Genomic DNA, 144,179 nt, shown 5'->3' with positions numbered 1-144,179 from the left:
AAAAAATAGTTTATGTTAAGCCTAAACCCTAGCTCTATTCATAGAATACTTAATAGCATGATTTGATGGAGAGCTCTCCATCAAAGCTCTTTATTATATCTCTATGCATTAGGCCAGGTTTAGGGAAAGGAAGAGGAAAGAGAGGGGAAGGGAGAAAAGGAGAGAGGGGAAGGGAGAAAAGCTCACATAAAGCTATGTCCAAGCTTTCTATGAAAGCTTGGAACAAGACAAAGATTGAACAAAACCACCATGAAACCATAAAGACAGGAACAAAGGGCTTACCTTGGAGAGAGAGACTTGATTGATGCAAAACCTTTGATGAATGAGGAGTTATGGTGAGAGGAATACTCAGGATGCAGGCTGTGCATATGTAAGATAGGTGAAGTAGGTAGGAATTGACACCCGTTGTGGCGATGATTTAGGCAAGAGTCCCAGTTCGCAAGTCGTTGGTGGGGCTGAGCATTGAAATTTTGCTCTGCTAGCTATGCTGCTAAGCAGTGAACTTTCGCTGTTGTGCAGCAAAAAAACGCTATTGTGGGTCGCTATTTAGTAGTGAAACCTTGTTTAAGATTCCTCCCTAGCCTCTCAGGATGTCCAGTATCTTCCCCTGTAGTCAAATCCCTCTTCAAAAATATAACAGATCTTGTTTCTACCAGTTTCCTAGAAAGAGAAAATCTTCTAGAGAGTGGTAGTTTAGTTTTTAAATATTTTTGGATAGAAAAATATCTCATCTTGTTAAAATAAGTTCCCCTGAAATAGAAGTTCAAAAAGATTTTCAGAAGGTGCATTAGAAATTAAGTATAATCTGTTCAAGAGGCATTATCCTAGGGGTCCAAATTTTTAAAAAAATTAAATTAAGGTTCCTATGGACCAATAAGATTCATCCAAATGTAGGGAGGAGATAAATAGAAGAATAAAAGAAAAATCTCCCAAAAATGAGTAAATACTCACATAAGATGAAGAGTTGACCAAGGACAAGGTTAATAGTTAAAAAAGAGAGATATTTAGATGAAATGATGCATTTTTGACACCTCAGTATTGGGGAATCCCCCTCATGAAGGAGGCGCCTATTTCACATGCTTGAATGAGCTTTAAACTCCCAAATCATGAGATATTTTTATCTCTCCTCTCTCCTGTTTCAACTAGATCTAAAAAGTGAGCAAAACTGACCTAAAAATGGTCAAAAATTGACCAAACTGATCCAGAAAATTCTAGAATCAAATTGCTTGGTTAAGAGCTCACTTTTTCCTACAGATAGAAGCCTCCCCCTTTGTTAAAGCTTAATAGTGTTTTTGCACTACTACCCTACTTCTCCCAAGAGCCAGAAAACTGTGAATTTACTCATAATTCATTAGTTTTTTAACCTTCCCTCTTGTAAAGATTGGTGGCCACTCTTGTTTTAAACAAGAGTAGAACCCTCAAACCATCAAGCCAAAGGAAAGCTCTCAAATTCGTTCGTAAGTTGGAGATTCTTCTATTTTCTACTCATTTTATGGTTTTTTTATGATTTTTGTATTCTCTAAATTGAATATGATGTTATGCCTCATTGAAAAAAGGCATTCCCCTCTCTTCTTTAGTAAATCCAACCATTCTTATCCTAGATGAATAATTAATGGATAAAATCAAGTTTTCCATAATGTTTCTCTTTGATAAAGTAGAAAATGTTTACATTAGAATGATTTAAATACTCTTGGTGGTGAACTTCTAATTAATTTTAGAAAGTTAAAAATTGAAAAATGGTCAACCATACAAAGGAGGTTATGGCGAAATTTTTCTAAAATTGTGAAAAATAAGTTTTACTTTTTTTAATCAAAAAGAGTAATTCCCATCCTATATGTATTCTTAAAGTGTTATTTTTCATCCTAGGTATAGAAAAATGCATACTAAAAATATTTTATAAAAAAAATGTTACTTTCTTTAGAATTAAATTCTATGTATATTGAAAGTTTTTTAATTTGAACATAAAAGAGTGATTTTCATCATAAATGATTTGTATGCATAAATATATCCATAAAAGATATTTTTTTAAATATTAAAAGAGTGATTTTCATCATAAATGATTTGTATGCATAAATATATGCATAGAAGATATTTTTTTAATATTAAAAGAGTGATTTTCATCATAAATGATTTGTATGCATAAATATATGCATAAAAGATGTTTTTTTATATTAAAAGAGTGATTTTCATCATTAAATGATTTGTATGCATAAAAGATATTTTTTATATTAAAAGAGTGATTTTCATCATAAATGATTTGTATGTATAAAAGATATTTTTTAATATTAAAAGAGTGATTCTCATCATAAATGATTTGTATGCGTAAATATATGCATAAAAGATATTTTTTTATATTAAAAGAGTGATTTTCATCATAAATGATTTGTATACATAAAAGATATTTTTATATTAAAAGTGTGATTTTCATCATAAATAATTTTTATGCATAAATGGATGTATAAAAGAAAGTCTTTTATATTAAAAGAGTTATTTTCATCATAAATGATTTGTATGCATAAATAAATGCATAAAAGATATTTTTTTATATAAAAAGTGTGATTTTCATCATAATTAGATTTTATGCATAAATTAGATGCAAAAAAGAATTCTTTTATATTAAAAGTGTGATTTTCATCATAAATGATTTTTATGCATAAATGGCTGCATAAAAGAAATTTTTTTATATTAATAGAGTGATTTTCATCATAAATGATTTGTATGTATAGACATATGCATAAAAGATTTTTTTATATTAAAAGTGTGATTTTCATCATAAATGGATTTTATGCATAAATTAGATGCATAAGAGAAATTCTTTTCTTCTAAAAGTGTAATTCCTACTAAATTGGATTTATGCATGGGAAGATGCATAAAAGATTGATTTTTAATTTAAAAGTGTCATTCTCATTTAAAATGAATTTATGCATAGGAAGATGCATAAAAGATTGATTTTTAATTCAAAAGTGTCATTCTCATTTAAAATGAATTTATGCATAGGAAGATGCATAAAAGATTGATTTTTAATTCAAAAGTGTCATTGTCATTTAAAATGAATTTATGCATTTAAAATGAATTTATGCATTTTAATTCAAAAGTGTCATTGTCATTTAAAATGAATTTATGCATAGGAAGATGCATAAAAGATTGATTTTTATTTCAAAAGTGTTATTCTCCTTAAAATGGAATTTATGCATAAATAGATGCGTAAAGAAATCTTAGATCAAAAATAAGAATTCTCTTCTAATCTATAAATAGATATGAGGATGTGAAATGAATCAGATAGGTGAAGAATAGATGGAGATGTATGTATGTGGAAGAATATATGTGGATGTGAATGTGATGGATACGAACGAGATTAGAGGCGATGAGATGTGAATGTGAATGTGGATGTAGATGTGATGGATACGAACGAGCTTAGAGGCGATGAGATGTGAATGTGGATGTAGATGTGAATGTGGATGTAGATGTGAATGTGAATGTGGATGTAGATGTGGATTTGGATGTAGGGATGTGGATGTATGAATGTGGATGTGAAAATAGATGTATGGATGTAGATGTGAATGTGGATGTATGGATGTATGGATGTGGATGTATGAATGTATGGATGTGGATGTGGATGTATGAATGTGGATGTGAAAATGGATGTATGGATGTATGGATGTAGATGTGAATGTGGCTGTATAGATGTGGATGTGGATGTGGATGTATGGATGTATGGATGTATGGATGTGGATGTGGATGTATGGATGTGGATGTGGATGTATGAATGTGGATGTGAAAATGGATGTATGGATGTAGATATGGATGTGGATGTATGGATGTATGGATGTGGATGTATGAATGTCGATGTGAAAATGGATGCATAGATGTAGATATGGATGTGAATGTATGGATGTGGATGTGGATGTGGATGTATGAATGTGGAAGTGGATGTGGATGTGGATGTGAAAATGGATGTATGAATGTAGATGTGAATGTGGATGTACGAATGTGGATGTAGATGTGAATGTGGATGTACAAAAATGGATGTAGATGTGAATGTGGATGTACGAATGTGGATGTGGATGTATGAATGTGGATGTGAAAATGGATGTATGGATGTAGATGTGAATGTGGATGTACGAATGTGGATGTGGATGTACAAATGTGTAGATGTGGATGTACAAATGTGGAATAATGAATACGAATATATATGTGAATGGATATGAAGTCGATATGAGCGAATGTATGAGATGAGATGTCATGTGAATCAGAATGTGAATGAATAATATAAGATGTGAATGAATGAGATGTAATTAGAAATGGATGTGATGAGACGTAATGTAAATTAAGAATGATAGGAATGGATGTTATGTGAAGTGAATGAATATGATGGGATGGGATGGAAAATGATGTATCTGGTCAAGAATGGATACACGTATGATTTGGATTTGGGTTAAGTAATATGGATTGATGTGGAACAATCTGGAAAGACGTGAGTTTATTATAGAAATTGTATTTGTGAACTATTTGTAAATGACTCTTTTATGTCAAGAATGCTGGGGAAGCATTTTGACTGTCTTGAGAATGTGGTCGTGGAGACCTACCTGATAAAGTTGCAATAGCTGCTGATGGAGAGTCAACGGGTGTAGCAAGGTCGGCCGAGGTCTTGACCAGCCTCGGTTCGATTAAAATGGTGAGCTTGCGGTATGGTGGATGAGGGACCAAGGAAGCGGCCTATGAGTGAAGCACTAGGTGACCTGCAAAGGATCCTAGAGGGTGCTGACCATACGGTGCTCCGGCTCTGGGTCATCAAAGATACCCACACGTGCATCGTGGAAGATATTGGAACAAGGAGTAAGAGTTGTTTTCTGAAACCGGACATAGATCTGGTTGATTGATCTTGCTGGTCCTCAACGAATGAGTCCATGGCTCTTTTATATGGATCTATTGGTGGTTGATCTACATTCTGGTTGCCAATGATGCCATAAGTACATCGATGAAGGAATGATTGGAGATAAGGATTCAACCAGAGATTTTGAGGATTGTGATCACTGACACAATGGTTTCATTAAAGGATTGTTTTAAAGATAGCTAATGCTGAGAAAAAGGCAATTTCATATTGGGTGTATAAGTGGTGTGACTAGTTTTATGTTTGCGGCTAGGGGGCCTAGGAACTCTTTTCCTTGGTACCAGGGACAAAACCTAACCAAATTCCTGATTAGATCCCATCACTACAGTGGTTGGGTAGTTGGCTAACCCATGGGACTAGATGGGGTTAGGTTGGACTGATGGATCCATAAATCGAGACTCAATTTCTGTTTAGTTCGATAGATGAAGTAAATTCAAGACAAAAATTGTTCTACGGAAAAGAATCAACGGCTGTGCCTCGCCAATGAGGAAAAAAGCATTGGTCTCTATGATCCAAGTACAGTCTTAGAAGTTGAGCCACCACTTCTTGGAGAAATGGATGCTAAAAAGTGGTGTATCAAACACACACAACTTCCTACTATTTTAGACACTCTCAATTGAATTTTATTTCATGTGAAACTTGGCAAAATCTTTGACACAAATATGAAATAATTACTTGGAATTTTTCACGGGGCTTAGTGATTTTTCTCTCTAAGCTTATAAGGCGGTTTTCTCAAACCTGAGTTGTAGTCTCATGCAAGTCCTATTTATGGGTGTAATTCCTTATTGTGCCAGCATCCAAATTGCAAGGTTACATTTTTTAAAGACACACTAGGTCACATATTCAAACTCCTCAAGAGGGATTTTGAATATGTCTTTCCTAGCGCAAGTAGCATTTTATTTGCATCGTCCACCGAAAAAGAACACTTAAGTGTCCTTTTTTGGTACCAAACTAGTGTTAACGCTTTTTAACCAAAATTCAGGAATCATCTTTTTCCAATCAGAATCCAAATCAACTCATCAATTCTCCACCAAAATTTTAAAATCATATCAACCACATTTGAATTCATCATCTAGATAACATTTTAGCTTATAATTTCAAGGTCTTAAATTTACTCGTATATACTGCCAGTAAAGAGCTGCAGTTATACCCTCGGTATGTACAGGTAGTCACGGTCCTTGGAACTATAAAGTAAATACCATCCAATCTAGGCCTCAAGCAAGTCAGGGATTCCCTGCAATTGTGGTACTTTCATCTAAAGACCCAATTACTAGCTTATGAATTTCAGTTGAATACCAATTTGTATGAATTTCATCACACAACTCCAACCTTTTATTGTTACTTCATAAATTTTTGACATTTTTGGCTTCTCAGTTGATCCTCATCACCCAATTCGCTCTAATACCAGCTAAAAGATCCCTACCAGCTAAAAGATCCCTACCCCCTCCGCGCAATGGTGGATTCGGGGGTGCTAGCAGCCGAAATGGCACTCCTTGCACGGTGCAGGGTCCTCTCACTCGGCGCCTCGCCCATGGATATCCGGACAAGAGACTAATCCCTCGGTTCTTCCAAAATCGAACCCGGAAAAAAACTTCCCTTGCCCGGAAAGCACGGGTGATTCCTCCAGGATATTTTTACTCTAACGTAGTCAAGGTCATTACTAACCAAACTGATCCGATCGAGCCTATAAAGACACTCAATCATATCAAGGAAGAAACTTGCACTTGGATCATAGAGATCAACGCTTTTTTTCCCATCAAGAGGCACAGCCGTTGGTTCTTATCCATAGAACAATTACTATCCGAGATTTACTTCATCTATCGTATTATAACAGAATTGAGTCTCATTTTACGTATCCATCAGTCTAGCCTAACCCCATCCAGTCCCATGGGTAAGCCAACTAACCACTGTAGTGATGGGATCCAATTTAGAATTTGGTTAGGTTTTGTCTCGGGTACCAGGGAAAAGAGTTCCCAGGCCCCCCTAGCAAGATATTCATACAAATTTAACACCACTCATGCCACTTACACACCCAATATGAAATTACCTTTTTCACAGACTCAGCCATCTTTAAAACAATCATTTAATGAAACCATAGTATCACTGATCACAATCCTCCAAAATATCTGGTTGAATCTTAAATTCCAATCATTCCTTCATCGGAGTATCTATGGCATCATTGGCAACCAGAATGCTCACCACCTCTCCACTCAGGGGCCTTTTCAATAGTTCCTAGCTCATAGTACCCGGCAATATATTCACCTATAAAAATCAAAGTGGAATCTCTGTTGAAGATCAGCAAGATCAACCAACAGATCCAAAAAAAAAGGCATGGACTCATTCGTTGAGGACCAGCAAGGTCAGTCAACCAGATCCATGCCCGATTTTAGAAAACAACTCTTACTCCTTGTTCCAATATCTTCCACGATGCACGTGCGGGTATCTTCGATAACCCAGAGCCCTATGGTCAGCACGCTCTAGGATCCTTCACAGGTCACCTAGCGCTTCACATCCATATCCACATTCATACATCCATATCCACATCCACATTATACATCCACATCCACATCCACATCCATACATCCATATCCACATCCACATTCATACATCCATATCCACATCCACATTCATACATCCATATCCACATCCACATCCATACATCCATATCCACATCCACATTCATACATCCACATCCACATCCACATCCACATTCATACATCCACATCCACATCCACATTCATACATCCATATCCACATCCACATCCCTACATCCATTTCCACATCCACATTCATACATCCACATCCACATCCACATTCATACATCCATATCCACAGCCACATCCCTACATCCATTTCCACATCCCTACATCCATTTCCACATCCCTACATCCCTACATCCATTTCCACATCCACATTCATACATCCACATCCATATCCACATCTACACATCCACATACACATGCATATCCCTTCTTTCATATATACATCCGTATTCACATCTGTGTACTTTCCATCTCACCCTTTCACATATCCTCTCAACCCTTTTCTCGTCTCATTATTCACATTTACATTTTTTTCCATTACATCACATCTTATCACATTCATTCAAATCCTATCGCATCCCATACACACATCCATTCTCATCCTATCACAGCCCATACACATCTTATCACATGCTATTTTTTTCTTATCACATCCAGTCACATGCTATTACCATTTAATATCTTTTTCGAGATTGATACCGATAATAGGACTTTTTCTAAATTTCAGCCAATTGCTTGGCCTAATTAAAGATTCTTTTTCTGACAACTAGTTTCGTATTCCTTCTCAATTCCTCAATTGAATTATATTCAATATTCTTCTTTTGAATAAAAGAATTCATGGGATTTGTAGAAATCAATTCTACCCATATTTCCTCTTATGGTAAAATAATCATAAATTGAATTTAAACTAAAAATTTCCTCTTCTTCCCATTTAATTTCTAGGATCCCAATTACCATGGAAATTCCTCGGACTTTTTTCCATCAAATATTTCTTATAAAATAGATTCATTTAAAATACCCATTATTTCAATATGCTAGAAATTTCTCTTTGTCCATCTAAATGATGGATTTCCAAAATCAATACGAATTCCTCTTTTAACATTTAATTATTTCTCATAGATAAATAAATTTATCTAAAAATTCATCTTTGAGTTTAAATGAATCACCCCATAATTCCAATATGATAGAAAATTCTCTTTTCTCATCCAATCATGGAAATCCAAGTGTAATGGAAATTCCTTTTTTAACATTTAATTATTTCTCATAGATAAATAAATTTATCTAAAAATTTATTTTTAAAATTAAATGAATTATCCCATAATTTCAATATGATAGGAAATTCTCTTTTCCCATCCAATCATGGAATTTCAAATGTAATGGGAATTCATCTTTCAACATTTAATTATTTCTCATAGAAAAATAAATTTATCTAAAAATTCATTTTTGAAATTAAATGAATTATCCCATAATTCCAATATGATAGGAAATTCTCTTTTCCCATCCAATCATGGAATTCCAAATGTAATGGGAATTCCTCTTTTAACATTTATTATTTCTAGTAGATAAATAAATTTATCTAAAAATTCATTAATTATGCATAAACCTAAAAATCAATATTTCTATGATTATAATGAGAATCAATCAGTTTATCTAGGATGATAATTCCTAGAATATGGTAGGAAGTCCTCGTTTCATACTTTGAATGAAAATGTTTTATGTGTAAGTTTTATAGAAATTTCGTCATAGCTCGGCTGCTATTACTGATAAATCTCGATTTATTCTAAAAGAATCAACTTTAACATCATGGATATGATTATAATGATATATAATTGGATCATTAACCCATTATGGATTAAATCATAAATTTTCATGAAATAACTAACGTAAAAGCATAAAAAGCCATTAATTTGGCCTCCAATTAAACAAGCATAGAATTTATTCTTGGATTAGGGAAAAGCTTCATGCGAAGCTTCATTTGGATTGAGAATAGGTCACGGGAATGACCATTCTTTGAGTGAGAGAGAAATTACATAAAAACCATTAAAATTAAGCATAAATAAAAATTTATGTATTTCCTTACTACCATTCGTCAATTAACTTCAATAGCATTCAAAAGCCATTCTAATTAAGTTTCTCAAGCTTGAGAGGGGTTGAGAAGAGAGAAACATTGAGAAATTATAGAAAAAGATCAAAATTAACCCTTTACCTTACAAATTGCTTGATTCTTTGATCACGGTAGAGGCCCCCAACCAATCAATTGGTTTGGCATGTTGATGGAGTGACCAATGGAGATTGAAGAAAGAGGGAAGCTCCAATTTCCTCAATTTGGAGAGAATTTTAGAGAATAGTAAAAATTATCATTATTTCAGCATAATACTGGCATAATATCGCTCTCATACTTTTTTACAAAGGGCTAAGGATCTATTTATAGGAGAGGGAAGCCTCTAACCAAATCCAACTAATTTCTAGAATTTTCCAGGTTCAGTTTGGTTGAATTTAGACAAGATTTGGACCTAGTTTGGTTCCCTTATGATTTGGTTTGATCCAAGAGAGAGGAGAGATAAAAATATCACATTATTTTTATGTTTAAAACTCATTCAAGCAAAAATGATTTGTCAATCGGAGTTCTGAGTCAAAAGTGGATACAGTTCAGGCAAACTGTATCCAAAATAGTAAAACAAATTCTTTGTGAGAGAGCAAACAAGTAGGATTTGATCATCAAAGCTTTTCGTGAAAGCTTTAGAGATGGATGCTTCCTGTATAATGCGCGTGCAAAGATGGTACAGTGCTGGTGAATCTTATCAAAACGGTTTATCAATCGGAGTTCTAAGTCAAAAGTTAGGACAGTTCTCACGCAAAGTGCATGTAAAATTATAAAACAGGTTCTTTGTGAGAGCAAACAGGTAGTTGTCTCTAAGTTGTAAGTAGGATTTGATCGTCAAAGCTTTCGGTGAAAACTTCAGACTGATGCTTGCTGTACAGTGCTGGTGCGTAGATGGTACAGTGCTGATGAATCCTATCAAAACAGTTTGTCAATCGGAGTTCTGAGTCAAAAGTTAGGACAGTTCAGGCAAACTACATCTAAAACAGTAAAATAGATTCTTTGTGAGAGCAAACAGGTAGTTGTCTCTGAGTCATAAGCAGGATTTGATCGTAAAAGCTTTCCATGAAAGCTTCAGACAGATGCTTCCTGTATAGTGCAGATGCTTCCTGTATAGTGCTAGTGCGTAGATGGTTCAATGCTAGTTGGTGAATCCTATCAAAAGGGTTTGTCAACAATCAGAGTTCTGAGTCAAAAGTTAGGTAAGTTCACGCAAACTGCATCTAAAATAGTAAAACAAGTTCTTTGTGAGAGCAAACAGGTAGTTGTCTCAAAATAAGCAGGATTTGATCATCAAAGCTTTCTGTGAAAGCTTCAGACGGATGTTTGGTGTACAGTGCTGGTGCGTAGATGGTATAGTGCTGGTGAATTCTATCAAAACGGTTTGTCAATCGGAGTTCTGAGTCAAAAGTTAAGACAGTTCAGGCCAATTGCATCTAAAATAGTAAAACATGTTCTTTGTGAGAGCAAACAGGTAGTTGTCTCTGAGTCATAAGTAGGATTTGATTGTCAAAGCTTTCTATGAAAGATTCAGAGACAGATGCTTTTGCTGTACAGTGCTGGTGTGTATATGGTATAGTACTGGGTGAATCCTATCAAAACGGTTTGTCAATAGGAGTTCTAAGTCAAAAGTTAGGACAGTTCAGGCAAACTGCATCTAAAATAGTAAAACACGTTCTTTGTGAGAGCAAACAGGTAGTTGTCTCTAAGTCGTCATCAGTAGGATTTGATCGTCAAAGCTTTTCGTGAAAGCCTCAGATGGATGCTTCTTGTACAATGCTGGTGCGTAGATGGTACAGTGCTGGTGGTGAATCCTATCAAAACGGTTCCTTAATCGGAATTTTGAGTCAAAAGTTAGGACAATTCAAGAAAACTGCATCTAAAATAATAAAACAGGTTCTTTGTGAGAGCAAACAGGTAGTTGTCTCTGAGTCCTTAGCAGGATTTGATCGTCAAAGATTTCCAAGAAAGCTTCAGACAAATGCTTGCTGTACAGTGCTAGTGTGTCGATGCCATACATTGCTAGTGAGTCCTGTCAAAAATTAGGACACTTCAGGCAAACTGCATCTAAAATAGTAAAACAGGTTCTTTGTGAGAGTAAACAAATAGTAGTCTCTGACTCGTAAGCAGGATTTGAACGTCAAAGCTTTCTGTGAAAGCTTTTGATGACGGATGCTTTCTATAGAGTGTTGGTGCATAGATGATATAGTGCTTGGTGAATCCTATCAAAACGGTTTGTGAATCAGAGTTTTGAGTCAAAAGTTAGGATAGTTCATGCAAAGTGGATCTAAAACAGTAAAACAGGTTCTTTGTGAGAGCAAACAAGTAGTTGCCTCTAAGTCGTAAGCAGGATTTGATCGTCACACACTCAAAGCTTTTCATGAAAGCTTCTAAGACGGATGCTTGCTATAGAGTGTTGGTGCATAGATGGTACAGTGCTGGTGGGGTGAATCCTATCAAAACGGTTTGTCAATCGGAGTTCTAAGTCAAAAGTTACGATAGTTCAAGCAAAGTGCATCTAAAACAGTAAAATAGGTTCTTTGTGTGAGCAAACATGTAGTTGTCTCTCTCTGAGTCGTAATAAGCAAGATTTCATCTTCAAAGCTTTGCGTGAAAGCTTCAAATGGATGCTTGCTGTATAGTGGTGGTACATAGACGGTACAGTGCTGAATCCTATCAAAACGGTTTGTCAATCAGAGTTCTGAGTCAAAAGTTAGGACAATTCAGGCAAATTGCATCAAATCTAATACACTTTGTGTAGTGTGCATTCTTGCTTCTTGTTCTCCAAGCTGTGTGCTTTCCTGCAACCCTAATTCCAACAAGTTCAGGCAAACTGCATCCAAAACAGTAAAACAAGTTCTTTGTGAGAGAGCAAACAGGTAGTTGTCTCTAAGTTGTAAAGTAGGATTTGATCGTCAAAGCTTTCCACCATGAAAGCTTCAGTCAGATTCTTGTTGTACAGTCGTGGTGCATAGATGGTATAGTGCGAGTGAATCCTATCAAGACCATTTGTCAATCGGAGTTCTGAGTCAAAAGTTAGGACAGTTCAGGCAAACCGCATCTAAAACAGTAAAACAGGTTAAGACCATATTAGATAATTTGGAAAAAATCCCATTCGATCATGGTGAACCTATCCAAGCTTTTGTCAAAACCCCCTCATGTGACATATCATGGGAAAGATCTTGAAGAGTAGTATCTAAATATATAATGTCCGACAAATTTGGAGTTAATATGCTCAAGATATGGCCAAAACTATGTTAAAAAGGTAATTCCCAAAGTATGAGATTTTTCCCAAATTATCTAATATTGTCTTGGTTCTTTGTGAGAGCAAACATGTAGTTGTATCTGAGTCATAAGCAGGATTTGATCGTCAAAGCTTTTTGTGAAAGCTTCAAACAGATGCTTGCAGTACAGTGCTGGTGCGTAGATGGTACAATGCGAGTGAATCCTATCAAAACGGTTTGTCAATCCGAGTTTTGAGTCAAAAGTTAGGACAGCATTAGGAAGTGAATCGGGTCTTCTTGGGCCCTTTAATTTGCCCAAGCCTAATCAAGGTGATTAAGGAATAGCCAAATGGGGGGTTGCCATGTGGACTGAAATGTTGGGTTTGTAAGAGAGGTGTAAGAGTGGTCAAAGGGTGCACTTTTCCCCCCAAAAAGGGGGGGAGGCAATTTTACAATTTTCAGACCTCCATAACTTCTACATACAAGCTCCGATTTGAGCGGAGATTATAGATCCGTGATCTACGCATCAAGAGCTTTCCATAGATATGTTACATGATATGGTTTTGTCCGCTAGATTTTAAATTCCATTTTCCCCCCAAAATTCAAATTCGAATAAAGTAGCCGTTTTGAAGAATCTAATTAGAAAACGTTTCTTCTTAAGAGAAAAGGTTTGACTCCTTAAACTGCCAAATAAAAGGGCCCAAGAAGCCTTCCATTGAGGTTCTAATGGTTTAGGCAAACTGCATCTAAAATAGTAAAATATGTTCTTTGTGAGAACAAGCTTCAGATAGATGCTTGCTGTACAGTGCTGGTGCATAGATGTTATAGTGCTGGGTGAATCTTATCAAAACGGTTTGTCAATCGGATTTCTGAGTCAAAAGTTAGGACAGTTCAGGCAAACAGCATCTAAAATAGTAAAACATGTTCTTAGTGAGAACAAACAGGTAGTTGTATCTGAGTCGTAATAAGCAAGATTTGATCATCAAAGCTTTCCATGGGCTTCACACTGATGCTTGCTGTTTAGTGCTCATGCATAGATGGTACAGTGCTCTGGTGAATCCTATCAAATAGATTTGTCAATCGGAGTTCTGAGTCAAAAGCTAGGAGAGTTTAGGAAAACTGCATCATCTAAAATAGTAAAACAGGTTCTTTGTGAGAGCAAACAGGTAGTTGTATCTGAGTTGTAAGCAAGATTTGATCGTCAAAGCTTTCCATGAAAGCTTTAGACTGATGCTTGCTGTACAGTGCTGGTGCATAGATGGTACAGTGCTCGTGAATCCTATCAAAACGGTTTGTTAATCGGAGTTCTTAGTCAAAAGCTAGGACATTTCAGGCAAACTGCATCTAAAACAATAAAACATGTTCTTTGTGAGAGCAAACAGGTAAATGTCTCTGAGTCGTAAGCAGGATTTGATCGTCAAAGCTTTTTATGAAAGCTTCAGATGGATGCTTGCTGTACACTGCTAGTGCGTAGATGGTAGAGTGCTTGTGAATCCTATCAAAACGGTTTGTCAAGTTCTGAGCCAAAAGTTAGGACAATTCAGGCAAATTGCATCTAAAACAGTAAAACAAGTTCTTTGTGAGAGCAAATAGGTAGTTGTATCTGAGTCGCAGGATTTGATCATCAAAGATTTCCGTGATAGCTTCATATGGATGCTTGCTGTACAATGCTGGTGTGTATATGGTACAGTGCTGGTGGTGAATCCTATCAAAACGGGTTTGTCAATCAGAGTTCTGAGTCAAAAGTTAGGACAATTCAGGCAAACTGCATCTAAAACAGTAAACCAAGTTCTTTGTGAGAGCAAACAGGTAGTTGTCTCTTAGTCGTAATAAGCAGGATTTGATCGTCAAAGCTTTCCATGAAAGCTTCAGGCGACGTATGCTTGTTGTACAAGCTACAATTAGATACAAATCTTGCTGTGCAAGTTGCATCATAATGCGGTGCTTTTTCTTTTTATTTTTTTTGTTTTTTATGGACCTCTAAGTTTGCTTACATGCATGACATGGGTCTCCACTTTTAGAATTCTAATTTTGGTTCATGTTCTATTTTTTAACGATCACTTTATGCTCGTCATCTGATGCATGCCTATTTTTGGCAACGTTTCTCATATCTCTCTACAAGTTCTGCGATCTGATCTTGTATGTGTTCTCACAACCCGACATGGTAATTATCATACTTGTTAATGGACTTCCTTTTGGGCAACGTTCTGCTCCTCTTTTCCAAGGCCAAGGATTTCCTGGTTGGAAATACAAGATGCTATTAATTTTGGAAGGAGACGAATTGGCAGATATTGTTCTTGGTATTCTTGCATGCCCTCCTCAACCTATTAATCCACTCCAGAATGATGTTATTATTACCGAAGGTCCTATTTTTGGACAATGGAAAATTTATCATGCACACTGGGATTCGGCTTGTGATGATAAGGCTGCTCGTCGGTATATACTTTCTGCCCTTAACGATTCACTCATGCTAGATGTTTATCCGTTATCCACGTCATATTCTATATGGGACTATCTTATCACTATGTTTGAGAAGAAAACTGTTATAGAGATTCTGTATCTCCGTAATCTTCTGGGCAAGCTTCAATTCAAGGGCAGGTACATCCATGTCTAGTCACATTGAATCATTCAAAGGTATTATGAATCAACTTTCTGCTGTCTGCAAAGGGATCCTATTCCTTGAACTTAATAGGTTACACACCTTCTTGATACGCGGTAAAGGATCCTTTGTATGATAATATTGTCACTATATTATCTAACAAGGATGGAATTGACTTTGAGTATACATGTATTTCTTTGATTGAATATTCTCAACGTCATGATCATCAGATGTTGGTAACTCATGAAACGATCATGATTGCCCTAGAGTACACAGAATCAGAGATAGCCTTTGCTATTCGGAGACGTCCATTTCAGCAACGCCCTTCTTCCTCCTCCCAAATTATGTAAGGTGCCTCCCTTCTAAAATGGGGGAAACACTTAAGATAGTCCACTAAGTCTTAACTTGGAGAAAATTTCCTATTCATCGACACCTTGACCATGTAGAGATTCAAGGATACGATTCATAGGTAAGACCTAGTTCTATCCCGCAGGGGGAGCGTGATCTTCTAAACATCAAATCACCCATAGGGCAATTGATCATAAATTGGGCAACTACTAGACTTGATTTCTAGAGACAACGCTTTTTTCCTCATCTTATGCAAGGCACAACCGCTGGCCTAGTCTTCTAGAATAGAGTTGCCCAAGAACCTATTTATCTAGCGTAGGGCTTTTACTTAATCTGTTGGAAAGCTACCCGAATAATCGAGTCCACCTGTCCATAGGATAGTGCCGTCGGGGCATTCCATCCTCCCACTTTCCACCCTACTCACGCATCCATTTGTTTTCTAATTAGTCCTACCACACTGTTTGACATAAATAAACATGTTCCTTAATTAAGGCCCTTTTCACAAGGTTTGTTAAAACAACCTTTTTACACAATACAATAACGCTAAGACAAGATTAAAAAAAAAAGTTTATACATGAATCAATTCCATACAAGCCAAACTGGCTCTCTTATTCTTATACTTTTATTCTGTCGATGATCTAGAATTCGGCCTTCCAGCCATTACATGCTAGGCAAAACCCTACGGGACCATACACCCCGCCGCTGGCGAGGACTCAAGCCGGCCTGTCACCCTCTCAGGCTCCATCGCTCGATCCTCCCGCCCCTCAGAGGGATGTCTGCACACTAGGGTGGGCTTATTTATTGCACTAGCCTGTCGCCCTCTCAGGCTCCATCGCTCGATCCTCCCGCACCTCAGAGGGATGTCTGCACACTAGGGTGGGCTTATTTATTGCACTAGCCTAGGCCCTCAGAACTAGGCAGCATCATAACCTCTCGCCTCAATCGGCGAACCTTATTCTTCCCATGGTACGAGGGATACCTTGGGCCATTCCTGGGCTTTGCTAACGACGCCGCCTGGCTACACAAGCACGGAACGGAGTTAGCGTTGAAGCCAAGAAAACTTGCACTCTTTAAAGATAACAATTTCGATGCAATTTATTAAATACAACATCACACAATTCGTAACTTCATACAATTTTATGTCATTATTTCAAAAAAGGAAAAGATATACATTTATTAGCAATATATATAGCAAAAACTTTTCTTTAAAATATAACCAATCTAACCTGGCTACCATTTCCTTGAGGAGCTTGAAGAGGGAGGGTTGGAGCCGCATTGGGAGCATCTTCCCTAATTTCGTTTTTGTTGCGTGCTCCTCTCGGGGCAATATTCTAACATTTTCGGGATGGGGCCATCTTGGATGTCGACGTATAGGGCCCGTTTGCTGCGGTCGAAACGCTTCAGTCGGATCTCAATTTTGAGATCGTTTGCTCACCGTATGAGCAAAAGACTATAGCGTATGAACTCTATCTAAAGGCAAAAATCCCTTATTAAAGTCTACGCAAATGGGGGGGGAATTGTGAGATGTCCTTAAGACCAAAAACGTGGAGGAGGGCTGTGAGGGCTGCTGTAAGTCTATTCACACGGGGGGGAGGGGAGAAGAGTTAAGGACACTGCCTCCTAGCAAGAGGGGGATGGAGGAAAATTGGCCTATATGAAAAGAGGCAAATGAGGGGGTGTGAGAGAGGTGGCTGCAAGGGGCGGCCGACGGTACAGACAGCGGCACAACAGGGCATACGCTGCACAGAAATGCGTGTAGCCTGTGGAGCATCCCAAGGGTTTACATAGCTGAGGGGTTTACATAGCTGAGGGGTGAGGGTACGGGCGCTGCGCAAAGCAAGGACGAAAGGACGGTGTACCGTCAAAGGCTATGGATCAGTGGCCTGCATGCGTCTAGGGGAAAGGTACGGTGTCAGTTGTCAGGGAAAGGAGTGGTACGCATGTACCTTATCTGGTCTCGGGCAGCATGGGTGTCCGCGTAGGGGTATGTGTGGACCATACAGTGGGCAGCCGTCCTTTGGTTCTTGAGCGACCATTGTACGGGCACCCTAGTAAGTGTGTATGGCCCAAATTTTTGGGATGGGATACCCAAATTTGGGGCGCCCGCCTCGATTTGCGTGCCGGACCGCCCCGGGGGCGAATTGTTTTTTGTCTAGGAGGTTCTCCTGGTCGTTGGGGTTCAGACCGTTCGTCAATCAGACGCCCGGTCGTGCATTTATTAAGGTTTAAAGGTCGCCATTTTTTAACTAAAATGACTAAAATTTGCGTATAGGCTTGATCCGGTGTCCGTTTTGGATGCTGTAAAATCCTATATTAGGGTAAAATCGCGCGCAAATTCCAAATTTGGGCTCAAAATTTGAAGATTCTAAGTAGAAATGACTCAAATAATAAAATCATTAATTTTTATACCATAAAAACTCATAATTACATGGACATTTCTTTATTAGTGAAGATGGGTATGTTACAATTTACATCTCGTGGCTTCCAAAGAGGAGGTAGTTCTTCTCGTTTGAGATTTCCTCAAAAGCGTTGTTCTTATTGTGACAAAACCGGTAACTTGGTATCTGAATAATGGGCACGAGAGTACGATGAAGAACACGGTATTACAAATAAGCAACCTCGTTTATCAAGGGGTTCTTCCTCTTTTGCAACCTGTGAATATTGTGGAAGCACAAGGCATTCATCCAATCGATGCTTCAAGAGAGGCATTATGTGATGAAGCTCGAAATCAAGCTTACGCTATTCAACAAAATCCTCATGATGAAGACAATGTTCATCAAGAGGCTAATTTGGCTCATTATAATGTCTCTTCAGAAAAGGTACTACTTGTTCGTGATGGTTCTCTCTTTACTGTTGATTCTAGTGCTACTCGTAGCATGACATATCAATTGCAATGGTTACACAATTATCATCCAATTCCTATCAAGAAAGTGGTTTATCTTGCTGATAATACAACTTGCCAAGTAATGGGTATTGGCGACTTGTATTTGGGAACTTCTTCCTCAACCAAAATACTGCGAGGAGTTTTATATGTTCCTGATTTCTAAAGAAACTTACTTTCTATTGCGCGGCTTATGGATCTTGGTCTATTTGTTGGATTTGATAATACAAAGTGTCGCATCAAAACGGATGGCACCACTATTGCGGTTGCTCCTTGACATGGTAATCTCTTTGAACTTTCATTGAATGAGGATGTTGTAAATGTTGTTACAGCTCTAGAAGATCTGGATTATAAGCTATGGCATCATCGATTTGCTCACTCAAATTCCTCAAAGCTTCTTCATATTCATTGTCATGATCTTGTGAGAGGTATGGACCTCAAATCTCACCTGCATATGGGGATATGTGAATATTGTGCTCTAGGAAAACATCATCGTAAGCCATTTCCAATGTCTACAAATATTCATTCAAATAATCTTTTGGATCTCATTCATACTGATATTTGTGGACCCTATCCTCCATCCAAGTCTTGCTACCGCTACTTCATTACTTTTATTGATGACTATTCACGGTATACAAATGTCTTTTTGCTATGACATAAATCAAAAGAATTGGACACATTTAAGCGGTACCAAATATCTGTGGAGAATCACACTCGCTGAAGAGTCAAAATTCTTCGAAGTGATAATGGTGGTCAATATATTTTCAACTTATTTCATGATCATTGCATCAACCACGGCATCCACCATGAGTATACCATTCCATATTCTCCCCAATAGAATGGAGTTGCAGAGCAAAAGAATCGTACAATTTTGAATGCAATCAGATGCATGTTTATTCATTCTGGATTATCTCTCTCTTTTTGGGGAGAAACAGTATTGATAGCCGTTTTTGTTCAAAATCACCTTTCAACTACTATACCTTTTGGTAAGATTCCAATCACATCTTGGACATGCCAAACTCCTTCTGTTGCACATTTCAAAATCTTTGGGTGTATTGCCTATATTCATGTCCCAAAAGAGACACGACACAAGCTAGAACCTTCAGGTTTGAAGGTTATTTTTATTGGTTATTCTGACAACTCAAAGGGTTACAAGCTTTACAATCCAAGTTCTCAAAAAGGCAACTATCAATCGAGATGCTATATTCAATGAGCAAATGATGGGAGGTTCGTGGTCCACAGATGATGCTGATGATACAAAAACATTACTCACTTCTTTTCCTTTTCTACTTTTGGACAATGATTTGCATGATGACAACACTCTTTGGATATTGGAGACAAGTCTATTGATGTTCATCCTACGGTTTCAAAGGAGACTGCTATAGATCTTGATATCTATGTTGACCTTCCTATTGAACTTGAGCATGGTGCAAATCATGTATATAATGATGATGATCTTGAAACCTTTAATCACGTATTGGTTGTTTGTAAAGATTCTTCAGCTTATGCAGAGGCTATGTCCTCTCCACAAAAGGAACAATGGAAGGAAGCCATGGAAGCTGAATATGAGTCTTTGATCTCGAAAGGTGCATGGGTCCTTACCAATCTACCTTGTGATCATACTCCTATCAAATGTAAGTGGGTTTACAAGACTAAAACAAAGGCATATGGATCCTTTGATAAATTCAAAGCTCGTTTAGTTGCAAAGGGATACTCACAAATTGCAGGGATTGACTATCATGATACTTTTTTACCCATAGTTCGTAGTACAAGCATTCGAGTACTACTAGCTTTTGCAACTCAGTTTGATTTAGAAATACATCAAATGGATGTTAAGACGGCTTTTCTTAATGGAGACTTAAAGGAGGAAATATATATGGAGCAACTTGAAGGATTTACAATTCTCGGAACGGAACATCTTGTATGCCAACTCCAACGTGCTTTGTATGGACTAAAACAAGCTTCATGATCATGGTACATCAAGATTGATCAATTTCTCACATCTAAGGGGTTTGTTTCTTGCTTCTCTGATCCAAATCTTTATATCAAGCGCAATGTGGATAACCATTTTGTGATATTGGCCCTTTATGTTGATGACACTATACTTGTGTCTAATAATCTATCTTTCATGCAACAAGTAAAAAAGGTTTTATCTTTAGCCTTTGATATGGTGGATCTTGGTGGCGACATCCATTCATGCCTTGGTATTCAAGTTGAAAGGTATCGTCACAATGGTATTTTGCTTCTTCATCAAACAAAGTTTATCCAAGATATTGTTTAAAAGTTTGGATTGGCTACTGCACATTCGACAAACACTCCTTGTCTTGCAACCTCTACTAGAGTACTTCTACAAATACTGAGGCTGAATCATTAGCTTTAAATCAACCCTGTTGGTTGTCTTCATTTGTGGGCATGATCACTTGTCCTGATATTTTGTTTGCAACAAATCTGTTAGGACAATACTTGTCCTCTCCATCTACAAGACATTGGTCTCAAGCTAAACGTGTTTTAAATTACTTCAAGGACACTGCAAATTTCGGACTTGTATATCGCCGTCAAGAAGACATATCTTCATCAACTTCTCTTAATCTTTTGGGTTATTCAGATGCTGATTGAGCAAGCTCTAACTTGTCCATGCGATCCACTAGTGGTAATTACTTCTTTATCAATGGCTATTTGGTATCTTGGTCTAGCAAGAAACACCGTTGTATTGTAGTTTCTACTACAGAGTCTAAATATGTAGCTGCATCTTTAGCAGCTGGTGAATTGGTTTGGCTTCTATAATTGCTTTTGCTGATATTGGTCATTCTCCTTCCTCAATCACTCCTCTTAGATGTGACAACCAAAGTGCTATTAGTATAGCCAAGGACTACGTGTAACATAGCAAGTCCAAGCATATTGCATTTCATTATCACTATGTTTGACATGAAGAAAGGAAAGGAGCAATAATGGTAGAACATTGTCCAACTGATCAAATGATTGCAGATATTCTCACCAAAGGACTCCATGAAGCTCGGTTTACACTTTTGCGATCAGAACTTGGAGTTGTGGCGGCCTCTCTTTTTGGAGATTAGCACATCTCACGTCATGTCAATTTTGTCTAGACTTGTACATAGCCTATAGACTTTAGAACACTTCACACATTACTTCACATCATGCACATTTATTCTTTGTACTTTGTATATAGAAGCACATTGCACATGGACTTTAAGGTGGCATTGTACATTTATATGTAGGAGCTTGGGTTTTGCCCTTGTCCTCCTAAGGGTTTTTTTACTCGCAATTGGAGACCTTTATTTGAGTGGGGGTGTTGGTGCTATATATAGCTAGCCCTAACTCACTCTAGGTCTTGCCTATATATATGTGACTTGTGACTAATATGATTCATTCCTGTGGAGCGTATGTGGTGTCTCTTGTCTCGTCTCTCTCCCTCTCTCAACAAGTGTAAGGGTCCAGATTTTCAAAAAAAATTGGATTATGGTCGAATTAAGGTTCCTATGGACCAATAGGATTAATCCAAGCATTGGGATGAGATAAATCCAAAGAATAAAAGAAAATATCAAAAAATGAGTAAATGCTCACATAAGATGAAGAGTTGACTTAGTACAAGGTTTATTAGTTAAAAAGTATGGGATATTACTAAAAAAATGAGATATTTTAGAATAATGATGCATTTTTGACACCTTGGTAAGGAGGGGGGAGACTTTGAGGTAGGCGCATATTTCACACGTGGATGAGTTTTTAATTCAAAGAAATTATGATATTTTTATCTCTTCTCTCTCCTAGATCAAACCAAATAAAAAAGGGAGCCAAACTTATCCAAATCTTGTCCAAATTCAGCCAAATTGAAGCAAGAAAATTCTAGAACTTAGTTGGACTCAGCTAGTGGCCTCCCTCACCTATATAAATAGACCCTCATTCTTTTGTATTCTCATCTTTGAGCTATACCATGCGAGAATTACATTAAAATACTCATATTTTCTATTATCCCTTAAAAATCCTCTACTTTTGGAGAGATTGGAGATTCTCTCTCTCTTCAACCATCCTTGGAGCTTTCCTCTCAGCACACTAACCAATTGATTGGTTGGGGGCTTCTTCTAAGATAGAGAAGCAAGTAAAATCAAGAGGTAATCTCATGGGGGCTTTTCTCTACTATTCTCAATGTTTTCACTTCTTAACCCCTCTCAAGCTTGAGATGTCTCTAACTAAGTGTTTATAATGCAAATCAAGCTTTTCTTAAGATTTATAATGAATAATTAAGAAAAGTTTATCTTTATGCTTAATTTAGGATATTTTTTTATGTATATCTCTCTCTCCCCAAAAGAATGGTCATTCCTATGACCAATTCTCTATTCAAATGATGCTTCTCATTGATAAATTCTCAATTCAAAAATCAAACTCTATGCTAGTTAAGCTAGAGGTTAAAGAAATGGCTTTTAATGCTTATATGCTAATAAAATTATGATAAACTTATGATTTAACTCCATAAATTAGATTTAGGTCTAAATGATAGTTATTCTATCATAATAGTATAACAAAGTCTAATTCTTTCCAGAAATATTAAAAATTATCAGTAATAGCAGCAAAGCTATGGTAAATTTTTTAAGAAATTAATACATAATTCATTTTTGTACATAATGTGAAAAGAGAAATTCCTACCATGTTCTAGGATTAGATATCCTATGCTAAAAGAATGATTTTCATCAAATTCATGGGAAACTAATTTTTAGTATTTATGCATAAATAATTGAATTAAGAGAAGAGGAATTTTTGGTATTTTTTATTTTTTATGCAAAAAGAGGAATTCCCATGATAATGGAGATCCATGTAATTAAATGGAAAAAGAGAAATTTTGGTATATTAACATAATGAATATTTTTACTTAAAAAGAAATATTAGATAAATTTATTTTATGCATGAGGAAATTTAAATGATAAAAGAGGAATTCCCATGACATTTGGAATTCAATCATTTAAATGGTAAAAGTAGAATTCTTGGCATATTTGAAATAATGGATATTTTTATTAAAGAAAAGAGGAATTTTAGATAAACTTACTTTATAAAAGAGGAATTCCCATGACATTTAGAATTCAATCAATTAAATGCAAAAAGAGGAATTCCCACCATATTTGAGATCCAAAAAATTAAATACAAAAAGAGGGATTTCTAGCATAATTCAAATTATGAGTATTTATCAAAAGTGGGATTTTGAGCATTATTGGGAAATATGGGTAGAATTGATTTTTGTAAATCCCATGAATCTTTTACTCAAAAAGAAGAATATTGAATATATTTCACTTGAGAAAATTGTGAAAGAATATGAAAACATCAGTTGAGAAAAAGAACCTTTACCTAGGCCAAGCAATTGGGAGAAATATTAGAAAAGTCCCATCAGTATCAAAAATAGAAAATGTTACTAAATGTGAAATGGATGTGGATATGAATGAAGAGATGAGAAAATGAGATGTGAGGATATGTGAAAGGATGTGATATAATTGAATGTGGATGTGAACGAAGAGATGAGAATGAGATGTGAGGATATGTGAAAGGATGTGATATAAATGGATGTGGATGTGAATGAAGAGATGAGAATGAGATGTGAGGATATGTGAAAGGATGTGATATAAATGGATGTGGATGTGAATGAAGAGATGAGAATGAGATGTGAGGATGTGATAAGATGTGATGTGATGTAAATGGAAGTGGATGTGGATGTGATAAGATGTGGTGTGATGTAAATGGATGTGGATGTGGATGTGATAGGATGTGATGTGATGTAAATGGATGTGGATTTGGATGTGATGTGATATAAATGGATGTGGACGTGGATGTGGATGAGATGTGATGTGTTGTGGATGAAATGTGATGTGATGTGAATATATGTGGATGTGAATGTGAATGAATGGATGGATGAGGATAGTGTGCATGTAAATGAGTGGATGGATGTGGATGAATGAGATGGAATGTGTATGGATGTGATGAGATATGGATGGATGTGGATGTGATGTAATGTGGATGGAATGAATGAGATATGATGTGGATAGATGTGGATAGAATGTATGTGATAGGATGGGGGTACAATGAATGTGATAGATATGAATGGATGAGATGTGATGTTAATGGATTTGATGTGAATCGGGATAGATGTGAATGGATGAGATGTGATGTGAATGGATGTGATGTGATGTGATGTGAATCGGGATAGATGTGAATAGATGAGATGTGAATCGGGATAGATGTGAAGAGATGAGATGTGATGTGAATCGGATAGATGTGAATGGATGAGATGTGATGTGAATGGATGTGATGTGATGTGATGCAGATCGGAATAGATGTGAATGGATGAGATGAGATGTGAATGGATGTGATGTGATGTGATGTGGATATGGGTAGATGAGAATGAATGAGATGTGATGAGATGTAATATGATGTGATTAGATGAGAATGGATGAAGGACGATGAGAATACATATGATTGGATGTGGATTAGGCAAGTGATTTGATTTAGAAGAATGTGGAATAATGGGAAATGATGTGGAACAATGTGAAAAGATGAGAGTTCGTTAGAAACTGTATTTATGACCTATTTTTAAATGACTGTCTTATGTCAAGAATACTGGGAAAGCATTTTCACCATCTTGTGAATGAGGTCGTGAAGACCTAAGTGATAAAGTTGCAACAACTGACGGAGAGTCAATGGAGGATGCATCGCGTAGCAAGGTTGCCTGAGGTCTTGACGAGCCTCAGTTCAATTTAAATGGTGAGCTTCCAGTACGATGGATGAGGGACAAAGGAAGCGGCCTATGAGTGAAGCGCTAGGTGACCTGCGAAGGATCTTAGAGGGTGCTGACCATATGATGCTCGAGCTCTGGGTCACAGAAGATACCCACGCGTGCATTGAGGAAGAAAAATGTAACAAGGTGTTAGAGTTGTTTTCTGAACTCGGACATAGATTCGGTTGAATGCCCTTGCTGGTCCTCAATGGATGAGTCCATGGCTCTTTTATATGGATCCGTTGGTTGATCTTGCTTATATTCAATGGAGAGTACATCTGGATTTTTATAAGTGAATAGAATTCCGGGTACTATGAGCTAGGAACCATTGAAAAGACCCCTCAGTGGTGGACAGGTGGTGAGCATTCTGGTTGCCAATGATGCCATAGATACACCGATGTAGGAATTATTGGAAATTAGAATTCAGCCGGATATTTTGGAGGATTATAATCAGTGATACTAAGGTTTCATTAAAAGATTGTTTTAAAGGCAAAGTCAATATTAGATAAAATGGAAAAAATCTCTCAAAATGGGAATGTATTTAAAAAATTTGTTTTGGCCATAACTTGAACATGCAAACTCCAAATTTGTCGGACAAAGTAGATCTAGATTCTACTTTTCAAGCTCTTTCCAATCATGAATATGTTTTGACAAACTTTTGGATCAGTTTACCATACCCCCACTTTTTTCATGGGAATGGGATTTTTTCCACTTTATCTAATATTGACTTGACACTTGAATATGTGAAAAAGGCAATTTCATATTGGGTGTGTAAGTGGTGTGACTATCTTGAAGTTTGCATTGAAGTTTGCATGAAGAGCCATCTAGGGGGCCTGGGAACTCTCTTCCCTGGTACCCGGGACAAAACATAACCAAATTCCTAAATGGATCCTATCATTACAGTGGTTGGGAAGTTGGCTAACCCATGGGACTGGATGGGGTTAGTAGGCTAGACTTATGGATCCCTGAAATGAGACTCAATTTTGTTATGGTACGATAGATGAAGTAAATCCCCGATAGTGTTGTTCTATGGAAAAGAATCAATGGTTGTGTCTCTCGATGAGGAAAAAAGCGTTAACTTGGTCTCTATGATCCAAGTGCAAGTTTCTTCCTTGATCTGACCATGTGACTTACACTACAAGACAATGCTTCCATACACGCATTCGATACACGTGATAAGTTATGGGCGCATGTATGGTCGCGCATGTATATGAGTAATATCGAGCACGTGTATATGGGCATCTAAATTCACGTGTATATTAAGTTCATAAATGTGTGTAACATAACGTGTATATACACGTAAATACTTTGTTTTAGACGCAGATATACACGCTTTATTACACGTGAGAAAAAATATTATTTAATTAAAAATTCATACCTTTAAAAAATATAAACCATCTCATAGTACATTACAATATATATCATTACACAATCCCACTACATGCATTTACAACAATATATATTCAAAAACAAATCATGAGATGATAATTAAAAGACAACATATACAATAGAATTGTCATCAATTTAGAACGATACAATGATGGATTGGTTAGGATTTGATCTCATCTTCAATAAGATCCATCCTTGCCAAACGATCAACATTAATATCCATTTGATCAATTTGTAAGGCTATGATTAAATTTTTTCCACTATCGATATTATGTCCATTGATAATGGTGCCGATGCCCTGATCATCATCATCAAAATCACCATCATCATCAGTGGTAGGGTCATCCTCATGATCATGAGAAATGGCACGCTCATCCTCATTATCATGATCATATCTTATTTCTTGATCATCGATCACAATATCTTCATTGTTGCCATGTTCGACATCATCTTCATTGTGGCCTGCTACATCCTCCATATGCTCCATATCAGTGAATGTATTGTACATCACTTGGAACGTGGTGCAACAGGGATGACGTACCACCATTTAGTGTCATGCACCATTGGCAGATAGATAACCTACTCAAAAACACATACTGCAATGTATTAGCATATCAAAAGTCAAGGGGTACGTGAGCTTAGATATATATGTACATGAAACACATTAGTAAAAAAATGCATACATGCTCAAATTGTTGTGGCAATACGAGCCCATCTTTCTTTGTTTGCAAAAACTTTGTAGAGTCAATAGTTACATAGCCACTTGCATGGCATTTTATCGCTGCATTAGGCTCTTTTTCCACCACATTCATTTGCCATTTGACATCCAAAACATACACAAAGAAGTGATGAAAGTCAAGCCTAAATATGTCTTGGATTGTGCCACAATAATCATCCATTTTTCCATTGGCTCCCTCAAAGCTACTAATGACACCGCAATCTTGTGTTTTCCTCTTATCAACAATTCTTTGTGTTTGAAAATGCTTTCCTTCACACCATATAGCATTGAACATAGTGCACTGGACCAAAATAGAAGCAATATTTATGTAAGCAATGTGAATAAATATTAAAAGCAAATCACTTACAACTAATGCAAAACATTAGTTCTATGTACCTTTAACATGCATCCTCGTGCATACTCCCATTATTCCACCGTGATATGCAGCCCCTCGTCTCTCTTTGCTCTCTCCATTTCCTCATGCAACCAATCAACATGGATATCATCTGGAAGTGTTGCTAGATGCTTAGGGTACACCTTACAAGAGTCATGTTGCCTCCAAAAGAGAGCTCTTTCTACTTGCCTTCTTGTCTTTGCATCATCAGATCTTGTAACCCATTTGCTCATCACATCACTATTAAGAATGCAAGTGAAATTGAGATCATCAATCAATGCTCTGTCAATTACTTTACTCTATCCTCAAGTCCTCTTCATTGCTCCATAGTTGCGGCAAAGAGTTGTCCACTTGACTAAGAAATTCTGAAATATATACAAGAGACTCTTGTATCAACAACCAACTCTCGGCCATGCTTCCATTGGGCCTTGCATTTTTCCTCACAAATTCTTTTAAGGTCTTCATGAAGCGCTCTAGGAAGAACATCCAACGTGCATGCACAGTGCCGCATAAAGCAGTTTCATGAAGCGCTCTAGGAAGAACATCCAACGTGCATGCACAGTGCTGCATAAAGCAGTTTCATCCACCAAATGCACAATGAGATGTAGTTGGCTTGTGAGAATGGTTCGCGAAAAAGTTTCCTCTACCAAACAAACCACCTCCACTGCCATAATGCACGCATCATCCAATGTGGCACCGCCTCCCAGACACACTCACGCACCCCCTCCCAGGCACTGTCATGTCAGGGCTAGCCACCATCACGTACTCCCTCACAGCCACCATCACGCTCAGGGCTAGTGTGAGATCCCACTGTTCCCACCGAGCAACGGATTCAAGATACTGGCAGCGGAAGTAGCACATCATGCGTGGGTAGGGGTCTCACACTCGGGGCCTCGCCCACGGATATCCGGACAAGAGACTAATCCGTCGGTTTGTCCAAAACCGAAACTGGAAAAACTTCCTTTACTCGGAAAGCATGGGCGATTCCACCAGGATAACTCTTTACTCTAACGTAGTCAAGATCATTACGGATCAACTGATCTGACTGCACCTTTAACGGTACTTGGTCAAATCAAGGTAGAAACTTGCACTTGGATCATTGGGATCAACGCTTTTTTCCCCATCAAGAGGCACAGCCATTGATTCCTATCCATAGAACAATTTCTATCCGGGATTTACTTTATCTATCGTAAAAACAAAGTTGAGTCTCGATTTATGGATCCATCAGTCCAGCCTAACCCCATCCGATCCCATGGGTTAGCCAACCGCCCAACCACTGTAGTGATGGGATCCAATTTGGAATTTGGTTAGGTTTTGTCCCGGGTACCAAGGAAAAGAGTTCCAAGGTCCCCTAGCCGGAATTTCATGCAAACATAAAACTAGCCACACCACTTACACACCCAATATGAAAATTGCCTTTTTCTTAGCATCAGCTAACTTTAAAACAATCCTTTAATGAAACCATAGTACCACTGATCACAATCTCCCAATTTATCCAGTTGATTCATAATTTCCCATCATTCCTTCATCAGAGTATCTATGGCATCATTGGCAACTAGAACGCTCACCACCTGTCCACACAGAGGCCGTTTCCATAGTTCCTAGCCCATAATACTCGGCAATATAATCACTTATCAAGATGGACTCTCGTTGAAGATCAGCAAGATCAACCAACAGATCCATATAAAAGAGCCATGGACTCATCCGTTGAGGACCAGCAAGGTCAGTCAACCAGATCCATGCCCGGTTTCACAAAACAACTCTTACTCCTTGTTCCAATATCTTCCTCGACGTACGCGTGGGTATCCTGGGCGACCCAGAGCCCGAGCACCGTATGGTCAGCACCCTCTAGGATCCTTCGCAGGTGACCTAGCGCTTCACTCATAGGCCGCTTCCTTGGTCCCTCATCCACCGTATCGGAAGCTCACCATTTTAATCAAACCGAGGCTGGTCAAGACCTCGGTCGACCTTGCTACGCGAGACGTCCTCCATTGACTCTCCGTCAGCAGTTGCAACTTTATCAGTTAGGTCTCCACGACCTTAATCACAAGACGGTCAAAATGCTTCCCCAGCATTCTTGACATAAAACAGCCATTTACAAACAGCATTTACAAACAGTTTACAAATACAGTTTCTATATTAACTCTCATTTTTCCACATTATCCCTCATTAATCCACATTACTTATTCCACATTCCATGTATATGTGTACTCATCCAATCACCTCCTTTTCCATCTCTTCACTTCAGATTCCTTCACATCACATATCATATATTCACATCCATATCCACATCCATACATCCACATCCACATCCACATTCACATCCATACATCCACATCTACATGCTTATCTCCATTTTCACATCCTCATTTATACATCCACATCCCATATCCACATTCATACATACACATCCATATCCACATCCACATCCACATCCACATTCACATCCATGCATCCACATCTACATGCTTACCTCCATTTTCACATCCTCATTTATACATCCACATCCCATATCCACATTCATACATACACATCCATACATCCACATCTACATCCACATACATACATACATCCACATCCACATTCCACATTCACATCTATACATCCACATCTACATTCACATTCACATACATCCACATCCACATTCCCATACATCCACATCTATACATCCACATTCCACATTCACATCTACATTCACATTCACATACATCCACATCCACATTCCCATACATCCACATCTATACATCCACATTCCACATTCACATCTACATTCACATTCACATACATGCATCCACATCTACATGCTTACCTCCATTTTCACATCCTCATTTATACATCCACATCCCTTATCTACATTCATACATACACATCCATATCCACATCCATACATCCACATCCACATCCACATTCATATTCACATCCATATATCCACATCTACATGCATACATCCATTATCACGTCCTCATTCATACATCCACATCCACATACATACATACATCCACATCCACATACATACATACATCCACATCCACATTCCCATTCACATCTATACATCCACATCTACATCCACATACATACATACATCCACATCCACATTCCCATTCACATCTATACATCCACATCTACATCCACATCCACATTCCCATTCACATCTATACATTCACATCTACATCCACATACATACATACATCCACATCCACATTCCCATTCACATCTATACATCCACATCTACATCCACATTCATATACATCCACATCCACATTCCCATTCACATCTATACATTCACATCTACATCCACATACATACATACATCCACATCCACATTCCCATTCACATATATACATCCACATCTACATCCACATTCACATCTATGCATATACATCTTCATGCATACATCCATTTTCACATTCATACATCCACTTTCACATTCATACATCCATACTCCCATCTCCACATCCACACATCCACATACATACATCCATTTCCACATTCCCATTCATGTAACCCCATATGTCTTCACATCTAATCTTTTACATCACATCCATTCTCGCCCTATCACAATCCATATACATCCTATTCTATCACATACACTTCTTACCTCATCCCATACACATCTTATCACATCCTATCACTTTCCATACGCATCTTATCAATTCTTATCACATCTCATACACCTCTTATCACATCTTATCACATTTCATATCTTTTTTTTTTAAAAGAGAATTCTTATATTTAATATAAGATTTCTCTACACATTTATTTATACATAATTCCATTTAAGGAGACTAACACTTTCGAAATTAAAATCAATCTTTTATGCATCTTCTTATGCATAAATTCAGTTTGGTAGGAAATTACACTTTTAGAATAAAAGAATTTCTCTTATGCATCTAAGTTAAGCATAAAATCCATTTATGAGGAAAATCACACTTTTAGTATAAAAAGAATATCTTTTATGCATACCTATATGCATGAAATCCAATATGATAAAAGTAACACTTTTGATATAAAAATTTTTCCTTTATGCATACTTCTATGCATGAAAATTAAAAATGATAAAAGTAACACTTTTGATATAAAAAATTTTCCTTTATGCATACTTCTATGCATGAAAATTAAAAATGATAAAAGTAACACTTTTGATATAAAAATTTTTCCTTTATGCATACTTCTATGCATGAAAAAATAAAAATGATAAAAGTAACACTTTTGATATAAAAAAAATTTCTTTTATGCATACTTCTATGCATGAAAATTAAAAATGATAAAAATAACACTTTTGATATAAAAATTTATCCATTATGCATACTTCTATGCATGAAATAAAAATGGTAAAAATAACACTTTTGATATAAAAACTTATCTTTTATGCATGATATTAAAATTCAATTTCTCCATGATTGTAATGAAATTCTTTCAATTAATCTAGGATGATAATTCCTAGAATATGGTAGGAAGTCCTCTTTTTATGCTTTGAATGAGATTATTTTATGCATAATTTTTATAAAAATTTTGCCATAGCTCCGCTGCTATGACTGATAAATCTCAATTTTTCTAAGGGATAATGCTTATCATTAAGGAATAATTAAAATAATCTCTAATTGGATTATTAATCCATAATGGATTGAATCATAAACTAAAAGCATAGAAAAAAGCCATTAATTTGGCCTCAAGCATAGCTTTATCTTGGGTTAAGGAAAAGCTTTATGAAAAGCTTCATTTGGATTAAGAATGGGTCATGAGTATGACCATTTCTTGAGTGAGAGAGAGAAATTACATAAAAACCATTAGAATTTAAACATAAATAAAAATTAACTTCAATAGCATTTATTAAATTATGTAACTCTTCACTACTATTCACCAATTAACTTTAATAGCATTTAAAAAAATCATACCAATTAAGCTTCTCAAGCTTGAGAGGGGTTGAGAAGAGAGAAACATTGAGAAATTATAGAAAGATCAATATTCACTAATTACCTTACAAATTGCTTGATTCTTTGTTCACGGTAGAGGCCCCCAACCAATCAATTGGTTAAGTATGTTGATGGAGCCACTAATGGAGATTGAAGAAAGAGGGAAGCTCCAAAAACTAGTGAATTATTAAATGAATTCACAGTTCTTGGCTTAGGTGGAGTAGAGTAACGATGCATAAACACTATATATTTTTCAACAAGGGGGAGGCTTCTATTTATAGGAAAAATTGAGCTCCTAACCAAACAAACTGATTCTAGAATTTTCTAAATCAGTTTGGTCAATATTTGACCATTTTTAGGTCAGTTAAGCTAACTTTTTGGAACTAGACTTGAATGAGGAGAGAGGAGAGATGAAATATCTCAATTTTTATGAGTTTAAAACTCATAAAAATTTTTATGAGTTTAAAACTCATGAAATATCTCAATTTTTATGAGTTTAAAACTCATTCAAGCATGTGAAATATGCACCTCCTTTAAAGAACTCCCCTTCCTTACATATGTGTCATAATGGAATCATTTTAATATTGCTCATAGTTTTTTTACTAATAAACCTTGTACATTTTCAACTCTTCATCTTATGTGAAATATGCACCTCCTTTAAAGAACTCCCCTTCCTTACATATGTGTCATAATGGAATCATTTTAATATTGCTCATAGTTTTTTACTAATAAACCTTGTACATTTTCAAGTCTTCATCTTATGTGAGCATTTAAGGGACTCCCCTTCCTTACATATGTGTCATAATAAAATCATTATACCCAAAATATCTCATATTTTTAATATTGCACATAGTTTTTTACTAATAAACCTTGTACATTTTCAACTCTTCACCTCATGTGAGCATTTACTCATTTTTGGGTGTTTTCTTTTTACAAGTTGGATTTATCTCCTCCCTACACATGGATTGATGCTATTGGTCCATAGGAACCTTAATTGGACCATAGTCTAAAGATTTCTGAAAATCTAGACCCTTAGGCTAAGGTTCTTTATATCTATTTTCAATTAATTCCAATTGCACATTGGAAAATTCTTTTTGAATTTCTGTTTCAAGGGAACTCATCTAAATTAGAAGAGATATTTTTCTATCCAAAAATATTCAAAATCTGAATATTCTCTCTCTAGAATATTTTTCTCTCTCTAGGCTAAAACAGATAGAAACAAGGTCTTTATATTTCTGAAGAGGGATTGATTACAGGGAAAGATACTAGACATCAAAAAGGGGGTGGGGGAGGAATCTTACATTCTACCCCACTTAAAAAATGCGAGATGTCCTCATCTCGCAAACTGGGATAGTTTCTCAAGATGCACGAATATGAGACTTAGAGAAAAAATTTAATCAAGATTAACCACCAAGAAATGTCTTAAAGAGAGCAAGATTCAAAATAAGAAAAAGATTTAAACTTTATTCATTCTCGGAACTTATACAGTAAAGATAGAAGAACTCTTTACACTTCCATAAGCCCGTCCATCATATGATCACAAAAGCAGTCCTCACAAGCTGCACAAGTATAAGGTAACTCATCTATGGGAATAATTCTGTTGGTTATTGCTGCACCTATCTCAGTGGTATGAGGTGATCTAACAAAAGGACCTCTGAGAGGCAAGCCAAAAACGGGATAAAGGCATATCTTCTCATGAGGAAGAAAACATGCCAGTAAGAAGACCCGCTCAGAAAACCCAAGATGCCTTGATCTCATGACACAGTAGTATCGGGGACCCAAACCCAAAGCTTCAATAACCATGGCCAAGCGGACATTGTTACGAAAGTGCTGCTGACCCCAGGGTGTTACCCTAGTTATGTTTTGATAGGTCCGCCATTTGGTTTGCGCTACAGAAGTTCCCAAGTGAGGGAAAAGTGAGCGCTCATACTGCTCTATAAAATCCTTCTTCACAGATTCACTTGCGTCTTGAAGGTGAGGAATCATTATGGATAAAACTAGTTCTTGTTGCCAAGCCATGAAGGAGATTAAGAAAGAAAGGAGATCGATGGAAGTAAGATTACTGTGAGCGACAAGTAAAAGTTACGACTTATATAAAGGAAGGAGCTAGCGTAACTTAGAAGCCAACGGTAGCTTGCCACTGAAGTTTTACCGTCTTTCCATGATTTGGGTTTGGCACAATTTTCTATAGAAGGCATTAAGAACTTTGAGATGAGGAGATAAAAGAAGCTCGTAAGCTAAGTCACTTACTTTCTTTGAAGTCAGATAAGGCTCACAATATCTGGGGGATAACTTCTTAAACTCCCCAATAGATAAAGAACTTCTTTTGTACCGTACTCGAATGAAGACCAAAACCTTGGTATCCAAAACACCGATTTTCACTTCTGAACTCATTGTTCTGAATCCTTAAAACAGCGTGACTCCTGAGAAGTATTCTAGGGAAAGGGTCTTCCTTTTTTTAAACAGAATCTTTCTTTTATTTTTGAGAGGGAATAATTTTAAGATTAAAAAGGGAGATTCTTACTCCTGTATGCCTCGAAGGCTGGGGAGGAATCTTACATTCTACCCCACTTAAAAAAGTGTGAGATGTCCTCATCTCGCCAAGTAGAGGACAACTCTTTTTCTTAAGATCCAATTTATTCTAGGGTTCCTTATATTCTGGTCAACCCAACAGAATACGGGGATAAATATCCCTTATATAGAACTCATCATTAAATAAATTCATTTCAGATCATATCATTCATATCTTTAACACGATAATGGTCCATCAGATCGAAATTTTTTCTTTCTGAACATTCCTCCACGGGAATTTCAGTCAAGCAAGTTTTCAATTTGTCATCCCTTAACTTGATATACCGAGTCAAGTGTTAACAGTAGTACTTTGACAGCACAATCCACTAATCTCATAGTGATTTGTTGAAATCATTATCATCATTTATCATTACAGGGACTCGTCCCATTCATCCTCATTGCGGTTTTGCTCAAGTTATTATATTTCAACTAAATTTCAAAAATCATCATTTTTCAATCAGAATCCCAATCAATCATCAGTTCCCAAATAGAATTAAAAATCATATCAACCACATTCAAATTCATCATCTGGATAGCATTAACGCTTATAATTTCAAGTCTTAGATTTACTCGTATATACTGTCAGTAAAGAGCTGCAGTTATACTCTCGGTATATACGGATAGTCACGGCCCTTGGAATTATAAGGTAAATACCATCATGTCTAGGCCTCAAGCAAGCCAAGGATTCTATATAATTGCGGTACTTCCATCTGAAGACCCAATTACCAAATTACGAATTTCAATTTGAATATCAAATTGTATGAATTATATCACACAATTACAACCTTTTTGGTGTTTCTTGATAAATTTCTGACCTATTTGTCTTCTCAATTGATCTTTATTAACCAAATGCTCTGATACCAACTGTGAGATCCCACTGTTCCCACCGAGCAACGGATTCAAGATACTGGCAGCGGAAGTAGCACATCATGCGTGGGTAGGGGTCTCACACTCGGGGCCTCGCCCACGGATATCCGGACAAGAGACTAATCCGTCGGTTTGTCCAAAACCGAAACTGGAAAAACTTCCTTTACTCGGAAAGCATGGGCGATTCCACCAGGATAACTCTTTACTCTAACGTAGTCAAGATCATTACGGATCAACTGATCTGACTGCACCTTTAACGGTACTTGGTCAAATCAAGGTAGAAACTTGCACTTGGATCATTGGGATCAACGCTTTTTTCCCCATCAAGAGGCACAGCCATTGATTCCTATCCATAGAACAATTTCTATCCGGGATTTACTTTATCTATCGTAAAAACAAAGTTGAGTCTCGATTTATGGATCCATCAGTCCAGCCTAACCCCATCCGATCCCATGGGTTAGCCAACCGCCCAACCACTGTAGTGATGGGATCCAATTTGGAATTTGGTTAGGTTTTGTCCCGGGTACCAAGGAAAAGAGTTCCAAGGTCCCCTAGCCGGAATTTCATGCAAACATAAAACTAGCCACACCACTTACACACCCAATATGAAAATTGCCTTTTTCTTAGCATCAGCTAACTTTAAAACAATCCTTTAATGAAACCATAGTACCACTGATCACAATCTCCCAATTTATCCAGTTGATTCATAATTTCCCATCATTCCTTCATCAGAGTATCTATGGCATCATTGGCAACTAGAACGCTCACCACCTGTCCACACAGAGGCCGTTTCCATAGTTCCTAGCCCATAATACTCGGCAATATAATCACTTATCAAGATGGACTCTCGTTGAAGATCAGCAAGATCAACCAACAGATCCATATAAAAGAGCCATGGACTCATCCGTTGAGGACCAGCAAGGTCAGTCAACCAGATCCATGCCCGGTTTCACAAAACAACTCTTACTCCTTGTTCCAATATCTTCCTCGACGTACGCGTGGGTATCCTGGGCGACCCAGAGCCCGAGCACCGTATGGTCAGCACCCTCTAGGATCCTTCGCAGGTGACCTAGCGCTTCACTCATAGGCCGCTTCCTTGGTCCCTCATCCACCGTATCGGAAGCTCACCATTTTAATCAAACCGAGGCTGGTCAAGACCTCGGTCGACCTTGCTACGCGAGACGTCCTCCATTGACTCTCCGTCAGCAGTTGCAACTTTATCAGTTAGGTCTCCACGACCTTAATCACAAGACGGTCAAAATGCTTCCCCAGCATTCTTGACATAAAACAGCCATTTACAAACAGCATTTACAAACAGTTTACAAATACAGTTTCTATATTAACTCTCATTTTTCCACATTATCCCTCATTAATCCACATTACTTATTCCACATTCCATGTATATGTGTACTCATCCAATCACCTCCTTTTCCATCTCTTCACTTCAGATTCCTTCACATCACATATCATATATTCACATCCATATCCACATCCATACATCCACATCCACATCCACATTCACATCCATACATCCACATCTACATGCTTATCTCCATTTTCACATCCTCATTTATACATCCACATCCCATATCCACATTCATACATACACATCCATATCCACATCCACATCCACATCCACATTCACATCCATGCATCCACATCTACATGCTTACCTCCATTTTCACATCCTCATTTATACATCCACATCCCATATCCACATTCATACATACACATCCATACATCCACATCTACATCCACATACATACATACATCCACATCCACATTCCACATTCACATCTATACATCCACATCTACATTCACATTCACATACATCCACATCCACATTCCCATACATCCACATCTATACATCCACATTCCACATTCACATCTACATTCACATTCACATACATCCACATCCACATTCCCATACATCCACATCTATACATCCACATTCCACATTCACATCTACATTCACATTCACATACATGCATCCACATCTACATGCTTACCTCCATTTTCACATCCTCATTTATACATCCACATCCCTTATCTACATTCATACATACACATCCATATCCACATCCATACATCCACATCCACATCCACATTCATATTCACATCCATATATCCACATCTACATGCATACATCCATTATCACGTCCTCATTCATACATCCACATCCACATACATACATACATCCACATCCACATACATACATACATCCACATCCACATTCCCATTCACATCTATACATCCACATCTACATCCACATACATACATACATCCACATCCACATTCCCATTCACATCTATACATCCACATCTACATCCACATCCACATTCCCATTCACATCTATACATTCACATCTACATCCACATACATACATACATCCACATCCACATTCCCATTCACATCTATACATCCACATCTACATCCACATTCATATACATCCACATCCACATTCCCATTCACATCTATACATTCACATCTACATCCACATACATACATACATCCACATCCACATTCCCATTCACATATATACATCCACATCTACATCCACATTCACATCTATGCATATACATCTTCATGCATACATCCATTTTCACATTCATACATCCACTTTCACATTCATACATCCATACTCCCATCTCCACATCCACACATCCACATACATACATCCATTTCCACATTCCCATTCATGTAACCCCATATGTCTTCACATCTAATCTTTTACATCACATCCATTCTCGCCCTATCACAATCCATATACATCCTATTCTATCACATACACTTCTTACCTCATCCCATACACATCTTATCACATCCTATCACTTTCCATACGCATCTTATCAATTCTTATCACATCTCATACACCTCTTATCACATCTTATCACATTTCATATCTTTTTTTTTTAAAAGAGAATTCTTATATTTAATATAAGATTTCTCTACACATTTATTTATACATAATTCCATTTAAGGAGACTAACACTTTCGAAATTAAAATCAATCTTTTATGCATCTTCTTATGCATAAATTCAGTTTGGTAGGAAATTACACTTTTAGAATAAAAGAATTTCTCTTATGCATCTAAGTTAAGCATAAAATCCATTTATGAGGAAAATCACACTTTTAGTATAAAAAGAATATCTTTTATGCATACCTATATGCATGAAATCCAATATGATAAAAGTAACACTTTTGATATAAAAATTTTTCCTTTATGCATACTTCTATGCATGAAAATTAAAAATGATAAAAGTAACACTTTTGATATAAAAAATTTTCCTTTATGCATACTTCTATGCATGAAAATTAAAAATGATAAAAGTAACACTTTTGATATAAAAATTTTTCCTTTATGCATACTTCTATGCATGAAAAAATAAAAATGATAAAAGTAACACTTTTGATATAAAAAAAATTTCTTTTATGCATACTTCTATGCATGAAAATTAAAAATGATAAAAATAACACTTTTGATATAAAAATTTATCCATTATGCATACTTCTATGCATGAAATAAAAATGGTAAAAATAACACTTTTGATATAAAAACTTATCTTTTATGCATGATATTAAAATTCAATTTCTCCATGATTGTAATGAAATTCTTTCAATTAATCTAGGATGATAATTCCTAGAATATGGTAGGAAGTCCTCTTTTTATGCTTTGAATGAGATTATTTTATGCATAATTTTTATAAAAATTTTGCCATAGCTCCGCTGCTATGACTGATAAATCTCAATTTTTCTAAGGGATAATGCTTATCATTAAGGAATAATTAAAATAATCTCTAATTGGATTATTAATCCATAATGGATTGAATCATAAACTAAAAGCATAGAAAAAAGCCATTAATTTGGCCTCAAGCATAGCTTTATCTTGGGTTAAGGAAAAGCTTTATGAAAAGCTTCATTTGGATTAAGAATGGGTCATGAGTATGACCATTTCTTGAGTGAGAGAGAGAAATTACATAAAAACCATTAGAATTTAAACATAAATAAAAATTAACTTCAATAGCATTTATTAAATTATGTAACTCTTCACTACTATTCACCAATTAACTTTAATAGCATTTAAAAAAATCATACCAATTAAGCTTCTCAAGCTTGAGAGGGGTTGAGAAGAGAGAAACATTGAGAAATTATAGAAAGATCAATATTCACTAATTACCTTACAAATTGCTTGATTCTTTGTTCACGGTAGAGGCCCCCAACCAATCAATTGGTTAAGTATGTTGATGGAGCCACTAATGGAGATTGAAGAAAGAGGGAAGCTCCAAAAACTAGTGAATTATTAAATGAATTCACAGTTCTTGGCTTAGGTGGAGTAGAGTAACGATGCATAAACACTATATATTTTTCAACAAGGGGGAGGCTTCTATTTATAGGAAAAATTGAGCTCCTAACCAAACAAACTGATTCTAGAATTTTCTAAATCAGTTTGGTCAATATTTGACCATTTTTAGGTCAGTTAAGCTAACTTTTTGGAACTAGACTTGAATGAGGAGAGAGGAGAGATGAAATATCTCAATTTTTATGAGTTTAAAACTCATAAAAATTTTTATGAGTTTAAAACTCATGAAATATCTCAATTTTTATGAGTTTAAAACTCATTCAAGCATGTGAAATATGCACCTCCTTTAAAGAACTCCCCTTCCTTACATATGTGTCATAATGGAATCATTTTAATATTGCTCATAGTTTTTTTACTAATAAACCTTGTACATTTTCAACTCTTCATCTTATGTGAAATATGCACCTCCTTTAAAGAACTCCCCTTCCTTACATATGTGTCATAATGGAATCATTTTAATATTGCTCATAGTTTTTTACTAATAAACCTTGTACATTTTCAAGTCTTCATCTTATGTGAGCATTTAAGGGACTCCCCTTCCTTACATATGTGTCATAATAAAATCATTATACCCAAAATATCTCATATTTTTAATATTGCACATAGTTTTTTACTAATAAACCTTGTACATTTTCAACTCTTCACCTCATGTGAGCATTTACTCATTTTTGGGTGTTTTCTTTTTACAAGTTGGATTTATCTCCTCCCTACACATGGATTGATGCTATTGGTCCATAGGAACCTTAATTGGACCATAGTCTAAAGATTTCTGAAAATCTAGACCCTTAGGCTAAGGTTCTTTATATCTATTTTCAATTAATTCCAATTGCACATTGGAAAATTCTTTTTGAATTTCTGTTTCAAGGGAACTCATCTAAATTAGAAGAGATATTTTTCTATCCAAAAATATTCAAAATCTGAATATTCTCTCTCTAGAATATTTTTCTCTCTCTAGGCTAAAACAGATAGAAACAAGGTCTTTATATTTCTGAAGAGGGATTGATTACAGGGAAAGATACTAGACATCAAAAAGGGGGTGGGGGAGGAATCTTACAGCTAGCCACCATCACGTACTCCCTCACAGCCACCATCACGCTCAGTGTCACATCCATAGTCATGTACACAATCCCCTAGTTTGACTCCACCCGCAGTACAGAGGAGAGTAGATGTTGTAGTATGGAGAGCAAATGCTGTAGTAGAGAGAGTGGGAGTGGAGGATGGGGAGGATGCAGCAGATGCTTTGGTGGGGGAGGTGGTAGGGCACGCGATGAGAGAGGAGATAGAGGGAGAAGAGTTGGAAGAGACAGTAAAGGATTTGAGGAGGTGGTGAGAGAGGTAGAGGGAGAGATATACTATGATGTGACGGATAGGGGCGGGATAGTGATGGATGCGAGGGGGGAAAAGGTAATGGAATACATTCGTGGGGTAGTATCAAACTTGTATAGAAATTGTTTTATTAAATTTAAAGATCAAAATAACTAATTAGTTGGGGAGGTGATATATGTTGTACATAGTCGGTACCCCAATCCCCCACATGTGACATTCTCGGATGTATGGGGAAGGACGCGATAAGGGAGATCTTAAGTAATAAAAGATCTCACCTTAAGAAACTTGCATATGATGATGGGGTAAATCAAGCTGCAGTGGTTATCTTGCCGAGAAACTTGCCACTGCCCACACAAACGTGAGTGGAAGGAGGCAAAGAAATGAGCAGAGGGTGGTGTGAAGAGCAAGCAGCATGTGGAGGCACGACGGATCCAGATGGAGACCATTGAATCTTTGCATGTCGAATCTAGAGGCGTGGAGTTGTGGGAGGTAGAGTTCGTAAAGTATCTTGCCACCTTATGTGATTTTTTACTTAATTCATTGATGCGCTGATTATCTTAATCTTACAAATTGTGTTGATTATGTTATAGCGATGGGTTATGGTGGGGAGTAAGCCCATAGCCCACAAGACTGCGTATGCTCATCGGCATAGCAGACGTGACACGTGGGCCCTCTTTAGAACCAAGGGATGTATTATGGATGCGCAGTTTGAGATGGCCATGAGATCGTACAGTCAACAGGTACTTGAAAACTCTAAACGAATGATTTTGGTTTATTAAATTTTGAATTACATATATATATATACTTATATATGATATATTACTTGAACAGGCACAAGCTGCTATTGTACCTGCTGATGCTCCTATCTCACTGATGATCCACTTGTCGTCGTTGCTCCTGCCGGACTGCAAAACATGAATGACAGGGTGAGCACAACTCTTCGGACATGTATACTGATGTGAGCTCATCTGATCCTAGAGGGAGTAGCTCGTCATCATCTGAGTCTGAGTAGTACTCAGACTTATAGTATCACATCCGTATTGAGGATGTGGTTGTATATATATTTTTGTAACTAAAGCCATGGGATTTTTTAGACAAACCAATTTGATTTTGTATATATTTGTTTATATTGAAGCCATGGGCTACTTTGACATATGGACTCCCTTGTATATATGTTTTTCCATAATGAAAGCCATGGGCTTATTTCAGCACACATAAAATTTTGATAGTACTGCATTCATATCTTTCTTGAATCGTGTAATGATAATGTCATTCTTGAATTGTGTATTGACAATGCACAAAATTTTCTCCGTGGATGGTGCAAATGCACAAAAAAAAAATCTAGAGAGTTATTGAGTGCTGGAATGCTGGAATAGATTTCAGGCACCAAATACCACTCTCTGGATTTTTTATTTTTACTCTCTATTCGCGTGTATCTATGTGTAAAGCTTGCCAAAGTCACATTTATATGCGCGGAAAATCTATTAAACACACGTGTATTAGCACAACAAAAAACCATAGTTTCACTGATCATAATCCTCAAAATCTCTGGTTGAATCCTTATTTCCATTCATTCCTTCATCGGTGTATCTATGGCATCATTGGCAATGAGAACGCTCACCACCTGTCCCTCAGGGGCCTTTTTGATAGTTCCTAGCTCATAGTACTCGAATATATATTCACTTATAAAAGTCAAGATGGAATCTTCGTTGAAGATGATCAACATCAACCAACAGATCCATATAAAAGAGCCATGGACTCATCGGTTGAGGAGGACTAGCAAGGTCAATCAACCAAGATGGAATCTCCGTTGAAGATCAACATCCACCAATAGATCCATATAAAAGAGCCATGGATTCATCAGTTGAGGAGGACTAGCAAGGTCAATCAACCAAATCCATACCCGGTTTTAGAAAACAACTCTTACTCCTTATTTCAATATCTTCCATGATGCACGTGTCACGTATCTTCCATGACCCAGAGCCTGAGCTCAACACCCTCTAGGATCCTTTGCAGGTGACCTAGCGCTTCACTCAGGCCGCTTCCTTGATCCCTCATCCACCGTACTGTGGAAGCTCACCATTTTAATCAAACCAAGGCTGATCAAGACCTCAGTCGACCTTGCTACGCGAGACGTCCTCCATTGACTCTCTGTCAGCTGTTGCAACTAACAGATTAGGTCTCCACGACCTCATTCACAAGAAGGTCAAAATGCTTCTCTAGCATTCTTGACATAAAACAGTCATTTAAAAATAGTTCAAAAATACAGTTTCTATGACGAACTCTCATCTTTCCACACTTCCACATCAACCCACATTATTTAATTCCACAACCATTTCATAAGGATTCCTATTCTCATTCAATCACATCATTTTTCATCTCATCACATCTTTCCTCAATTTATCCTCATCAGATCTCATCCACTCGCATCTACCCATATCCACATCACATTCATTCATATCTCATCCATTCAGACCACATCACATTCACTCACATCTCATTCATTCAAACCACATCACATTCACTCACATCACATCTCATTCATTTTACCTCACATCTCATTCATTCACATCTATCCCGATTCACATCCCATCACATCACATTCATTCATATTCATCACATTCACATTCATTTATATCCATCACATTCATTCTCATCACCATTAAATCACATCACTTCTATCCACATCATATTTTATTCATACACATCTCATCTCATTCATCCACATCCATCCAATTGTTCACATGTACGACTACTCACATCTATCCATACATTCATATCTATCACTTCACATCCACATATATTCATGTCACATCTCATCTCTTTACATCACATCACATTCTCTCACATACACATCTATATCCATTCTTTCACTTACATCTGCATCCATTCTTTCACATATTCATTGACATCCATTCTTCGCATACACAGTCACATCCATTCCTCACATACACATTCACATTCTTTATCATCACATACATTCACTCACATCTCATATCATTCATTTACATTCTGATTCACATGACATGACATCTCATCCATTCATTCACGTTTATCTCATTTGCATCACATCCCATCACATCTATTCATCTCATATTCTCATCACTTCTATTCACATCACATCTATCCAATCATCTATCTGATTCGCATCACATCTCATCACATCTATTCATCTCATTTTCTCATCACTTCTATTCACATCACATCTATCCAATCATCTATCTGATTTGCATCACATCTATTCATCTCATATTCTCATCACTTCTATTCACATCACATCTATCCAATCATCTATCTCATTCACATCTTATCTTATCACATCTATTCATTTCACATCTCATCACCTCTATTCACAGAATTTAAACATAGAATTTAAGAGGATCCTATTTTTTTTTAAATAAAAATTCTTTACGCTTCTATTTATGCATAATTCAAATTTAAGGAAAATAACACTTTTGAAATAAAATGAATTCCTTTTCGTTTGGAGAGACTCAGCACATCAAGGCATCTTCTCTTGTAGAATGATTACAACTCCTGTCCCCATTGTAGGGCTTGTCATATTACCAATTGTAGACATATCGGGCACATCAAGGCCATATATCAAAGGATGTTTAATATCATGAGTAAAATCTTTTGACCCAAGCACTAGATTACTTCCAGCACACACCCGTAATTTAGCACCATGAACTTTGCACCACATAAGCATAAGTAAGATAAGTCTCTTTTTTTCACATCTGCTATTGTGGCTACATTTGACTCTTTCTTCTTTGCCTCTTTAGCCTTTAACTTAGGGAAATTCTTAATGACATGATCATTTGCCTTACAATAGTTGCACCTGATCTTTTTCTTGCCTTTATCAAGAGCCTTCTCAGACTTATTGTTGCTACCTGTGGAAGGAGAAGAAGTTGCAGACCTATTAATAGGAGAAGAAACAGTGGAAGGGACTGCCTTACCACTTCTTCTCTGCTGGGCAGCAACAAATGCCTGATCAACTGAAAGCTGCCTAGCCCTATTTTGCCTGGACTGCGCTTCTTGCAAGAGCTTGTTGACTAAATTATCATACTTGACAACATCAGGTCTGTCCTTAGTAACAAGTCTCCATGTGGAAGCAGAAGTCTGATATGACTCAGGTAAAGCATCAAGAACAGTCTGCACAAGAGAATGATTAGGAATAATCTCACCTGCAGAAATCAACTGTTCCTTGAGATCTTTAATCTCAGCAATTCATGTCATCATCTTCCTGCATAATCTTTGATTCTAGCTCTTTACGCAGGTAAGAAATTTTTGCCTCGTTACGACCTGCATACACACCAGCTAGAATATCCCAAGCCTATTTTGCTATTTTAACTGAACGAATATGTGGGGTGATGTTACGTTTGACAGAAAGTGCAATAAAGGCATGAGCCTGCACATCTTTACTATCCCAACAACAAGCTTGTTCAGTAGTGGGTAAAACAGCAGCAACAGTAGAGCTGCTAGAACCTGCAACATCCTCAACAGATGCTACATCCACAGAACCTGGACGTACATCCATACCCTGCACAATGTTCCACACTCCTTTTGCAACCAAAACATGCTGCATCATGTATGCCCAAAGTGGGTAGTTGCTGTCTCCATCCAATTTAGCAGATAACATGCGAAATACATCATTGTTGTTATCAGCCATGGCCACTGACTGAAACTGATGCAAAAGCTACCTGTAATGAAGCAAAGACTAAACAGAAAACAACTCGTGCTATGTAGCATGGTCCACAATAGAACATGTATGCCTGTTTTGCAGAAAACTGCACTGTCGAAGTTTCTGCAGAAAATGACGAAAACACCCATGCAGAACTTGAAATGCAAAAACAGAGCGCGAAACGACCTCAGATGTGATTTTTGAGAACGCGAGGCCTATGGGCTTATTTACAGAGTTTAGGGACCTCCAAGCGCTCGTGAAAGCTCACCTCAATCGGAGAACGTGAGTCGGAGGGTGCCGGCGGCGTAGCCCTGGGAGCCGATGCCTGCTCTGATATCACTTGTTGGAATTAGGGTTGCAGGAAAGCACACAAAGCTTGGAGAATAAGAAGCAAGAATGCACACAACACAAAGTGTATTAGATTGTGTCAATGTACAAAAGATAAGTTAGCCCTAGAATGATGGGCGTATATACAAGCCGGGGGAAAAAACCTCCTAAAGAGGGAAAAAGTGCCCCAGCGGTCCTAAGTGTGTTCACACACATCACTGCCTATATATATATGGCATTAGAACTGTCCTACCTTTTGTCTCAAAACTCTGATTGACAAACGGTTTTCATAGGATTCATCAGCACTGTACCATCTACGCGCACTAGCAGTCATTAGGGAAAGGTTGAGATCTATAGAGGCCCTTTAAGCTGCCATATTATGATTTTAATGACTTTTTGTTAAAATGTTAAGTTTATTTGACTTTAGATACCTTCTTATTCTTCAAATGGCTAGAAGTTTGAATTTTAAATTTTCCCGCCAAAATTGAATTTAAAATTGAGTGGGCAAAACCATATCATGTGACATATCTATGGAACAAGTAGATTCTGGATCTCTAATCTCTGACAAATTTTGAGCTCATATGTAGAAGTTATGGATGTCCGAAATTTCAAAAACTTTCCCTCCTAATTTTTGGGAATGAAAAGTACAAAAAGGCATCTTCTAGAGAATCTTTTGACCACCTTTAATCACCCAACATTTTTGTATACATGGCATCACATGATTGGCCCTTTTTCTTAATAACCTTTTAATCGCATGGCATCTTAAAGGGCCCCTATAGACCTCAACCTTCCCCTAATGATACAGCAAACATCGGTCTAAAGCTTTTATAGAAAACTTTGACGATCAAATCTTGTTGTGGCGACTTAGAGAAAACTACCTCTTCGCTCTCACAAAGAACTTGTTTTACTATTTTAGATGCAATTTGCCTGACCTGTCCTAACTCTCAACTCAGAACTTCGATTGACAAACCGTTTTGATAGGATTCACCAGCACTATACCACCTAACGCACCAGCACTATACATCAAGCATCCATTTGAAGCTTTCACGAAAGCTTTGACGATCAAATCCTGCTTACAGAGACAACTGCCTGTTTGCTCTCACAAAAGAACCTCTTTTACTGTTTTAGATACAGTTTGCTTGAACTATCCTAGCTTTTGACTCTCCGATTAACAAACCATTTTGAAAGGATTCACCAGCACTGTACCATCTACACACGAGCACTGCATAGCAAGCATCTGTCCAAAGCTTTCACAGAAAGCTTTGACAATCAAATCCTGCTTTACGACTCAAAGATAACTACCTATTTGCTCTCACAAAAAACATCTTTTACTGTTTTAGATTTAGTTTGCCTGAACAGTCCTCACTTTTGACTCAGAACTCCGATTGACAAACTATTTTGTTAGGATTTACCAGCACTGTACCATCTACACACCAGCACTGTACAGTAAGCATCGCTCTCTAGCTTTCATAGAATACTTTGACGATCAAATCGTGCTTATGAGACTCATAGACAACTACATGTTTGCTCTCACAAAGAATCTATTTTACTGTTTTAGATGTAGTTTGTCTGAACTTTCCTAACTTTTGACTCAAAACTCTGATTAACAAACCGTTTTGATAGGATTCACCAGCACTGTACCATCCACGCACCAGCAGTGTACAGCAAGCATCCGTCTGAAGCTGATAAAATCCTACTTATTATGACTTAGAGATAACTACCTGATTGCTCTCACAAAGAACCTGGTTTACTGTTTGAGATGCAGTTTGCCTGAATTTTCCTAACTTTTGACTTAAAACTCCGATGGACAAACCGTTTTGATAGGATTCACCACCACCACTGTACGATCTATGCACCAGCAATGTATAGCAAGCATCCGTTTAAAGCTTTCATGGAAAGCTTTGACGATCAAATCCAGCTTAGGACTTAGAGACAACTACCTGTTTGCTCTCACAAAGAACCTTTTTTATTGTTTTAGCTGCAGTTTACCTGATTTGTCCTTACTTTTGACTGGAACTCTGAATGACAAACCGTTTTGATAGGATTCACCATAGCATTGTACCATCTATGCACTAGCACTGTACATCAAGCATCGGTCTGAAGCTTTGATGCTTACGACTCACATACAACTACCTATTTGCTCTCACAAAGAACCTGCTTTACTATTTTAGATGCAGTTTTCCTGAACTGTCCTAACTTTTGACTCAGAACTTTGATTGACAAACCGTTTTGACAGGATTCACCAGCACTGTACCATCTATGCACCAGCACTGTATAGTAAGCATCCATCTGAAGCTTTCATGGAAAGCTTTGAGGATCAAATCCTGATTATGACTCAGAGACAACTGCTTGTTTGCTCTCACAAAGAACCTGTTTTACTATTTTAGATGCAGTTTGCCTGAACTGTCCTAACTTTTGACTCAGAACCTCGATTGACAAATTGTTTTGATAGGATTAACCAGCATTGTACCATCTACGCACTGTACACCAAGCATCGGTCTGAAGCTTTCACGGAGACGATCAAATCCTCCTTATTAACGACTAAGATACAACTACTTGTTTGCTCTCAAATAGAACCTGTTTTACTGTTTTAGATGTAGTTTTCCTGAGTTGTCCTAACTTTTGACTCAGAACTCGGATTGACAAACCATTTTGTTACGATTCACCAGCAGTGTACCATCTACGCACCAGCACTGTACAGCAAGCATTGGTCTGAAGCTTTCACGAAAAGCTTTGATGATCAAATCTTGCTTATTATGACTTAGATAAAACTACATGTTTGCTCTCACAAAGAACCTGTTTTATTGTTTCAGATGCAGTTTGCCTGAACTATGCTAACTTTTGACTTCGATTGACAAACCGTTTTGATAGGATTCAACAGCACTGTACCATTTATAAACCAGCACTGTATAGCAAGCATCGGTCTGAAGCTTTCATGGAAAGCTTTGACGATCAAATCCTACTTACAATTACGAGATAACTACCTGTTTGTTCTCACAGAGAACATGTTTTACATTTTAGATGCCAATTACCTGAATTGTCCTAACTTTTGACTCACAACCTCGTTTGACAAATAGTTTTGATAGGATTCTCCAGCACTATACCATCTACGCACTAGCACTGTATAGCAAGCATCTGTCTGAAGCTTTCTCGGAAAGCTTTCATGATCAAATCCTGCTTACGAATCAAATACAACTACTTGTTTGCTCTCACAAAGAACTTGTTTTACTATTTTGGATGTAGTTCTGCAGTGTAGTTTGCTCTCACAAAGAACCTGTTTTACTGTTTTGGATGTAGTTTGCCTGTAGTGTCCCCTAACTTTTGACTTACAACTCTGATTGACAAACCGTTTTAATAAGATTCACCACACGCACCACCAATGTACAACAAGCATCTGTTTGAAGCTTTCATGGAAAGCTTTGATGATCAAATCATGCTTAAAACTCAGAGACAACTACCTGTTTGCTCTATCACAAAGAACCTGTTTTACTATTTTGGATGTAGTTTGCCTAAACTTTCCTAACTTTTGACTTAGAACTCCGATTGACAAACCGTTTTGATAGGATTCATCAGCACTGTACCATCTAGGTGTTAGCACTATATAGAAATAAGCATCGGTCTAAAGCTTGTACATAAAGCTTTGATGATCAAATCTTGCTGATACGACTCAGAGACAACTACCTGTTTGCTCTCACAAAGAACCTGTTTTATTGTTTTAGATGTAGTTTGCCTGAACTGTCCTAACTTTTGACTCAAAACTCCGATGACAAATCGTTTTGATAGGATTCACCAGCACTGTACCATCTACGCACTAGCACTGTACAGCAAGCATCCATTTGAAGCTTTCATGGAAAGCTTTAAAGACAATCAAATCTTGCTTATGACTTAGCAAACAGTTACCTATTTCCTCTCACAAAGAACCTGTTTTACTGTTTTTGATGCAGTTTGCCTAAACAGTCCTAACTTTTGACTCAGAACTCTGATTGACAAACCGTTTTAAATGGATTGACCCCAGCACTGTACCATCTTTGCACCAGCACTGTATAGCAAGCATCGGTCTAAAGCTTTCACGAAAAGCTTTGATGATCAAATCGTGCTTACAACTCAGATACAACTACCTATTTGCTCTCTCACAAAGAACCTGTTTTACTATTTTAGATGCAGTTTGCCTGAACTCTCCTAACTTTTGACTCAAAACTTCGATTGACAAATCATTTTGATAAGATTCACTAGAACTATACCATCTACACACCAACATTGTACATCAAGCAAGTATCAGTCTGAAGCTTTCACGAAAAGCTTTGATGAGATCAAATCCTGCTTACGACTCACCTGTTTGCTCTAAAAAAAGCTTGTTTTACTGTTTTAGATGCAGTTTGCCTGAACTGTCCTAACGTTTGACTCAGAACTCCGATTAACAAACCGTTTTGATAGGATTCACTAGCACCGTACCATCTATGCACGAGCACTGCATAGCAAGCATCCATCCGAAGCTTTCACGAAAAGCCTTGACGATCAAATCTTGCTTATTACGACTCAAAGACAACTACCTATTTGCTCTCACAAAAAACTTGTTTTACTATTTTAGATTCTATTTACCTGAATAGTCCTAACTTTTGACTCAGAACTCTGATTGACAAACCCTTTTGTTAGAATTTACCAGCACTGTACCATCTACGCACTAGCACTGTACAGTAAGCATCGATCTGTAGCTTTTATAGAAAGCTTTAATGATCAAATCTTGCTTATGAGACTCAGAGACAACTACATGTTTGCTCTCACAAAGAATCTCTTTTCCTGTTTTAGATGCAGTTTGTCTGAACTTTCCTAACTTTTGACTCAAAACTCCAATTGACAAACCATTTTGATAGGATTCACCAGCACTGTACCATCCACGCACCAGCAGTGTACAGCAAGCATCCGTCTGAAGCTGATAAAATCCTACTTATTACGACTCAGAGATAACTACCTGATTGCTCTCACAAAGACCCTGGTTTACTGTTTGAGATGCAATTCGCCTGAATTGTCCTAACTTTTGACTCAGAACTCCGATGGACAAACCGTTTTGATAGGATTCATCACCACCACTGTACGATCTACGTACCCACAATGTACAGCAAGCATTCGTCTGAAGCTTTCATGGAAAGCTTTGAGCTTATGGCTCAGAGACAACTACTTGTTTGCTCTCACAAAGAACATGTTTTATTGTTTTAGCTTCAGTATGCCTAATTTGTCCTTACTTTTGACTGACAACTCCGAATGAAAAACCATTTTGATAGGATTCCCCACAGCATTGTACCATCTATGCACCAATAGTGTACAGCAAGCATCGGTCTGAAGCTTTGACGATCAAATCCTGCTTACGACTCACATACAACTATACCTATTTGCTCTCACAAAGAAATGCTTATTATACGACTCACATACAACTATACCTATTTGCTCTCACAAAGAACTTGTTTTACTATTTTAGATGCAGTTTGCCTGAACTGTCCTGACTTTTGACTCAGAACTCTGATTGATAAAGCGTTTTGATAGGATTCACCACCAGCACTGTACCATCTATGCACCAGCACTGTATAGTAAGCATCCGTCTGAAGCTTTCATGGAAAGCTTTGAGGATCAAATCCTGCTTATACGACTCAGAGACAACTACCTGTTTGCTCTCACAAAGAACTTGTTTTACTATTTTAGATGCAGTTTGCCTGAACTCTCCTAACTTTTGACTCAGAACCTCGATTGACAAATCGTTTTGATAGGATTAACCAGCATTGTACCATCTACGCACTCTACACTAAGCATCGGTCTGAAGCTTTCACGGAGATGATCAAATCCTCCTTATTACAACTCAGATACAACTACTTGTTTGCTCTTAAATAGAACCTATTTTACTGTTTTAGATGTAGTTTGCTTGAGCTGTCTTAACTTTTGACTCAGAACTGCGATTGACAAACCGTTTTGATATGATTCACCAGCACTGTACCATCTACGCGCACCAACATTGTACCATGTACAGCAAGCATCGGACTGAAGCTCTCACGAAAAGCTTTGATGATCAAGTCCTGCTTAACGACTTAGATAAAACTACCTATTTGCTCTCACAAAGAACCTGTTTTACTATTTTAGATGCAGTTTGCCTGAACTATCCTAACTTTTGACTCAAAACTCCCATTGACAAACCGTTTTGATAGGATTCACCACCACCACTGTACCATCTACGCACCAGCACTGTTTAGCAAGCATCGCTCTGAAGCTTTTAGGGAAAGCTTTGACGATCAAATCCTGCTTATGACTCAGATACAACTACCTGTTTGCTCTTACAAAGAACCTGTTTTACTATTTTAGATACAGTTTACCTGAATTGTGCTAACTTTTGACTCAGAACTCCGATTGACAAACCGTTTTGATAGGATTCAACAGCACTGTACCATCTATGCACCAGCATTGTATAGCAAGCATCGGTCTTAAACTTTCATGTGGAAAGCTTTGATGATCAAATCTTGCTTATACGATTAAGAGACAACTACCTGTTTGTTCTCACAGAGAACATGTTTTACTGTTTTAGATGATGCAATTTGCCTGAACTATCCTAAATTTGGACCCAAAACTCCGATTGACAAATGGTTTTGATAGGATTCTCCAGCACTGTACCATCTACGCACCAGCACTGTATAGCAAGCATCTGTCTGAAGCTTTCTCGGAAAGCTTTCATGATCAAATCCTGCTTAGGAATCAGATACAACTACATGTTTGCTCTCACAAAGGACCTGTTTTACTCTTTTAGATGTAGTTTGCCTACATTGTCCTAACTTTTGACTCACAACTCGGATTGACAAACCGTTTTGATAAGATTCACCACACGCACCACCACTGTACAACAAGCATCTGTCTGAAGCTTTCATGGAGAGCTTTGATGATCAAATCATGCTTACAACTCAAAGACAACTACTTGTTTGCTATCACAAAGAACTTGTTTTGGATATAGTTTGCCTGAACTGTCCTAACTTTTGACTTAGAACTCCGATTGACAAACCGTTTGGATAGGATTCATCACCACTGTACCATCTAGGCATTAGCACACTATACAGCAATAAGCTTTTACATAAAGCTTTGATGATCAAATCTTGGTGATACGACTCAGAGACAACTACGTGTTTGCTCTCACAAAGAACCTGTTTTACTGTTTTAGATGTAGTTTGCCTGAACTGTCCTAACTTTTGACTCAAAACTCCGATGACAAACCATTTTGATAAGATTCACGAGCACTTTACCATCTACACACTAGCACTGTACAGCAAGCATCCATTTGAAGCTTTCATGGAAAGCTTTAACGATCAAATCCTACTTATGACTTAGCAACAACTACCTATTTCCTCTCACAAAGAACCTGTTTTACTGTTTTAGATTGCAGTTTGCCTAAACAGTCCTAACTTTTGACTCAAAACTCCGATTGACAAGCCGTTTTGATAGGATTCACCCTAGCACTGTACCATCTTTGAACCAGCACTCTACAGTAAGCATCGGTCTAAAGCTTTCATGGAAAGCTTTGATGATCAAATCGTGCTTACAACTCAGATACAACTACCTGTTTGCTCTCTCACAACTTAGAACCTCTTTTACTATTTTAGATGCAGTTTGCCTGAACTCTCCTAACTTTTGACTCAAAACTTTGATTGACAAATCGTTTTAATAGGATTCACCAGCACTATACCATCTACACACCAGCATTGTACATCAAGCAAGTATTAGTCTGAAGCTTTCACACAGAAAGGTTTGATGATCAAATCCTGCTTATGACTCAGATACAACTACCTGTTTGCTCTAAAAAAAAATATGTTTTACTGTTTTAGATGCGGTTTGCCTAAACTGTCCTAACTTTTGACTCAAAACTCCGATTGACAAACCATTTTAATAGGATTCACCCCAGCACTGTACCATCTACGCACCAGCACTATACAGCAACAAGCATCGGTCTGAAGCTTTGACGATCAAATTCTACTTATTACGACTTAGATAAAACTACCTATTTGCTCTCACAAAGAACCTGTTTTACTATTTTAGATGTAGTTTTCTTGAACTGTCCTAACTTTCGACTCAGAACTCCAATTGACAAATCGTTTTGATAGGATTCACCACCACTGTACCATTAAGCACTGTATAGCAAGCATCGGTCTGAAGCTTTCATGGAAAGCTTTGACGATCAAATTCTGCTTATTAGGGACTAAGAGAGAACTACTTGTTTGTTCTCCAAAGAACATGTTTTACTATTTAAGATGCAGTTTTCCTAAACTGTCCTAACTTTTGACTCAGAACTCCGATTGACAGACCGTTTTGATAGGATCTACCAGCACTGTACCATCTACGCACCAGCACTGTACAGCAAGCATCTGTCTGAAGCTTTCAAAGAAAGGTTTGACGATCAAATCTTGCTTATTACGACTCAGATACAACCACCTGGATGCTCTCACAAAGAACCTGTTTTACTGTTTTAGATGTAGTTTGCCTGAACTATCCTAACTTTTGACTTAAAACTCCGATTTTCAAACCGTTTTGATAGGATTCATCAGCACTGTACCATCTATGCACCATGACTGTACAACAAGCATCTATATGAAGCTTTCACGGTGGAAAGCTTTGACGATCAAATCCTACTTATGACTCAGAGACAACTACCTATTTGCTCTCACAAAGAACCTATTTTACTATTTTGGATGCAATTTGCCTGAACTGTCCTAACTTATGACTCAAAACTCCGATTGACAAACCATTTTGATAGGATTCATCAAAACTGTACCATCTATGCACAAGCACTTTACACCAAGCATCGGTCTAAAGCTTTCACAGAAAGCTTTGATGATTAAATCTTGCTGAAGACGACTCAGAGACAACTACCTGTTTGCTTTCACAACGAACCTGTTTTACTGTTTTAGATGCAGTTTGCCTGAACTGTCCTAAACTTTCAACTCAGAACTCCGAATAACAAACCATTTTGATAGGATTCACCAGCACTGTACCATCTACGCACGAGCACTGCATAGCAAGCATCCATCCGAAGCTTTCATAGAAAGCTTTGACGATCAAATCCTGCTTACAACTCAAAGACAACTACCTATTTGCTCTCACAAAAACTTGTTTTACTATTTTAGATGCAGTTTGCCTGAACAGTCCTAACTTTTGACTCAGAACTTTGATTAATAAACCATTTTTAAAGGATTCACCAGCACTGTACCATCTACGCACCAGCACTGTACAGCAAGCATGCGTCTGAAGCTTTCACGAAAAACTTTGACGATCAAATCTTGCTTACGACTCAAAGACAACTACCTATTTGCTCTCACAAAGAACTTGTTTTTTTGTTTTAGATTTAGTTTACCTAAACAGTCCTAACTTTTGACTCTGAACTCCGATTCACAAACCGTTTTGATAGGATTCATTAGCTTTGTACCATCATCTATGCACTAGCACTATACAGTGCAAGCATCGGTCTGTAGCTTTCATGAAAAGCTTTGATGATCAAATCGTGCTTACGAGACTCAGAGAAAACTACGTGTTTGCTCTCACAAAGAACATGTTTTACTATTTTAGATGCAGTTTGTTTGAACTGTACTAACTTTTGACTCAGAACTCCGATTGACAAACCGTTTTGATAGGATTCACGAGCACTATACCATCTATGCACCAGTAGTGTACAAAAAGCATCCGGCTAAAGCTTTCACGGGGAAAGCTTTGATGATAAAATCTTGCTTACAACTCAGAGACAACTACTTGTTTGCTCTCACAAAGAACCTGGTTTACTGTTTGAGATGCAGTTTGCCTGAACTCTCCTAACTTTTGACTTAGAACTCCGATGGAGAAACTATTTTGATAGGATTCACCAGCAGTGTACCATCTACGCACCAGCACTGTATAGCAAGCATACATATGAAGCTTTCATGGAAAGCTTTAATGATCAAATCTTGCTTACGACTCAGAGATAACTACTTGTTTGCTCTCATAAAGAACCTGTTTTGCTGTTTTATTGCAGTTTGCCTGATTTGTCCTTACATTTGACTCAGAACTCTGATTGACAAACCGTTTTGATAGGATTTACCACAGCACTGTACCAGCAGCTATGCACCAGCACTGTACTGCAAGCATCGGTCTGAAGCTTTCATGAAAAGCTTTGACAAAAAAAATTGTGCTTAATATACAACTACCTGTTTTCTCTCACAAAGAACCTGGTTTACTGTTTGAGATGCAGTTTGCCTGAACTGTCCTAATTTTTGACTCAAAACTCCAATGGACAAACCGTTTTGATAGGATTCACTAGCACTGTACCATCTACGCACCAGCACTGTACACTAAGCATTTTTGTCTCTAGCTTTCATGGAAAGCTTTGAGGATCAAATCCTTCTTACAACTCAGAGACAACTACTTGTTTGCTCTCACAAAGAACGTGTTTTACTATTTTAGATGGAGTTTGCCTAAATTGTCCTATCTTTTGATTCAGAACTCTGATTGACAAACCGTTTTGATAGGATTCACCACCAGCACTGTATTATCTACGCACCAGCACTGTATAGCAAGCATCAGTTTGAAGCTTTCACAGAAAGCTTTGACGATCAAATCCTACTTTTTACAACTCAGATAAAACTACCTGTTTGCTTTCACAAAGAACCTGTTTTACTATTTTAGATGCAGTTTTCTTGAACTGTCCTAAATTTTGACTTAGAACTCCAATTGACAAACGGTTTTGATAGGATCCACTAGCACTGTACCATGTACGCACCAGCATTGTAGAGCAAGCATCGGTCTAAAGCTTTCATGGAAAGCATTGATGATCAAATCCTTCTTACGACTCAGATACATTTACCTTTGCTCTAAAAAAGAACCTGTTTTACTATTTTAGATGTAGTTTGCCCGAACTGCCCTAACTTTTAACTCAGAATTCCGACTGACAAACCGTCTTGATAGGATTCACCAACACTGTACCATCTATGCACACCAGCATTGTACAACAAGCATCGGTCTCTGAAGCATTCACAAAAATCTTTGACGATCAAATCCTACTTTACGACTCAGATAAAACTACCTCTTTGCTCTCAGAAAGAACCTGTTTTATGGTTTTAGATGCAGTTTGCCTGAACTGTCCTAACTTTTGACTCAGAACTCTGATTGACAAACCGTTTTGATAGGATTTACTAGCATTGTACCATCTACACACTAGCCTTGTACAACAAGCATCTGTCTGAAGCTTTCATGGAAAGCTTTGACGATCAAATCTTGCATTACGACTCAGAGACAACTAACTATTTGCTCTTCACAAAGAACCTGTTTTATTGTTTTGGATGCAGTTTGCCTGAACTATCCTAACTTTTGACTCAGAACTTCAATTGACAAACCCTTTTGATAGGATTCATCAGCACTGTACCATCTATGTGCACTAGCACTATACAACAAGCATCGGTCTAAAAATTTTACAGAAAGCTTTGACAATCAAATCTTGTTGACGACTCAGAGACAACTACTTGTTTGCTCTCACAAAGAACCTGTTTTACTGTTTTAGATGCAGTTTGCCTGAACTGTCCTAACTTTTGACTCAGAACTCAGATTGACAAACCGTTTTGATAGATTCACCACCAGCACTGTACCATTTATGCACCAGAGCACTGTATAGCAAGCATCCATCTCAAGCTTTCACGGAAAGCTTTAACGAGCGATGATCAAATCCTGCTTATTATGAATCAGAGACAACTACCTATTTGCTCTCACAAAGAACCTGTTTTACCATTTTAGATGGAGTTTGCTTGAACTGTCCTAACTTTTGACTCAAAACTCCGATTAACAGACCGTTTTGATAGGATTTAGAAGCACTATACCATCTACGCACCAGCATTGTACAGCAAGCATCCATTCGACACTTTTATAGAAAGCTTTGATGATCAAATCCTGCTTACGACTCAAAGATAACTACCTGTTTGCTCTCACAAAGAACCTCTTTTACTGTTTTAGATTGAGTTTGCTTGAAGAGTCCTAACTTTTGACTCAGAACTCCAATTGAAAAATCGTTTTGATAGGATTCACCACAGCACTCTACCATCGATGCACAAGCACTGTATAGCAAGCATCGATTTGAAGCTTTCACGAAAAGCATTGATGATAAAATCCTTCTTACGACTCGGATACAACTACTTGTTGGCTCTCAAATAGAACTTGTTTTACTGTTTTTGATGTAGTGTGCCTAAACTGTCCTAACTTTTGAGTCAGAACTCCATTTGTCAAACCGTTTTGATAGGATTCATGAACACTATACCATCTACGCACCAGCATTGTACGCAAAGCATCGGTCTAAATCTTTCAAGATTTGACGATCAAATCCTTCTTACGACTCAACGACAACTACCTATGTGCTTTCACAACAAAGAACCTGTTTTACTGTTTTAGATTCAGTTTACCTGAACAGTCCTAACTTTTGACTCAGAACTCCAATCGAGAAACTGTTTTGATAGGATTCATTAGCACTGTAGCATCTACGCACCTGCAAACACATGTAGTTGTCACAAAGAACATGTTTTGAGACTCAAAGACAACTACGTGTTTTCTCTCACAAAGAACCTATTTTACTATTTTAGATGCAGTTTGTCTGAACTGTCCTAACTTTTGACTGAGAACTTCGATTGACAAACCGTTTTGTTAGGATTCACCAGCACTGTAGTACTATCTGTGCACCAGCACTATAGTACTATCTGTGCACCAGCAGTGCACAGCAAGTCTGAAGCTTTCATGGAAAGCTTTGATGATAAAATCTGCTTACAACTCAGAGACAACTACTTGTTTGCTCTCACAAAGAACCTGGTTTACTGTTTGAGATGCAGTTTGCCTGTGAACTGTCCTAACTTTTGACTCAGAACTCTCATGGCCAAATCGTTTTGATAGGATTCCCTCAGCACTGTACCATCTATGCACCAGCACTGTAGAGCAAGCATCTGTCTTCTGAAGCTTTCATGGAACGACTCAGAGTTAACTACCTGTTTGCCCTCACAAAGAACCTGTTTTATTATTTTAGCTGTAATTTACTTGATTTGTCCTTACGTTTGACTCAGAACTTTGATTGACAAACCGTTTTGATAGGATTTACCACAGCACTGTACCATCTATGCACTAGCATTGTACTGCAAGCATCGGTCTAAAGCTTTCACGGAAAGCTTTGAGGATTAAATCCTGCTTATACGACTCAGATACAACTATCTGCTTGCTCTCAAAAAGAACCTATTTTACTATTTTAAATGCAGTTTTCCTGAACTGTCCTAACTTTTGACTCAGAACTTCGATTGACAAACCGTTTTGATAGGATTCACCCAGCACTGTACCATCTACCCTTCAGCACTATAAAGCAAGCATTTATCTGAAGCCTTCATGGGGCAAGCTTTGAGGATCAAATCATGCTTACAACTCAGAGACAACTACCTGTTTCCTCTCACAAAGAACGTGTTTTACTATTTTAGATGCAGTTTGCCTGAACTGTCCTAACTTTTGACTCAGAACTCTCATTGATAAACTATTTTGATAGGATTCACCACCAGCACTGTACCATCTACGCACCAGCACTCTACAGCAAGCTTCGGTCTAAAGCTTTCACGATCAAATCCTTCTTTACGACTCAGATAAAACTACCTCTTTGCTCTCACCAAAGAACCTGTTTTACGATTTTAGATGTAGTTTGCCTGAACTATCCTAACTTTTGACTCAGAACTCCGATTGACAAACCGTTTTGATAGGATTTACCAGCACTATACCATCTACGCACTAGCCTTGTACAGCAAGCATCCATCTAAAGCTTTCACGGAAAGCTTTGACGATCAAATCTTGCTTACGACTCAGAGACAACTACCTGTTTGCTCTTCACAAAGAACCTGTTTCACTGTTTTGGATGCAGTTTGCCTTAACTGTCCTAACTTTTGACTCTAAACTCCAATTGACAAACCCTTTTGATCGACAAATCGTTTCAATAGGATTCATTAGCACTGTACCATCTATGCACCAGCACTATAGCATCTACGCACCAGCAAACACGTAGTTGTCACAAAGAACATGTTTTGAGACTTAGAGACAACTACGTGTTTGCTCTCACAAAGAACTTATTTTACTATTTAATGTAGTATGTCTGAATTGTCCTAACTTTTGACTCAGAACTCCGATTGACAAACCATTTTGATAGGATTCACCCAACACTGTACCATCTATGCACCTGTAGTGTACAGCAAGCATCCATCTGAAGCTTTCATGGAAAACTTTGATGATAAAATCTTGCTTACAACTCAGAGACAACTACTTGTTTCCTCTCACAAAGAACGTGATATACTATTTGAGATGGAGTTTGCCTGAACTGTCCTAACTTTTGACTCAGAACTTCGATGGACAAACCATTTTGATAGGATTCACCAGCACTGTACCATCTACGCACCACCACTGTAGAGCAAGCATCCATTATTTGAAGCCTTCATGGTGGCAAGCTTTGATGATCAAATCCTGCTTACGACTCAGAGACAACTACCTGTTTCCTCTCACAAAGAACGTGTTTTACTATTTTAGATGCAGTTTGCCTGAACTGTCCTAACTTTTGACTCAGAACTGCGATTTGACAAACTGTTTTGATAGGATTCACCAGCACTGTACCATCTACGCACCAGCCTTGTACAGCAAGCATCGGTCTGAAGCTTTCACAAAAAGCTTTGATGATCAAATCTTGCTTTACGACTCAGATAAAACTACCTCTTTGCTCTCAAAAAGAAGCTGTTTTATGGTTTCAGATGTAGTTTGCCTGAACTGTCCTAACTTTTGACTCAGATCTTTGACTAACAAACTCTTTTGATAGGATTTACCAACACTGTATGATCTACGCACTAGCCTTGTATAGCAAGCATCCATCTCAAGCTTTCATGAAAAGCTTTGACGATCAAATCCTGCTTACGACTCAGAGACAACTACCTGTTTGCTCTTCACAAAGAATCTGTTTCACTGTTTTGGATGCAGTTTACCTGAACTATCCTAACTTTTGACTAAAACCTTAATTCACAAACCCTTTTGATAGGATTCATCAGCACTGTATCATATATGCACTAGCACTATATAGTGAGCATCGGTCTAAAGATTTTACAGAAAGCTTTGACGATCAAATCTTGCTGGATGACTCAGAGACAACTACCTGTTTGCTCTCACAGAGAACCTGTTTTACTGTTTTAGATGTAATTTCCCTGAACTATCCTAACTTTTGACTTAGAAATCCGATTGACAAACCGTTTCGATAGGATTCACCAACATTGTACCATTTATGCACCAGCACTATACAGCAAGCCTCCATCTGAAGCTTTCACGAAAAGCTTTAACGAGATCAAATCCTGATTATGACTTGGAGACAACTACCTATTTGCTCTCACAAAGAACCTGTTCTACTGTTTTAGATGCAGTTTGCTTGAACTGTTCTAACTTTTGACTCAGAACTCTGATTAGCATACCATTTTGATAGGATTCAGCAGCATTGTACCATCTACGCACCAGCACTGTATAATAGCAAGCATCCGTCCGAAGCTTTCACGAAAAGCTTTGATGATCAAATCCTGCTTACGACTCAAAGATAACTACCTGTTTGCTCTCACAAAGAACCTCTTTTACTATTTTAGATTCAGTTTGCCTGAAGAGTCCTTACTTTTGACTTAAAACTTCGATTGAAAATTGTTTTGATAGGATTCACCACCAGCACTGTACCATCTACACACCAGCAATGTATAGCAAGCATCGGTCTGAAGCTTTCACACAAAGCATTGATGATCAATTTCTGCTTACGACTCAGATACAACTACCTGTTTGCTCTCTCAAATAGAACCTATTTTATTGTTTTAGATGTAGTTTGCCTAAACTGTCCTAACTTTTAGCTCAGAACTCTGATTGACAAATTGTTTTGATAGGATTCACCAGCATTGTACCATCTGCGCACTAGCACTCTACGCAAACCATCGGTCTGAAGCTTTCACAGAAATCTTTGATGATCAAATCTTGCTTTTTACGACTCAAAGACAACTATCTATTTGCTCTCACAGAGAACCTGTTTTACTGTTTTACATTCACTTTGCCTGAATAGTCCTAATTTTTGACTCAGAACTCCAATCGACAAATAGTTTTGATAGGATTCATTAGCACTGTACCATCTACGCACCAGCACTGTATCATCTACGCACCAGTAAAAACACGTAGTTGTCACAAAAAACATGTTTTGATACTCAGAGACAACTATACGTGTTTTGACTGGCCTTCCTACTCTCTAGTCCAACGCACTAAATAGCCACTAAAACAGTGAATGCGTCCTAAATAACAACCACACACAGCCTAAATCCTAGAAACACACACCGAAAAGACATCTTTTTGTATGAAATAATTTACAATGTTTTATTTGCACACACCCACACAAACACACAAATGGAAAAGAACAAACTACTACGACCCAACAGATCATCAAGACACAACTTCACCATTCTAAACTGAATAAAGAAATTTAATGTCAAAATGGTTTTGTGTAAATTGTTTCCAAGAATTTAATGAAAAAGAACCGATATTTCCAACACTTCCACGTTTCAGTCAATCTGCAACAGCATCACTGCATTCAACATTTGGCTAATCTTCACTTCACTCCACTCTTCACTCTCTCTCTTTCACACTTCAAAACTCTTTCTTTCTTTCTTCTCTCTCTCTACTCATTATTCTCGTGAACTCTCTTCTTCTTCTTCTTTCTTTCTCTTCCTCCTCCTGAAACACAAACACAAGAATAATGCATACAATCTAATACATTCTCTCACACTCTCATGCTTTTACTTTTAAGTATGCACCATGTCAAAGTGATCAAACCTCTTTCTCTCTCTTTCCTATTTTGCATGTACACACATAGCGTAGCCATATTGCCCTCTCTCTTCTTTCCTTCTTCTTCTACCCACACACAATGTCTCCTCTACTTGCTATGGTTCCCCACCTTCTCTCTCCTCATTTTACCATGAGAGCATGGAAACCTCCCACATTCACACACACGTTTCTTTCTCTCTCTCACAGTCTACCATGGGTGGCCTTCCTAGGTGTATGCTTGCTCTCTTCATGAGCATCCCCCCTACTAGTATGGCTAAGGTCCGCCATTATGGTACCTTGTCCATGTGTATGCTGGTGCATTGGCTAATCGACCAGCCGTCAAGCACACAAGGTTGAGCAGCCACTTCTAGGCCTAGTCCATCGTGCCCTCTCCAAGGCGGCTCATCTTGAAGGACTCCCATCGCCAAGTAACAACTGGCCAGCTTCATGCTCTCACGGTCATGGCCTCCTGCCAACCTGTCCAACCAACGAGCAGCCCCTCGTGCTCGACCATGGTGGCCTCCTACACATAGGCGCCTCCACATTGCATGGAGGGAAGGGGATCTCCATCTTGTGCATGCGCCGACCCCCCATGGGTTGACTTGGCCCACCATCTACAACCGTGAAAGCACTTCTCCTTAGGCACACACACGGTGGCAAGCCAGCCATGCAAGACGCCTCCTCATCACCTGCCAACCAACCCTTATGTCCATGGTGCTTAGCCTTAAGCGCTCCAGCCCGCCGGCCATCCAACACGTCACAGCCAAGTGACCCGCCAGCCTACATGCTGTTCGACCACCCTGTGGTGCACAGACCACGGGCGTTCACAGGCAAGGCATTGGCCTACCTTCTCTGAGGTGAACGGATCACAAGCCCTTGGTGCCGCGCGACCCCTTGAGCACAAGGTGCTCACACGCCTTCAAGCGCATGCGACCTATGGCAAGGCGGCCTCCTGAGCACCCCAACCGGCTACCCCTAGCTGGCTGCACCAAGCTTGGCTACCTCCTTCTTTTCGCCTATACAGAACTGCCCACAAAGCTACGCTTCACCCTCCCATGCTCTCTCTTCTCACTCTCCTTGTCCTGCTTCCATCCCCTCTGCTAGACCCAGCAGATTGGCTGTCCACAACTTCCCCATGGCGACTCGCTCTTCCTCTTTCGCCGCCATAGCCAGCCGGACGAGCAGCACCACCCTCTTCCCCATAGCCACTATCCCCACTTCCATGTGCCTGTATGCCACGGCCTGCGCCTCTCCCAGCACCTCCATGCTGCCCTTCTCCAATTTTGTTGCTCATATCCACCTTCTCGACCACTATAGCCTCTGCCCTGGCTACGTCGGGGAGGCATATTGGGCATTTGGGGTTGAGATAGGGTCTCTCTCTTTCTCTCTGGAACAATGAAGAGATACTTTCTCTCGCTACTCTCTCATGCAGAGCAGGCGCGAGATTCAAGAGAAAACCATAATTCCTTCTGCTCCCTCTGCAAAAATCAAGATGAAACACACACACACATTAACAACCAACAAATAAGCAGGCTTACCTCCTCCTCCTCCTGCTGTTCTCCACGTTAGCCAGAGAAAGAAGCGCTTCCTCTCTCTCTCTTCTATATGCTCTCAAGAGGTTGACGGGTACCAACGGGTGCTAAAACTACCCACCCTTCCATTTTTTTTATTTGAAACTTTTCATTTGTAACCACATTAAGGTCTCCAAACTTGCGTTCCCACCTAACCATCCTCAAAGCTTGAGCTCAAAACTCATCATACTAACCCTCGTTCTCTCCCCCTCGATCTCTCTCTTCTCTCTACCCACTTACATACAACCTCCTCTTTATGTACAAAACAATGTTAATCGTCACTCACCATTCCCATGCAATGTGCATACACCAAGGACAACATCAACAATCATGATGCATGCAAATACCATGACATTCCACACACATATGCTTTCAAATACCATGAAAATGCATCCAAAATGACCATAATTGACCCTATGTAAACCCTAAAAATTGCTAAAAATGGCTTCGATCCAGGGGTCATCATTCCCCCCACACTGAAATGTGAGCGTCCTCGTGAACACAGCAGCAACTTCACTTTACAGCTTCCCCCACACTTAACTTCTTCACATCTCCACTTCATCACTCTGAAACAATCACCAACCATACACTAGAATTATACCGTACCAAACAAACAAACAGAAAACAAAAACAAACCTTCAACACCTTCACATGAGCACACATAAATGAGTGAATGAAAATCCAAGTTTCAAACACCACTACAAGACTTATATAACACTAACTAATAGATAAACCAAAAAGGTTTATTAAGCAAACATCAAATCCCAAAAAACAATACAAATTAGCAACTACCACAACATCCTCACTATGTCTATAATATTTTCACTTTAACAAATAGGAAACAACCCATCCATAACTACAAAACTCTAGGAAAACTACCTTCCACTCACTTCCATATTTCATAAAGACAATAGTAGCACAACTAACCATGGAAGTCATTGCCTGATTGTAATTCCCTTATATCAGAACCATGCCTTTCTCGTTTCAATTTTTTTTTCTTTTGATTTAAAAAAAAAAAAACCAAATGCACACCACAATGGCAACCACCCCATATGAAACTAGGCTGCGATTCTCAGACCTTGCTAGGCTAGGTTGACTCCAAGAACCTACCAAGCTCACATGACGATGGCTATCCCAAAACAGCCCAAGGCATCGGTTTAGAGTACTGACAACCCTGCCAGCATGACTCTCCTCACCTACCAAGAACCATTAAGGCGATAGACCACATATACCACATACATGCTTTTGAATTTTTATTTTTCTTCCTTCCTTTTTTTTTCTTCTCTTTTTTTTTCATCATTTTTCAAAGGCAATGATTTGAAAACCCTCCCCAGGCTCATTATGAAAATTGAGACTATTATGGTCATTATAACCCAGGAATAAGGGAGAAAAGTTCCTTCCACTAGAGTTCTTAAGCACTTCCAAGCTGTTACCTACCATTAAAGAGAAAAAATATAGTCAATGCAGCACATGCCTAGTTAAGATGAATGTGGTAATGACCAATTTCTACTACAGAGCTCAGCAAGAAACTCATAGAATTAGTATCCTTGACTAATAAACCCCAAATCTTTCCAAAAGAAAGAATCATATAAGTCAAGTACCAAGCAATTGCAACTGGATTAACACAACTCACAATCCCCATTATTACACACACCATGCAAGTGATACCAAAAAAATAACCAAATATATTGGAGAAAATACACCTGTGGAACACTGCATATCCTCTGAGTAGCAAAAATTGCATGTCCAGAAACAATCTTTAATACTATGATATCATTGTTCCCAGGTTACTCCCCCATCTCCTTGCACCTAGCAATGCAAAAATACAAAGAAAATACCATATCTGCACATACTAACCATTCAAACAATTAGCTTACAACTTCCAAGAAACATAATGTACCTAAAATTAAAAACAAACAAACACAAAAAACCAATCCACATGCAAACCAAAACAAACAACAAAAACACATAACAAATCACACAAACAAAACAATTGTTTCTTTTTAAAGTTTTTTTTTGAAATAAATAACAAGAAAACCAAAACTCATTGACATCATGGGACTCAAAAAAACGGTGCGAAAACTCACAGGCGCATTCACTACACCAAAAGGTAAAAGTTGAGGTGTCACCCCATGGCCCTGTGTCTCGTTCAAAAGTACAGCTCTCGAAACAAAACTACTCTCTCTAGGTAGAAGTATCTGATACAAGTCATGAGGGAGGCCAAAGCCCAAACCCTCATCCTTATCCTCCTCATCAAGATAGTCTACCACAACATCTTCAGGATGAAAAGAATCATCCGAAGAATCATCGGAAACATCGGTTAAGGTGTCCACACCTGAACCAAAAATCTCTGGCCTAATAACGGCCAAAGATTGGGCCATGCGACCAAAGTCGCTCTCGGCAATTGGAAGAGATTCCCCGACAGCCAACCATCGAAACAACCATTCCAACTCATCAACCCAATCAGGGTCTACAACTAATGCTAAAATACCATCCCACCCAAACCAAACCACATAAGGATGAAGAAAATAAAACAAAGCATTGAGAGAAAACTCCATACCACCTGTATACCACGTGTATGAAAGAAGATCGAATCGATTGCACCAAAACTTGATAAACCCACCAATCCCATCAAAACAACACAAAATAATAAAGAGCAAAACTCATGTGAAAAATATACAATGAACCAACTTGACCCACGTAATTACCAACTTCAACAAAATAATGTTTCACCCTAAGACCATTAACACGAAAAGGAGCTATTACAGCATCAGGGTCTTGGACAATCAAAGAACCATTATTAAAGGCCTCTAACACCTTGAAAGGGCCTAACCACCTCATTTGTAATTTGCCAGGAAACTTATAATATCGATTGTCATAGGCTAAAACCTGATCATTCTTTTGAAACTCCCTCACCTTAATGTGACGATCATGCCAAGCCTTTCGTCTATGTTGCATCGCCTCAACATTTTGCAGAGCCGTTAAACGTATCTCATCCAACCTCACCAAGGCCAGTAATCGAGCCCCTAAAAATTCCTTCTCACCTAGTCGAGATTCCAAGGCAACGCGTAATGTGGGTATTTCCTTCTCTATTGGGAAAATTGCTTTTGTACCATACACTAGAGTGAAAGGTGTATTTTGAGTCGTAACCTTAAATGTGGTACGATATGCCCACAAAGCCTCAAACAATTGCTCATCCCAATCGCGTCGATTTTTTGATACTGTCTTGGTTAAAATCGTTCCCAGTATTCGATTGGTCACCTCCACTTGACCATTAGCTCAAGGATAATACGGAGTAGATTTCCGATGCTTGATTTTGTAAAGTTCCGTTAATTCCGTAATGGTCTCATTTAAAAAATGAGAACCACGATCACTCACCAACTCCAACGGACAACCAAAACGAGTAATGATATTTTCATATAAAAATTTGGCGACATCCAATGCCCTATCCGTTTTCAAAGGTTTAGCTTCAACCCACTTGGTCACATAATCCGTGCACACAAGAATGTATCGATTGGATCGATAACAAGTGGGTGGATCAATCGGACCCACAAAATCAATTCCCCATTTCTCAAAAGGTTTTAAAACCAAGATTGGATTTAAAGGGGTCACAAATTGTGGTGTGGGTTGACCAACCCGTTGACACTTATCACAACGTTTACAATGCTCAAAAGAGTCTTTATAAATAGTTGGCCACCAATACCCTGCTAGCAATACTTTGCGAGCGGTGAATTCCCCCGCAAAATGACCTCCACATGGCTCATCATGAAGTGCACGTAAGATAGAAGGTATCTCATCCTCTTGCACACAACGACGATACACCCCCTCCCTAGGAAAATAACGATACAAATAACCACCAAAGAGGGTGTAGTGGCGAGATTGCAATAAAATTTTCTTTTTTTCATACTTGCTGGTGCCTCCTAGATAATGAGCAGTGCTCAAGAAATTTGCAATATCCGCAAACCAAGGAAGTGTACAATCGGTCAAAAATAATGCCGCACCAGGCAATTCATCATCCACTCCCTCCTCAATATCCTCAGTCAAAAGCCGAGAAAGATGATCCGCCAATACATGAGATTTTCCAGGACGAGTAACCACCTCAAAATCAAACTCTTGAAAAAGTAACATCCATCGAATTACTTGCCCCGCAAGATCTGTCTTGTTCAAAAAGTATCTTAGTGCTTGATGATCCACATAAATTGTAAAAAACTTGCCCAATAAATAATGTCGATATTTATTCACCGCAAATACCATGGATAAACATTCCTTCTCCGTTGTAGTGTAATTTCTCTCTATCTCTGTCAAATTGCGACTCGCATAATAAATCGGATGGTCTACCTTCTTATCGTGTGCTTGACAAAGAACTGCTCCTACAGCTGTGTGTGAAGCGTCTGCATGAATATGAAAAGGTTTAGACCAATCTGGGGGTATCAAAATTGGTGCTTTTATCAATCGATCTTTGATCGTATCAAAAGCCTCCTGGCAATCTTGTGAGACCATTCAAAGGGTACATCCTTCCGAAGAGGAGTAGTTAAAGGGTTTACCACCGAAGAAAAATTCAATATGAATCGGCGATAATAATTAGCATGTCCCAAAAACCCTCGTAATTGCTTCATGGTTGTAGGAGCAGGCAGATCACGTATCTTATTGATTTTACTATCATCCACAGTAATGCCCTCAGATGAAATCACGTGACCTAACAAGATTCCTTTCTTAATGCCAAAAACACATTTCTTTGGATTCAAGGAAATACCGGCTTGCTGACAACGATCAAAGACCTTAGCCAACTTCTCAGGCATATCCTCCTCATCCCCTTGAACTGATAAATCGTCCAAAAAGATTTCCATCCACTTTTGTAAAAACTCTTGAAATGAAGCCATCATCACCCCGTTGGAAAGTAGATGGAGCATTACATAATCCAAATGGCATCACTCGATAAGCATAAGTTCCCCATTCTATTGTAAAAGTGGTTTTTGGTTGATCATCTGGGTGGATTTGTATTTGATTATAACCGCTAAAACCATCTAAGAAGGAATACAATTTATGCCCTGCTACTCGGTCTAGAACTTGATCAGTGAAAGGCAATGGAAAGTGATCCTTTTTAGTCTTATCATTTAGCTTTCGATAATCCACACAAATTCTAATCTTACGATTTTTCTTTGGAACAATTACAATTGGGGAAACCCACTCACTGTATGCCACAGGATAAATGAAACCCGCATCTAACAGCTTTGTTATTTCTGCTTTCACAACCTCTGCATAGACAGGGTTTGTGCGCCTTTGACGTTGGCATATCGGCCTAGCGTTTGGCTCTAAATCAATGTAATGCTGGCATATCTCAGGTTTCACTCCCTGCAAGTCTTTATAGGACCAAGAAAAGACATGTTTGTATGTTTGTAGAACCTTTCTCAATCTAGTTAAGGTTCGTTCTTGCAATTGACTCCCCAATGTAAAGCATTTTCCCTCTTCAACTTCCTAGCGCTGAGTAATTTCTAACGCATCAGAAACAAAGGCTGATCGTTGCCGAGATCTAGCTTGTATAGGTGGATAGTCTCTCACTTTGAAACAAACATTTTCTAGAAACTTTTGCTTGGTGTTACACTCCTCTTCCTCTTCGTGCGAAGAATGAGCACTTACAAGACTTTCATGGTGGGTATAAGGTATCACCATTAAAGAGTCTATTTCTTCTTCATCATTGATAGGCTCCTTAATTTGGACCATAAAAGCATCCATCACTACCTCAATCATCTTGAAATCAGTCCAATCATTGAACTCTCCTCCATCACCTCCTATTGTTTCATTGTATTGTGCTTTCAAGAACTCTCTGGAAAATGACTTATCTTTCCTTATACTCATCTTTTGCAACGACGAGCCATCCTCACTCTTGTTATCTTTTTGCTTATATCTCTCACATTCTCTGAGCAACTTTCGAGTATACCTCGCATTATATTTGAGTTCCTGTCGACAACGACCAATCTCACGATCTTTTTCTCGAAGTAAGGCTTCCCAAGAAGTTTCTTCTTCATGACGGCACTCTTCAAGTTGCAAGTTCAAATCTTGCAAATGTCTAATTTTTATCTCAGCTCGTCCCTTATCTTCCTCTAGCAGCTTCACCTTCCTTAATAATGCATCCATCAACTCACTAGAAAAAACTCGTTCTAGCTCTAACTGCTCTTGCAATTTCTCAATAAGGGCATATAGCTCTTGGTGCCTTGCTTTATCCCCATCGTCTTCTCTCCTCTGCTTGATTGTATCCATGCAAAAGCAATCCACTACACACTCCTCTGGTGATGACAACCAATCGGTTATGTCATTGTCAGAGTCCTTCTCCGAAGAAAAATGCACTCGATATTCTCCCATACCATCATCCAAAGCAAAGTTAGAGCACTCTCTCTTTTGCATTATAGGCTCCTCCGTATCAACAACCATTTGCATTTGATACCCATTTTGAAGAAAACGAGCATACTTATCTTTATTTAATGCAAAGCGTTCTTGGACTACTTCCTCACCAACGGATGTATCACTTCCATATCCCGTCATTTCTTCGGTTGTAGAAGGTGGTTTAGTGAACTTCCTCAAGAATTCTTTAGACACAACCCTCAATTGAACTCTATCCGTGCGTGGACCTATGGTTATTATCCCTTTATGCCAACACATCGAGCTTGTACTAACCAAGGTCGTCCTACCAAGATTGGAAATGCTGCACCATAGGAATGCGGTCGCACTACTAGATAGGTAACGCAAAACTCCAATCCAGCTATTATAGTCTTTACTCCTTGAAGCAGACCTAATCGTTTCACTTGACGTTGATCTGCTACTCACAACATGATATTTGTGGGCTCTAAACCCTTTAGGCCCAACTCTTCCATTGTGTGTTCAGTCATGAGATTCACCACAGCTCCTCCATCTAGCTGTACCCCCATGACCTGATGATGTCCAATTTTTACCGTAATAGTCGGAGCCTCAAAATCCATAAACATATCAATTACTTGCACTCCTGTTTGCAAAGGTTCTTTAGGGGTCACTCCTTTTCTCACCCGCGAACGTCGACGTGCAAGTCGTTGATACATCTGCTTTCGACATATTGGAGAGATCTCCGCTAATGTAGGTAGACCAATAAACACCTCACACCGTTCCAATATATCCCATAAATCAAATTGAGGTTTTGGATCAACTTTAGCACCTATCTCGACCTTCTTAGCACGTGGTACTTTTAATCTATCAGGGAAAGGTGTTACACCAAGTTGGAAGTGAGGGCCTTTTTCTACGCGTGCTATGGGAGGTTGATCATCCGACACTGGCTCTTGACTCTCTCATTAGGACCTCAATGGAAGGCTTCTTGGGCCCTTTTATTTGGCAGTTTAAGGGAGTCAAACCTTTTCTCTTAAGAAGAAACGTTTTCTAATTAGAAGCTTCAAAACGGCTACTTTATTCGAATTTGAATTTTGGGGGGAAAATGGAATTTAAAATCTAGCGGATAAAACCATATCATGTAACATATCTATGGAAAGCTCTTGATGCGTAGATCAGGGATCTGTAATCTCCGCTCAAATCGGAGCTTGTATGTAGAAGTTATGGAGGTCCGAAAATTGTAAAATTGTGCACCCTTTGACCACTCTTACACCTCTCTTAAAAACCCAACATTTCAGTCCACATGGCAACCCCCCATTTGGCTATTCCTTAATCACCTTGATTAGGCTTGGGCAAATTAAAGGGCCCAAGAAGACCCCATTCACTTTCTAATGTGCAACTTCCTCTAAAGATGCCTCCTTAAGCATGCTTACTTTTCCTCCTTCTAATTGGGTTGATTTCGGCAAGCTTTCCGCAGTCCTTTGCACTTTCCCATGGGATCTAGTGACAACTCCCACCATTGAATGATTATGAGAAAATGTCACCTTTCTAGATTTTCTGTCTGCCGATTCTTTCCTAGCACCTACTATAGGGATTACTTCCACTAAATTTGCTGAAGTACTTGGACCCTCATCTACAATTTGCTTCCCTTTGTCCCCTATTAATTTTGCATTACTTTTAGGGCAATCTTTCTCCTCGTGGCCCTCCTCACTGCATTGCTTGCATAAAGGAACATAATCTTGGTGTGCCCTTGCATTCGGGCAATATGCAGCAATGTGGCCTTCTTGGTGGCAGTTCCAACAAATCACTGTTCCTTGGGTAATTGTATTAGGACTTCCATATCCTTGATAACCTCGGCCAAAATATGGCCGATATGGTGACCCTGGCCTTTGTCCCCTCATTCCACCTTGCCCTCGCCCTCGTGGAAATGGAGGTTGGGCTTGTGCGGGTAATCCTGGCTGCAATTGTTGCTTATAGGGCTCTCGGATTCCTCTTTGCATGAAAGGTCGAGGTGGAGGTCCAATTTCATAAGTAATATTATTCTTATCCATGCAATTAAAATTAGTGTTCATCCCCTGTGCTTGCCTTCTCTCATGTGCTTGCTTAATGAAGCAATTTTCCTCTGTATGATTGTTTTTCAAGCAATAAGTACAAAACAAGATTCGTGGTTGATCAGGTACGACTCGAGATACAATAGTACACTCTGTAGCCAAGTGGCCATAGCCATGACATTTCCCACACCATATATTCGATCGGGGTGGACTTTGCGCACTGGCTTGCATAGTAGGCAGCTGTGGCTCTATGGCCATAGTAGGCAGCTGTGGCTCTATGGCCATAACGTCCCTTACTGGAGCTCGCACAGCACTTAAGATCTCCTCTTTAAATTTTCCCAACACACTTGTCACAATGTCCCCCACCCTTGCCTCGCTCGCTAAAGGTGGTGGTGGTGTTCCGGTCTGAAGCATGTATGCCGGTGCAGTCATATATGGGTTTGGAGGCATGTATGATGTTGGATTTGTATTAACAACCACTTGTGGTTGTGAGGGACTGGCAATTGTTAAGACCTCCTGGGGTATCATAGAGCTAACCATGGGTGATGTCCCCATAGGGCCTATGGTTAGCTCTATGAGACCTCCTGGGGTCTCATAGAGCTAACCATAGGTGATGTCCCCATAGGGCCATAAAGTAATTCCCTCCGTCGTTGCTGTCCCAGCTATACCTCTTCCCAGTTTCTAGCTTCTTGTTTGGCCGTGTTAAAATCAATAGGCCGACGAAGCCCAACATACTTCTGAGCCTCTGGATCCCTTAGACCATCAATCAAACAACGCTTTTGTGTGTCATCATTAGGGGCTGCTACTCCCATCTTCCTCACAATGGTCTCCATGCATTGTATGTAATGGTCAATGCTCTCGTTCACTCCTTGCAACAAGTAGTCTAATTGCTGGGCCAATCTATCTTGAAAACCTTGCCTTCTAAATTTGGCCAAAAGAGATGATAGATTTTGGTACGTGGCCTTGGAGGCTGCATCCAAGTTGCCATACCAACTTGCTGCTTCGTCTTTAAAAGTTACCGGAAAGATATGCAGCTTTTGATCTTGATCAATTATCTCGTTAGCAACACATGTCACCTCAAACTTTTGTAAATGCGCATCAGGATCCTCGTCCCAAAGTCCCGCAAATTGCACAAAGTCGGCTAACCGAATTGTTGCTCTTTGTGCTAGAACAGCCATTTGGAAAAATGGTAATACCTCAAAAGTTGGATCGTCCCAGAAATTTAAAGCTCTAGGTCTTACCCTAGGTAATCGCGGATAGCTTCTAAGTCCTCTAGGCACACTACCGCTAGTGCCTGCAATAGTCTCTCTTTCTTCTCTTGTTGGGCTATCAACTTGTACAGATTGCTGACTCCTAAATCCCTTATTGTTTGGTCATCACATGAAAGATCTTCCCCGCTTAGACTAGAAGGAACGCTAACCTCAAATTGACCGCTATCCAAGGATCTTCCTTGTGCCATGTTCGGTTCTTGCTCTCTCAACAATAGGTTCACTAACTCTAATTGCGCAGCGAGATGGATTTCGGCTCGTTCAACCCTCCTTTTCCTCCTTTCTTCCCTTGCTTGTCTTGGGTCAATTGTTCGACCCTGAGTAGACTCACTCATGCACTTCTTACTTCCTGAGGTTCTTCGTGATTCTCTGGATTATCTAGCTTGATGGACCTTAAAATTGCCTTGATAAACCACTTCCACCAAATTGGTGCATGGAACAAACCAAAGGGCTCTATGGATCTAAGATAATCCTTGCAGTATGTGGCCTTGATCTTATGTATCACATCACTGGGAAACGGTGGGTAATATTCTTGAATGAATATGTCCTCCCATTCTTGTCGTTCTTCTTCGTACGGAACCCAGTTAGCAAAACTCTCCAAAAAATCACATGTGTTTACCAATGCCCCTCTCTCATTTGACTCCTCGCGGCCACTCCTAAGTCCTTCTGATCCTAGGAGTCGTGCCGTTTTTTTTTTTGGGAGCTCCTAAACCCTGGTTCTCACACACAAAATATATGCGCCGAGATATCCCGTAGCTACGAACTAGCTAGTGATCTCCCCCAGCAGCGAACGCACCAAAAAATGATTGGCCTTTCTACTCTCTAGTCCAACGCACTAAATACCCACTAAAACAGTGAATGCGTCCTAAATAACAACCACACACAGCCTGAATCCTAGAAACACACACCGAAAAGACATCTTTTTGTATGAAATAATTTACAATGTTTTATTTACACACACCCACACAGACACACAAATGGAAAAGAACAAACTACTACGACCCAACAGATCATCAAGACACAACTTCACCATTCTAAACTGAATAAAGAAATTTAATGTCAAAATGGTTTTGTGTAAATTGTTTCCAAGAATTTAATGAAAAAGAACCGATATTTCCAACACTTCCACGTTTCAGTCAATCTGCAATAGCATCACTGCATTCAACATTTGGCTAATCTTCACTTCACTCCACTCTTCACTCTCTCTCTTTCACACTTCAAAACTCTCTCTTTCTTTCTTCTCTCTCTCTACTCATTATTCTCGTGAACTCTCTTCTTCTTCTTCTTTCTTTCTCTTCCTCCTCCTGAAACACAAACACAAGAATAATGCATACAATCTAATACATTCTCTCACACTCTCATGCTTTTACTTTTAAGTATGCACCATGTCAAAGTGATCAAATCTCTTTCTCTCTCTTTCCTATTTTGCATGTACACACATAGTGTAGCCATATTGCCCTCTCTCTTCTTTCCTTCTTCTTCTACCCACACACAATGTCTCCTCTACTTGCTATGGTTCCCCACCTTCTCTCTCCTCATTTTACCATGAGAGCATGGAAACCTCCCACATGCACACACACGTTTCTTTCTCTCTCTCACAGTCTACCATGGGTGGCCTTCCTAGGTGTATGCTTGCTCTCTTCATGAGCATCCCCCTTAGTAGTGTGGCTAAGGTCCGCCATTATGGTACCTTGTCCATGTGTATGCTAGTGCATTGGCTAATCGACCAGCCGTCAAGCACACAAGGTTGAGCAGCCACTTCTAGGCCCAGTCCATTGTGCACTCTCCAAGGCGGCTCATCTTGAAGGACTCCCATCGCCAAGTAACAACCGGCCAGCTTCATGCTCTCACGGTCATGGCCTCCTGCCAACCTATCCAACCAACGAGCAGCCCCTCGTGCTCGACCATGGTGGCCTCCTACACATAGGTGCCTCCACATTGCATGGAGGGAAGGGGATCTCCTTCTTGTGCATGCGCCGACCCCCCATGGGTTGACTTGGCCCACCATCTACAACCGTGCAGCGCTTCTCCTTAGGCACACACACGGTGGCAAGCCAGCCACGCAAGATGCCTCCTCATCGCCCGCCAGCCAACCCTTATGTCCATGGTGCTTAGCCTTAAGCGCTCCAGCCCGCCGGCCATCCAACACGTCACAGCCAAGTGACCCGCCAGCCTACGTGCTGTTCGACCACCCTGTCGTGCACAGACCACGGGCGTTCATAGGCAAGGCATTGGCCTACCTTCTCTGAGGTGAACGGATCACAAGCCCTTGGTGCCGCGTGACCCCTTGAGCACAAGGTGCTAACACGCATTCAAGCGCATGCAACCTATGGCAAGGAGGCCTCCTGAGCACCCCAACCGGCTACCCCTAGCTGGCTGCACCAAGCTTGGCTACCTCCTTCTTTTCGCCTATACAGAACTGCCCTCAAAGCTACGCTTCACCCTCCCATGCTCTCTCTTCTCACTCTTCATGTCCTGCTTCCATCCCCTCCTCTAGACCGAGCAGATTGGCTGTCCACAACTGCCCCACGCACTTGTTCTCCATGGTGACCCGCTCTTCCTCTTTCGCCGCCATAGCCAGCCGGACGAGCAACACCACCCTCTTTCCCATAGCCACTATCCCCACTACCACGTGCCTGTACGCCATGGCCTGCACCTCTCCCAGCACCTCCACGCTGCCCTTCTCCACTTTGTTGCTCATATCCACCTTCTCGGCCACTATAGCCTCTACTGCCCTGGCTACATCGGGGAGGCATATTGGGCGTTTGGGGCTGAGATAGGGTCTCTCTCTTTCTCTCTGGAACAATGAAGAGATACTTTCTCTCGCTACTCTCTCATGCAAAGCAGGCGCGATCAAGAGAAAACCATAATTCCTTCCGCTCCCTCTGCAACAATCAAGATGAAACACACAAACACATAAACAACCAACAAATAAGCAGGCTTACCTCCTCCTCCTCCTGCTGTTCTCCACGTTAGCCAGAGAAAGAAGCGCTTCCGCTCTCTCTCTTCTATATGCTCTCAAGAGGTTGACGGTACCAACGGGTGCTAAAACTACCCACCCTTCCATTTTTTTTATTTGAAACTTTTCATTTGTAACCACATTAAGGTCTCCAAACTTGTGTTCCCACCTAACCATCCTCAAAGCTTGAGCTCAAAACTCATCATACTAACCCTCGTTCTCTCCCCCTCGATCTCTCTCTTCTCTCTACCCACTTACATACAACCTCCTCTTTATGTACAAAACAATGTTAATCGTCACCATTCCCATGCAATGTGCATACACCAATGGACAACATCGACAATCATGATGCATGCAAATACCATGACATTCCACACACATATGCTTTCAAATACCATGAAAATGCATCCAAAATGACCATAATTGACCCTATGTAAACCCTTAAAATTGCTAAAAATGGCTTCCATCCAGGGGTCATCATGTTTGCTCTCACAAAGAACTTATTTTACTATTTTAGATGCAGTTTGTCTGAATTGTTTTAACTTTTGACTCAGAACTCCGATTGACAAACCGTTTTGATAGGATTCACCCAACACTGTACCATCTACGCACCAGTAGTGTATATCAAGCATCCGTTCTGAAGCTTTCATGGAAAACTTTGATTGATAAAATCTTTCTTACAACTCAGAGACAACTACTTATTTGCTCTCACAAAGAACCAAGACCGTATTAGGTAAAGTGGGAAAAATCCCATTCCCACATTGGAAAATTTAATGCATTTAATCTAGAATCTACCTTTTTCAACCTATAAAAAAATTAAAAATGGTTTGCTTTATCAAGTGATGCTAGATCGAACCTAGCTTGATCTTAGAAATAGAAAGGTTTCAAGATTTTTTAGATCCACCACTTGTATATTTTACAATTGAAGAGGATTTTTAGATCCACCACTTGGCCATTCTACAGTCCATAAGAACCCAAAATCAGATTCTACCATTTGGTCAACCTAGACCCCCAATTAAAAATAATGGTACAAGAGATTATATATTGAGAGTCCCCTTAGAGTAGGATGCACTCTTCAGTTTAAGACTTCATTGTAATGAACAAGACTAAATGAACAAGAATTTTAAAAATTGACATGGTGAAGGTATCCTTATATACACAACCACTACAAATTAACATTATTAAGGATAGAAAGAGTCTCCTTGGAGTAGGATGCACTTTGTCGTAAATCTTTTAACCGTAATTTTGACAAAGTGCATCCTACTCCAGGAGACTCTTTCTATCTTTAATAATGTTAATCTGTACAATTGTATATATAAGTATAATACGACTCCATTATAATAAAACATTGTAAATGAAAATGAATGTATTTTTTTGTGTTAAAATATGTTCAATGCCTTGCAAAAGGCACACAATTGAACAGCACACTCCCGAAGATGGCCAGATTACAAAGACCCTTTATATTTTATTATAATAGAGACCATTTACATTCAATTACAAACGGGAGTAACAAAATGTGCTAGTGTCATGGGGGTGTATTGGTTGAATGAGGTATTGAGCTTCTTTTTAAGCATGTTCATTTTGTGTACTCACAAGATCACACACTTAGATTATTCTCTCAATTATTATCTTGATTATCATCTTGATTGTTGAACACATTGTAGTAGCTATCATCGAGTTTCAATGTATTCTTGTTGTTGTACAAAACATGGAGACCCCAAAAGAAATGAGCTTTTTTGAAGAAAAATCGTGTAGTTATTTGTCTCAAATGGACAATGTAGCGAGATATTTGCCTTGTTTCTCATATTGAGGTGTCTAGCATGGCTATCAGTCCAACGTCAATCACTTTATCTCTTCACTTTAGATCTAGCACTTGTCTATTATAGAGCTGAAAAGGATTTCTTGATCCATGACTTATCCATTCTAGATCCTGTTCCACCACTTGGACATTATAGAGCTTGACTTCAGTGGATGCAAGCTCCACCAAATAGTAGATCTAGACTCAAAATTCTAGTCGTATTGTATGACTTCCAAAGGTTTAGGTCTACCACACATGGATACTAGCTCCACCATGTGGTAAGGCCAAAATTCCATGAAGAGACCATGGCTGCTACCTCCACCACATGGTGGAGCTAGAGCTCAATAAGATACCACATGGTGGAGCTAGCTAGCTCTATGAAATTATACAGCTAGACTTCAATGGATGGTAGCTCCACCACATGGTAGATATAGACATAGAATTCTAGCTCTACCATCCCATATGGTGGAGCTTGATTTTAAGGGATTCTAGCTCTACCACATGGTAGAGCTACAATTCTGAGCTAGCTCTACCACGTGGAGAAAGAATGCATTGAAAGAACCAAGATCTACTATTTGTTCAATCTAGACCCCCAAGTAAAAACATTGATACAAGAGATTGTATATTTAGAGTCCTCTTAGAGTAGGATGCACTCTCCAATTTTAAGACTGCATTGTAATGAGCAAATACTAAATAATTTGAAACAAGAATTTGTAATTTGACATGGTGAAAGTTTCCTTATATACACAACTACTACAAATTAACATTATTAAAGATAGAAAGAGTCTCCTTGCAGTAGGATGCCCTTTGTCAAAATGATAGTTAAAAGTCTTCACCTACTCTACTATGCAAAGTTTGACCAAAAGATAAAAGGATAAAAGGAGTCCCCTTAGAGAAGGATGCACTCCATTTATGACTCAATTATAATAAGACATTGTAAATGAACATGAATTTATTGCTTGTGCTAGAATTTGTTCAATGCTTTGCAAAGGCAAACATTTGAATAGTATGCTCCATAAGAGGCCTAATTACAATATCATATTTCAATATATGGACTTTTATTACATTAAAAAAAGGCCAAATTACTTGCATCCTCTACATTTGATTATATTAGGGACAAACAAAATGAGCTTCACGGCAGTGTATTACTTTCATGATGCCTCCTCTTGTTGCTTTGCTTGATTTTCACTCTCTGCTTGCCTCTCTACCTCAGCTTTAGCCTCCTCTCGTTGCTTTCTTTGAATTTCAAGTTGTTCCTGCCTCTCTACCTCAGCATTAGCCTCCTGCTGTCGCTTCCACACCTCTGCCTTTTTCCTATTCTCTACTTCCAATTTCTCTTCTTCAAGCCATTTCTTCACCACATCATCTGAGAATTGGTTAGGTTTTTCTTCAAAGGCATTATCCCATGTATACTCTTGCCGATCTTCATTCTGTAGCCATCAAAACAACCAATTTCTTAAATCTTCTGTCAAAAAACTATACCTTTCCTTGGAAGGTTGATGGTACAATTCTGGGACTATAACCAAGTTCCTCGCTCATTCTTAAACACCTTATAGTAGCTATCATCAATTATCAATGTATTTTTCTTGTTATACAAAAGGATGGAGTCCCCAAAAGGTCTCAAGATTTTTAAAGAAAACTTGTCTATTTTGCACAACCCATGTGGATTTTGAACAATGCTCTTATGAGAGAACACCTGCAAACTTGGGCTTTTGTTGTGGAAATACTGTGTCAATTATTCCAGAGAGCTTAGTTCTCCTACATGCACTCCAAATAAAAACATAAAAGAATTGAATACACCAATCTAAGAACTCATGTGCATCCTTGTGACATAGGACATAATGATATTGGTTAATTGGGTATTTTACTAACTCTTTGCTATAAGGAGGATCCTTCTCATCATATTGGGTTTCGACAACATGGCATAACAAACCATTGAGGTTTAGAATAATAGCCCTCTTATCATCCTCTTTGCGTAGGGGTACGCATATTGGGTCTGACAAATACCATGTCAGTATGATAACCCCCTCAAAGGGATGCACAAGCGCAACCTTGCATCAATTTCCCGTAGACGGTCAAGACGGCGCTGAACGAACTGTCTTTGTACACTCTAGATTTTCTTGGACATGTGACGTACTAATGCTCTATGACGAAGAAGTCACCTCTGCCAATTAGAATCAATCACATGACCTAGAAAAAAATGAGCATGCTTAATGATAAAGGTGGGCATGTGGGGGAAGGCATGTTACAACTACTCTTATGCAAAGATAGATTTTAAATAATTACAAAACAAATGTGACTATGCACGCTAACATTAAACTATATACTGCTCCAAAATGTTGACTTTAGTTGCATTACAAAATGACCCAAGATGGAAAGACTCTTTCTATTTGATTCTAAAAAGACGCGACAAAATGTGCTGATGCGACAAAATGTGCTAACAGGTATCAGAATGTGGTGAAATTAGAATGCATTGATCTAGATCAACCACGTGGTAGAGCTAGAATGCACTGCTCTAGCTCAACCATGTGGTAGGGCTAGAATATTTTTAAATCTAGTTCTACCATGTGATAGAGCTATATCAAAGTATTCTAGCTCGATCCAATGGCAAAATTAGAAATAATATTTGAAGTCTAGCTCTAGCACGTGGTAGAGCTGTATCAAAATATTTTAGCTAGACCCCATGGTAGAACTAGAATGGTCCAACTCAACCATGTGGTGATGTGGAAGAGCTATAATGCATTGATCTAGCTCTACCATATGGTAGAGCTAGAACGCTTTCAAGTCTAGCTCTACCATGTCGTGGAGCTAGAATGCTTTAAAGTCTAGCTCTACCACCATGAGGTGGAGCTAGAAAGCATTGATCTAGCTCTACCATAGTCCAAATATGTAGGAATTAAAATCATAAGACAAAGATCAAGCTTCCATATATTTTCAAATTAGGAGGCCCCTTATAGTAGAGTGCACTCCAACATTTATAAAATTATCTGAAGAGTAATACATTTGCCACTACTTTAAAAACAGGACAAAATTTCTTGTCAATTCATGATTACAAAAAGATAAAATTCCTCCAAAAAAAATACAATCCTTGTGAGGGACAAATTGCTTCTTTAAGTGAATACTCCTTGGAACAATATCCTTGAAATAAATCTGCAAGAAACCATCATAAATTAAGTTTCTTCATTGTGGATACAAAATTGTTGTATAAAATCATGTATTTGGTTATAATTATCATTTATGTTGGGGGTAGTACCTTAGTTATTTCTATCCTGTTAGAGAAGATTGTACTCATTTAACACCTTGTTTATGAAAGCCCTTGCATTGGCTGCCTTCAACTGCATTGTGGTAGAACCCAATTTTCTAGCTAGAGAAATCACTTGTGGTCCCCTCATGCTAGCAATATTGACTCGTTCTTTTGCCATAATTTCTATTATCTCTTCTCTTTTGTTTTCATGTTGTCTCGCTAATACCTCTTGATTGTCGACAAACTTTTGTATAATCTCTGATAGTGGTAGCCTATCAGTGTAGATTGTCTTCTGTGACCAACTTAAATTACGCTTTCTCCAAAAATCTACCACACCTTTGTATTCATTTTCATTGGATACTGGAGGTTGTCCGTAGCGATTAGAGCCAATGATCTCACACACATCTTCACTCTCATCAAGCTGCAATAAGTAAGGGAGCAGCAAAATATTGTCGACCATCTTTTCTTCATCAAACTTTGCAAGATATATACAATTATTATCAGGAGAAGCACATCCCTTGTATGGAGAGTCATCAATAAGTACCGTTCTACGAGCATCACAATCAAAACATGAAGTAATTTTTGACAATGGCTTGAACATTGCCTGAACTGTTGGATTATCAGGTCTTGCTATTTTACCACTTTTATCCTTCTCGCAAGCCTCTTGAGCCCAAACTACAAAAAAGGCAATATCTCTCCTACTCTGTCTTGTAATATTCTCAATATTTGAAGAACATTACTCTCTGTCGCTGTGACCACATCCCAACATTAATATTTTTTAATAAAATCTTCAAGAATTGGATACATCCTGGCCTTAGTACAATATATCGTTTTGAATCCATTTGAATAGTTTCATGTATTGAAGATGGTTGTTGTTGACAACATTTCAGTAGTAGACCATTTAGGTCCAACACAATTGTCAACACTGATTTCTTGGAGATAGCAGTGTCGGTACTTCTTGGTACTTCTTCTTCGGGCTGTAAACTCTCACCCATTGCTTCATTTGTTGGAGATTTAGGTACCCCAATTTCATTGTCAACATTTGTCTTTAAACCTTCTGGATGGACATCACTGAATGTGTGGGAGAAGCTCTCATCCACAGTTTGATTGTGGCATTCCGTAGCTACTTCACTTGGTGCTACTATCTCAATTTTGGGATCTAAAAGAAAAAAAAGTAACATTGACTCAACAATCTTTCAAACTAAAATAATTCACAATTGTAACACTCACTCTTAACACATGTTTATTGGTGTAATCTAAAAGAAAATCATGTTTGGATACCAATTATCAATTCTACTTGCTCACTCTAGAATTGGAGGGTTTAAAATGGATTTCCAAATACACCCATTATTCTAGCTCTACCATTTGGTAGAGCTAGTTTGCAAGGGAGCTCTTATTGTTGGAAGTAGGCCTTGAGATCCACCATTGAGCTCCAAGAGTAGGTGGAGGTGAGAAACACAAAACCACTCAACTATATGGTAAAGCTAAAATTTTAGATGTTTTAGATTTTCCATATGGTAGAGCTAGAATTTATAAGTCTTGCTTTACCACGTGGTTGAGTTGGGAATCAAGATAGCTTCTTTATGGGTGGAGCCAGTAGACTTCCATAGGTTCTAGGTCTAGACTTCAATGGGTTCTAGCTCATCGCACGTGACAAGAACCAAGGAGCTAGAATTGCATTTGAACTAGCTCTACCATGTGGTGGAGCTAGAAATGCATTGGCCTAGCTCTACCATGTGGTGGAGCTAGAAATGCATTGGCCTAGCTCTACCATATGGTAGAGCTAGACTTAAATGGATGCTCTGCAAAATCTATCTTTGGGGGGGTGCATTGGCCTAGCTCCACCACTTTGAAGAGGTAGCTAGACTTTAATGGATTCTTGGTCCACCACTTTGAAGAGGTAGCTAGCTCCACCAAGTTGTAGACCTATTGAAATATAGATATACCATAGGGTAGGATTGAAGTAAATGAAAGGATCTCTAGCTCTATCATCTTAGATTTATAAACAAAATTTTCAGATTCACCAGCTGGCCATTATGCGACCACTAAGTAGGCTTTCCGAATTCACCGATTGGTTATGTAGTAAAAAGTGAATTTGTTAATGAACATGTTAGGATCCATAACTTGGTGATTCTAGATTCCACAGCCCAATTTGGAGAGAGCTACAAAAATAATAAAAGCATTGTATAAAATCAAAAGAACTAAATACTACTAAAAAATGAACCAAAGATATAACAAGTCAAAACATCACCAAATCAAAATATTGAAGATACAAGGAAGCCCATTAAGAAGTTACATACTATCTTCAAAATCCAAAAAATCTCGAGCTGAATGAACTTCACCATGTCTCGATCTTTCTGTGGTATTCCTTGGATTGTTAGTAATAGGCGGAACTGGTTGCTCATTTCTTGACTTTGCAAAGTCAAGAAGCCTTGTTCCCATCTTTCTTTGATCTTCAATACTCTCCACTAGGCAAATCACTTCCTTATTTAGTACTAGCCCTAGTTCGATGATATAGCCATTACTGAAATGATCAACAAGCTTGTAGCCTTCTCTGCAATACTTCCGAATACATTGCTTGATCAAAAGATTCTTCTTGATTCTTAGAAACTCAATGTCTGGGATAGTTTTAACATCTTCATTATCTATATCAAGAAGTCCACCAATAGTTTTAACATCTTCATTATCTATATCAAGAAGTCCAATATCCAATATTGTCGCTTGTGTACCTGGATTTGGAACATCTGCTAGTTCTTGAAAGGCATCTCCCTTGCTGAAAAACACTAAGGATGTGAAGAACTCTATTGCACCAATGCATCGGTTGTTGTCACGTTGAAAATGCAATGCCCCATTATACGGTTCCTTTGCTATGAAACTCAAATTTTTTAAAGCATTTTGCAAGTGAATAAAATTTGTAATATTTAGAAAGGTAAGCAACACATATTGGGATGGCAAAGATCTACCAGCTGTCTGCTGTAATGATCATAATTCCGTTCAGAAGATTGCAAAACGATTCCACATCCCAATGCATATTAACTCCCGTCGAATGGAAGACACATCATAAATACACCAACAAGGAAGATCCAAGGACAAGGTTGAACTTTCTTTGCTAAGGCTGATATTCCACTCCACATATTGCCTTGCTTCTACTGGAAAATCAATCTTCTTTGATCCAACCTGTAGCTTTGACTTTATATACACATCAAATAACTTCAAAAGAACTGAGTATACAACCTCATTGATGCTATAGGTGATAGTCAATTCTGACCAATCTTGACATTGTTTGTCCTTGTTCAGAGTGTTGAACTCTACAAGCAATGCATCTTGAATAATTTTATCTTACTTGAGCTGCTTGATACGCTCTGGCATGTCAATTACATCTACATCCTTAGTACCCTTTGAAAGAATAATTTTTCTAGACCTGATTTCTGATTGTATTTGTTTGACTTCTTGTTCATCTAGCCCAGCAAGACATCTGAAAATTGTGGTAGTTGGTTTCTTGTTTTGCTTCTCCATGATTTCAAGCCAGCCTTTGAAAACTTCATTAGAGTAAATGACCATGTGAGACTGCTTTGAAATGAAGGATGCTCCCACCGTAATTCTAGCCATTCGCAAAAATTTTTGCAAAAAGAAATAAAAGAAAAAAAGATCAACATCAAGTTTTTTTTTCAAAACATATACTTATAAGAGAGCAAGGGATATGGACATACATCCCAGTCTACACAAGATGATGAGCCCTCTGTTACTCTAGATGCTGGCCTTGACGGAGAATTATTGAAGATCCACTGAATCCTCAAGTGTTGCAAGACATCATAGTATGGTTGTTTGACATATAATGATTGGGCCTCTTCATTAGCTATAGCAGATATGGCCGTCCCAACTTGTGGCTCTGGATATACAACAATTCAAGCCTTCCTTTTTTCATACACTTGTATCAGGTCTTGACCACGACCATCTTTTTCCATTTCTTGATATCGTAAGAATTTTGTAGCATAGATGGAATGTTGGCCATCAATAATCCAATATGAATACTCAGTGAGTTTCTCCTCTATTACCTCACTTAGTTTCATTGGAATTCCTTTCTTCTTGCCAGCATTCTTTACAGGCATCAAGTACGCACACAAGTATGCACACGCTGCTCCTGGCCTGTTTGCACTTGCACCAAAAAATAACATGCATTCATCCACACGGTGAGGTTCTATTTGACGGGAGTTATAGTGATCAGGAGCTAGCCAGCATTGATCTACAGCAGGGATCTCATACTCTTTGTACTTGAATGGAAAATACTTATGAGTATTTTTTCATACCCCTTGTATCACTCTTTTCTCCTTTTGCACCTCATTTTCCAAAACTTTGGGATCCACAAATCTTATTTTTGTTGAATTTTCCAAGCCTGTATTCTCTACTGTATATTTAAGAACTCTTTCATCTACATCCATAATACCTGTACTGCTTTTTGCCTTTTTTTGAACTGGATTTTTAGAGGACATTTTCTCTTTTTTTTGTTTGCCTTTCACACAATAAGTAATGGAAGCTTGCAACTCTTCAAGAGTTATTTCTTGACTTGCACAATCTAACTTCCACCTCAAGAGAACATAGTATCTTGTTTGTCTCTTACTATTCGTTCAATAATGAATGCCTTGGGATCTAGTTGATACTCATGGATCCCAGGTACCCCAATATTTATGCATTCAATATCGGGATGAGAATCAACTACAGAAATCTAAGATAGAGTCATTGGTCCTAGATCCCCAAAATTATCCATGCCACATCACTAGCAACAAATAGATGAATATTGTTAAATTGTGAACCCTGAAGACCCCAAATATCTAAGTACCACTGTCGTCGTTGATCAGCAGAGGCAAAGTCAACACTGACCGAAACTTCCACCACTTTTCTTTTCTAAGACATCTTTCACCTGCAAAACAAAAACCACAATTGTTAATTATAGTTATTGTATTCTTACACTTTTAAAAAAACTTAAAATATCATGTTCAAAAATCACAATATATATCCATGAAAACACTGTGGAGGAGATGTAGAGTATTTCCATCTTGGAGCTCTCAACACATTTGCTAGTCTAGATCTACCACATGGTAGAGCTAGATAAATGCATTCTAGCTGGACTTCAAAGTATTCTAGTGCTGGTTTTTCAATCGATATTATGTCTACCGGGTGGCAGAGAAAGATTAATAAATGTATTGACCAGAATGCTTTGAAATCTAGCTCTACCATGTGGTGGAGCTAGAATGCATTCTTCTACCTCTACCATGTGGTAGAGCTAGACTTCAATGAATGTAACCAGCTGAGGTTGAATATAACTGTGGTAGAGCTGTATTCTACCTAAACCACATTGTAGAAATAGAATGCTTTGAGGTCCAGCTCTACCATGTGTGGTGGAGCTAGAATTGCATTTCAGTTCTAGCTCTACCATGCGGTGGAGCTAGAATCGTAAAGGTAGAAAGCTTTGAGGTCTAGCTCTACCATGTGGTAGAGCAAGAATGCATCGATCTAGCTGTGTTCCATACACATCAACAAAACCAATTACTCCAAGAAGAGACCTACTTCACATGACAATAACCAAGGATCTAGAATTGCATTTGATTTAGCTCTACCACGTGGTAGAGCTCTATTCTACCTAGACCACATCGCAAAGCTAGAATGCTTTGAGGTCCAGCTCTACCATGTGGTGGAGCTAGAATTGCATTATTCTAGCTCTACCATGTGGTAGAGCTAGTCTTCAACGAATGTAACCAGCTGAGGTTGAATGTAACTGTGGTAGAGCTGTATTCTACCAAAACCACATTGTAGAGATAGAATGCTTTGAGGTCTAGCTCTACCATGTGGTGGAGCTAGAATGCATTTGAGGTCTAGCTCTACCATGTGGTGGAGCTAGAGTCATAGAGGTAGAAAGCTTTGAGGTCTAGCTCTACCATGTGTGGTAGAGCAAGAATGCATCGATCTAGCTGTGTTCCATACACATCAACAAAACCAATTACTCCAAGAAGAGACCTACTTCACATGACAAGAACCAAGGAGCTAGAATTGCATTTGATCTAGCTCTACCACAAAGTAGAGATGTATTCTACCTAGACCACATCGTAGAGCTAGAATGATTTGAGGTCCAGCTCTACCATGTGGTGGATCTAGAATTGCATTTGAGGTCTAGCTCTACCATGTGATAGAGCTGTATTATATGTAGACCACATCGTAGAGCTAAAAAACTTTGAGGTCCAGCTCTACCATGTGGTGGATCTAGAATGCATTCTTCTAGCTCTACCATGTGGTAGACCTAGACTTCAATGAATGTAATTGGCTGAGGTTGAATGTAACTGTGGTAGAGCTAGACCTCAAAGCTTTCTTCCTCTATGATTCTAGCTCCACCACATGGTAGAGCTAGACCTCAAATGCAATTCTAGCTCCACCACATGGTAGAGCTAGACCTCAAAGCATTCTATCTCAATTACTCCATCTTGGAGCTCTCAATACATTTATTAGTCTTGCTCTACCACATGGTAGAGCTAGATAAATGCATTCTAGTTGGACTTCAAAGTATTCTAGTGCTGGTTTTTAAATGGATATTATCTCTACCAGGTGGCAGAGTAAGATTAATAAATAAATTGACCAAAATTCTTTAAAATCTAGCTCTACCATGTGGTGGAGCTAGAATGCATTCTTCTAGCTCTACCATGTGGTAGAGCTAGACTTGAATGAATGTAACCAGCTGAAGTTGAATGTAACTGTGGTAGAGCTGTATTCTACCTAAACCACATTGTAGAGATAGAATGCTTTGAGGTCTAGCTCTACCATGTGGTGGAGCTAGAATTGCATTTCAGGTCTAACTCTACCATGTGGTGGAGCTAGAGTCGTAGAGGTAGAAAGCTTTGAGGTCTAGCTCTACCATGTTGTAGAGCAAGAATGCATCTATCTAGCTGTGTTCCATACACATCAACAAAACCAATTACTCCAAGAAGAGACCTAATTCACATCATAATAACCAATGATCTAGAATTGCATTTGATTTAGCTCTACCACGTGGTAGAGCTGTATTCTACCTAGACCACATTGTAGAGCTAGAATTCTTTGAGGTCCAGCTCTACCATGTGGTGGAGCTAGAATTGCATTATTCTAACTCTACCATGTGGTAGAGCTAGTCTTCAACAAATGTAACCGGTTGAGGTTGAATGTAACTGTGGTAGAGCTGTATTCTACCTAAACCACATTGTAGAGATAGAATGCTTTGAGGTCTAGCTCTACCATGTGGTGGAGCTAGAATTGCATTTGAGGTCTAGCTCTACCATGTGGTGGAGCTAGAGTCATAGAAGTAGAAAGCTTTGAGGTCTAGCTCTACCATGTGGTAGAGCAAGAATGCATCGATCTAGCTGTGTTCCATACACATCAACAAAACCAATTACTCCAAGAAGAGACCTACTTCAAATGACAAGAATCAAGGAGCTAGAATTGCATTTGATCTAGCTCTACCACGAGGTAGAGCTGTATTCTACCTGGCTGTATTCTACCTAGACCACATCGTAGAGCTAGAATGCTTTGAGGTCCAGCTCTACCATGTGGTGGAGCTAGAATTGCATTTGAGGTCTAGCTCTACCATGTGGTAGAGCTAGACGTCAACGAATGTAACCGGCTGAGGTTAAATATAATTGTGGTAGAGTTGTATTCTACCTAAACCACATTGTAGAGATAGAATGCTTTGAGGTCTAGCTCTACCATGTGGTGGAGCTGTATTCTACCTAAACCACATTGTAGAGATAGAATGCTTTGAGGTCTAGCTCTACCGTGTGGTGGAGCTAGAATCGTAGAGGTAGAAAGCTTTGAGGTCTAGCTCTACCATGCGGTAGAGCAAGAATGCATCGATCTAGCTGTGTTCCATACACATCAACAAAACCAATTCCTCCAAGAAAAGACCTACTTCACATAAAAAAACCAAGGAACTAGAATTGCATTTGATCTAGCTCTACCACGTGGTAGAGCTGTATTCTACCTAGACCACATCGTAGAGCTAGAATGCTTTGAAGTCCAGCTCCACCATGTGGTGGAGCTAGAATGCATTCTTCTAGCTCTACCATGTGGTAGAGCTAGACTTTAACGAATGTAACCAGCTGAGGTTGAATGTAACTATGGTAGAGCTGTATTCTATCTAAACCACATTGTAGAGATAGAATGCTCTGAGGTCTAGCTCTACCATGTGGTGGAGCTAGAATTGCATTTGAGGTCTAGCTCTACCATGTGGTGGAGCTAGAATCGTAGAGGTAGAAATCTTTGAGGTCTAGCTCTACCATGTAGTAGAGCAAGAATGCATCGATCTAGCTGTGTTCCATACACATCAACAAAACCAATTACTCCAAGAAGAGACCTACTTCACATGACAAGAACCAAGGCGCTAGAATTGCAGTTGATCTAGCTCTACCACGTGGTAGAGCTGTATTCTACCTAGACCACATCGTAGAGCTAGAATGCTTTGAGGTCCAGCTCCACCATGTGGTGGAGCTAGAATGCATTCTTCTAGCTCTACCATGTGGTAGAGCTAGACTTTAATGAATGTACCGGCTGAGGTTGAATGTAACTATGGTAGAGCTGTATTCTACCTAAACCACATTGTAGAGATAGAATGCTTTGAGGTCTAGCTCTACCATGTGGTGGAGCTAGAATTGCATTTGAGGTCTAGCTCTACCATGTGGTAGAGCAAGAATGCATCGATCTAGCTATGTTCCATACACATCAACAAAACCACTTACTCCAAGAAGAGACCTACTTCACATGACAAGAACCAAGGAGCTAGAATTGCATTTAATCTAGCTCTACCACGTGGTAGAGCTGTATTCTACCTAGACCACATCGTAGAGCTAGAATGCTTTGAGGTCTAGCTCTACCATGTGGTGGAGCAAGAATTGCATTTGAAGTCTAGCTCTACCATGTGTGGTAGAGCTGTATTCTATCTAGACCACATCGTAGAGCTAGAATGCTTTGAGGTCCAGCTCTACCATGTGGTGGAGCTAGAATGCATTCTTCTAGCTCTACCATGTGGTAGAGCTAGACTTCAATGACTGTAACCGGCTAAAAATGAATGTAACTGTGGTAGAGCTAGACCTTAAAGCTTTCTACATCTACGGCTCTAGCTCCACCACATGGTAGAGCTAGACCTCAAATGCAACTCTAGCTCCACCACATGGTAGAGCTAGACCTCAAAGCATTCTATCTCAATTACTCCATCTTGGAGCTCTCAATACATTTATTAGTCTTGCTCTACCACATGGTAGAGCTAGATAAATGCATTTTAGCTGGACTTCAAAGTATTCTAGTGCTGGTTTTTCAATCGATATTATCTCTACCAGGTGGCAGAGCAAGATTAATAAATGTATTGACCAGAATGCTTTGAAATCTAGCTCTACCATGTGGTGGAGCTAGAATGCATTCTTCTAGCTCTACCATGTGGTAGAGCTAGACTTCAATGAATGTAACTCGTTGAGGTTAAATGTAACTGTGGTAGAGCTGTATTCTACCTATACCACATTGTAGAGATAGAATGCTTTGAGGTCTAGCTCTACCATGTGGTGGAGCTAAAATTGCATTTCAGGTCTAACTCTACCATGTGGTGGAGCTAGAGTCGTAGAGGTAGAAAGCTTTGAGGTCTAGCTCTACCATGTTGTAGAGCAAGAATGCAACTATCTAGCTGTGTTCCATACACATCAACAAAACCAATTACTCCAAGAAGAGACCTAATTCACATCATAATAACCAATGATCTAGAATTGCATTTGATTTAGCTCTACCACGTGGTAGAGCTGTATTCTACCTAGACCACATCGTAGAGCTAGAATGCTTTGAGGTCCAGCTCTACCATGTGGTGGAGCTAGAAATTTATTCTTCTAGCTCTACCATGTGGTAGAGCTAGACTTCAATGAATGTAACCGACTGAGGTTGAATGTAACTGTGGTAGAGCTAGACTTCAACGAATGTAACCGGCTGAGGTTGAATGTAACTGTGGTAGAGCTGTATTCTACCTAAACCACATTGTAGAGATAGAATGCTTTGAGGTCTAGCTCTACCATGTGGTGGAGCTAGAGTTGCATTTGAGGTCTAGCTCTACCATGTGGTGGAGCTAGAGTCATAGAGGTAGAAAGCTTTGAGGTCTAGCTCTACCATGCCTTTGAGGTCTAGCTCTACCATGTGGTAGAGCAAGAATGCATCGATCTAGATGTGTTCCATACACATCAACAAAACCAATTACTCCAAGAAGAGACCTACTTCACATGACAAGAACCAAGGAGCTAGAATTGCATTTGATCTAGCTCTACCACAAAGTAGAGCTGTATTATACCTAGACCACATCGTAGAGCTAGAATGCTTTGAGGTCCAGCTCTACCATGTGGTGGAGCTAGAATGGCATTTGAGGTCTAGCTCTACCATGTGGTAGAGCTAGACTTCAACGAATGTAACCGGGTGAGGTTGAATGTAACCGGGTGAGGTTGAATGTAACTATGGTAGAGTTGTATTCTACCTAAACCACATTGTAGAGATAGAATGCTTTGAGGTCTAGCTCTACCATGTGGTGGAGCTATATTCTACCTAAACCACATTGTAGAGATAGAATGCATTAGGAAGTGAATGGGGTCTTCTTGGGCCCTTTAATTTGCCCAAGCCTAATCAAGTTGATTAAGGAATAGCCAAATCGGGGGTTGCCATGTGGGCTGAAATGTTGGGTTTGTAAGAGAGGTGTAAGAGTGGTCAAAGGGTGCACTGTTTCCCCCAAAAAGGGTGGAGAAAATTTTACAATTTTCGGACCTCCATAACTTCTACATACAAGCTCCGATTTGAGCGGAGATTATAGATCCGTGATCTACGCATCAAGAGCTTTCCATTGATATGTTACATGATATGGTTTTGTTCGTGCTAGATTTTAAATTCCATTTTCCCCCCAAAATTCAAATTCGAATAAAGAAGCCGTTTTGAAGCTTCTAATTAGAAAACGTTTCTTCTTAAGAGAAAAGGTTTGACTCCTTAAACTGCCAAATAAAAGGGCCCAAGAATCCTTCCATTGAGGTCCTAATGGCTTTGAGGTCTAGCTCTACCATGTGGTGGAGTGAGAATTGCATTTGAGGTCTAGCTTTACCATGTGGTGGAGCTAGAATCGTAGAGGTAGAAAGCTTTGAGGTCTAGCTCCACCATGTGGTAGAGCAAGAATGCATCGATCTAGCGGTGTTCCATACACATCAACAAAACCAATTACTCCAAGAAGAGACCTACTTCACATGACAAGATCCAAGGCGCTAGAATTGCATTTGATCTAGCTCTACCACGTGGTAGAGCTGTATTCTACCTAGACCACATCGTAGAGCTAGAATTGTTCGAGGTCTAGCTCCACCATGTGGTGGAGCTTAAATGTATTCTTCTAGCTCTACCATGTGGTAGAGCTAGACTTCAACAAATATAACCGACTGAGGTTGAATGTAACTGTGGTGGAGCAGTATTCTACCTAAACCACATTGTAGAGATAGAATGCTTTGAGGTCTAGCTCTACCATGTGGTGGAGCTATAATTGCATGTGAGGTCTAGCTCTACCATGTGGTGGAGCTAGAATAGTAGAGGTAGAAAGCTTTGAGGTCTAGCTCTACCATGTGGTAGAGAAAGAATGCATCGATCTAGCTGTGTTCCATACACAACAACAAAACCAATTACTCCAAGAAGAGACCTACTTCACATGACAAGAACCAAGGATCTAGAATTGCATTTGATCTACCACGTGGTAGAGCTATATTCTACCTAGACCACATCGCAGAGCTAGAATATTGTGAGGTCCAACTCCACCATGTGGTGGAGCTAGAATGCATTCTTCTAGCTCTACCATGTGGTAGAGCTAGATTTCAATGAATGTAACCGACTGAGGTTGAATGTAACTGTGGTAGAGCTGTATTCTACCTAAACCACATGGTAGAGCTGTATTCTACCTAAACCACATTGTAGAGATAGAATGCTTTGAGGTCTAGCTCTACCATGTGGTGGAGCTAGAATTGCATTTGAGGTCTAGCTCTACCATGTGGTAGAGCAAGAATGCATCGATCTAGCTGTGTTCCATACACATCAACAAAACCAAGTACTCCAAGAAGATACCTACTTCACATGAAAAGAATGCATCGATCTAGCTGTGGTCAATGCGATTCGGACTCATTTCGGACCCGAAACTTTGTTATGGCGATTTTGCACTATCTTCGTCTCGGGATCCAACTCTGATGCACTGGGAGAACTGATTGCGATGCCCAAATCCATACACGGAGTGATGTGGACATAGAGCAACTTGCCTAGCACAAGTCCATGTGGTCCGTTCTCTCATGGCCCTCCCAGATCCTCAACTTCTAACTGTCCGTATATCCGGGTTCTCGAAAAAGATGCAAAAGCGTGCCAAATGGCTAAAATTTCCAACCGTGGCCCAAACGGTGCCGAAGAGGCATGAAAATCAAATCATGCATGGAGAAATGTGTGGCAACAACCAACCCGCATCTTTCTTGTTGTGCTCAGATGTGATTCGGACTCATTTCGGATCTGAAACTCTGTTATGGCGATTTTGCACTATCTTCGGGACCCAGCTTTGACGCGTTGGGAGAAGTGATTGCGATGCCCAAATCCATGCACGGAGTGATGTGGACATAGAGAAACTTCCCTAGCACAAGTCCGTGTGGCCTGTTCTCTGATGGTTTCCCCGGATCCTCAACTTCTAACTGTCTGAATTCGGGTTCTCGAAAAAGATGCACGAGCATACCAAATGGCAGAAATTTCCAACCGTGGCTCAAACGGTGCCGAAGAGGCATGAAATTCGAATCATGCATAGAGAAATGTGTGGCCAGCAACCCGGAATTTTCTTGTGTTCAAATGCGATTCGGACTCATTTCGGATCCGAAACTCTGTTATGGCGATTTTGCACTATCTTCGCCAGGACCTAACTTTGACGCGCTGGTGGGAGAATTGATTGTGATGTCCAAATCCATGCACGGAGTGATGTGGACATAGAGCAACTTCCCTAGCACAAGTCCATGTGGTCCGTTTTCTGATGGGGTCCCAGATCCTCAACTTCTAATTGTCTGAATCCGGGTTCTCGAAAAAGATGCACGAGCGTGCCAAATGGCGAAAATTTCCAACCGTGGCCCAAACGGCACCGAAGAGGCATGAAAATTGAATCATGCATGGAAAAATATGTGGAAAGCAACACGGATCTTTCTTGTTGTGTGATTTGGACTCATTTCGGATCCGAAACTCTGTTATGGTGATTTTGCACTATCTTCGCCGCCGGGACCCAACTTTGATGCGCCGGAAGAAGTGATTGCGATGCCCAACAAATGCATGCACGGAGTGATGTGGACATAGAGAAACGTCCCTAGCACAAGTCCGTGTGGTCCATTCTCTGATGGGGTCCCAGATCCTCAACTTCTAACTGTCCGAATCCGAGTTCTTGAAAAAGATGCATGAGCATGGTAAATGGTAGAAATTTTGAATAGTGGCACAAACAGCGCTGAAGAGGCATGAAATTCGAATCATGCAAGGAAAAATGTGTGGCAAGCAACCCGGATATTTCTTGTTGTGTTCAGATGCGATTCAGACTCATTTCAGATCCGAAACTCTGTTGTGGCAATTTTGCACTATCTTCGTTGGGACCCAACTTTGACGCGCTCCAAGAAGTGATTGCGATGCCCAAATCCATGCACGGAGTGATGTGGACATAGAGAAACTTCCCTAGCACAAATTCATGTGGTCCGTTCTCTGATGGGGTCCTGGATCCTCAACTTCTAACTGTCCGAATCCGGGTTCTCGAAAAATGCACGAGCGTCATAAATGGCAGAAATTTCCAACAGTGGTCCAAACCGCGCCGAAGAGGCATGAAATTCAAATCATGCATGGACAAATGTGTGGCAAGAAACCCGAATCTTTCTTGTTGTGTTCAGATGCGATTCGGACTCATTTTGGATCCGAAACTCTGTTATGGTGATTTTGCACTATCTTCATCGGGACCCAACTTTGACGTGCTGGGAGAAGTGATTACGATGCCCAAATCCATGCACGGAGTGATGTGGACATAGAGCAACTTCCCTAGCACATGTCCATGTGGTCCATTCTCTGATGGGGTCCCGGATCCTCAACTTCTAACTGTCTGAATCCGGGTTCTCAAAAAAGATGCATGAGCATGGCAAATGGCAAAAATTTCCAACCGTGGCCCAAACGGCACTCAAGAGGCATGAAATTCCAATCATGCATGGAAAAATGTGTGGAAAAAGCAACCCGGATCTTTCTTGTTATGTTCAGATGTGATTCAGACTCATTTTGGACCCGAAACTCTGTTATGGCGATTTTGCACTATCTTCGCTGGGACCCAACTTTCACGCGCAAGGAGAAGTGATTGCGATGCCCAAATCCATGCACGGAGTGATGTGGACATAGAGAAACTTCCCTAGCACAACTTCGTGTGGTCCGTTCTCTCATGGGGTCCTAGATCCTCAACTTCTAGCTGTCCGAATCCGGGTTCTCGAAAAAGATGCACGAACATGGTAAATGGCGAAAATTTCCAACCGTGGCCCAAACACCGCCGAAGAGGCATGAAAATCGAATCATGCATGGATAAATGTGTGGCAAGCAACCCGGATCTTTCTTGTTGTGCTCAGATGCAATTCGGACTTATTTTGTATCCGAAACTCTGTTATGGCGATTTTGCACTATCTTCGCTGGGACCCAACTTTGACGCGCTAGGAGAAGTAATTGCGATGCCCAAATCCATGCACGGAGTGATGTGGACATAGAGCAACTTCCCTAGCACAAGTCCGTGTGGTCCGTTCTCTGATGGGGTCCCGGATCCTCAACTTCTAACTGTTCGAATTCGGGTTCTCGAAAAAGATGCACGAGCGTGCCAAATGGCAGAAATTTCCAACCGTGGCCCTGTAAGATTCCTCTCCCAATCCCTTTTTGATGTCTAGTATCTTCCCCTGTAATCAACCCCTCTTCAGAAATATAAAGACCTTGTTTCTAACTATTTTAGCCTAGAGAGAGAAAATATTCTAGAGAGAGAATATTCAGATTTTGAATATTTTTGGATAGAAAAATATCTCTTATAATTCAGATGAGTTCCCCTGAAACAGAAATTCAAAAAGAATTTTCCAATGTGCAATTGGAATTAATTGGAAATAGGTATAAAGAACCTTAGTCTAAGGGTCTAGATTTTCAGAAATCTTTAGACTATGGTCCAATTAAGGTTCCTATGGGCCAATAGCATCAATCCATGTGTAGGGAGTAGATAAATCCAATTTGTAAAAAGAAGATACCCAAAAATGAGTAAATGCTCACATAAGATGAAGAGTTGAAAATGTACAAGGTTTATTAGTAAAAAACTATGAGCAATATTAAAAATATGAGATATTTTGGGTATCCAAAAATGAGTAAATGCTCACATAAGATGAAGAGTTGAAAATGTACAAGGTTTATTAGTAAAAAACTATGAGCAATATTAAAATGATTCCAATATGACACATATGTAAGGAAGGGGAATTCTTTAAAGGAGGTGCATATTTCACATAAGATGAAGAGTTGAAAATGTACAAGGTTTATTAGTAAAAAACTATGAGCAATATTAAAATGATTCCATTATGACACATATGTAAGGAAGGGGAATTCTTTAAAGGAGGTGCATATTTCACATAAGATGAAGAGTTGAAAATGTACAAGGTTTATTAGTAAAAAAAACTATGAGCAATATTAAAATGATTCCATTATGACACATATGTAAGGAAGGGGAGTTCTTTAAAGGAGGTGCATATTTCACATGCTTGAATGAGTTTTAAACTCATAAAAATTGAGATATTTCATCTCTCCTCTCTCCTCATTCAAGTCTAGTTCCAAAAAGTTAGCTTAACTGACCTAAAAATGGTCTAAAATTGACCAAACTGATTTAGAAAATTCTAGAATCAGTTTGTTTGGTTAGGAGCTCATTTTTTCCTATAAATAGAAGCCTCCCCCTTGTTGAAAAATAGATAGTGTTTATGCATCGTTACTCTACTCCACCTAAGCCAAGAACTGTGAATTCATTTAATAATTCACTAGTTTTGGAGCTTCCCTCTTTCTTTAATCCCCATTAGTGGCTCCATCAACATACTTAACCAATTGATTGGTTGGGGGCCTCTACCGTGAACAAAGAATCAAGCAATTTGTAAGGTAATTAGTGAATATTGATCTTTTCTATAATTTCTCAAGGTTTCTCTCTTCTCAACCCCTCTCAAGCTTGAGAAGCTTAATTGGTATGGTTTTTTAAATGCTATTGAAGTTAATTGGTGAATAGTAGTGAAGAGTTACATAATTTAATAAATGCTATTGAAGTTAATTTCCATTTATGTTTAAATTCTAATGGTCTTTATGTAATTTCTCTCTCTCACTCAAGAAATGGTCATACTCATTGAAGTTAATTGGTGAATAGTAGTGAAGAGTTACATAATTTAATAAATGCTATTGAAGTTAATTTCCATTTATGTTTAAAACGATGTATGAATGAGGACGTGATAGTGGATGTATGCATGTGGGTGTGGATGTATGGATGTGGATATGGATGTGTATGTATGAATGTGGATACGGATGTGGATGTATAAATGAGGATGTGAAAATGGAGGTAAGCATGTAGATGTGGATGTATGGATGTGAATGTGGATGTGGATGTGGATGTATGGATGTGCATATGGATGTGAATATATGATATGTGATGTGAAGGAATCTGAAGTGAAGAGATGGAAAATGACGTGATTGGATGAGTACATATATAAATGGAATGTGGAATAAGTAATGTGGATTAATGAGGGATAATGTGGAAAAATGTTAATATAGAAACTGTATTTGTAAACTATTGTAAATGCTGTTTGTAAATGGCTGTTTTATGTCAAGAATGTTGGGAAGTATTTTGACCGTCTTGTGATTAAGGTCGTGGAGACCTAACTGTTAAAGTTGCAACTGCTGACGGAGAGTCAATGGAGGACGTCTCGCGTAGCAAGGTCGGCCGAGGTCTTGACCAGCCTCGGTTCGATTAAAATGGTGAGCTTCCGGTAAGGTGGATGAGGGACCAAGGAAGTGGCCTATGAGTGAAGCGCTAGGTCACCTGCGAAGGATCCTAGAGGGTGCTAACCATACGGTGCTCGGGCTCTGGGTCGCCCAGGATACCCACGCGTGCGTCGAGGAAGATATTGGAACAAGGAGTAAGAGTTGTTTTGTTAAACCGGGCATGGATCTGGTTGATTGACCTTGCTGGTCTTCAATGGATGAGTCCATGGCTCTTTATATGGATTTGTTGGTTGATCTTGCTGATCTTCAACGAGAGTCCATCTTGATTTTTATAAGTGATTATATTGCCGAGTATTATGGGCTAGGAACTATTGAAAAGGCCCCTGTGTGGACAGGTGGTGAGTGTTCTAGTTGCCAATGATGCCATAGATACTCTGATGAAGGAATGATGGGAAATTATGAATCAACCGGATAAATTGGAAGATTGTGATCAGTGGTACTATGGTTTCATTAAAGGATTGTTTTAAAGTTAGCTGATGCTAAGAAAAAGGCAATTTCATATTGGGTGTGTAAGTGGTGTGGCTAGTTTTATGTTTGCATGAACTTCCGGCTAGGGGGCCTTGGAACTCTTTTCCTTGGTACCCGGGACAAAACCTAACCAAATTCCAAATTGGATCCCATCACTACAGTGGTTGGGTGGTTGGCTAACCCATGGGATCGGATGGGGTTAGGCTGGACTGATGGATCCGTAAATCGAGATTTAATTTCTATTATTACGATAGATGAAGTAAATCCCGGATAGAAATTGTTCTATGGATAGGAATCAACGGCTGTGCCTCTTGATGGGGAAAAAAGCGTTGATCCCAATGATCCAAGTGCAAGTTTCTTCCTTGATTTAACCAAGTACCGTTAAAGGTGCAGTCAGATCAGTTGATCCGTAATGATCTTGACTACGTTAGAGTAAAGAGTTATCCTGGTGGAATCGCCCATGCTTTCCGGGTAAAGGAAGTTTTTCCGGTTTCGGTTTTGGACAAACCGACGGATTAGTCTCTTGTCCGGATATCCGTGGGCGAGGCCCCGAGTGTGAGACCCCTACCCGCGCATGATGTGTTACTTCTGCTGCGAGTATCCTGAATCCGTTGCTCAGTGGGAACAGGGATCTCACAGTTGGTATCAGAGCATTTGGTTAATAAAGATCAACTGAGAAGACAAATATGTCAAAAATTTATCAAGAAACACAAAAAGGTTGTAATTGTGTGATATAAGTCATACAATTTGATATTCAAACTAAAATTCGTAATTTGGTAATTGGGTCTTCAGATGGAAGTACCACAATTATATAGAATCCCTGACTTGCTTGAGGCCTAGACATGATGGTATTTACCTTATAATTCCAAGGGCCGTTGACTACCCGTATATACCGAGAGTATACTGCAGCTCTTTACTGACAGTATATACGAGTAAATCTAAGACTTGAAATTATAAGCGTTAATGCTATCCAGAGGATGATTTCAAATGTGGTTGATATGATTTTTAATTCTATTTGAGAATTGATGAATTGAATTGGATTCTGATTGAAAAATGATGATCCTTGAAATTTGGTTGAAATGTAATAAGCTGAGCGAAACCTCAATGAGGATGAATGGGACGAGTCCCTATGATGATATTCATAACTGGAATGATGATAATGATTTCAGCAAAACACTATGAGATTAGTGGATTGTGCTGTCAGATTGCTACTATTAATACTTGACCGTTAGATCAAGTTAAGGGATGACAAATTGAGAACTTACTTGACTAAAATTCCCGTGGAGGAATATTCAGAAGGAAATTTTTTGGTCTAATGGACCATTATCATGTTAAAGATATGAATGATATGATCTGAATGAATTGTTGATAAGTTCTAAGGGATATTTATCCCAGTATTCTGTTGGGTTGACCAGAATATAAGGAACCCCAGAATAAAATTGGATCTTAAGAAAAAGAGTTGTTCTCTTCCTACGAGATGAGGACATCTCGCGCTTTTTTTTAAGTGGGGTAGAATGTAAGAATTCTCCCCAGTTTTTGAGGTATTCAAAAATAAGAATCTCCTCTCTAATCTTATAACTATTCTCTCTCTAATATATAAATTTTTGACAGAATCATGAGACGAGGAAATCGTAGCCGTCAGCAGCCAGACCCTGTCACTGAAGATAACGAACTTGATCCTGATGTTCGCAAGGCTCTTCATAGGACTCAACCAGGACCCTTCAAAGGAGAAGGGGAGAACCTAGGTGAGACTGTGGAGAAATGGGTGGAAGCCATGGAAGAGTATTTTGACGTCACAGGTTATAATGAGCTGAGCAAAATAGCTCTTGGCCGGTTGAAAATAGTGGAAACAGCCAGGGTAGCATGGAGGAACCACTGTGACACCAACCGTCTAAATAGAAATACCCAATCTTGGAATGACCTAAAAACCTATTTGAGAAAGAGATTCTGTCCCCCTGGATTTTTGGAAACCAAAATGAACGAATTTTTAGAACTAAAGCAGGAGAACAAAACCATTGAAGAATATCACCAGGCCTTTGCTCATCTACTCAAATACTCACCACCTCTAGATGAAGAACAGCTCATGGCCAGGTTCATTCGGGCAATGAACGAACCTTTGGACACACTGGTCAAAAATGCCAAACCAGTGTCCATGGCTGAAGCAGTAAAAATGGCAAAGGATTTTGCCAAAGCCTTTGTAGTAAAGGTCCCGCCAAAACCTGCACCCTCTAACTTTAAAAGATTCCAAGCCCAGGAAGGTACTTCAAACTTTCCACCTCCAAAGAGGCAGCAAGGACCGATTCAGAATCAAGATGCAAGAAGATTCCAAAGTGAAGGAAGATCCTTCCCCCAAAATACTTTCTCAGGAGGACCATCTATTTTAAGGATGCAGAACAATGAACCCAGAAGTGAGAACCGGTGTTTTGGATGCCAAGGTTTTGGTCATCAGTTAAAAGACTGCCCAACTCCTGCCATGTCAAGGGGACAGGGAAGTCTAGGACCCCGAATTCAGAGACCAATTCCTTCATACCAGTCTAATCAGGGTCCGTCTCACCCAAGCCAGGGTAACCCCAGAAGAACTCCAAATCAACCATCTACCTCTACCCAGAATAACCTTAGAACTCCTTTCCAGAACAGGGGCAACCAAAGAGAAAGAATTCCACCTCAGACTGCAGCAGCCAGAGCAGTCACAATTTCAGAAGAAGTAGAAGAGGAAAGAAGGGCAGATCTTTACTGCAATTGAAAAACCAAGGACTTAACCGACAGTTCTCAAGTCATTCATACTCTAGCAGAATACCAGGGAAAAATCGACCGTCCACTTCCAAGGCGTAAAGTTGAATGTGATTGAAGAAGAAGAAGATGTGATGAAAGAAATCATACTCCACCTGCGAGATGAGGACATCTCGCGTTTTTTAAGTGGGGTAGAATGTAAGATTCCTCTCCCAACCCCTTTTTGATGTCTAGTATCTTCCCCTGTAATCAACCCCTCTTTAGAAATATAAAGACCTTGTTTCTAACTATTTTAGCCTAGAGAGAGAAAATATTCTAGAGAGAGAATATTCAGATTTTGAATATTTTTGGATAGAAAAATATCTCTTATAATTCAGATGAGTTCCCCTGAAACAGAAATTCAAAAAGAATTTTTCAATGTGCAATTGGAATTAATTGGAAATAGGTATAAAGAACCTTAGTCTAAGGGTCTAGATTTTCAGAAATCTTTAGACTATGGTCCAATTAAGGTTCCTATGGGCCAATAGCATCAATCCATGTGTAGGGAGTAGATAAATCCAATTTGTAAAAAGAAGATACCCAAAAATGAGTAAATGCTCACATAAGATGAAGAGTTGAAAATGTACAAGGTTTATTAGTAAAAAACTATGAGCAATATTAAAAATATGAGATATTTTGGATATCCAAAAATGAGTAAATGCTCACATAAGATGAAGAGTTGAAAATGTACAAGGTTTATTAGTAAAAAACTATGAGCAATATTAAAATGATTCCATTATGACACATATGTAAGGAAGGGAAATTCTTTAAAGGAGGTGCATATTTCACATAAGATGAAGAGTTGAAAATGTACAAGGTTTATTAGTAAAAAACTATGAGCAATATTAAAATGATTCCATTATGACACATATGTAAGGAAGGGGAATTCTTTAAAGGAGGTGCATATTTCACATAAGATGAAGAGTTGAAAATGTACAAGGTTTATTAGTAAAAAAAACTATGAGCAATATTAAAATGATTCCATTATGACACATATGTAAGGAAGGGGAGTTCTTTAAAGGAGGTGCATATTTCACATGCTTGAATGAGTTTTAAACTCATAAAAATTGAGATATTTCATCTCTCCTCTCTCCTCATTCAAGTCTAGTTCCAAAAAGTTAGCTTAACTGACCTAAAAATGGTCTAAAATTGACCAAACTGATTTAGAAAATTCTAGAATCAGTTTGTTTGGTTAGGAGCTCAATTTTTCCTATAAATAGAAGCCTCCCCCTTGTTGAAAAATAGATAGTGTTTATGCATCGTTACTCTACTCCACCTAAGCCAAGAACTGTGAATTCATTTAATAATTCACTAGTTTTGGAGCTTCCCTCTTTCTTTAATCCCCATTAGTGGCTCCATCAACATACTTAACCAATTGATTGGTTGGGGGCCTCTACCGTGAACAAAGAATCAAGCAATTTGTAAGGTAATTAGTGAATATTGATCTTTTCTATAATTTCTCAAGGTTTCTCTCTTCTCAACCCCTCTCAAGCTTGAGAAGCTTAATTGGTATGGTTTTTTAAATGCTATTGAAGTTAATTGGTGAATAGTAGTGAAGAGTTACATAATTTAATAAATGCTATTGAAGTTAATTTCCATTTATGTTTAAATTCTAATGGTCTTTATGTAATTTCTCTCTCTCACTCAAGAAATGGTCATACTCATTGAAGTTAATTGGTGAATAGTAGTGAAGAGTTACATAATTTAATAAATGCTATTAAAGTTAATTTCCATTTATGTTTAAATTCTAATGGTCTTTATGTAATTTCTCTCTCTCACTCAAGAAATGGTCATACTCATGACCCATTCTCAATCCAAATCAAGCTTTTCATAAAGCTTTTCCTTAACCCAAGATTAAGCTATGCTTGAGGCCAAATTAATGGCTTTTTTCTATGCTTTTAGTTTATGTATATTAATGATTCAATCCATTATGGATGAATGATCCATAATGGATGAATTTTAGTTTATTAATGATTCAATCCATTATGGTTTTAGTTTATTAATGATTCAATCCATTATGGTTTTAGTTTATTAATGATTCAATCCATTATGGATGAATGATCCAATTAGAGATCATTTTAATTATTTCCTTAATGATAAGCTTTATCCCTTAGAAAATTTGAGATTTATCAGTCATAGCAGCGGAGCTATGGCAAAATTTTTATAAAAATTATGCATAAAATAATTTCATTCAAAGCATAAAAAGAGGACTTCCTACCATATTCTATGAATTAACATCCTAGATAAATTGAAAGATATTCATTGTAATCCTAGAGAAATTGATTTTTATATTATGCATAATTGATTTTCATGCATAGAAGTATGCATAAAAGATAATTTTTTTATATTAAAAGTGTTACTTTTATCATTTTTAATTTTCATGCATAGAAGTATGCATAAAAGATAATTTTTTTATATTAAAAGTGTTACTTTTATCATTTTTAATTTTCATGCATAGAAGTATGCATAAAGGAAAATTTTTTTATATCAAAAGTGTTACTTTTATCAATTTTCATTTTCATGCATAGAAGTATGCATAAAGGATATTTTTTTAATATTAAAAGTGTTACTTTTATCATTTTTAATTTTCATGCATAGAAGTATGCATAAAAGAAAATTTTTACATCAAAAGTGTTACTTTTATCATTTTTAATTTTCATGCATAGAAGTATGCATAAAGGATATTTTTTTTTGAAATAGTAAAAGTGTTGCTTTTATCACATTTGAAATTCTTGCATAGAGGTATGCATAAAAGATGATTATTATATTGTAAAAATGTTACTTTTGTCATAATTGGTTTTGATGCATAGGGTTATGCATAAAAGATATTTTTATACTAAAAGTGTGATTTTCATCATAAAAAGATTTTATGCATAAATTAGATGCATAAGAGAAATTCTTTTATTCTAAAAGTGTAATTCCTACTAAATTGAATTTATGCATAAGAAGATGTATAAAGATTGATTTGAATTCAAAAGTGTCTTTCTCATCTAAATTGAATTTATGCATAAGAAGATGCATAAAAGATTGATTTTAATTCAAAAGTGTCATTCTCATCTAAATTGAATTTATGCATAAGAAGATGCATAAAAGATTGATTTTAATTCAAAAGTGTTATTCTCATCTAAAATGAATTTATGCATAGGAAGATGCATAAAAGATTGAATTTTAATTCAAAGTGTCATTCTCATTTAAAATGAATTTATGCATAGGAAGATGCATAAAAGATTGATTTTTATTTCGAAAGTGTTAGTATCCTTAAATGGAATTTATGCATAATTAGATGCGTAAAGAAATTTTATATCAAATATAAGAATTCTCTTATATTCTATAAATAGATATGGAAAGGGATATGATGTGATAAGACATATATGAGAAGAATTATGATGTGATAAGATGAGTTAGGATGTGATAAGATGAGTTAAGATGTGATAAGAGACCTATGGGATGAGTTAGGATGTGATAAGATGAGTTAAGATGTGTATGGGATGAGATAAGAAGTGTATGAGATGAGATAAGATGTATATGGGTTGTGATAGGGCGAGAATGGATGTGATGTAAAAGAATAGATGTGAAGGCGTATGAGGACATATGAATGGAAATGTAGAAATAGATGAATGTAGATGTGGATGTATGTGAATGTGGATGTAGATGTGGATGTATAGATGTGAATGTGGAATGTGGATGTGGATGTATGTATGTATATGGATGTAGATGTGGATGTATAGATGTGAATGGGAATGTGGATGTGGATGTATGTGAATGTGGATGTAGATGTGAATGTATAGATGTGAATGTGGAATGTGGATGTGGATGGATGTATGTATGTGGATGTAGATGATGTGAATGAGAATGTGGATGTGGATGTATGTATGTATGTGGATGTGGATGTATGAATGAGGACGTGATAGTGGATGTATGCATGTGGGTGTGGATGTATGAATGTGGATATGGATGTGTATGTATGAATGTGGATACGGATGTGGATGTATAAATGAGGATGTGAAAATGGAGGTAAGCATGTAGATGTGGATGTATGGATGTGAATGTGGATGTGGATGTGGATGTATGGATGTGGATATGGATGTGAATATATGATATGTGATGTGAAGGAATCTGAAGTGAAGAGATGGAAAATGACGTGATTGGATAAGTACATATATAAATGGAATGTGGAATAAGTAATGTGGATTAATGAGGGATAATGTGGAAAAATGTTAATATAGAAACTGTATTTGTAAACTATTGTAAATGCTGTTTGTAAATGGCTGTTTTATGTCAAGAATACTGGGAAGTATTTTGACCGTCTTGTGATTAAGGTCGTGGAGACCTAACTGTTAAAGTTGCAACTGCTGACGGAGAGTCAATGGAGGACGTCTCGCGTAGCAAGGTCGGCCGAGGTCTTGACCAGCCTCGGTTCGATTAAAATGGTGAGCTGCCGGTACGGTGGATGAGGGACCAAGGAAGCGGCCTATGAGTGAAGCGCTAGGTCACCTGCGAAGGATCCTAGAGGGTGCTGACCATACGGTGCTCGGGCTCTGGGTCGCCCAAGATACCCACGCGTGCGTCGAGGAAGATATTGGAACAAGGAGTAAGAGTTGTTTTGTTAAACCGGGCATGGATCTGGTTGATTGACCTTGCTGGTCTTCAATGGATGAGTCCATGGCTCTTTATATGGATCTGTTGGTTGATCTTGCTGATCTTCAACGAGAGTCCATCTTGATTTTTATAAGTGATTATATTGCCGAGTATTATGGGCTAGGAACTATTGAAAAGGCCCCTGTGTGGACAGGTGGTGAGCGTTCTAGTTGCCAATGATGCCATAGATACTCTGATGAAGGAATGATGGGAAATTATGAATCAACCGGATAAATTGGAAGATTGTGATCAGTGGTACTATGGTTTCATCAAAGGATTGTTTTAAAGTTAGCTGATGCTAAGAAAAAGGCAATTTCATATTGGGTGTGTAAGTGGTGTGGCTAGTTTTATGTTTGCATGAACTTCCGGCTAGGGGGCCTTGGAACTCTTTTCCTTGGTACCCGGGACAAAACCTAACCAAATTCCAAATTGGATCCCATCACTACAGTGGTTGGGTGATTGGCTAACCCATGGGATCGGATGGGGTTAGGCTGGACTGATGGATCCGTAAATCGAGATTTAATTTCTATTATTACGATAGATGAAGTAAATCCCGGATAGAAATTGTTCTATGGATAGGAATCAACGGCTGTTCCTCTTGATGGGGAAAAAAGCGTTGATCCCAATGATCCAAGTGCAAGTTTCTTCCTTGATTTGACCAAGTACCGTTAAAGGTGCAGTTAGATCAGTTGATCCGTAATGATCTTGACTACGTTAGAGTAAAGAGTTATCCTAGTGGAATCGCCCATGCTTTCCGGGTAAAGGAAGTTTTTCCGGTTTCGGTTTTGGACAAACCGACGGATTAGTCTCTTGTCCGGATATCCGTGTGGGCGAGGCCCCGAGTGTGAGACCCCTACCCGCGCATGATGTGTTACTTCCGCTGCCAGTATCCTGAATCCGTTGCTCAGTGGGAACAGGGATCTCACAGGCCCTAACGGCACCAAAGAGGTATGAAATTCGAATCATGCATGAAAAAATGTGTGGAAAGCAACCCGGATCTAGCTGTGTACCATGCAGATCAACAAAACCAATTACTCTAAGAAAAAACCTACTTCACGTGACGAGAACCAAGGAGCTACAATTGCATCCGATCTAGCTCTACCATGTGGTGGAGCTAGAATGCATCGATCTAGCTATATACCATGCAGATCAACAAAATCAATTACTCCAAAAAGAGATATACTTCACATGACAAGAACCAAGAAGCTAGAATTGCATTTGATCTAGCTCTACCACGTGGTAGAGCTATATCCAACCTAGACCACATCGAATAGCTAGACTGTTTTGAGGTCTAGCTCTACCATGTGCGGTGGAGGTAGAATTGCATTTGAGGTCTAGCTCTACCATGTGGTAGAGCTAGAATACATTGATCTAGCTGTGTACCATGCAAATCAACAAAACCAATTACTCCAAGAAGAGACCATGACGAGAACCAAGGAGATAAACAAGTGTGTTGAATGGCACTGGGACCCAACTGTGACGCGATGTGAGCGGTGATTGCGATGCCCAATCCATGCACGGAGTCATGTGGACATAGAGCAACTTCCCTAGCACAAGTCCGTGTGGTCCGTTCTCTAATGGGGTCCCAGATCCTCAACTTCTAACTCTCCGAATCCGGGTTCTCGAAAAAGATGCACGAGCATGCCAAATGGTGGAAATTTCCAACTGTGGCCCAAACGACGCGCCGAAGAGGCATGAAATTCGAATCATGCATGGACAAATGTGTGGCAAGCAACCCGGATCTTTCTTGTTGTGTTCAGATGCGATTCGGACTCATTTCCGACCTGAAACTCTGTTATGGCGATTTTGCACTATCTTCGTCGGGACCCAACTTTGATGCGCTGGGAGAAGAGATTGCGATGCCCAAATCCATGCGCGGAGTGATGTGGACATAGAGCAACTTTCCTCGCACAAGTCCATGTGGTCCGTGTTGAGATATTGAGCTCATCTAGTGAGGCGGTGATGATAGGCCCCACATTTACACCACTGGCATGGTTGGTGAGATCATGAGAGATATGCGGCCAGTGGGACGACAGGCTGTGTGACAGCCATTCTAGAGACTGGCATAGTTATAGCGCCAGCTCATTTATTCGGGTTCACACTATAGAGAACCCGTGTATGTATTGGTTGAGTACCTTTCATATTGTGTGTACTCTTATTCTTGTATATGGTGTGTTGAGTGTTGAGTAGAGAAGAAGAAGAAGATTTTCAGCCGCTCACCTTGTGTGTTCTCTATTAGGGTTTTGTGAGTGTGAGTGTGTGCTTGCAAGAACTCAAGCTCTCTTCCCCCCTGCATCTTTTCATGGTATCAGAGCCTGGTTTGTGCTAAGGGCTGAGCTGCAAGCAAGAGAACCACAGGAAGCGGTACGAGGGTAAGAGCTTCAACTACTCTTCCCTATTGTGTTGGTGACTACACCCTTGTCGGTCGGGGTCAATTGGGGGTTTTTCTTTTCAAAAAAATTTTCTCTAAATAAAAAATCTTTCCTCTCCACACGTTTGGTTTTTTTCTTTAAAAATAAAATTTAATTTTTTTATTTAATTTTTTTCTCGATTTTTTTTTAGGAATAAATTTTCTAGGGTTTCTTTCTAGGAAAAATAACAAAGGAAACAGAATTGCAGAAGCTAAATTGCAGAAACAGATTACATCACAAAGAAAACAGAATTGCAGAAGCCAAATTGCAGAAACAGATTGCAAAGCACGGAAACACCTCAACAACAAACACACAGTCGCCTTTCCTACAATGTATATTTCACTTCATGCAGCAGCCCGAGCTGCAAACTGGAGCTTGGTACAGGGCATCTCCCCGACAGCGGCGCCAAAAATGTACGCTTTTGCCACACAGGTCGTAGCTGGGACTTGCCAAGCACCGTATATGAGCCATGAATGGCTGCAAGCATACAACCAGGAAAGCAAGCTCAAACAGAATGCAAAGGTGTGTCACTCACCGCTCTAACCGCCGCCGTGAAGGATTCCCCCGTCGCAGCAGTGAAGGAGGAGCCGCCGTCGCCTCTCCGCCACCGTGCCGCTCGCTCTCTCACTCTCTCTCTCTCTCTCTCTCACACACACACACGCAGGAGAAGGAAACCAAGGAGATAAGGTAAGAGCACTCTTGTATTCAACACATGAGAATAAGGGTTTTAGGGTTACATTTGACTCTTAGAGGTGACTTGGCCGTTCACACATGGGCACCCATACATGGTCGGCCAATCCTAACCCTTATCCTATTGATATTCAAGGTGCGCCTCTCATCGGACATCACCCAATCCCTTTATTCTTAGCATATGGTGCCGACAAGCCCGACCCATGACTCAGAATATTTAAATTAATGACGTAAAACATAGTACGTCTCAATGTCCATTCATAGGTTAACACTAGGGCTCTGATACCATGTCAGAATATGCAGCGGAGATGATGACCAAATCTGGGAACACGAGCAAAAACGCATGCAGAAAAACAACACAAGAGAGAGAGAGATGTAGGTGTGTAATTCTGCTCTGATATACACAAGAAGATCTCGAATATGATACAAAGGTAGTGGGGAGCATGGGGCATATTTATATGCCCCATAGATGCAGTCGGCCTATGCTAGAGGCTCTCCACGACTGCATAAAGTAGTCGGCTAGTAGTAGTAGCCTCCAAGACTGAAGGACCAAGTCGGCCAGCCACCAGCACCTACACGACTGTGTAAAACAGGTCGGCCAACCATGGGGTGCAGTCGGCCAGCACCATAGGCTCCTGCCAACCATCTGGCATCCATCCACACCACGAAAAAATGGAAAAAAATAGGGGAAAAATGCGGGGAGTGAGGAAAAATGATAAAGGACCTCATAAGGGTGGGCACACCCACAACAAAGGCCCTGGTGTATAAATCTAGATAGGAGATGACTTCTAACAGCATCATGCCACCAGCAGTATGGTGGGACAGGTCAGCACCATAAATCTAGACAGGAGATGACTTCTAACAGCATCATGCCACGAGCAGTATGGTGGGACAGGTCAGCACCATAGTGCAGTGGGGACATTGCCAGCCGATGCCATCCATTGGCCTTGGGTAGATAGCCAATCCATTGGCCTTGGGTAGATAGCCAATCCATTGGCCTTGGGTAGATAGCCAATCCATTGGCCTTGGGTAGATAGCCAATCCAACCACGTGGTTCTATGCCTATCGCGAGGCAATCTCAATACCCACGATTTTTTAGAGACCATCATCCAATCCCTCAACCTATCATTGTATCTGGTTATATCCTTAGTGGCATCATTATTTTATGCAATATTTCCATCACATCAGTCATTATGAGCATTAGTCTGAAAATAGTTGCAGTTCAGAGAGAAATAGTGCTATGGAGTCATCAACCAGGAGCGAGCTAGTGTGCCTAGGTAGATCCAGTACCACTCCAAAGGTCAGACCCAATGAAGGGCAATCCAGCCTCGAAGAGGAGATGGGTGATGTTGAAGGGGAGTAGAGCTCAGTAGGCATTTAACTGAGAGCCAGCTCCACATAACCACGTTCGTCGTAGGAAACAAGTGTGTTGGATTTTGAATCCATGTGTTCTAATTTAACAGAGGGGAATGTCATGTACACAAGGGCAATTCTTGGTTTTTTTATTTTTTGAGTATTTTTAGAACATTTTTTGGGGATCTTTTAGGTTCTACTTTATGTAAACCTGCATCGAGACATTGTATTATTCTCATGAGGAATTTTACCTTGTTGGTCACTGTCTCTATCCCACAACTCAAATCTATATAATTGTATCCCTCTCATTATATCAATGTATGGGATTAGCCATCCTCACCCTAGCTTTGGCTTAGCTCTCCTAGCCAAGCTATTGTAAATAATGTTATATTAGGTCCATAAGGGACCACCAAACATGTGTGCTATTCTCTTATCACCTCCCCATCTTTCTGCACACTGTAGCTCATAGGTCTATGCATGCAACATAACTTTTGACCTGCCCGCAAAGTACGGAAGATTTCAATCTCTTCCCATATCAATTGAGTGACTTGATACCTAGTATACGACTAAATAAGTTAGCCCACACATGTTGGAGCATCATTTTTCTGAGGATAAAAACTGAGCTCTTAAGTCCCATGTCTACTCAGCCCACTCCAACAACTTTAGGTTTGTGGTACAAACCACTAAAGGTATACAAAAGATAATGCAAACCCCCTTAAAAAACAATTTAATGTCTTGTTTTGGTACAAGACTAGTGTTAAGACTCGGGCATTGCTAGCATATGTTTTCAGATTTCATATTTCGCTACAAATCAGATATTATAGATGCTAGATTCTCAAGCTCACTTCTTGGACACGTAAACACATTCCCAACACCTTAAAGTTAGACAAGACATTGCTTCCAAAGGTCAATCCTATTGTTGTAGGTTATAGAGTATGCACACTGAGACAATTACATGTGACATCATCATTGACAAACCTCAAACATTTTTGTGGGTAACTGTTTTTGATACAGGAGAAAACTTTAGTCTTCAAGCTTTAGATTTTATATTATCTAAAAACTCATTTCAAATTTCAAATTTTAGATTGTTAGTTTCCAATAGCACACCCCATGCTTAAAAGAACTATGTGTGTGTGTTGTGCTCTCTGAGTTTCTCTTCTGCTCATGCTATCACTTCACCACTTGTTTGCCCTTGTCAGATGCTCGAATCACGCTAGCACAAGCATACAAGATGCACATAAAGCTGACTACATATGGACTTTATCACTTGCTCACCTTAATTTTGAGACACTACATTCCAATCAAGAAGTTTGTCATGCATTCCTTGTGCTATTGCAAGTGCACCACATTTAGCATATATATATATATCCAGCACACAATTCTCTGTTTGTCTCACACACACACAAAGACCTCTCTCTCTCTCTCTCTCTCTCTCTCTCTCTCTCTCTCTCTCAACATGGAAAATTTTGCACCTCTGTTTTTCACATATCCTACCTAGACCTGCATTGAATGTACTACACACTTTCTTTTGTGAAACCATTTATTCTTGATTAATGTGATGTACAAACATGAATAGCTAGTGAGCGACGGTCACGATATAGAAGGCTAGAAAAAGTGGAAAAACACACACACACAAACACTACATGCCAATCCTTTCATTCCTAGTTGATTGAAGAAGAGAGAAAAATTGAAGCATAAAAGAACTTGCCTATGTAGACATCTAGCCTGCAAGAGATCCTTACTTCGGAGAAGGGCTATGGAATTATCGAATCACCATCGAAACGTACCCACTAGCATTGCAGGCAATCGCAGCACCATTGCAGCGAGGGGTGCTATCTCCATTGTTTGAGACAAGGCGATTGCTGTTGCTGCACCAGAATGCTTGGTAGCTGCATTCCTTGTGCTATTGCAAGTGCACCACATTTGGCATATATATCCAGCACACACTTCTCTGTTTATCTCACACACACACAAAGAACTCTCTCTCTCTCAACATGGAAAATTTTGCACCTCTGTTTTTCACACATCCTATCTAGACTTGCATTGAACGTACAACACATTTTTTTTGTGTGAAACCATTGAGTCTTGATTAATGTGATGTATAAACATGAATAGCTAGTGAGGGACGGTCACAATATAGAAGGCTAGAAAAAGTGGGAAAACACACCCACAAACACTACATGGTAATCTTTTCATTCCTAGTTGGTTGAAGAAGAGAGAAAACTAAAGCATAAAACAACTTGCCTATGTAGACATCTGGCCTGCGAGAGAGATCCTTACTTCAGAGAACGGCTATGGAATTATCAAATCACCACATCGAAACTTACCCACTAGCATTGCAGGAAATCACAGCACCATTGCAGCCAGGGGTGCTATCTCCATTGTTTGAGACAAGGCCATTGCTTCCTGAGCTGCACCAGAATGCTTGGTAGCTGTCGTGGTAGTTGTTAATCCAGTTCTAGGATTAACAAGATCTACCGCCATTATCTTACATTAAGGAGTCATGATACACCAAAGAGTCATACATTCAAGATATAAAGCAATAGTGTCCAAAGCTACAACTTGGACGGGTGCTCGTAATGGTGTGATGGAGTATTTATGGCGATTCCCGCTTTAAGAGCATGTGGTAGCAAGTTAGGATGAAGTCCTAAGTGATGTACTTCATGGATATATTATGAGAGTAGTTATTGTAATAGCATTAGGCCTCTTATGAGCCTAAAGTGCTTGGCTGGCCATAGTTTCAGTGAGTGTGAATACTTATGGCCATGTATATAAGTGAATTTCTCTCATAATACAGGATACTCTCCCATTGTGCAATTAAGTCTTGCTCTTACTAATCATCTTGCTAATATCTCTCCCTAATGCATGCTAGTGAGTGTGTGTGAGTGAAGTGAGGTGAGAGGAGGGGCGAGGACTCGTAGTGCAATGCGGCAGTGTGACAACCCTTGCGGGAGACACGGTGGTATTGCTTCTCAAGGAGTTGTAGAGCTTGGAGACCTCAAGGGTTACGAGCTCGGCCATTGGAAAGAACCTCACGATAGTTGCAGTTCACCGAGTAATCTCTTTTTGGATGTGTTTCAAGAAGGGTTAGGGTGAGCTATAACATTTTGGCGTCGCTTTCGGGGAACCATCCCTTGGCATTTTCCATCGTTTTGCCTCTAATCTGCACATAAACCATTGCCCATTATCTTGATTAATGGTTCTCCATGAAAAAAGATCTGGATTTGATGGTGAGCTATAACATTTTGGCGCCGCTTTTGGGGAACCATCCCTTGGCTTTTTCCCTCGTTTTGTCTCTAATCTGCACTATAAAAAAAAAAAAGAGCTGCAGAGACAAAAAAAAGGAGAGGACGCTTGCTGCAGAGATGAAGAGAGCAGGTGAAGTGAGGAACAGGATAGATAATAGCAAAGGCAGAGAAGCTGCCCAAGGGTTGACAGTCGTGTGGGAAGCTGCATGGGGTGCCGCCTCAGAGGTGACTAGTATTTGTAAGATTCCTCTCCCAACCCCTTTTTGATGTCTAGTATATTCCCCTGTAATCAATTCCTTTTCTGAAATATAAGAGATCTTGTTTGTGACTGTTTTAACCTAGAGAGAGAAAATATTCTAGAGAGAGAATATTCAGATTTTGAATATCTCTGGATAAAAAAATATCTCTTATAATTCAGATGAGTTCCCCTGAAACAGAAATTTAAAAAGAATTTTCCAATGTGCAATTGGAATTAATTGGAAAGAGGTATAAAGAACCTTAGCCTAAGAGTCTAGATTTTCATAAATCTTTAGACTATGGTCCAATTAAGGTTCCTATGGGCCAATAGCATCAATCCATGTGTAGGGAGGAGATAAATCCAAATTGTAAAAAGAAAATACCCAAAAATGAGTAAATGCTCACATGAGGTGAAGAGTTGAAAATGTACAAGGTTTATTAGTAAAAAAACTATGAGCAATATTAAAAATATGAGATATTTTGGATATAATGATTTTATTATGACACATATGTAAGGAAGGGGAGTCCCTTAAATGCTCACATAAGATGAAGAGTTGAAAATGTACAAGGTTTATTAGTAAAAAACTATGAGCAATATTAAAATGATTCCATTATGACACCTATGTAAGGAAGGGGAGTTCTTTAAAGGAGGTGCATATTTCACATAAGATGAAGAGTTGAAAATGTACAAGGTTTATTAGTAAAAAAAACTATGACACATATGTAAGGAAGAGGAATTCTTTAAAGGAGGTGCATATTTCACATAAGATGGAGAGTTGAAAATGTACAAGGTTTATTAGTAAAAGACTATGAGCAATAAAATTTTGACACATATGTAAGGAAGGGGAATTCTTTAAAGGAGGTGCATATTTCACATGCTTGAATGAATTTTAAACTCATAAAAATTGAGATATTTTATCTCTCCTCTCTCCTCATTCAAGTCTAGTTCCAAGAAGTTAGCTTAACTGACCTAAAAATGGTCAAAAAGTGACCAAACTGACTTGGAAAATTCTAGAATCGGTTTGTTTGGTTAGGAGCTCAAATTTTCCTATAAATAGAAGCCTCCCCTTGTTGAAAAAAATATAGTGTCTGATGCTTTGTTACTCTACTCCACCTAAGCCAAAATATATAGAGTCTTATGCTTTGTTACTCTACTCCACCTAAGCCAAATTAGATAGAGTCTTATGCTTTGTTACTCTACTCCACCTAAGCCAAATTAGATAGAGTTTTATGCTTTGTTACTCTACTCCACCTAAGCCAAATTAGATAGAGTCTTATGCTTGTTACTCTACTCCACCTAAGCCAAAATATAGAGTGTCTTATGCATTGTTACTCTACTCTACCTAAGCCAAGAGTTGTGAATTCTTTAATAATTCACTAGTTTTTGATACTTCTCTCTTTCTTCAATCCCCATTGGTGGCTCCATCAACATACTAAACCAATTGATTGGTTGGGGGCCTCTACCGTGAATAAAGAATCAAGCAAATTATAAGGTAAGTATATTGAATTTTGATCTTTCTATAATTTCTCAATGATTCTCTCTTCTCAACCCCTCTCAAGCTTGAGAAGTTTAATTGGTATGGTTTTTTAAATGCTATTGAAGTTAATTGGTGAATAGTAGTGAAGAGTTACATAATTTAATAAATGCTATTGAAGTTAATTTCCATTTATGTTTAAATTCTAATGGTTTTTATGTAATTTCTCTCTCTCACTCAAGAAATGGTCATACTCATAAACCATTCTCAATCCAAATGAAGCTTTTCATAAAGCCTTTCCTTAATCCAAGATTAAGCTATGCTTGAGGCCAAATTAATGGCTTTTTGCTATGCTTTTAGTTTATGCACATTGATGATTCAATCCATTATGGATTGATGACCCAATTAGAGACCATTCTAATTGTTTTCTTAATGATCCAATTAGAGACCATTATGGATTGATGATCCAATTAGAGACCATTCTAATTATTTCTTTAATAATGAGCTTTATCCCTTAGAAAAAAAATTGAGATTTATCAGTCATAGTAGCGGAGCTATGGCAAATTTTTTATAGAAATTACGCATAAAATAAATTCATTCAAAGTATAAAAAGAGGAATTCCTACCATATTCTAGGAACTATCATCCTAGATTAATTAAAAGAATTTTATTATGCATGGAGATGTGGATGTTGCATGTAGATGTAGATGTATGGATGTGAGTGTGAATGTGGAGGTGGATGTATGCATGGGACGTGGATGTATGCATATAGAAATAGATGTGTAGATGAGGATGTAAATGGAGATGTGGATGGATGCATGTAGATGTAGAGGTATAGATGTAGATGTGAATGGAGATGTGGATGTATACATGTAGATGTAGATGTATAGATGTAGATGTGGATGTGGAGGTGGATGGATGCATGTAGATGTAGATGTATAGATGTAGATGGGAATGGAGATATGGATGTATGCATGTAGATGTAGTTGTGAATGGAGATGTATATGTATACATGTAGATGTAGATGTATAGATGTAGATGTAGATGTGGATGGGGATGTATGCATGTAGATGTAGGTGTATAGACGTAGATGTGGATGTAGAGGTGGATGTATGCATGTAGATGTAGATGTATAGATGTGGATGTGAATGTGGAGTGGATGTAGGCATGTAGATGTAGATGTATGGAGGTGAATGTGAATGTGGATGTGGATGTATGCATAGGGATGTAGATGTATGCATGTAGATGTGAATGTATGCATATAGTTGTGGATGTATGGATGTGAATATACGATTGTGATGTGAGGGAATCTGAAGTGATGAGATGGAAATGATGTGATGGGATGAGTATACATATAAATGGAATATGGAATAAGTAATGTAGATTGAGGAGGAATAATGTGGAAAAATGAAAGTTAAAATAGAAATTGTATTGTAAACTGTTTGTAAATGATGTTTGTAAATGCTGTCTGTAAATGATTGTTTTATGTCAAGAATGCTGGGGGGAGCATTTTGACCGTCTTGTGATTAAGGTCGTGATGAGGAAGTTGCAACTGCTGACGGGGAGTCAATGAAGGACGTCTCGCGTAGCAAGGTCGGCCGAGGTCTTGACCAGCCTCGGTGCGATTAAAATGGTGAGCTTCCGGTATGGTGGATGAGGGGCCAAGGAAGCGGCCTATGCGTGAAGCGCTAGGTTACCTGCGAAGGATCCTAGAGGGTGCTGACCATACGGTGCTCGGGCTCTGGGTCGCCTAGGATACCCACGCGTGCGTCGAGGAAGATATTGGAACAGAGTTGGAGTTGTTTTCTGAAATCGAGCATGGATCTGGTTGATTGACCTTGCTGGTCTTCAATGGATGAGTCCATGGCTCCTTATATGGATCTGTTGGTTGATCTTGCTGATCTTCAACAAGAGTCCATCATGTTAAGTGATTATATTGCCAAGTATTATGGGCTAGGAACTATCGAAACGGCTCCTGAGCGTTCTAGTTGCCAATGATGCCATAGATACTCTGATGAAGGAATGATGGGAAATTAAGAATCAATTGGATAAATTGGAGGATGGTGATCAATGATACTATGGTTTTATTAAAGGATTGTTTTAAACTGGTTGAATCTGGTTGAAAAAGGCAATTTCATATTGGGTGTGTGAGTGGTGTGACTAGTTTTATTTTGCATGAACATCCGGCTAGGGGGCCTTGGAACTCTTTTCCTTGGTACCCGGGACAAAACCTAACCAAATTTTTAATTGGATCCCATCACTATAGTGGTTGGGCGGTTGGCTAACCCATGGGACTGGATGGGGTTAGGCTGGACTGATGGATCCGTAAATCGAGACTCAAACTTTTGTTTTTACGATAGAAAAAATAAATCCCGGACAGTAATTGTTCTATGGATAGGAATCAACGGCTGTGCCTCTTGAATGGGGAAAAAAGCATTGATCCCAATGATCCAAGTGCAAGTTTCTTCCTTGAACTGACTAAGTATCTTATAGATGTAATTGGATCATCTCGATCAGAAATGATCTTGACTACGTTAGAGTAAAAAGTTATCCTGGTGGAATCGCCCGTGCTTTCCGGTAAAGGAAGTTTTTCCGGGATCGGTTTTGGAACAACCGACGGATTAGTCTCTTATCCGGATATCCGTGGGCGAGGCCCCGAGTGTGGGACCCCTGTCCCGTGCGAGAAGCGCTACTTCCGCTGCCAGTACCCCGAATCCGTTGCTCGGTGGGAACAGGGATCTTACAGTATTGGTGCAGCTCGCTGGCTTTCTACTGGGAGATGGCTGTTTGTTCGAGGCCTCTGGTGTGAGACCAAGAGAAGATGTGGACAGTGTGTGTGTGAGTTTTTTGCTGTGAGAGTGTGTGATAAAAGGAGAGTGTGAGGATGAGTGGTTGAAGCTTGTCATTTGATAAAAAATATGTGTGATGTAACCCCTTGTAAATGGATAATAGGGTTTGGGTTGATGAGATGTGAGTGGCTTAGCCTTGCTGACAGAGAAAAGGTTTTTATAATGGAATATGTGAGCTGTTGAAACTGTCTTTCTTTGGGTGTCTCTGGGTGGTAGAGAGAGAGAGAGAGAGAGATTTTTTCTTTCCAGCTAGAGAAGCTGGTGGTGCCCCTTATCCTTGTGAGTGTTCTAAAGGTGGTGAGTCAGCGAGCTATAGTGGCCTTCTTGTGTTCTTGAGCTGCCTCATAGCAGCTGTGAGACATGTTGCTTCATTTGAGATCTAGCTGCATAAAATTTCCTTCAATGAACTCCAAGTAGCCTTGATGCAGCTGCTATATTTGGTTTTCTACTTGTGGAATTCATGACCATCATGATACTTGCCCATTTAACAAACAATTCCCTAGAACTTTTTGGTCTTTTGACAGCCTTGAGGGTATTGTGTAATCCATCGAGCAAGAACTTATGATCATGTGTGGATTCCTGAGCTTTGTGACAATTAAGAGATGCACAATTAAATTGTACATCTCTTAAAGCTCGATGGTTCAGTATACTTGTGACGATCTCACCCTTTGCTCTATTGTCAAGACCTTGTGTGTATTCTGTGAAACACTTAATCACTTTTGAAGTAATCATCTTTTGTTTTATGATACCGAGCCTGACTTGTTTCACTGGTGACTTCTTTGACTTTGACTTGTCACGATAAGCACGCTTCCGGCCTATTTCGTACTCCCTGATTAATTTTGATTTGCATGGTGCACACTTGAAGGAGCCAGCACATGTACATAAGCTGCTTTGAACATCTTCTGCTTGTGCAATTGGAACTATTTCCATGTTGAAAAAACTCCTTTTGATCAGTTCAACAATTCGAATGTGCTCACTTTGTGGATAGCATGAGGCTCTTAAGAGAGTCAGATAGACCCTCAGATGCTAATATAATGTTAAGAAATCCAGGAAACCTGCAATGCAAAAACACACACAGACGTGAAGTCGCCGTGGAGGCTTGTTCACAACAGAGAGAGAGAGAGAGAGAGAGAGAGAGAGAGAGAGAGAGAGAGAGAGAGAGATTCTTGTATAGAGGGGAAGGCTTACCACCAGCAATCACAAGACACACACACACACACACACACATATGAAGTTGCCATCGAAGGTTGTTCTCACGGCGGCAAAGAGAGAGAGAGAGAGAGAGAGAGAGAGAGAGAGAGAGAGAGAGAGAGATTTTGCTATAGAAAGTAAGCCTTACCATCAATCACAAGACACACACACAGACATGAAGTAGCCATGGAAGCTTGTTCAGAGTAGCAGAGAGAGAGAGAGAGAGAGAGACTCTGAGGATGTGGGAAGTGGTTGACCATAACCGAAAAACGGTTCTTTTTCTTTTTCTTTTTTTAAACAACCCACTTTTTGCTTGGTATTAGATGGTTATTATCACTATCCCGGATGACATAGGCATACACCCTTAAACTCTGCCACATGAAAATTTGTGCTAAAAAGTTCCTCCTCCTTCTTGGACACAAGGTCCAGGACCTCTTCTTCTACAAACTGATCACTTGAAATAAAGGACTGTTCTGATTTATGAGTCCTTCCTTTGAGCTCCTCTTTTGTGTAATCCTCCTTATCAGCATAAAGAAAGAGATAGGCAACAAACCCAAAATGATATTCTAGCAACTTGCCTTTCCTGCCATGCACTGGGCACTTGTCAACACAAATCTTGATACGTTGATCATCTAAGTAAGTGTCCCACCTCTTCGACATGCTTGAATTCTGAGACGAGGTGATTGTGAGGCTTGACATGTGGACATACCTAATGGACCCATAAGAGATGTAAGATTCCTCTCCCAACCCCTTTTTGATGTCTAGTATCTTCCCCTGTAATCAATCCCTCTTCAGAAATATAAAGACCTTGTTTCTAACTATTTTAGCCTAGAGAGAGAGAAAATATTCTAGAGAGAGAATATTCAGATTTTGAATATTTTTGGATAGAAAAATATCTCTTATAATTCAGATGAGTTCCCCTGAAACAGAAATTCAAAAAGAATTTTCCAATGTGCAATTGGAATTAATTGGAAATAGGTATAAAGAACCTTAGTCTAAGGGTCTAGATTTTCAGAAATCTTTAGACTATGGTCCAATTAAGGTTCCTATGGGCCAATAGCATCAATCCATGTGTAGGGAAGAGATAAATCCAAATTTGTAAAAAGAAGATACCCAAAAATGAGTAAATGCTCACATAAGGTGAAGAGTTGAAAATGTACAAGGTTTATTAGTAAAAAACTATGAGCAATATTAAAATGATGCCATTATGACACATATGTAAGGAAGGGGAATTCTTTAAAGGAGGTGCATATTTCACATAAGATGAAGAGTTGAAAATGTACAAGGTTTATTAGTAAAAAACTATGAGCAATATTAAAATGATTCCATTATGACACATATGTAAGGAAGGGGAATTCTTTAAAGGAGGTGCATATTTCACATAAGATGAAGAGTTGAAAATGTACAAGGTTTATTAGTAAAAAAACTATGAGCAATATTAAAATGATTCCATTATGACACATATGTAAGGAAGGGGAGTTCTTTAAAGGAGGTGCATATTTCACATGCTTGAATGAGTTTTAAACTCATAAAAATTGAGATATTTCATCTCTCCTCTTTCCTCATTTAAGTCTAGTTCCAAAAAGTTAGCTTAACTGACCTAAAAATGGTCAAATATTGACCAAACTGATTTAGAAAATTCTAGAATCAGTTTGTTTGGTTAGGAGCTCAATTTTTCCTATAAATAGAAGCCTCCCCCTTGTTGAAAAATATATAGTGTTTATGCATCGTTACTCTACTCCACCTAAGCCAAGAACTGTGAATTCATTTAATAATTCACTAGTTTTTGGAGTTTCCTTCTTTCTTCAATCCCCATTAGTGGCTCCATCAACATACTTAACCAATTGATTGGTTGGGGGCCTCTACCGTGAACAAAGAATCAAGCAAGTTGTAAGGTAATTAGTGAATATTGATCTTTCTATAATTTCTTAATGTTTCTCTCTTCTCAACCCCTTTCAAGCTTGAGAAGCTTAATTGGTATGTTGTTCTTAAATGCTATTGAAGTTTATTGGTGAATAGTAGTGAAGAGTTACATAATTTAATAAATGCTATTGAGGTTAATTTTCATTTATGTTTAAATTCTAATGATTTTTATGTAAATTCTCTTTCTTACTCAAGAAATGGTCATACTCATGACCCATTCTCAATCCAAATCAAGCTTTTCATAAAGCTTTTCCTTAACCCAAGATTAAGCTATGCTTGAGGCCAAATTAATGGCTTTTTTCTATGCTTTTAGTTTATGTATATTGATGATTCAATCCATTATGGATTGAGAATCCAATTAGAGATTATTTTAATTATTTCCTTAATGATAAGCTTTATCCCTTAGAAAAATTGAGATTTATCAGTCATAGCAGCGGAGCTATGGCAAATTTTTTATAAAAATTATGCATAAAATAATTTCATTCAAAGTATAAAAAGAGGACTTCCTACCATATTCTAGGAATTATCATCCTAGATTAATTGAAAGAATTTCATTATAATCATGGAGAAATTAAAATTTAATATCATGCATAAAGGATAAGTTTTTATATCAAAAGTGTTATTTTTACCATTTTTATTTCATGCATAGAGGTATGCATAAAAGAAAAATTTTTATATCAAAAGTGTTACTTTTATCATTTTTAATTTTCATGCATAGAAGTATGCATAAAAGAAAAAATTTTATATCAAAAGTGTTACTTTTATCATTTTTAATTTTCATGCATAGAAGTATGCATAAAGGAAAATTTTTATATCAAAAGTGTTACTTTTATCATTTTTAAATTTCATGCATAGAAGTATGCATAAAGGAAAATTTTTATATAAAAGTGTGACTTTTATCATAATTGAATTTCATGCATAGAGGTATGCATAAAAGTTGATTATTTTATTATAAAAGTGTTACTTTTATCATAAGTGGATTTCATGCATGGAGGTATGCATAAAAGATATTCTTTTTATACTAAAAGTGTGATTTTCATCATAAATGGATTTTATGCATAACTTAGATGCATAAGAGAAATTCTTTTATTCTAAAAGTGTAATTCTTACCAAATTGACTTTATGCATAAGAAGATGCATATAAAAAAAAATTGATTTTTAATTCAAAAGTGTCATTCTCATCTAAATTGAATTTATGCATAGGAAGATGCATAAAAGATTGAATTTTAATTCAAAAGTGTCATTTTCATGAATTTATGCATAGGAAGATGCATAAAAGATTGATTTTTCTTCGGAAGTATTAATCTCCTTAAATGGAATTTATGCATAAGTAAATGTGTAAAGAAATCTTATATCAAATATAAGAATTCTCTTGTATTCTATAAATAAGATATGAGATGTGATAGGATGTGATAAGAGGTGTATAAGAGGTGATAAGAGGTGATAAGATGAATTAAGATGTGATAAGATGTGTATGGGATGAGGTAAGAAGTGTATGTGATAGAATAGGATGTATATGGGTTGTGATAGGGCGAGAATGGATGTGATGTAAAAGATTAGATGTGAAGACATATGGGGTTACATGAATGGGAATGTGGAAATGGATGTATGTATGTGGATGTGTGGATGTGGAGATGGGAGTATGGATGTATGAATGTGAAAGTGGATGTATGAATGTGAAAATGGATGTATGCATGAAGATGTATATGCATAAATGTGAATGTGGATGTAGATGTGGATGTATAGATGTGAATGGGAATGTGGATGTGGATGTATGTATGTATGTGGATGTAGATGTGAATGTATAGATGTGAATGGGAATGTGGATGTGGATGTATATGAATGTGGATGTAGATGTGGATGTATAGATGTGAATGGGAATGTGGATGTGGATGTATGTATGTATGTGGATGTAGATGTGAATGTATAGATGTGAATGGGAATGTGGATGTGGATGTATATGAATGTGGATGTAGATGTGGATGTATAGATGTGAATGGGAATGTGGATGTGGATGTATGTATGTATGTGGATGTAGATGTGGATGTATAGATGTGAATGGGAATGTGGATGTGGATGTATGTATGTATGTGGATGTGGATGTATGTATGTATGTGGATGTGGATGTATGAATGGGAATGTGGATGTGGATGTATGTATGTATGTGGATGTGGATGTATGTATGTATGTATGTATGAATGAGGACGTGATAATGGATGTATGCATGTAGATGTGGATATATGGATGTGAATATGAATGTGGATGTGGATGTGGATGTATGGATGTGGATATGGATGTGTATGTATGAATGTAGATAAGGGATGTGGATGTATAAATGAGGATGTGAAAATGGAGGTATGCATGTAGATGTGGATGTATGGATGTGAATATGGATGTGGATGTGGATGTATAAATGAGGATGTGAATGTGGATGTGAATGTGAATGTGGATGTGAATGTGGATGTATGGATGTGGATATGGATGTGTATGTATGAATGTGGATATGGGATGTGGATGTATAAATGAGGATGTGAAAATGGATGTATCCATGTAAATGTGGATGTATGAATGTGAATGTGAATTAATGTGTCGTCGATATGAGGAAATGGATGAGAATGAGTACACATTGAATGGAATGTGGAATAAGTAATGTGGACTAAGGAGGGATAATGTGGAAAGACAAGAGTTTGATTTAGAAACTGTATTTTGTGACTGTTTGTAAATGACTGTTTTATGTCAAGAATGCTGGGGAAGCATTTTGACCATCTTGTGGATTAAGGTCATGAAGACCTAACTGTTAAAGTTGCAACTGCTGACGGAGAGTCAATGGAGGACGTCTCGCGTAGCAAGGTCGACCGAGGTCTTGACCAGCCTCGGTTCGATTTAAATGGTGAGCTTCCGGTACGGTGGATGAGGGACCAAGGAAGCGGCCTATGAGTGAAGCGCTAGGTCACCTGCGAAGGATCCTAGAGGGTGCTGACCATACGGTGCTCGGGCTCTGGGTCGCCCAGGATACCCACGCGTGCGTCGAGGAAGATATTGGAACAAGGAGTAAGAGTTGTTTTGTGAAACCGGGCATGGATCTGGTTGATTGACCTTGCTGGTCTTCAATGGATGAGTCCATGGCTCTTTATATGGATCTGTTGGTTGATCTTGCTGATCTTCAACGAGAGTCCATCTTGAATTTTTATAAGTGATTATTTTGCCGAGTATTATGGTCTAGGAACTATTGAAAAGGCCCCTGTGTGGACAGGTGGTGAGCGTTCTAGTTGCCAATGATGCCATAGATACTCTGATGAAGGAATGCTGGGAAATTATGAATCAACCGGATAAATTGGAAGATTGTGATCAGTGGTACTATGGTTTCATTAAAGGATTGTTTTAAAGTTAGTTGATGCTAAGAAAAAGGCAATTTCATATTGGGTGTGTAAGTGGTGTGGCTAGTTTTATGTTTGCATGAACTTCCGGCTAGGGGGCCTTGGAACTCTTTTCCTTGGTACCCGAGACAAAACCTAACCAAATTCCAAATTGGATCCCATCACTACAGTGGTTGGGCGGTTGGCTAACCCATGGGATCGGATGGGGTTAGGCTGGACTGATGGATCCGTAAATCGAGATTTAATTTCTATTATTACGATAGATGAAGTAAATCCCGGATAGAAATTGTTCTATGGATAGGAATCAACGGCTGTGCCTCTCTTGATGGGAAAAAAAGCGTTGATCCCAATGATCCAAGTGCAAGTTTCTTCCTTGATTTGACCAAGTACCGTTAAAGGTGCAGTCAGATCAGTTGATCCGTAATGATCTTGACTACGTTAGAGTTAAGAGTTATCCTGGTGGAATCGCCCATGCTTTTCGGGTAAAGGAAGTTTTTCCGGTTTCTTAATGTTTCTCTCTTCTCAACCCCTCTCAAGCTTGAGAAGCTTAATTGGTATGTTGTTTTTAAATGCTATTGAAGTTTATTGGTGAATAGTAGTGAAGAGTTACATAATTTAATAAATGCTATTGAGGTTAATTTTCATTTATGTTTAAATTCTAATGATTTTTATGTAAATTCTCTCTCTCACTAAAGAAATGGTCATACTCATGACCCATTCTCAATCCAAATCAAGCTTTTCATAAAGCTTTTCCTTAACCCAAGATTAAGCTATGCTTGAGGCCAAATTAATGGCTTTTTTCTATGCTTTTAGTTTATGTATATTGATGATTCAATCCATTATGGATTGAGAATCCAATTAGAGATTATTTTAATTATTTCCTTAATGATACGCTTTATCCCTTAGAAAAATTGAGATTTATCAGTCATAGCAGCGGAGCTATGGCAAATTTTTTATAAAAATTATGCATAAAATAATTTCATTCAAAGTATAAAAAGAGGACTTCCAACCATATTCTAGGAATTATCATCCTAGATTAATTGAAAGAATTTCATTATAATCATGGAGAAATTAAAATTTAATATCATGCATAAAGGATAAGTTTTTATATCAAAAGTGTTATTTTTACCATTTTTATTTCATGCATAGAAGTATGCATAAAAGAAAAATTTTTATATCAAAAGTGTTACTTTTATCATTTTTAATTTTCATGCATAGAAGTATGCATAAAAGAAAAATTTTTATATCAAAAGTGTTACTTTTATCATTTTTAATTTTCATGCATAGAAGTATGCATAAAGGAAAATTTTTATATCAAAAGTGTTACTTTTATCATTTTTAAATTTCATGCATAGAAGTATGCATAAAGGAAAATTTTTATATAAAAGTGTGACTTTTATCATAATTGAATTTCATGCATAGAGGTATGCATAAAAGTTGATTATTTTATTATAAAAGTGTTACTTTTATCATAAGTGGATTTCATGCATGGAGGTATGCATAAAAGATATTCTTTTTATACTAAAAGTGTGATTTTCATCATAAATGGATTTTATGCATAACTTAGATGCATAAGAGAAATTCTTTTATTCTAAAAGTGTAATTCTTACCAAATTGACTTTATGCATAAGAAGATGCATATAAAAAAAAATTGATTTTTAATTCAAAAGTGTCATTCTCATCTAAATTGAATTTATGCATAGGAAGATGCATAAAAGATTGAATTTTAATTCAAAAGTGTCATTTTCATGAATTTATGCATAGGAAGATGCATAAAAGATTGATTTTTCTTCGGAAGTATTAATCTCCTTAAATGGAATTTATGCATAAGTAAATGTGTAAAGAAATCTTATATCAAATATAAGAATTCTCTTGTATTCTATAAATAAGATATGAGATGTGATAGGATGTGATAAGAGGTGTATAAGAGGTGATAAGAGGTGATAAGATGAATTAAGATGTGATAAGATGTGTATGGGATGAGGTAAGAAGTGTATGTGATAGAATAGGATGTATATGGGTTGTGATAGGGCGAGAATGGATGTGATGTAAAAGATTAGATGTGAAGACATATGGGGTTACATGAATGGGAATGTGAAAATGGATGTATGTATGTGGATGTGTGGATGTGGAGATGGGAGTATGGATGTATGAATGTGAAAGTGGATGTATGAATGTGAAAATGGATGTATGCATGAAGATGTATATGCATAAATGTGAATGTGGATGTAGATGTGGATGTATAGATGTGAATGGGAATGTGGATGTGGATGTATGTATGTATGTGGATGTAGATGTGAATGTATAGATGTGAATGGGAATGTGGATGTGGATGTATATGAATGTGGATGTAGATGTGGATGTATAGATGTGAATGGGAATGTGGATGTGGATGTATGTATGTATGTGGATGTAGATGTGAATGTATAGATGTGAATGGGAATGTGGATGTGGATGTATATGAATGTGGATGTAGATGTGGATGTATAGATGTGAATGGGAATGTGGATGTGGATGTATGTATGTATGTGGATGTAGATGTGGATGTATAGATGTGAATGGAAATGTGGATGTGGATGTATGTATGTATGTGGATGTGGATGTATGTATGTATGTGGATGTGGATGTATGAATGAGGACGTGATAATGGATGTATGCATGTAGATGTGGATATATGGATGTGAATATGAATGTGGATGTGGATGTGGATGTATGGATGTGGATATGGATGTGTATGTATGAATGTAGATAAGGGATGTGGATGTATAAATGAGGATGTGAAAATGGAGGTATGCATGTAGATGTGGATGTATGGATGTGAATATGGATGTGGATGTGGATGTATAAATGAGGATGTGAATGTGGATGTGAATGTGAATGTGGATGTGAATGTGGATGTATGGATGTGGATATGGATGTGTATGTATGAATGTGGATATGGGATGTGGATGTATAAATGAGGATGTGAAAATGGATGTATCCATGTAAATGTGGATGTATGAATGTGAATGTGAATTAATGTGTCGTCGATATGAGGAAATGGATGAGAATGAGTACACATTGAATGGAATGTGGAATAAGTAATGTGGACTAAGGAGGGATAATGTGGAAAGACAAGAGTTTGATTTAGAAACTGTATTTTGTGACTGTTTGTAAATGACTGTTTTATGTCAAGAATGCTGGGGAAGCATTTTGACCATCTTGTGGATTAAGGTCATGAAGACCTAACTGTTAAAGTTGCAACTGCTGACGGAGAGTCAATGGAGGACGTCTCGCGTAGCAAGGTCGACCGAGGTCTTGACCAGCCTCGGTTCGATTTAAATGGTGAGCTTCCGGTACGGTGGATGAGGGACCAAGGAAGCGGCCTATGAGTGAAGCGCTAGGTCACCTGCGAAGGATCCTAGAGGGTGCTGACCATACGGTGCTCGGGCTCTGGGTCGCCCAGGATACCCACGCGTGCGTCGAGGAAGATATTGGAACAAGGAGTAAGAGTTGTTTTGTGAAACCAGGCATGGATCTGGTTGATTGACCTTGCTGGTCTTCAATGGATGAGTCCATGGCTCTTTATATGGATCTGTTGGTTGATCTTGCTGATCTTCAACGAGAGTCCATCTTGAACTTTTATAAGTGATTATTTTGCCGAGTATTATGGGCTAGGAACTATTGAAAAGGCCCCTGTGTGGACAGGTGGTGAGCGTTCTAGTTGCCAATGATGCCATAGATACTCTGATGAAGGAATGCTGGGAAATTATGAATCAACCGGATAAATTGGAAGATTGTGATCAGTGGTACTATGGTTTCATTAAAGGATTGTTTTAAAGTTAGTTGATGCTAAGAAAAAGGCAATTTCATATTGGGTGTGTAAGTGGTGTGGCTAGTTTTATGTTTGCATGAACTTCCGGCTAGGGGGCCTTGGAACTCTTTTCCTTGGTAGCCGGGACAAAACCTAACCAAATTCCAAATTAGATCCCATCACTACACTGGTTGGGCGGTTGGCTAACCCATGGGATCGGATGGGGTTAGGCTGGACTGATGGATCCGTAAATCGAGATTTAATTTCTATTATTACGATAGATGAAGTAAATCCCGGATAGAAATTGTTCTATGGATAGGAATCAACGGCTGTGCCTCTCTTGATGGGGAAAAAAGCGTTGATCCCAATGATCCAAGTGCAAGTTTCTTCCTTGATTTGACCAAGTACCGTTAAAGGTGCAGTCAGATCAGTTGATCCGTAATGATCTTGACTACGTTAGAGTTAAGAGTTATCCTGGTGGAATCGCCCATGCTTTCCGGGTAAAGGAAGTTTTTCTGGTTTCGGTTTTGGACAAACCGACGGATTAGTCTCTTGTCCGGATATCCATGGGCGAGGCCTCGAGTGTGGGTCCCTGCCCCGCGCATGAAGTGCTACTTCCGCTGCTAGTACCCCGAATCCGTTGTGCGGTGGAGACCGGGATCTCACAGTTGGTATCAGAGCATTTGGTTAATAAAGATCAACTGAGAAACCAATTATGTCAAAAATTTATCAAGAAGCACAAAAAAGGTTGTAATTGTGTGATATAATTCATACAATTTGATATTCAAACTGAAATTCATAATTTGGTAATTGGGTCTTTAGATGGAAGTACCGCAATTATATAGAATCCTTGACTTGCTTGAGGCCTAGACATGATGGTATTTACGTTATAATTCCAAGGGCCGTGACTATCCGTATATACCGAGAGTATAACTGCAGCTCTTTACTGACAGTATATACGAGTAAATCTAAGACTTGAAATTATAAGCGTTAATGCTATCCAGATGATGAATTCGAATGTGGTTGATATGATTTTTAATTCTGTTTGAGAATTGATGAATTGATTTGGATTCTGATTGAAAAATGATGATCCCTCAAAATTGGTTGAAATGTAATAAGCTGAGCGAAACCTCAATGAGGATGAATGGGACGAGTCCCTGTGATGATATTCATAACTGGAATGATGATAGTGATTTCAGCAAATCACTATGAGATTAGTGGATTGTGCTGTCAAAGTGCTACTGTTAACACTTGACTTGGTATATCAAGTTAAGGGATGACAAATTGAAAACTTGCTTGACTGAAATTCCCGTGGAGGAATGTTCAGAAAGAAAAATTTTCGATCTGATGGACCATTATCGTGTTAAAGATATGAATGATATGATCTGAAATGAATTGTTATTTAATGATGAGTTCTATATAAGGGATATTTATCCCCGTATTCTGTTGGGTTGACCAGAATATAAGGAACCCTAGAATAAATTGGATCTTAAGAAAAAGAGTTGTCCTCTACTTGGCGAGATGAGGACATCTCGCACTTTTTTAAGTGGGGTAGAATGTAAGATTCCTCCCCTGCCTTTGAGGTATACAGGAGTAAGAATCTCCCTTTTTGATCTTATAATTATTCCCTCTCTAAAATAAAAGAAAGATTTCTGTTTAAAAAAAAGGAAGACCCTTTTCCTAGAATACTTCTCAGGAGTCACGCTGTTTTAAGGATTCAGAACAATGAGTTCAGAAGTGAAAATCGATGTTTTGGATACCAAGGTTTTGGTTTTCATTCGAGTACGGCCCAAAAGAAGTTCTTTATCTCTTGGGGAGTATAAGAACTTATCCCCCAGATATTGTGAGCCTTATATCTGAATTCAATGAAAGTAGGTGACTTAGCCTACAAGCTTCTTTTACCTCCTCATCTCAAAGTTCTTAATGTATTTCATAGAAATATGTGCCAAACCCAAATCATGGAAAGACGGTAAAACTTCAGTGGGTGGCAAGTTACCGTTGGCTTCTAAGTTACGCTAGCTCCTTCCTTTATATAAGTCGTAACTTTTACTTGTCGTTCACAGTAATCTTACTCCCATCGATCTCCTTTCTTTCTTAATCTCCTTCATGGCTTGGCAACAAGAATTAGTTTTATCCATAATGATTCCTCACCTTCAAGACGCAAGTGAGTCTGTGAAGAAGGATTTTATAGAACAGTATGAGCACTCACTTTTTCCTCACCTAGGAACTTCTGTAGCGCAGACCAAATGGCGGACCTATCAAGACATAACTAGGGTAACACCCTGGGGTCAGCAGCACTTTCGTAACAATGTCCGCTTGGCCATGGTTATCGAAGCCTTGGGTTTGGGTCCTCGATACTACTGCGTCATGAGATCAAGACATCTTGGGTTTTCTGAGCGGGTCTTCTTACTGGCGTGTTTTCTTCCTCATGAGAAGATATGCCTTTACCCCGTTTTTGGCTTGCCTCTCAGAGGTCCTTTTGTTAGAACACCTCATACCACTGAGATAGGCGCAGCAATAACCCACAGAATCATTCCCATAGATGAGTTACCTTATACTTGTGCAGCTTGTGAGGACTGCTTTTGTGACCATATGATGGACGGGCTTATGGAAGTGTAAAGAGTTCCTCTATCTTTACTGTATAAGTTCCGAGAATGAATAAAGTTTAAATCTTGTTCGTATTTTGAATCTTGCTCTCTTTAAGACTTATCTTGGTGGTTAATCTTGATTAAAATTTTTCTCTAAGTCTCATATTCGTGAATCTTGCGAAATTACCCCCAGTTTGCGAGATGAGGGCATCTCGCGTTTTTTAAGTGGGGTAGAATGTAAGATTCCTCTCCCAACCCCTTTTTGATGTCTAGTATCTTCCCCTGTAATCAATCCCTCTTCAGAAATATAAAGACCTTGTTTCTAACTATTTTAGCCTAGAGAGAGAGAAAATATTCTAGAGAGAGAATATTCAGATTTTGAATATTTTTGGATAGAAAAATATCTCTTATAATTCAGATGAGTTCCCCTGAAACAGAAATTCAAAAAGAATTTTCCAATGTGCAATTGGAATTAATTGGAAATAGGTATAAAGAACCTTAGTCTAAGGGTCTAGATTTTCAGAAATCTTTAGACTATGGTCCAATTAAGGTTCCTATGGGCCAATAGCATCAATCCATGTGTAGGGAAGAGATAAATCCAAATTTGTAAAAAGAAGATACCCAAAAATGAGTAAATGCTCACATAAGGTGAAGAGTTGAAAATGTACAAGGTTTATTAGTAAAAAAACTATGAGCAATATTAAAATGATGCCATTATGACACATATGTAAGGAAGGGGAATTCTTTAAAGGAGGTGCATATTTCACATAAGATGAAGAGTTGAAAATGTACAAGGTTTATTAGTAAAAAACTATGAGCAATATTAAAATGATTCCATTATGACACATATGTAAGGAAGGGGAATTCTTTAAAGGAGGTGCATATTTCACATAAGATGAAGAGTTGAAAATGTACAAGGTTTATTAGTAAAAAAACTATGAGCAATATTAAAATGATTCCATTATGACACATATGTAAGGAAGGGGAGTTCTTTAAAGGAGGTGCATATTTCACATGCTTGAATGAGTTTTAAACTCATAAAAATTGAGATATTTCATCTCTCCTCTTTCCTCATTTAAGTCTAGTTCCAAAAAGTTAGCTTAACTGACCTAAAAATGGTCAAATATTGACCAAACTGATTTAGAAAATTCTAGAATCAGTTTGTTTGGTTAGGAGCTCAATTTTTCCTATAAATAGAAGCCTCCCCCTTGTTGAAAAATATATAGTGTTTATGCATCGTTACTCTACTCCACCTAAGCCAAGAACTGTGAATTCATTTAATAATTCACTAGTTTTTGGAGTTTCCTTCTTTCTTCAATCCCCATTAGTGGCTCCATCAACATACTTAACCAATTGATTGGTTGGGGGCCTCTACCGTGAACAAAGAATCAAGCAAGTTGTAAGGTAATTAGTGAATATTGATCTTTCTATAATTTCTTAATGTTTCTCTCTTCTCAACCCCTTTCAAGCTTGAGAAGCTTAATTGGTATGTTGTTCTTAAATGCTATTGAAGTTTATTGGTGAATAGTAGTGAAGAGTTACATAATTTAATAAATGCTATTGAGGTTAATTTTCATTTATGTTTAAATTCTAATGATTTTTATGTAAATTCTCTTTCTTACTCAAGAAATGGTCATACTCATGACCCATTCTCAATCCAAATCAAGCTTTTCATAAAGCTTTTCCTTAACCCAAGATTAAGCTATGCTTGAGGCCAAATTAATGGCTTTTTTCTATGCTTTTAGTTTATGTATATTGATGATTCAATCCATTATGGATTGAGAATCCAATTAGAGATTATTTTAATTATTTCCTTAATGATAAGCTTTATCCCTTAGAAAAATTGAGATTTATCAGTCATAGCAGCGGAGCTATGGCAAATTTTTTATAAAAATTATGCATAAAATAATTTCATTCAAAGTATAAAAAGAGGACTTCCTACCATATTCTAGGAATTATCATCCTAGATTAATTGAAAGAATTTCATTATAATCATGGAGAAATTAAAATTTAATATCATGCATAAAGGATAAGTTTTTATATCAAAAGTGTTATTTTTACCATTTTTATTTCATGCATAGAGGTATGCATAAAAGAAAAATTTTTATATCAAAAGTGTTACTTTTATCATTTTTAATTTTCATGCATAGAAGTATGCATAAAAGAAAAAATTTTATATCAAAAGTGTTACTTTTATCATTTTTAATTTTCATGCATAGAAGTATGCATAAAGGAAAATTTTTATATCAAAAGTGTTACTTTTATCATTTTTAAATTTCATGCATAGAAGTATGCATAAAGGAAAATTTTTATATAAAAGTGTGACTTTTATCATAATTGAATTTCATGCATAGAGGTATGCATAAAAGTTGATTATTTTATTATAAAAGTGTTACTTTTATCATAAGTGGATTTCATGCATGGAGGTATGCATAAAAGATATTCTTTTTATACTAAAAGTGTGATTTTCATCATAAATGGATTTTATGCATAACTTAGATGCATAAGAGAAATTCTTTTATTCTAAAAGTGTAATTCTTACCAAATTGACTTTATGCATAAGAAGATGCATATAAAAAAAAATTGATTTTTAATTCAAAAGTGTCATTCTCATCTAAATTGAATTTATGCATAGGAAGATGCATAAAAGATTGAATTTTAATTCAAAAGTGTCATTTTCATGAATTTATGCATAGGAAGATGCATAAAAGATTGATTTTTCTTCGGAAGTATTAATCTCCTTAAATGGAATTTATGCATAAGTAAATGTGTAAAGAAATCTTATATCAAATATAAGAATTCTCTTGTATTCTATAAATAAGATATGAGATGTGATAGGATGTGATAAGAGGTGTATAAGAGGTGATAAGAGGTGATAAGATGAATTAAGATGTGATAAGATGTGTATGGGATGAGGTAAGAAGTGTATGTGATAGAATAGGATGTATATGGGTTGTGATAGGGCGAGAATGGATGTGATGTAAAAGATTAGATGTGAAGACATATGGGGTTACATGAATGGGAATGTGGAAATGGATGTATGTATGTGGATGTGTGGATGTGGAGATGGGAGTATGGATGTATGAATGTGAAAGTGGATGTATGAATGTGAAAATGGATGTATGCATGAAGATGTATATGCATAAATGTGAATGTGGATGTAGATGTGGATGTATAGATGTGAATGGGAATGTGGATGTGGATGTATGTATGTATGTGGATGTAGATGTGAATGTATAGATGTGAATGGGAATGTGGATGTGGATGTATATGAATGTGGATGTAGATGTGGATGTATAGATGTGAATGGGAATGTGGATGTGGATGTATGTATGTATGTGGATGTAGATGTGAATGTATAGATGTGAATGGGAATGTGGATGTGGATGTATATGAATGTGGATGTAGATGTGGATGTATAGATGTGAATGGGAATGTGGATGTGGATGTATGTATGTATGTGGATGTAGATGTGGATGTATAGATGTGAATGGGAATGTGGATGTGGATGTATGTATGTATGTGGATGTGGATGTATGTATGTATGTGGATGTGGATGTATGAATGGGAATGTGGATGTGGATGTATGTATGTATGTGGATGTGGATGTATGTATGTATGTATGTATGAATGAGGACGTGATAATGGATGTATGCATGTAGATGTGGATATATGGATGTGAATATGAATGTGGATGTGGATGTGGATGTATGGATGTGGATATGGATGTGTATGTATGAATGTAGATAAGGGATGTGGATGTATAAATGAGGATGTGAAAATGGAGGTATGCATGTAGATGTGGATGTATGGATGTGAATATGGATGTGGATGTGGATGTATAAATGAGGATGTGAATGTGGATGTGAATGTGAATGTGGATGTGAATGTGGATGTATGGATGTGGATATGGATGTGTATGTATGAATGTGGATATGGGATGTGGATGTATAAATGAGGATGTGAAAATGGATGTATCCATGTAAATGTGGATGTATGAATGTGAATGTGAATTAATGTGTCGTCGATATGAGGAAATGGATGAGAATGAGTACACATTGAATGGAATGTGGAATAAGTAATGTGGACTAAGGAGGGATAATGTGGAAAGACAAGAGTTTGATTTAGAAACTGTATTTTGTGACTGTTTGTAAATGACTGTTTTATGTCAAGAATGCTGGGGAAGCATTTTGACCATCTTGTGGATTAAGGTCATGAAGACCTAACTGTTAAAGTTGCAACTGCTGACGGAGAGTCAATGGAGGACGTCTCGCGTAGCAAGGTCGACCGAGGTCTTGACCAGCCTCGGTTCGATTTAAATGGTGAGCTTCCGGTACGGTGGATGAGGGACCAAGGAAGCGGCCTATGAGTGAAGCGCTAGGTCACCTGCGAAGGATCCTAGAGGGTGCTGACCATACGGTGCTCGGGCTCTGGGTCGCCCAGGATACCCACGCGTGCGTCGAGGAAGATATTGGAACAAGGAGTAAGAGTTGTTTTGTGAAACCGGGCATGGATCTGGTTGATTGACCTTGCTGGTCTTCAATGGATGAGTCCATGGCTCTTTATATGGATCTGTTGGTTGATCTTGCTGATCTTCAACGAGAGTCCATCTTGAATTTTTATAAGTGATTATTTTGCCGAGTATTATGGTCTAGGAACTATTGAAAAGGCCCCTGTGTGGACAGGTGGTGAGCGTTCTAGTTGCCAATGATGCCATAGATACTCTGATGAAGGAATGCTGGGAAATTATGAATCAACCGGATAAATTGGAAGATTGTGATCAGTGGTACTATGGTTTCATTAAAGGATTGTTTTAAAGTTAGTTGATGCTAAGAAAAAGGCAATTTCATATTGGGTGTGTAAGTGGTGTGGCTAGTTTTATGTTTGCATGAACTTCCGGCTAGGGGGCCTTGGAACTCTTTTCCTTGGTACCCGAGACAAAACCTAACCAAATTCCAAATTGGATCCCATCACTACAGTGGTTGGGCGGTTGGCTAACCCATGGGATCGGATGGGGTTAGGCTGGACTGATGGATCCGTAAATCGAGATTTAATTTCTATTATTACGATAGATGAAGTAAATCCCGGATAGAAATTGTTCTATGGATAGGAATCAACGGCTGTGCCTCTCTTGATGGGAAAAAAAGCGTTGATCCCAATGATCCAAGTGCAAGTTTCTTCCTTGATTTGACCAAGTACCGTTAAAGGTGCAGTCAGATCAGTTGATCCGTAATGATCTTGACTACGTTAGAGTTAAGAGTTATCCTGGTGGAATCGCCCATGCTTTTCGGGTAAAGGAAGTTTTTCCGGTTTCGGTTTTGGACAAACCGACGGATTAGTCTCTTGTCCGGATATCCGTGGGCGAGACCTCGAGTGTGGGTCCCTGCCCCGCGCATGAAGTGCTACTTCCGCTGCTAGTACCCCGAATCCGTTGCGCGGTGGAGACCGGGATCTCACAAGAGACGGTCCCTCCGTCAACCAACCTGCAATAGTCTGTCCACTCTCCCTCCAGGGATGTCCTTGCCATGTCCTTGATAATCTCCACCAGACTGAAAGGAACGTTGAACATAGGCTCTACATGGCAAAGGGATTTCTCCTACCCAGCCCTCCTCAGCAGATCAAAGAGATGATCTGTGGCGCTAGGCTCATCCTTAATCTCCTCCAGCAATAAATCATCCACATCATCAGCAACATTGTACAAGTGAGAACCCTTAACCTCCATCGCTTCTCTGATTTGATCTAGGGAAGATGAGGAGTAGTTGGAAGAAATGAACACGAATTGGAGCCTTTCTTAAGTAACTGGAGAAGCGACAATTGTTAGTAATAGTAGTGGGATAATTTGAGTAAATAATCCAAATGAATAATAAGATATTCCACCACTTCCCCCACATTTCCATTGATAATTCCATCGATTACCCATTGATAAAAAAATACGACTAGCTTACTCAGAAAGACATTGTAGTAATAATCGATGTAACCTCGATTTAGTGACCAACCTTGAATGAAATGTCCGGGTGGAGTCCATTCACCATGCGCGATGAGGGGAAAGCAACAATGCCGGAATGCACCTATCGCACCGTGGATGGTATGGCTGTGGAAAAAGCTAACTCGCACCATGAATGCACCGTGGACGGTATGGAAAGCAAGAAAATTATGAGTGCAGAGAAAAGCAGGAAAAAAACTCGCACCATCTTTATATAGGTCAAATAATAGGGTTGACGTCACACGATTGAGGATTGAATGCCACGTGTCAAAAGGCTTATGCCATCGTTGATTCACGAATTGCCACATGTAGGGCTGATGCAGTCAACGCATGATTGCGTTTTGCTCTATAAAAAGGAGGAATATTTTCTTTTCCACGTTTTTTTTTCACAATTTTTTCCAATTGTGTTTCTCCACACGTTGCTTGTGCAACTCGCTCAATCGATCCATCCCAGCCCTTGTTTCAAGCGCTTGTAAGTTTTTCTCTCTCTTCCCCTTTTCTTTCGCTGATTTCATTCACGGTACGATATGGCTATTTTTCATGTGAAACCGAATCGACATATTGCTCCGTGGACGGTTGGGTGGATTTTAGTGATGATAAGAGATTTTGTTCATGGTGTGATATATCTATTCTCCATGTTTTCGAATTGAAATATCGCTCCATGGACGGGTATGAAAATTTTATGATAAGTTCTTGTTTCATTCACTGTGTGATGTATTTATTCTCCATATTTTTGAATTGGAATATCTCTCAGTGGTGGACAGGTGAAAATTTTATTTATACTTAAGTCCTTGTTTCGTTCACCATGGGATATATCTATTCTCCATATTTTCAAATTGGAATATCGCTCCGTGGGGACGGTATGGAAAGCAATTTTATTTATAAGTTCTTGTTTCATTCACCGTGTGTGAAAAGAACGTTGGTCTCCAGATTTGGATTCCCCTTATCTAGCGGTGGATGGTGGTCATGCGACTTGGCTAATTACTTTGCCTTCTCTTTTCTATTATTGTAATGGCGCGCACAAAAGAGATCGTCAAGAGAGTTTCAGTGCCAGAGCCAAATCTAGCTCTGAATCCAATTCTAGATATTCTAGAGAAAACTGACCGTCAGATGTCTTAAGTGAACCTATGCTTCTTGATGTCAAACCCAGCACCACCAGAAACATTTCAAAGGCCAGGGTCACTTTGCAGAGGTAAAGAAAAATGTTTGCGGAGATAAGGAAGGCACAGGCGCGGCTGTCAATCTCCTCATCCCCAAAGCTCCTTTCTTGAGGATTGTCAGATCCATAAGTGACAAAATAAAGTGGAAATGTTACTTTAAATGGGAGAGTAGCGCCATCGCATATCTTCAAGAGTCATGCAGGATAGTAACATTTGTGCTGCCCATGCCAGGAGGGTCACACTAATGGACAAAGACATGACATTAGTAAGCAGAGTTAGATATAGGTATGATAAGGTCGTGCGACCTCTCCCATTCAGGGATAGGAAGGTAGCAGAAATCCTCTCCATTCCTCCTGCTTTCAAGCGGAATAGGGCTTCTGACAAGGTGGTTATTGAAGAGGTGACAATAGCAGGTCCACACAAGGGCTAGGCTTGTAAAGGGGGAGGATCTGAAAGGAAAGGAGACATTAGAAGAGAATGTCAATAGGGATGATTTGGCAGAAAACCTTATAAAGTTGGAGGGAGAGAATAACGACATACTTAAGGTAGTGCCTGGTCAGATTATATGCAATGTCTCGTACAACACCAAGCAGGAGGATTACTTCCATATCGCTCCAATGGATGTTTATATGCTCGTTGAAAAGAATAGAGAGATCAATGAGACAGTATTGTGCTTACTTGTTTAAGGTATATACTCTTCACCTTTTTTTAAATGCTTTCTTATTTTGATTTCTTTTTCCCTTTCCTAATGTTTTTAATTCAATTTGCAGGGTACTGTTGAAAGAGCTTTTGCCAGACCAGACAAAGCAAGTATATATTTGTGATCCTTTGGTATCAACTATCCTAATTGACCCGTCGAGGTCTGATGAGGACCTTTCTCCTTATTTCCAGGGAGTAAGTCGGGGTACCTGCTTTGTTGTGCTGCCATATATAGAGAAGTATGTATTTTCTTTGGATTTAAAGCTGTTGATGGAATTTAAGTTCTTAGTTGCCTATGTTAGGTTTCTTATATTTTTTGTTTACTTTCTCAATTTCAGAGGACACTGGTCTGCTTGTTTAATAAATGTGGTGAAATGCCTTCTCGGAATGCACGGACAGTCTAAATTGTAAGTCATTATACTTTATATCGTTTTCTTCTTGCTTCCTAATTGTTGATTGTAAGTCATTCTTTATATCGTTAATTGTAGGGCATGTAAGAGGGCGATTTGAATTGAAAAAGGATATAGAGTGGAAATCTCTCAACCAACGTGTTCCTATGCACAAAAGGATTTGAACTCTTGTGTGGCTGGCATGTAGTAGCAAATTTTTGGAAGTTCCTCCTTTCCAAGTACACTAATTTTGACACCTGTGTAAGTTTCTTGTGTCACTGTAATATAATTTCTCTATGATCATTTCATGAGATATCCCGGATTATTCTAATTAACTTTTATGTTGTTGTGTAGTCTGTTCTCTCATACGAGTTCTGGCTATGGAGTGTGTGAGCAAAGTCAATAAACATTATCCTCAATAATGCAATTATGCCTGATGACCTTGACTCGCCACTTCCACCAGTTTGCAGGCACTAGTGCATCAAAGAAGAGAAAAAGATGCCGTTTCATTCCCCTACTAAGCATTTCAGCTTTAAACAAGGAGTCCCTGAGAAGGGAATCAAGGGCAAGGCAAAGAGGAAGCTTCCATTTGCAGCCAAGGGCAAGGACAAGGCAGGAAATGTGCCAACAAAGGAGACAAAGGAGGAGGCCAAGGTGCCAAAGGCTGAGTCAAAGGAGGAGGCCAAGGCTGAGGCTACAGAGCCCGACATTAGGACCTCAATGGAGTCTTCTTGGGCCCTTTTATTTGGCAGTTTAAGAGAGTCAAACCTTTTCTCTTAAGAAGAAACGTTTTCTAATTTGAAGCTTCAAAACGGCTACTTTATTGGAATTTGAATTTTGGGGGAAAAATGGAATTTAAAATCTAGCGGATAAAACCATATCATGTAACATATCTATGGAAATCTCCTGATGTGTAGATCACGGATCTGTAATCTCCGCTCAAATCAGAGCTTGTATGTAGAAGTTATGGAGGTCCAAAAATTGTAAAATTGTCCCCGCCCTTTTTGGGGGGAAAAGTGCACCCTTTGACCACTCTTACACCTCTCTTAATCACCAATGGTTTCTGCTTACATGGCGGGCTCCTATTTGTCAAAAAGTTAAACGTTTCCATAACCTCATGGCAAATTAAAGGGCCCAAAAAGACTCCATTGAGTTCCTTATGAATCGCTTAGAGGCATTTTGTATGTCTAGAGACAACGTTTTAAAGATTCTGTATTTTTATTGAGCTCGGCTCATATTTGTATAAATATTCTATATTTTTATTGAGCCCTACTCATTATTGTATTTTGTGAGTATTGTGCTTTGCCATAATAAAATAGTTTGTTGAGAATCTTTGTACACAAAGCCAATGTCGAGCAAAGATTGCATCTCTCAGCATCCTTCGCATGTCCTCCCAAAATAATTATAACCAGAGTTCATTCTACACTACCCTTAGATATACTATCTCTCAACATCCTTCACATGTACTCTAAATAATTATAACTAGAGCTCATTCCTACACTACTCTTAGATATACCATCACCTACGTTCATGATAATGGCTATCTAGATCAAACATCAATATATGCATAATATGAATTTTCGCCACCACCACATATGTACATGTTATAGGCTACAATTTCTTCCCGCCACCCTTATCCATATTGCATAAAAAAAATTTCCTTCATGAAAACAAATGCATATGTGCGTCAAAATTTACAGCTGCATGCTATATGATGTCTGCCTCTACGATTGGCCTGTCGAAAAAAATATTTTAATTTTATACTCTTTTAACATGCTTAGATTTACTCAAAGCCTCCATAGTGACCATCTTCTACATATATATATATATATGAGTAGAAGTCTACCTTTGCACACCTATAAGTTGACCTCTTTAAACTCTTAGCATTGGTTGTATATCATGCCCACTATCTGCTTATAAATAATAGAGCAAATAATTATGTCATGATAACTGTCAAGGTAAGTATACTAGAGTCTTTGCTATTTGAGTCTAGAAATAGACTCAAGGATGTTTGTAGAATTTTTTATAAATTATTATTATGTATTCTAATATTTTTGAGTCCTTGTCAAATAATATGCATATTTATGCATAGTGGTAGAATTTGTCCCAAGAAAGTCCATTCAAAAAAGTGTCTTACATTCATGAAATTTATAAAATAAATTTTTATTTGAAAAAGATTGATATTTCTTTAAGTTATGTAGACTCTTATGTCATTTTGTAAGTCAAGTTTATTCTTATGTCACAAACAACAACAGTTTTTAAATCTATGAAGGTCGCACGTGTTCTCAATCTTGAAAAAAATAGCAAAATTCATGTAATTTTTAAATTTATACATGGAATTCTAAATGTGTTTTCAGAAAACTATGTTTTTAAGCAATTTTTTAAATTTCACACATTTTGGGAGGGAATCTTTTTAGGTAACCCTTGTCAGTTACCTATTTTGCTCTCCAACAGTGAAAATCCAACAAGTATTATTTATTAGAGTCTCTAATATCCACACAAATGCATAGAACTCCTTCTTTTCCTACAATCCCCTCAGATAATGCATGTACTAAACTAAGCTTTTTGTATGCCTCTTTATTGGGTTGTAATGCAAACAATTGCACATGTTTCATTGGCTTCTCCTCTTTATTGTAGAAGTTAAGGTGCCAAGTCCATGCCTTATGATCATTAACACCATCAAAAATCTCAAGCCTTGAGCTTGCCTCAACAATAGATGATGTCTTTCTCTTTCAATTTTTGAACCTATTCAAAGTTTGATGTCATCAAATTACTTAGTTTCATAAATCTTATAGATCTTTATACATTTTAATCAAATCATGATTGAGTACC

Source organism: Cibotium barometz, chromosome 57, assembly GCF_041138505.1.
Source record: "Cibotium barometz isolate CiBa-2024 chromosome 57, ASM4113850v1, whole genome shotgun sequence".
Classification (NCBI taxonomy): Eukaryota; Viridiplantae; Streptophyta; class Polypodiopsida; order Cyatheales; family Cibotiaceae; genus Cibotium; species Cibotium barometz.
Note: the sequence above shows the minus strand (reverse complement) of the source record.